At 35.0% G+C, this 121,808-nt stretch overlaps 8 protein-coding genes and 1 pseudogene across 11 annotated transcripts; 6 read left to right on the top strand and 3 right to left on the bottom strand.

Annotated features, from left to right (window-relative positions):
- Positions 1-658: 658 nt before the first annotated feature.
- On the top strand, positions 659-33,306 carry LOC120217900 (cullin-associated NEDD8-dissociated protein 1-like). The gene is made up of 29 exons (XM_039214924.1): positions 659-747; positions 1,228-1,322; positions 1,487-1,656; positions 1,819-2,029; positions 4,535-4,700; positions 5,250-5,379; positions 6,705-6,819; positions 6,940-7,097; positions 7,190-7,313; positions 7,395-7,445; positions 7,519-7,601; positions 10,568-10,652; positions 10,725-10,826; positions 10,915-11,013; positions 11,560-11,670; positions 11,822-11,905; positions 12,016-12,156; positions 13,364-13,456; positions 13,546-13,667; positions 13,753-13,915; positions 13,999-14,238; positions 14,876-15,115; positions 15,204-15,380; positions 15,488-15,634; positions 15,739-15,855; positions 32,069-32,237; positions 32,549-32,626; positions 32,713-32,851; positions 33,028-33,306. Exons 2-29 carry the CDS (start codon positions 1,287-1,289, stop codon positions 33,122-33,124), a joined length of 3,648 nt encoding a protein of 1,215 aa, XP_039070855.1. The 5' UTR covers positions 659-747; positions 1,228-1,286; the 3' UTR covers positions 33,125-33,306.
- A 5,578-nt stretch (positions 33,307-38,884) lies between these two features.
- LOC120217897 (proline-rich receptor-like protein kinase PERK15) lies at positions 38,885-46,283 on the top strand. Its single transcript, XM_039214920.1, has 9 exons — positions 38,885-39,217; positions 42,489-42,965; positions 43,712-43,798; positions 43,900-43,970; positions 44,352-44,428; positions 44,584-44,731; positions 44,992-45,150; positions 45,645-45,972; positions 46,014-46,283. Exons 1-8 carry the CDS (start codon positions 38,920-38,922, stop codon positions 45,948-45,950), a joined length of 1,623 nt encoding a protein of 540 aa, XP_039070851.1. The 5' UTR covers positions 38,885-38,919; the 3' UTR covers positions 45,951-45,972; positions 46,014-46,283.
- Positions 46,284-56,137: 9,854 nt separating this feature from the next.
- LOC120217971 lies at positions 56,138-56,677 on the bottom strand (annotated as a pseudogene).
- Positions 56,678-58,244: 1,567 nt separating this feature from the next.
- Positions 58,245-62,860, top strand: LOC120217899 (dihydroceramide fatty acyl 2-hydroxylase FAH1-like). The gene is made up of 7 exons (XM_039214923.1): positions 58,245-58,273; positions 58,709-58,851; positions 59,830-59,922; positions 60,965-61,161; positions 61,253-61,358; positions 61,871-62,017; positions 62,692-62,860. Exons 2-7 carry the CDS (start codon positions 58,789-58,791, stop codon positions 62,818-62,820), a joined length of 735 nt encoding a protein of 244 aa, XP_039070854.1. The 5' UTR covers positions 58,245-58,273; positions 58,709-58,788; the 3' UTR covers positions 62,821-62,860.
- A 1,886-nt stretch (positions 62,861-64,746) lies between these two features.
- LOC120217898 (DNA-repair protein XRCC1) lies at positions 64,747-69,200 on the top strand. Of its 2 annotated transcripts, XM_039214921.1 has the most exons (8): positions 64,747-64,804; positions 65,048-65,239; positions 65,331-65,519; positions 66,754-66,865; positions 67,578-67,654; positions 67,767-67,877; positions 67,998-68,084; positions 68,758-69,198. In XM_039214921.1, the coding sequence occupies exons 2-8, from the start codon at positions 65,069-65,071 to the stop codon at positions 69,091-69,093; spliced, it is 1,083 nt and encodes a 360-aa protein (XP_039070852.1). In that variant the 5' UTR covers positions 64,747-64,804; positions 65,048-65,068; the 3' UTR covers positions 69,094-69,198. The 2 variants fall into 2 exon arrangements, with proteins under 2 accessions (XP_039070852.1, XP_039070853.1); XM_039214922.1 differs by lacking the exon at positions 64,747-64,804 and having other exon boundaries at positions 65,066-65,207; positions 68,758-69,200.
- Positions 69,201-71,011: 1,811 nt separating this feature from the next.
- Positions 71,012-72,735, top strand: LOC120217870 (metallothiol transferase FosB-like). The gene is made up of 3 exons (XM_039214896.1): positions 71,012-71,166; positions 71,930-72,035; positions 72,541-72,735. The coding sequence occupies exons 1-3, from the start codon at positions 71,012-71,014 to the stop codon at positions 72,733-72,735; spliced, it is 456 nt and encodes a 151-aa protein (XP_039070827.1).
- Positions 72,736-74,115: 1,380 nt separating this feature from the next.
- On the bottom strand, positions 74,116-80,449 carry LOC120217895 (lys-63-specific deubiquitinase BRCC36-like). 3 transcript variants are annotated; one of them, XM_039214918.1, is made up of 11 exons: positions 80,208-80,449; positions 79,529-79,654; positions 79,169-79,256; positions 78,463-78,605; positions 78,148-78,366; positions 76,108-76,292; positions 75,743-75,901; positions 75,576-75,656; positions 75,440-75,494; positions 74,782-74,982; positions 74,116-74,400 (listed from the first exon to the last, which is right to left on the bottom strand). In XM_039214918.1, exons 1-10 carry the CDS (start codon positions 80,316-80,318, stop codon positions 74,788-74,790), a joined length of 1,362 nt encoding a protein of 453 aa, XP_039070849.1. In that variant the 5' UTR covers positions 80,319-80,449; the 3' UTR covers positions 74,116-74,400; positions 74,782-74,787. The 3 variants fall into 3 exon arrangements, with proteins under 3 accessions (XP_039070849.1, XP_039070847.1, XP_039070850.1); XM_039214916.1 differs by having other exon boundaries at positions 74,750-74,982; positions 80,208-80,448; XM_039214919.1 differs by having other exon boundaries at positions 74,750-74,982; positions 78,463-78,548; positions 80,208-80,447.
- Positions 80,450-92,041: 11,592 nt separating this feature from the next.
- Positions 92,042-96,098, bottom strand: LOC120217892 (katanin p60 ATPase-containing subunit A1). The gene is made up of 7 exons (XM_039214913.1): positions 95,870-96,098; positions 95,015-95,483; positions 94,555-94,752; positions 93,958-94,202; positions 93,505-93,663; positions 93,249-93,336; positions 92,042-92,517 (listed from the first exon to the last, which is right to left on the bottom strand). The coding sequence occupies exons 1-7, from the start codon at positions 95,989-95,991 to the stop codon at positions 92,236-92,238; spliced, it is 1,563 nt and encodes a 520-aa protein (XP_039070844.1). The 5' UTR covers positions 95,992-96,098; the 3' UTR covers positions 92,042-92,235.
- A 3,470-nt stretch (positions 96,099-99,568) lies between these two features.
- Positions 99,569-101,051, top strand: LOC120217970 (D-glycerate 3-kinase, chloroplastic-like). Its single transcript, XM_039214996.1, has 2 exons — positions 99,569-99,867; positions 100,570-101,051. The coding sequence occupies exons 1-2, from the start codon at positions 99,636-99,638 to the stop codon at positions 101,049-101,051; spliced, it is 714 nt and encodes a 237-aa protein (XP_039070927.1). The 5' UTR covers positions 99,569-99,635.
- The last annotated feature ends 20,757 nt before the right edge of the window (positions 101,052-121,808 follow it).

The following is a 121,808-nucleotide window of genomic DNA, read 5'->3' as shown; positions in this document are numbered from 1 at the left end:
GGCTTTCACGAATGAAGGAAGAAGAAAGATAAAGAGAATTCTGGAAACCACTTTGTTTCCTCTTCCCTTCCACGTGTTCAATATATAACCATATTTAAATATTTTCCTTGCAAATGACCCTTTTGCCCTTCAATTCACCTTATAATTACTAATATCTTTCAAGTAATATTTCAAAATAAATCATTGAACTATTTCATTCTTCTACTTTAGTCACTAAATTTTGAAACTTTACAATCTGATCATTAACCCGATATCGAGGATGTTACACCATATCGGTCATGAAAGCTCCATCAACTTTAATTTTAATAATTTTGTTCAACACGGATTATTTCTCCTGAAATGAGTGAATGCAGATGAAAATTTCAGATACAATAGATATGAAAAACCGTTTGAATGTTGTTCTCGTGCACCAAGATGTTCCTCCAATTCCAAACGTTTTAAAGGAGTGCAATGTGGAACGTAAACTTGTTTAGTGTTTAATACAAATTTAAAGATTCATTTGAACACTACTTTTCATTTAAGAGTTTGATTGATCCAACTATTGAAACATGGGCTTATTTAATTTTTGGTACAATTATGAAGGCCAATTTAGTATTAAAACCTAATAAATTTTCACTACAATTGCATTAAACACCATTGCAAAACAGATCAACAAAATTTGTAAGAGAAGAACTCTCGTCTTTCTATTTGCCTTGCCTTGCCTTTTCCTTTACTATCTGACGCGTCTCTCTGCTCTGCTATGCTCTAGTACTTAATCTAACCTTTGCTTTTAATGCTTTTCACCTTTGATTTCCTATCATCGGCCGATTCTACTCTTGATTTCGTTCGCGCACTCATAAATTCTTGCTTGTGCCTAAGCGACTAGGTTTTTCACTTTTCAAGAATTCAAATCCACGGTTTTTTTTATAAATAAATTAGTTTCTTTACATCACATTATATTCGCTGTATCTTTTAGGGTTCTAATCGTTTTCAATAATATCACTTTTGTTTGTCTATTTATTTCTTGTATTTTTTTACTCTTCCTGTTTTAGTTCATGGTATTTCAGTTATGCAGATTGAATACTGTTAATTTTGTTGCAGTCATGTTTGACAATTTAGGTTATTAACGTTTTTCTTAATGTTATTTGCTCGAATTTGATCTGCTTTTTTTTTTCTTGTATATACAGTTAAATTTCTTTGCGAAGCTCTTATTTTATTTTTGCTGATTTTTGTTTTATTGTACTGTAGATTTCAGCGTAGATTTTTGCAAATTGGCTTTGAGATTGTTGGAACTTCACATTACAAAGATGGCAAATTTACAGATGACCGGTATTCTAGAAAAGGTATTGGTATTAGTATACTGATCTAATTGACTTTTTCCAGGTTTTCTTTGTCTTGCTTCAGCTCTTACTGTTTGCTCAAGTTCATAGATGAACGAGGAAAGAAAGAGGAAATGATAAAGACTTATCTGATATTTTTTTTGAAACTTATTAATCTCTTCCTATAGATGACCGGGAAGGATAAAGATTACAGATATATGGCTACGTCTGATCTATTAAATGAGCTAAACAAGGAGGGCTTTAAGGCCGATTCTGACCTCGAAATAAAGTTGTCAAATATCATCCTTCAACAACTTGATGATGTAGCTGGTGATGTTTCTGGATTGGCGGTCAAATGGTAAGCTTTTTGTTCTTTGATGTAGTGTTTTGCATTAATAAGTTTGTATATTTTAGGCATCTTATTTTGAGTGGTAGCATGCTAGGACAGTTTACAGGATGATTTTTCCTGATTCATGTATTGCATTGTTTTGAGTTTACTCTTATTTAACTTCTATTGCAGTCTTGCTCCATTGGTGAAGAAGATTGGTGAACCAAGAGTTGTGGAGATGACCAATAAACTCTGTGTGAAATTGCTTAACGGAAAAGATCAACACCGTGACATTGCAAGCATAGCTTTGAAGACAATCATTGCTGAAATTTCTACTCCATCTCTTGCACAATCCGTTTTAATTTCTCTATCTCCTCAACTAATAAGAGGAATAACTGGCGGGGTAAGTTTCCTAAAACTGATTGTCAATGCCCTGTGATTGACATCTTCAGTGAATTCCACCATGAAAGTGTTTCTTTTGAAGGACTTCTTTAGGTTGTTTCTGTTAAGTTCCATTTCAGATTTTTTTTTGATAGGAATAGGAGGTCTCATTAAAAACCTCCCTCTTAGTAGTTCTTTGTCCTAAGGTAAGAACCAACTAGCAGAAGGAGGAAAAGAGTACCTCAATTTATTAATGTTAGCTGAATTACATAAGACTTAAATACACTTTTACAAACAACATAAGACATCACACACTCCTATAGTAACATATCTGTAAAACAATCCCCAACTGAAAACAGAATGCAAAATCACCCGATCCCCTCCTTTGCTAGCTTGTCAGCCTCGCAATTACAACATCTTGGAATCCACCTAACAATAAAATCTCTAACAGAAATAATAGACACAATTTCCTTAACAAAATTTGTAAGGAAAACAAGAACTAAAGCTTGGTCTTTGATCCAATCCACTACAAGCTTACAATCACTTTCAATAATAAGCCTGCCCTTCGACAACCATTTTTGAAGAAACAAAGATGTCGAAGGCCTTTTTTTATAGCTTTCAGTTCTGCTAGATAGGGAGAAGTAGGACCAACATTTTCTGAAAAAGATATAAGTGTAACCCGATTCCAATCCCTGAGAAGACCCCCAATTCCAACAACCCTCCCAACTCTAGTAAAAGCCCCATCTACATTCATCTTAAAAAAATCTACTGGAGGAGGAATCCAACGGGACATAGGCCTGGACAATTCGTTAGAAGCAGAAATACTATTTGCCAAGGAAGGATCACCAATTAAAGAATCCACCTTAACAGAGGCAAGAGGATACTTAGCTAAAAACCATCTCGCTAGCCTTAAACGAACAATGAAAAACAATGAAAGTCTGTCCAATTTTCCTTTATCAAAGATAATTTCATTTCTAATCTTCCAAATTGACCATAACACTACCCCCGGAATAAACTTCCAAATATCCGAAGAAGGCCTCAAATCAGACCAAGAATTGAGTAAGGATGGAGGGTCTTGCGGTAGAGCTAAACAAATACCCCAATAACATATTAGTTTATTCCACAATTCCCACGAAAAATGACAGAACATGAAAAGATGCTAGACTGATTCATCACATAGGTTGCATAGAGGGCAGAGAATATTCTCCCCTATAGGAACCCCTCTTTTCATCAATTCCACTCTGACAACAATTTTTTTATGAGACAGCTGCCAAAGGAAAATCTCCACTCTAGGTGGAACTAGACCCAGCCATACACTTTTATTCCACTGAAATGTATCCTCATAAACTGACGAAAGAGCTTTCCTGTAAACTTTAACAGAAAGCAGCTCCTCCCCCATTCCATCCCACAACAAACAGTCCTCCAATGACTCAGTTAGTTTAATTTCTTTAAGTCTGTCCAATAACTCAACCAACTGCAGCACTTCCCAATCACATAAATTCCTCCTAGTCTTGATATTCCACTCCCATCCATTCAAATCAAAGCTTCCAAAATCAGCCACATTGCCCCCTTTATGAGAAGAAAGGGAAAAAATCCTAGGGAAAAGGATTTTCAATAGGAAATCCCCAAGCCAAGTATCATTCCAAAAAGAGATAGATTTTCTATTCCCTATTTGTATTTTTGCGTGAGATCTAAGGCAACTTCCAATGAAATCATTCTTTGTAAAGTTATTGACAATTCCCCTCCAAATCCAAGAGTCTTTTTGAGAGAGAACCTTAGTGATATCCAAGGAATGACAACTCACATTGTGTTTGCTGCAAAAGAATTTCTTCCATATCGTCTCTTTTTCATTTCCGAACTTCCAAACCCACTTCCCCGACAACGCTCTATTGGTAAGATTCAAATCAGCAACTCCCAAGCCTCCACCACTCAATGGCTTACATATCTTTTTCCAACTAACCCAATGCATTCTCTTCTTCTCATCCCCTCCTCCCCATAAAAAATTCAACATCAAAGAATTTAACCGTTGACAAATAATAGAAGGCATCTTGAAAATAAATAGGTAGAAGATAGGTAAGGATGAAATAACCGACTTTATAAGCACCAATCTACCAGCCATGGATAAAGATGAAGCTTTCCACCAATTTTCTATTAAAATTCTCGATGACCGGCTCCCACAACTTCTCCGAATTCTTTTTTGCCCCTAATGGAAGGCCTAAGTATACCGTAGGAAATGAACCAATAGAACAACCAATATTTCTCGCCCAATCTTCAAGGATGTCATTCTCCACATTTAACTCCACTAAGATTTATGGACGATGATATTTGGCTCGTACACTACTCATAAATACTTCTTTTACTGCCTCATCATGCTAATCGTATAAAATGTGATGAACCTTAAGGCTGGTATCAATTCTTTTGGTAGTGTTGTCTTTTTGCAGTGAGGACTGTGAATGTATATTTTTCCTTCTTGCTTTGAATATTTTGTATTCATGGTTATTTACTATTTATTTTAATATTTGTTCAGGGGACTAGCACGGAAATCAAATGTGAATGTCTTGACATTTTATGTGATGTTCTTCACAAGTTCGGAAATCTTATGGCAACTGACCATGAGATACTTTTGAATGCGTTGCTGTCACAATTGAATTCCAATCAAGCTAGTGTTCGAAAGAAGACAGTTTCTTGTATTGGTAAGATGTGCTGAATCAAAACAAATCTGCTTGTTTGGTGATTTTTTTAGTAACTTGTTCATTGATTATATTTTGTTTCTTTAAACTTGATTTTGATGTGCTCAAACTTGCATTTCATTCCTTTGTGGAATAACAGTTCAACTTAAGCTTTCTCTTCCTGTATTAATTTTGCTCAGTATGGCGAAAGCTAGATGCCTTCTATTTCTTTTCATTTATGACATGCATGCCAAAATGGAGCAACAAGGAGAGGTTTCACTTCTTTGATACCTAATCTAATGTTCTGGTGTTTATGAAAATTGTAAGGAATGAAGAAAAAAAAAGAATTCTTGACTTCTCTATATCTTTTAAGATGCGTGTCATAGTGTATTTATTTAGTTTGGTACAAGGAGGCCGAGGCCTAAGGGGAATTGGGGAAGGGGAATTTGCAAGTGTCAGGGATCAAAGCCCAGCATTGCTGGAATTCAACTCCTAAAGGAGGTGGTTATATCATTTGGATTAGCTCTATATATTTTTAATAATTTTATTGACTAATTGTTCTTTTGTTTTCAGCATCTCTTTCTTCAAGCTTGTCAGATGACTTATTAGCAAAGACCACCATTGAAGTTGTACGAAATGTAGGAAGCAAGGGAACAAAATCTGAATTGATCCGCACGAACATTCAACTGATTGGTGCTTTGAGGTCATTGCCTCTTTCGCCTCATAATGCTTATGAATGAAGTTGCTAAATTTGCTATACATTTTTCTTTGAATTGTTGTTGCTAAACTTTTTTACAGCACAGTTAATTTTATTGAAAGAGTAAAATACAAGACCCCTCTTAAGGTTTGTAGAAAATATCCTTAATCACCATTAGTTTTTGAAGAATATCTTCTTACCCTCCCGGGCTTTGCTAGGGATTGAAGAGGCAATGTTATTAATTGTTAAAACGAAAAGATAAACATACTCTTTTTCACTTTATCTTATATTTTTTATTTTAGTTTATATTTTCTGTTCTTTATTTACCTAGATTTCTTTTTAGAAGTATAATATTTAGGTGATTCTAAAATCATCTTATTATCTTGTCCTATTTTAGTTGAAGCTATATTCTTATTTAATTACATGTTAAATATTTTAACAATAATCTATAATTCAGTTATATATTAACTTCATGAATGAATCTTGTATATTGAATTATCTAGAGTTAAAATAAGTTAATTACCATTAATTTAGAGACAGTTTAGTGTTAAAGAAATTTTTTAGAACCAAAAAGTAAAAAGGAAGGAAGTAAAAAGAAAAACAAATTGTTGGTATTTTCAGTATTTAAAGTAAAATTTTGAACTAATATTAGTTTGAATATTGGAATCCTTTGATCTCTTACTTTTCAAGAGAGAGAGAGTATTGGTTCTTTCCTAAGGGTAAAGGACTTCTATGAGGGAGGTTTTTAATGAGGCCTACTATTTTTATCAAAAAAAGAGAGAGAGAGAGAGTATTTTCAAATCAATGGGGTTAAGTTTATTTTCATCAAAACCACATGGATGACTATTATTTTCCTAATTGAGTTATATATGAAGATTTATGTGGAATGTTGTACTTGATAGCAAATGATCCTTTTAGCAAAATGCCACTATATTTATTTATTCATTATGGAGTCGATATATATATATATATATATTGATAAGAATTGGACGTCTCGTTAAAAACCCCCTTCTTAATTGCCAGAATACCAACCGATAGCCTAGCAACCAGTGGAACGAGGAAAAGAGTACCTCAAGTTTTATTAAGTAGAAATATAAAATAACCCAGTTTAGTACAACCAAAACAGCCAAGCAAATACAAATCAAAAAAGGACACAACAGTCCAAACAGTCTCTAAGAACCCCTACATCATCCAATCCCCTTCTTAGCTAACTCATCCGCCTCCTAATTTGCGCCTCTCTGAATAAGGCGAACTCTTTGTGGGTATGGTTTCATTGTTTTCTTATTATCATGCGTGTTGCTAATAAAATATATGTTATCATTGTATTCTAGCCGTGCTGTTGGGTATCGTTTTGGACCACATCTTGGAGACACTGTGCCAGTGCTTATTGATTACTGCACAACTGCATCAGAAAATGATGAGGAGCTTCGAGAGTATAGTTTGCAGGTGTTGTATATTGCTTTGTATCTCAGAGGGTGTACTGTTCTTTAGTGCTTTATAATTCTGGGTGGTTAAATTTATGATTTAATAATTGACATGCTCATAATGCTCAAGTTTTGATTTCAGGCACTAGAAAGTTTTTTGCTTCGCTGTCCTAGGGATATCTCTTCCTACTGTGATCAAATTCTTCACCTTGCTTTGGAGTATTTAAGTTTTGATCCAAACTTCACTGATAACATGGAGGAAGATACTGATGATGAGAATCATGAGGAGGAGGAAGAAGAGTATGATTTTTCATTTGCATCTTAGATGATTTATAGTTTAAAGTCTGCATGAAAGACTGTTTATTTAGCTCCAGCACTTTGTTGTTTTATAGTGAGAGTGCAAATGAATATACTGATGATGAAGATGTAAGCTGGAAAGTTCGAAGAGCTGCTGCTAAATGTTTAGCTGCGTTTATTGTTTCTCGCCCTGAGATGCTATGCAAACTGTATGAGGAGGTATATATTTGCCTTTTTTGTCCTGAACTTCTAAGGATTGTTCCCACACCTTTTTAAAGATGTAATCGTCTCTTGGTGCAGGCTTGTCCAAAGTTAATTGATAGATTTAAAGAAAGGGAAGAAAATGTCAAGGTAATGTTCAAGCAATGCTTTATAGATTAGATTCTTTGCGTGGGTTCGTTTATTAAATAATAACATATTGCAGATGGATGTTTTCAATACATTCATTGAGCTACTACGCCAAACTGGGAATGTGACTAAGGGACGGACTGACATGGATGAACTCAGGTGAGTTTCTTATATCATTGAAGCTGCAGAGATAAATTTTGTTTTCATGTTTACCTCAAATTTGTTCTCTTAAAGATTTTTGTTTTTGCTTTATCTGGATTTTGAAATTCTTAGTGGTTGGCTTAAATAATGAATACTACAGAAATTTATGCTGATACTTTGTTTTAGTATGTTTGTTAAGATAAATTAGGTTGACCAATTATTTTGGAGTTGACAACTGCTGGTTGGATTGTGGATGTCTCAACTTGAACCACTCTTAGCCTAATTATTACCCGATCTTTCATTTTTTTAGAATTAACCATTTAGTCTTTTTACATTTTATCCTTACTTTTAAATTGTTTCTTTTGACAACATCCAATCATTTTTTCGAATTAATTAATTCATGAGGTTGAATTGAAACTCTAGAAATGTTAGTTGACATAAAAATTATTATTATTGTTCTACATGAAATATAATTGGACTTACCTAAAATTTGAAATGACCTGAATCCTGCTTGAACCTCAAATGATCTCAACCTGAGATGACAGGAGCCTTGTGTGTGTCCTTGACACAATACATTCTGGACATGAATTGATTCAAACTTTGGAAGAACTCAAATAGGAAGGTTTATCTGACTTATTCGTTTGTTTTATATGCTGTATATTAGTTTGATTTATCTTTTAACTATGGTTAAGAATTCTAAGGCAGCCATAATTAAATAAAGTGCTTGTACGCATCTTTATTTTATAATCTGTTATGGTAGTATAATTTTTCAATTGCCTTCAAAATCATGTAATGGAAGTTCCAGAAAATGCAGACAGCCCTTTGCCCTAATTACTGCACTCACATAATAGAATTTTGCTCCCCTGCATTGATACTGAACATTTTTATGAACACCTTGAAGTTCTGATCATATGCCTTGAGTTAGTATTAGGAGTTTAAAAGTGCTGCACTCATCATCTGCTCTAAGTTAGGATTAGTAATTATTTTTGCTCTAAGTTAGTATTAGTAATTGTTTTTGAAATCATGTTATGGAAGTTCCATAAAACTGTAGACAGCTCTTTGCCCTAATTACCTCACACAAATAAAGGAATTTTTGCTCCCTTGCATTGACACAGAACTTTATTTGAACACCTTGAAGTTCTCATCATCTGCTCGAGTTAGTATTAGGAATTTAGACTAGCTGAGCTTCTTTGATATGGTTCTAGTCTTGAGCTTTACTCAATTAAGAAGACTTGAGGCTTGAACTTGACTGAGCTCTATCTAGCTTTCTTCTTCTGCTTGAGATTGACTCAAAAAATAATTAAGCTACCTGTGCTTGATTCCATTAAGTCCATTATCATCAATTTGATTAACAAGCTTGCAACTTAACTTGAACTTGAATTCAGCACTCAACTAAAGTTTGAAAAAACTAAAGTATATAGTACTTTATTTATTTATGAATAAAATATTAAAATATTTTAAAAATTCCAAAACATGATAAGGTATTGAGCCATTTGAGTATTATAATTCTCCATTACCTTTATTAAGCTTTAGCTTGGTTATACTGTAAGCAAGTCTAGTATTACAAAGCTCAAACTCACTCAACCTGTTACTTGAATGGCTCAGGCTCTATCTTAGCTCAATTGCAAATGAGTTGAGTGTGAGTAGTCATTGACCACGCCTGAGTTCCTCGTGAGTTGCTCAACTCATTTAAACTCTGATCATTATCATTGATGTTATTGATTTGATTCATGATATTATCATCGATATCACCACTTTTCTTTTCTTCATCTTCGTTAGTCTTTTTTTTTTTTTGATAGGAATAGGAGGTCTCGTTAAAAATCTCCGTCATCGTTGCCTCTTAAAAAGAGGCAACAACCTGAAGGAGGAAAAGAGTACCTCAATTTTATTAATAAACCGAATTACATAAGATACACTTTACACTGACAAATCCTAACAGAAACACAACATACCAACGATGACACTCAAAACGTTCAACCTATCCCCTCCTTAGCTAGCTTGTCCGCCTCACAATTACAGCTCCTAGGGACCCATCTAACCAAAATGTCCTTAGCAGAAACTAGGGCAGCAATGTCCCCGACCAAAGTTCTGAAAAAAGAGGGGGTCAAAATAGGCCTCAAGATCCAATCCACTACCTTAGAACAATCACTCTCTATCACTAATCTACCTTTCCCCGCCCAATGAGATGAAAGAAAAACAACAATTCCCTCTTTGATTGCTTTCAACTCAGCAAACAAGGGCGGACCAGGACCCACAGCAGTAGAGAAGGAGATAAGCTTAGAGCCGTTCGAGTCTCTTAGAATTCCCCCTATTCCTCCTTGTAAACCATCAGACCTTAGTGAACTTAAAGAAATCTGGTGGAGGGGGGTGCCAACACGTATCCTTCCTCAGCTTAGGAGGGCACACTCCAATAGTGTCAGCAAGCCTTGGATCCCCTACCAATAAGTCGACCTGGATATTTGCCTTAGGATATTTTGCTAAAAACCAGTTCGCCAGCCTGAATTTGGAGATGAAAAACAGTAAAGTCAAGTCAAGTTTACCGTTTTCGAACACCACCAAATTCCTAGCTATCCAAGTAGACCATAAAACAACACCGGGGATAAACTTCCAAATAGAAGACGAAGCCAAAAGATGAGGCCAAGAGCACAATAGGGACTTAGGGTCCTTAGGCAGAGCAGTTACTACATCCCAAAGACAAAGGAACCTGCTCCATAACTCCCCCGCAATTGGACACACAATAAAAAGATGTTGAATTGTTTCATCAGCCTTAAGACATAAAGGACATAAAACATTATCCAATGGTACCCCTCGTTAGTCTTAGAAGGGTTTTAATTCATTATTTAAATTAAGTTTAACCGGTTGAGGAGCATTTATTGATTCATCTGTAATAATGAAAATCTCTGATACCCTTGTGGATGCTTGTGCCTTTTCAGCCTAAGTCACTCTTGCAATTTTGTTCACATATAAATGTTAATGTTATGCAGTCCAAGATGGCTATTGAAGCAGGAGGTGGCAAAAATTGTGAAATCCATAAATCGTCAGCTACGTGAGAAATCTATCAAGACAAAGGTAAGAAGCTTACATATTTTAAATGATATTGCATATTATTTATTTTTGCTTAACATATAATTCTATATACAGGTTGGCGCATTTTCTGTTTTGAAAGAACTTGTACTTGTCTTGCCAGACTGCCTTGCCGATCACATTGGAACCCTCATACCTAGAATAGAGAAGGCACTAAATGTATGGTCTGTCACTCTTTTTGGTGTATACAAGCATTTTAATTTTACTTTTTAATGTTTCCAAATACTTCCATTTGTAAATATTTCAGGATAAATCATCTACTTCAAATCTGAAGATCGAAGCACTTATATTTACAAGATTGGTGTTGGCATCACATTCTCCCTCTGTTTTTCACCCTTACATCAAGGTAAATTATGTCTTTGTTTATGTGGGTGCTCAAACCCAGTGCTCTCTGAATGGAAAAGTTCATTCACCTGTTGTTTAAAAAAGGGTCATGTGCATCCTGTTTCACACTTCCATCTCTCTGACGGGTTTTGTGGTTTCCTGAAACTAGGAGAAATATTCAAAACGTGAAACAAGGAAGCTTGTTACTCTAGATGTAACATAAGTAACTGCATTTTTTGTTGTTGTTTTGATATCCACCGGTTTTCTCAGTCCTGGATTGATTTTTATGCCTAAAACAATGCTGAAAAACTGCATTAATCCACGAACAGTTTGATCTGTGCTGCAAATTTTTATGAGAAGTTTTGCTTCTGCTGCAATTTCAGTTCATCTGTTCTCAAAAATTACCATGGTGTTATTTTGTTAATTCTTTGAGTTTTGAGTCTCTTGGTAAGCTTAACATGTATACAATATTTCTGAGGTCATAATGCTTCCCTTTTTGTTTTATCTGGTTTTTAGTGAACACTATTAGAGTGTTTTGTGATAACAAATCGGTAAATATGTCATTCAGGATCTTTCCAGTCCCGTTTTATCTGCTGTTAGTGAGCGTTACTACAAAGTCACAGCTGATGCATTGAGAGTATGTGGAGAACTTGTTCGTGTAGTGCGCCCAAATCTTGAGGTGGAACCTTTCTCTTGCAATTTGAGATTCTGTTTAACAATTCTCTTTGTTGCTGGAATAAGTATTACCCTGATTTAAACCTGATGTATCTATTTTGGTAATTCCAAATTTCATTTGAGTTATTGATAGCAGTTATGATTTTATGTTGCAGGGTTTTGGTTTTGATTTTAAACCTTATGTCCATCCAATCTACAATGCGATAATGACCCGCTTGACTAACCAAGATCAAGATCAGGCAAGAAGAGTTTAATTAGTTTTCTCCCTCCATGTTTTGTCTGTGGTGAGTTAAATGATTGAGATTAGTTTAATTAATGTTATTTTTCTCCTGTTTCCTATCTTTCTCAGGAAGTTAAGGAGTGTGCTATTACTTGCATGGGGCTTGTCATTTCAACTTTTGGTGATAACCTTGGAACAGAGTTACATGCATGCCTTCCTGTACTTGTTGATCGAATGGGAAATGAGATAACTCGACTTACTACTGTCAAGGTTAGTTGCATTCCGTACTCTTGATAATTATTTGTTATAGTTGAAGGCTTGAAGCATTATATTTATACAATGACAATTTTTTGTGCCGTCTCAACCTGTGATAACTAATCTTTATTTTTCGTGGAACATTTAGTTATTCATGCATTCATGTTTTTTCTGGTTGAATATGTTTATTAGACTCACTCTTCACAGCTCACATTTAACCAAATATATTTGCATTTTTATTACTTATAAAAATTGAGTACCGGTACCACTGAAAAGACAAGTATTAAAAATAATGATAATGTGGCAAGACGAAGTGGTGTTAATATGCCACAGATCATATTACTTGATGACAGCCATGTCTGGCATGTCATTCAGTGATAGTAAGCCTAGTTATTTTTTTTGACACAGGACGATAACTCATGTACCAGATTGGTCTTTAAAGTACTGGCACCACTGAAAAAGTGGATGATGGCCATGTTTGGCATGTCATTTAGTGATATTAAGCCTAGTCATTTAGTGATATTAAGCCATGTTAGGGCACCACTAAAGAAAGTATATTGTTGGGATGTGTGACCACTCGACTCATCTTTATCTTTTTTGTAAAATCTTTTATTTTTTTTGTATTCTATTTTCTTGGAATTCGATTCTGAATCTTCTGATTAAGCTTTTTTTTAAAAGGTTATTAAAATGATAATATATTTTCTCAAATGTTAAATGATAAGATGTCATTAAACTATAGGTTTTGTGTTTTAGCATAATGCTATTTTCGATCTACAACACATACATAATTTCATTAAATGAATTCTAAATCCGATGCCTAAAGCTTAGTGGTAATCTTTTAATCGAGAAAATATTGGTGGTCAGAAAATTAGTTAACCTTTTGGATACTTTTGTTCAATGCCAATAACACTTGGCTCTATATTGAGTTAGAGGTGTTTAAAGGCTTTAGCATGATCAATTTCATACAACTGATGTAACCAATGAAATGTTTTTTATTCCCTCAAATTGTTTGAACTTTGATTTATGATTTGTTGGATGGAACTTCATGGAACACATTGGTTTACTTGGTTATAGATTTTGTGATGCTACATGTAATTTTATAACTGTGATCTGCTTATGCTTTGGATACATATGTTCAAGTTATTTTTTTAATTGTTGTTTTTTCCTGTATGCTCATGCAAGTTTGTGTTTGGGCTCGGAATCTGTCCAATTTTGAATCTAGGCATTTGCTGTTATTGCTGCTTCTCCGCTCCGGATAGATCTATCTTGTGTTTTGGAGCATGTAATTGCAGAGCTGACTGGATTCCTGCGGAAAGTATGGAAGCTTGCATCTTGTTGATTTAATGAAATGTTTATATAGTGATACATATGTTTGATCCAAAATATCCTTCGTTTGGAAAACAGGCAAATCGGGCTTTAAGGCAGGCTACTCTAGGGACACTAAATTCTTTAATTGTAGCCTATGGAGATAAAATTGGCCCGTCTGCATATGAAGTTATCATTGTGGAACTTTCGACTCTGATAAGGTTCTGTTCCTACTTTACCTATTATTATTATTTCGCGTGGTTATAACAGTTATGATGCTTTCAAAACCCCTTTTCTTTATGTTAGTGACTCTGATTTGCATATGACGGCTCTTGCTCTTGAACTCTGCTGCACCCTAATGGCCGACAAGAGATCTAGCCGAAATGTTGGTTCTGCTGTTAGAAATAGAGTTCTTCCTCAAGCACTAATATTGATCAAGAGCTCATTGCTGCAGGGCCAGGCACTTTTGGTATCTCCTTTTCAATTTAATGAGGTTATATCAGCTGTAAAATCCTTTTTTGCGTCTATAAGCATTTTTGTTGGATATTACAGGATTTGCAAAACTTTTTTGCTGGCTTGGTGTATTCGGAAAACACTAGTTTTGATGCATTACTGGAATCTCTTCTTTCAAGTGCAAAACCATCTCCTCAATCAGGCGGTGTTGTGAAACAAGCATTGTATTCAATAGCTCAATGTGTGGCTGTTCTCTGTCTTGCTGCAGGTGATCATAAATGTTCATCTACGGTTAAAATGCTCACTGAAATCCTTAAAGATGATGGCACAACCAATTCGGTATTTTCCTTTCTTAAATCTTTTCTGATTTTCTTCTCGATGTTTCTACTGCATTGATGGTATTCTTGCCTGTAAATTGACAATTTGCTAGTGTTTGTGTATTACTGATTTGTCTTGGTGTTATTTCTTTTCTGTTGGATTTGGATCCTAGTAATTTAAGTGTGGTTTTATTTCTTTCTATATGGATCCAATTAGCTCAATGCCAGCTTCTTCTTGCCTCTGGATGGCATCTTTCCACTGTCTCTATATTTCCCTTCCAGATTGTTATACAACCCTTTCTTAAATTATGCATCAAACGGGGCATGGTATTAACATGCCTGTTTCTTTGCTAGCTACTGAACCCTCATTGTAAGATAATGCTTTTGTTTAATTAGTTGGATTTGTAACATTTTCAAGCAGTATATTCCCCCCCCCCCCCAATTTTGAAATACCATCACTTCTGATCAAAACTGTGACCTCTTGTCTATTTTGGAAAGAACTCAATTACTCAACTTTTGTCCGTATATATGCGTGTATGTTTACTTTTTGTGTTTGTCAATTGTTTGTATCTTCAAACCAATCTTCTAACATTGTACTTTATGTATGTGTATATGAATATGCATCTATATATATTAATTAATTATATCTGCCTAAACAGCATCTAGCCTTGCTCTGTTTGGGGGAGATCGGGAGGAGGAAAGATCTGAGCTCCCATGCCCAAATTGAGACTATAATTATCGAGTCCTTCCAATCACCTTTTGAAGAGATAAAGTCTGCTGCTTCTTATGCTCTTGGCAATATAGCTGTCGGGAATCTTTCCAAGTATTTACCTTTCATCTTGGACCAGATTGATATTCAGCAGAAGAAACAATACCTGTTGCTTCATTCTCTTAAGGAGGTATGTTTTCTTGAAGTGGCATTCAAACCTAACAGGATAGTTTTGCCTGATGCAGCATTTATATTGATGTTAAATTTACTTCTTGCAGGTTATAGTAAGGCAATCTGTAGATAAAGCAGAGTTTCAGGATTCAAGTGTTGAGAAAATTCTCAAATTACTTTTTAACCACTGTGAAAGTGAGGAAGAGGGGGTCAGAAATGTGGTGGCTGAATGCCTTGGTAAAATTGCACTCATTGAACCAGTAAAACTCATTCCTGCACTTAAGGTATTTTCACAACACTAGTCCATTGCCCTTTGAACTTCTGTTGCTTTTTGCATTTGAGTGTAATTTATTAGTGCATTTGAAATTTTTAAAATTTGAATTTCTTATAGTTGAGAACCACCAGTTTAACGGCTTTTACTAGGGCAACAGTTGTAATTGCCGTAAAATATTCTATTGTTGAGCGGCCGGAGAAGATAGATGAGATTATTTATCCTGAGATTGCTTCATTCCTTATGCTTATCAAGGATCAGGAACGGGTGAGTACCCTTCTGCTTCTGATAACATACCCCAAAGAAAAAGAAACTTGTTTTTTCTTATATTTCTAAACCTTGTTCTTGTTTATCTGAAATCATCGATGCAGCATGTTAGGCGTGCAGCTGTGTTGGCTTTAAGTACTTTTGCTCACAATAAGCCTAACTTAATTAAGGGGCTTCTTCCTGAATTATTGCCACTTCTCTACGATCAAACAATTGTTAAGGTAACTCAAAGTTTTGCTTTATGTTGATTGTGCTGTTAGTTAGGTATATAAATTAATTCTCTGTTAACTAGAAGATTTTCATGCGACACTGCAGTGATTTTTCTTAATCTGTTTTATCATCTCTACCAATTTTTTTCCTCTTTATTTTCAGAATGCCGAGTAAGGTTTATAGGAAGCTTAACTCTATTATGGCAAACTTTTTGTGGGGGGAGGGTCTTTTAAAGGGCCGAATTCACTGGGGGAATTGGAAAAGGGTCTGTCAACCTTTAGAGGAAGGTGGTTTGGGAATCTTGGATTTGAATTTCGCCAATAGAGTGCTGCTAGGTAAATGGGTGTAGAAGTTCGCAAATGAAAAAGACTCACTTTGGAAGAACATGATTTGCAGTAGACATAATGTGAGCATCCAGTCCTTAGACCTCAGCAAGGCAGTCTCTCCGTCAGATTCTTGGATATGGAAGGGTATTACAAAGAATTTTTTGGCAGAGGACGAAATTGGATATGGTTTGAGATCTCACTCGAAGATTCAAATTGGCAATGGAAAGTAGTTGATTTCTGGCATGATGTGTGGCTAAATGAGGATTCCTTAAAGAATCAATTTCCAAGGATTTACGCTCTTTCTAATAATAAGTGGGGTAAAGTTTCAGAGTTTGGCAGTCTAATGAGGAACAAATAGATTTGGAACATTCAGACGAGAAGGAATCTCTGCGATTGGGAGATGGATCACTGGATTCTCTTGATGTCATTATTGGAGAATGTCGGTCTCTCGGATTCGGTGGAAGATTTTCTGGCATGGTCGGGGAAGGGAGATGGATTGTTCACTGCTAAAGCTTGTAGGTTGACCCTTTCTTCCAACTCATGGGGTAATTTCATGTGGAAAAGGTTTGTTTGGTCAGGTTTGGCTCCTCCTAGGGTCGAAACCTTTCTTTGGCAGGTTGCTCATCAAAGATTGGCAGTTAGAACGGAGTTGATTAGAAGAGGAGTTCATTTGGAGGAGGTCTTTTGTCCTTTTGTGCTAAACAGAAGGAAACAGTTCAGCATTTGTTCATATCGTGTTTGGTTGCATGGGACGTATGGAGCAAGTTCTGGAGGTTATGGGGAGTCTCGTCTGTATTGCCTAAAGATCCAGTCTCTTTGTTGTGTTCTTGGTCGGACTTAAGGCCTAAGTCAATTATATGGAGCCTTATTCCAGGGGTAGTTCTATGGTCATTATGGAAGGCTAGAAACTCGGTGGTTTTTGAAGATTGGAAACTGGACAGATCTACTCTTTTCTTCATATGCAGATTCAGATTGGTTAAATGGTTCCTAGCCAAGTACCCGAATGTTTCCATTCAGGTTGACTCTCTTGTAGGGGATCCTACACTTGCAGATAAGCATCAGAGTAGTGACCATAAAAGGATGAAGGTGCAGGGATGGAGTCCTCCACTTCATTTTTTTAAAGTTAATGTTGATGGGGCAGTTAGTGGGGATGGGCTGCTGGGGGGTATTGGGGGCATTTTAAGAGACTCGGATAGTAAAATTCTAGGGTCTTTCTCGCACGCTGTTAGTCCAGGTCCCCCTCCACTCGCTGAGCTGAAAGCCATTGAGAAAGGCATTGATTTCTTCCTTTCGACGGATTGGGCATTGAAAGGAAGGTTAATTATAGAAAGTGATTGTAAGTCAGTGGTGGATTGGATTTTGTTGCCGACTACATCTCGTTTTCTTAATTCGTTGGTTCAAAAAATTGCTTCCATAATCTTGGAGAGGGAAATCATTATTAGACATATCCCGAGGAGTTGCAATTGTGAGGCTGATTCTCTAGCTAAACAGGGGATTGGATGAATATTATTTTAAGTGTCTTAGAGGTTTGCCAATCATCTTTCCTAGATAAAAGCTACAAGCTATGAGAAAGAAAATAGAAAACTATGTAGCAAACTAAGAAATGTACCAGAAGGAATTAGTTTAACCATACTTTTAGCATAATCATAGTAATTTTAGAAAAATGAGTGAGAGAGAGAAAAACGTAGAGAGAGAGAATTTTAAAAAAAAGTCAGTTCCCGATGAGTGTTGGTCGGCGTTTATCGACAATCTGAGCAGGAGGGTTTCTCGTCATACTCTTAAGGAATTATTCTTAGTCCATGGTCCGGTTATGAGAGTTTTCATTCCCAATCAAATTAGAAATCCTAAGTACAGATTTTCCACCTTTGCTTTTGTTCATTTTAAGAGGGAGGAAGATTTAAGGAGGGCTGTTGATGAGTTAAATGGGATTGTGATTGATGGAAGGAAGATCTTAGTTAGTCCTGCCAGATTTAAGGATGATCGTTCAAGGTCAAGGGTGGTGCTTACTTCTTCAAACGAGGCTTCAGGTCAGATTTTTGCAGATTCTTCGAAATCAAGAGAAAGAGAAAATATTATCAGAAGTAGAAGGGACGATAGAACTTATAGGGATGCTCTGATGTCAAATGGGATTACAAGGGGGTATAAAGAACTATTGTCTGAGGATGTCCAAAGGAGGAATGTCAAGAAAAACATTATGGAGATGCATATTCCATCAGAAAGTGCCAATTGGGTGAAGAGGTCGTTAACAGGGATTATCAAATACTCGTTTCAAGTTGAGTTCATTCGGAATGCCTTATTTAAGGAAGGCTATGATGTTCAAATTGCTAGATGGGGTTATGTTTGGAACTCTTGCGTTTTAGTTCTCAATTCCCATGAGGAGATGCTGGATTTATGGAGCAAAAAGGAAGAGGTTTTAAAACAGTGGTTTGAACGAGTGGAACCTTTACTGAATGAGGCCGGAGTTCCCATGGCCTTCTGCATGACAGAATTAATAGGGGTTCCTTTGTTATGCTGGAATGAATCTTTCTTTGAGAAAATGGCTGGGAGATGGGGCAAAGTGGTAGGTATTCATGAGAGTACAAGGAAAAGAGAAGACCTTACAATGGCAAGAATTTTATTGAGGGTGGAAAGCCCCTTTGATGTTCCAGAGGTGATCACTCTTGGATCTTATGGAAGATCATTCAAAGTAAGTATTAAGATTGGATCAGCAAGTGAGTATTCAAGTTCGTTTTTCAGTAATTTTCCGGTGGAGGATTCCGATGAGGCATTTTCTGAAGAAATTAGGTCTGAGGAGGAGGTAGACAGGCTGTTGTCAGATCATGGGGAAGGGGAGGCAGGTGCAGCAAGGAAAAATCGTCTGTCAGTGGACAATTGGATTGAGCAGGGTGTGTTCAGTGGTTCTGGAGGAGTTAGTGAGAATAGACAGCTAGCAAGGCTTCCCTTAGATAGGAAAGGTATTAAATGTAGTATGCCAGAAAGTCAAAAGGTTGGGAGTCTACAAGTTGGTGAGTTTGCAGGTTTGGGGATTAGAAGTCAACATTATTCGGCTGATGGGTCTCAAGCCCATTCTGAAAATTCTGGGCAGTCTGGGTCAAAAGATTTTTCGGGTTTCATTTCTGGGCCAGCATATATAGTTAATAAGTTTGGGGATTTTGTGGAGAACCTTAATTTAGATGGGAAAAACAGGAAAACGTTTAAAGTATTGGAGAAGAACCCAATTACAGAGAAGGTGGTTAATGCAGAAATAGAGGCTGAAGAAGAAAGTTTAAGGTTGGTTGATCCGGTTACAACTAATTTAGGAAACATCTCAAGGGGGAGACAGTTACACTGCTCTAGAAGAAAGGTCTCATCTGAGAGTGAGGTGCTGGAAACTAGAAGTTTGAGCAGTTGCAAAAGGGTCTATAGCAGGTCGAGGGATAGAAGATATTGGTATGGAGATTTGTTGAACTTTACGAATGAAAAAGGTGGCACCAAGGTGGGGCAGAGGAAGTTGGATGTGGACTCCAGCATTGCAAATCAGATTTGTTTTTCAACAGAGCTCATTGCTGATGGGAGTCTTCTTCCTAGCTCTGTTAATGGTCTTGGGGATGGGACCGTAGAGCGGGAGATTGAAGGTTACTGTTCTGAAGGTGAATGCTTAAGACCCAAATCTGGTTTGTTAATTAGAAGGAAGAGGAGAGCTAGAAGGATCCTGTTTCGAGAAGCTCTTGACCAGGTGAGCATTGATACAGCATCCTCCTCAGCTTTCTCGAGTTTATTGAAAGAAGCTGTTGAAACTTGGGAGGTTAGTAAGCTTTTGGGAGTATCTTTTAAGGAAGGGAAAGAAGCATTTTTGGAAAAAATCATAGCTCTAGAGAAAGGCTTGATTGGGATTAATCAAGGTTTGGTTGATTGAGGGTTTTGTTTGTACCTTGTTCCCTTTATGAAGATGTCAAAGTTAGTAATATGTTCATGGAATGTTAGGGGTCTGGGGAAAAATGAAAAAAAGAGGGCTGTTCAGAATTTAGTCACTAGCTTAAATCCTACTTTCCTTTGGTTACAAGAAACTAAGACTGAAAAATTTAAGAGGTCTTTCTTTAGGAGAAGTGGGATTAATAAGCTTAAAGGAGTTTTGGAATCTCCTTCAGTTGGATCAGCGGGGGGCCTGTTGTGTTGTTGGGATGACAATATCTTTGAGTTGGAGAGTCAGTTTATTAGTAGGAGATTTATAGCTACCTTTGGTAAATTCCGGAATAAAACTTCAGTTGTGGTTTCATTAATGTATACGGTCCAGCAGTGGAGGAAGAGAAAGCTGATTTTTTTGAAGAATTAAGCAGTTTTCTTAGTGGACAGAATTTTCCAGTTTGTGTGGGAGGGGACTTCAATGTTTATTTACAAGAAAATGAGAAGATGGGCAGAGGCCAAAGTAGGAGCTCAATGGAGATCTTTAATGACTTCATTCTTCATACGGGCTTAATTGATCTTCCTTTGAATGGGGGAAGGTTCACTTGGTGTAATAACCAAGAGAATCCCACGTTTGTAAGATTAGATCGTTTTTTGGTTGACAGTCAATTTCTAGCGTTATTTCCGGACATTTCACAGTCTCTTCTACCAAGATCATTGTCAGATCACAATGCCATAATTCTTGTGAATAAAGGAGTGGACTGGGGTCAAAAACCGTTTAGAATGTTCAACTATTTGATGGATGAGGAGGGTTTTGAGGATATGGTTATTTCTTCTATTCAGAGTTCTAAGAAAAGTCAGAAGAAGGCAGGTGCTTTTAGTCTTTTAAGGAGTGCCAAACATGCAATTAAAAAGTGGTCTGGAAACAGAGATAAGTATCCAGGAGACTTGATTTCTGAGTTAGAGAAGAAAATTTCGAAGATAGAGGCTGATATTCAACAAAAGCAGGGTGCTGTCGATAGTGAGGTATTAACTGAGTTGAATAATTGTAGAGCAGAATTGTGGAAGCTGCACAAGATCCAAGAGCAGATTTGGTTTCAGTATTCGAGATCTAAATGGATTGAAGACGGGGATCGCAACACTAAATACTTCCATTCCTGTGCTACGGTTAGGAAGAAGAGGAATGCACTGGTGGCACTTAATTTTAGAGGAGAAATAGTTGAAGACCCAATTGCTATTAAGGACATTGTGAAGGATTATTTTTTTAAGATCTACAATAACCGATCTACTCTAGAAATTGATGAATTAAATCTGGATTTTTCCAGAATTTCTTTGGAGCAGAATCAGTTCTTAGAGAAGGAATTTTCAGAGGAGGAAGTTTGGGATGTTGTGAAGTCTTGTGGAAGTAACAAAGCTCCGGGTCCCGATGGCTTTAATATGGGTTTTTTCAAGAGGTTTTGGCAGGTACTTAAGGAAGATATTATGACCTTCTTTAAGAAGTTTTACTTGGGAAAGGATTGGGAACATGGAATAAATCACACTTTCATCACTCTTATTCCGAAAATTTCAAACATTGGTGGTTTGGACGATTTTAGACCTATTAGCTTAGTGGGTGGTTTGTACAAGATCCTCTCTAAATGTCTGTCAAGGAGACTTAGGAGCTGCATTTCAGATTTGATCAGTCCATGTCAATTCGCTTTTATTCCCGGTCGACAAATCTTGGATTGTTCCCTTATAGCCAATGAAGGGATTGACTTTTGGAAGAAGAATGGTTTAAAAGGATGTGTTTTTAAAGCTGATTTCAAGAAGGCATATGATACTCTTGACTGGCCTATTTTGTTCAGAATTATGAAGGAAATGGGATTTGGTTCTAGATGGATAGGGTGGATTTCGAAGTGCATCACTTCAGCAACTGTTTCAGTCTTGGTGAATGGGGTTCCAACCGAGGAAATCCCAATGGCTAAGGGTCTTCGTCAAGGCTGTTCGTTGTCTCCGTTGTTGTTTAATATAGTTGGGGAACTATTGAATTTATTGATACTTAAAGCTGTTTCAGGGGGTCTCTTTTCGAGTTTGATGATTACAAATGGGGAGAAGAATTTTAATTTAACACATCTACAATTTGCTGACGACCTTATAATATTCTGTGGTGCGTCGAAAAAACAGATCTTGAATGTGAAGAGGGTGCTTCGAGTGTTTGAGATTATTTCTGGACTTCAGTTGAACTTGAAGAAGTGCAAATTGTTTGGGGTGAATTTAAGGGAAGAGGAAATTAAGGATTGGGCAACTACGATTGGATGTTCAGTGGGTTATTTTCCCTCTGAATATTTGGGACTCCCTCTTGGTCCACACAGGAACTCTAACATTCTGTGGGATCCAGTGGTTCAAAGCTTCAATAAGAGGTTAGCAGGCTGGAAAGGCTCTTCTTTGTCACTGGCGGGCAGGCTGGTTTTGATTAAATCAGTCCTATGTTCACTTCCTATATACTATTTGTCATTATTTAAGGTACCAGCTTCAGTATACAAGACCCTAAACTCTATTATGTCAAATTTTTTATGGGGTGGAGGAGGTGGGAGAAATAAAATCCATTGGGTAAGCTGGTCCAACGTTTGTAAACCAAAAATTGAAGGAGGCTTGGGAGTTCCTAATTTAAATACGATGAATAGGGCTTTATTGGAAAAGTGGGCTTGGAGGTTTGCTATGGAGAGGAAGGCAGTTTGGAGGGAAATGATTTGCACTAAATACAAATTGGATTCTTCATTGATGCAGCTTGATAGTAAGGTTTCTCCTAAATCTTCTTGGATATGGAGATCTTTGGTGAATAATCATTTTAAAGCTGATTCGATGGGCTGTAGTATCAGAAGCAATTATAGCTACAAAATTGGCAATGGGAGGAATATTCGGTTTTGGCAAGACAATTGGGCATTGGATCATCCTTTGAGGGTCATGTTCCCTAGACTATTCTCTATTGCAGTGAACAAAACCGGAAGATTATTTCAGTTTGGGGATTACAGTTCTGGGGGCTGGTTTTGGAACGTCCAGTTGAGAAGGGAGTTGAATGACTGGGAATTTGAACAATGGTTAAACTTGATGGCTGTTATTTCAGAATTTTCTGTTTCTACTGATGCGGTTGATGGACTGTTGTGGAAGGGGAATGGAGAAGGGGTTTTCAATGTTAAATCATGTGCCAATCTATATTATTCGGGTATTTCTGATTTGGAGGAAGCTAATTTTTGGAAATCTATTGTTTGGAGGGGCATGCTGCCTCCAAGAGTGGAGACTTTTCTTTGGCAAGTTATCTTAAAGAAGCTGGCAGTGAAGACAGCTCTGGTTAAGAGAGGTGTTCAGGGCATAAATGATTCTATGTGTCCTTTTTGTAATCTAGAAGAAGAGTCTTCATCTCATCTATTTTTTCATGTTCGGTTGTTTGGCCAATATGGACTAAATTCATGGGTTATTGGAATTTTCAGTCTGTTTTTCATGAAGATGCAAAAAAATTCCTAGTAGCATGGACTAACCTAAAGACCAACTCTCTGATGTGGTCATTTATCCCTGGAGTGGTCTTATGGACAATATGGAAAACTAGGAATTATATAGTGTTTGAAGGAGGGAAGTTTGATCGAGTAGAAATATTCTATCTAGCTAGGTGCAGGCTTGCTTCATGGTTTCTAGCTAGGGAAACTCAGATTTCTATTTCCAAGGATGCTCTTATTGCCGACCCGTCCTTAGTGGATTCTTGCTCGTCTTATACTAATCGGATTTCATCTAAGGTTCCTTGGTCCCCTCCTCCAGAAGGTTTATTAAACTTAATGTGGATGCGGCTACTTCTAGTGATTGGAAGAGGAGTGGTTTAGGTGGCGTTCTGAAAGATAGTTCTGGTTCGATTCTCGGCTCCTTCAAAGACCCTGCTGGTCCGGGACCTCCAACTTTGATGGAATTGAAAGCTATCCTAAAGGGGTTATTTTATTATGAATCTATTCGCCACAAATTTAAAGAGAGATTGATTATCGAGAGTGATAGTAAGGTGGCAATTGGTTGGGTCAAGGATGTTGGTTCTTGTCCTGTCGTTTATGTTCAAGTTGTTAAGGAAATTATTCAAAAGCTTAGTGTTTATGAAGGTCTTATTAGATGGGTTAGTAGAACAGCCAATATAGAGGCGGATGTTCTAGCTAAGTCTGGTATTGGTTGAGTATTATGTTCTATTAAGGGCTGGTTCTTTTTGGCTTTTTATCTCTGGAGGGAGATTAGACATTGTATTACTTTGTAATGTTTTAAGATTAATGAACTCCTAGGGCACTCTTTTCCTCCTTCCGCTGATTAAGGAACTATTTTCAAGTTCCGTTAATCATGAAGGGGGTTTTTAGTGAGGCCTACTATTCCTATCAAAAAAAAAGTGTCTTAGAGGTTTTCTAGTAGGTTCTTGGTCTATTGAGGCTGAAGGGGCTGGGAAAGTTTTGTTATTGTTTAAGGAAGGTTTGGTCGTTTAGGGAGTTTTGTTTAAATATTCTGTAATTTTTATGGCTTTGACAGTGTGTCTTGGTTGTATTTTATGTAATGAGTCCCTGATCAATAAAATCTTAAGGCACTATTTTCCTCCCTCCAATGATTAAGGAACTTTCCCAAGAATTCCTTTAATCAAGAAGGGGGTTTTTAATGAGGCCTATAATTTCTATCAAAAAAAAAAACTAATGGTAACTTTCTTGTCTTTACTTTTTTTTTTGATAAGAAGAGGAAGCCTCGTTAAAAACCCCCTTCATGATTAATGGAACGCCAAAAGGTACTCCTAAATCAGCGGAAGAAGGAAAAGAGTGCCTCAAAATTTATTGATAACATAATATATACATAATGTTTAAAAACAGCCAAGATCACCCCCCTACAATGAACAACCCGAAGATCAGAAAAATAAATAACCCAAACAAAGACATTCAAACTAGCCAATACCAGCCTTTGCTAAACCATCAACCTCAATATTTGTTGTCCTAGCTACCCATTGAAATACACCCTCCAAAGCTCTTAACCTATCAACAATGTCCTTAACAATTGTAACATACACATCTGGACATCTATCTATATTATTAACCCACACCACTGACAATTTACTATCACTTTCGATAATCAAACGTTTCTTAAAACAATGTCGAAGAGAATCAAAGAAAATTAAACCCTTCTTAATTGCCTTAAGCTTTGTCAAAGAAGGACCTGAGCCAATAGCATCTTGGAAAGAACCCAGCACCGAACCATCATCATCTCTTAAGATTCCACCTATTCCACTTTTCTTCCAATCATCACTGACTGCTGCATCCACATTCAGTTTAAGAAAACCCTTGGGAGGAGGAGACCAAGGCAACAAATTGATAATCGAATTTCTGGAAGACGAGCAGAAATCTCCGAGGGAGGGATCACTAATGAGAGAGTCTTTTGAAATGGAAACATCTTTGAACTTAGCTAAGAACCAAGAAGCAAGCCTAAATCTTGCCGTGAAAAATAAATCAATCTGATCTAACATTCCCCCTTCAAACACAATGGCATTTCTATATTTCCAAGTTGTCCAAATAACATCACTCGAAATAAGGGACCAAATAAATGAATGAGGCACCAAATCTTGCCAAGCTAAAAGAAAACTTTGAGCATTTCCATGAAAAACCGAAGTGATTCTCCAAAACTTCAGGAACCTATTCCATAGAGTCCACGCGATAGAGCATGTGAAGAATAAATGTGAGGAAGATTCCTTCTCCATTTTACATAATGGCCATAAAATGTCCACAATCTTTGTAACCCCTCTCTTGAGTAATTATGTCTTTACTGCCAATTTCTGATGCACAACCTGCCACATAAAAGTCTCCACTCTCGGAGGCACCAATCCCCTCCAAATGTTATTCTTCCAAAAAGGATCCGCATCCGATAATTGAGCTGCAAATTGGGAAATGAATTAGCAAAGGCTGGTATCGGATAATTGAGTGGAATTATGTTGAGGTTCTTTAGTCAGAGTGTAGAGTCAGATTTTACGTTCTGGTTTTATGGCTGCAGTATGCTTTATGTTTTTAAATCTTATGTCAAGCAGTCCAAAACTAGGAGTTGGTTGTACGTTATGATTCAAAGTAATGAAATTCAGAGGTGCTCTAGTCCTCCTTCCTTTGTCCTTCATGTTTCTGATATAAACATGTAGGACATGCAGGGGATCTCTAATGAGGCCTTTCTTTTATCAAAAAAAAAAAAGATCCGCATCCGAACCAAAGGAGCACAACTTAAAACAAGAGTTGACAGAGTAGACACCCTCCCCATTTCCTCTCCAAATCAGACCATCCCTCGACTCTTCGGAAAGACTAATTTTATTTATGATAGTCAGCAAGTCTGACCATTGTTCCAGTTCCCAAACACTCAAGTTTCTCCTTAACTGTACATGCCAAAACCAACCTGCTGATCGATACTCACCAAACTCTATTAATTTGCCATTTTGATTTATAGATAAGGCAAACAGTCTAGGGAAAACAACTTTGAAAGGAGAATCTAACGCCCAGTTGTCATGCCAAAAATCGGATGTTTTCGCCATTGCCCACTTAGACTATAAACAAGCTACGAAACTTAGAACCAAATGGATCTTCTTTGAAATGGTTATTCACTATCGATTTTCAAAGCCAAGAAGCTTGAGCTGGAAACTTACTGTTGAACAATAATAAGCTAGTGTCCAAATTGTACTTGTTGCAAATCCTCTTCTTCCAAACGGACTCCTTATCATTAGCGAACCTCCAATGCCACTTTCCTAATAGAGCTCTATTCATGAAATTGAGATCCAACACACCCAGACCACCATTATTTTTGGCTTTACACACTGTCGACCAATTTACCCAATGAATCTTATTCATCTCTATTCCTCCTCCCCATAAAAACTTTGCCATGATGGAATTGAGTTTTATATTCACAGAAGAACGAATCTTAAATAAGGACAAATAATAAGTAGGCAGTGAGCACAATACCGCCTTTAAAAAGACTAATCTCCCTGCCAAAGAAAGGGTTGTTGCCTTCCAACCGACCAACTTCTTGTAAAATTTCTGAACAACCGGATCCCAAAGAGCTATAGAATTTATGTTTGCACCAAGTGGCAGCCCAAGGTAATCAGAAGGGAATCTTCCAACTGAGCAACCAATAGCCCCTGCCCACTACTTTTATTGAGGTTCAGTTGAAGACCGGACATGACTTCAAAAACTCGTAAAACTCTCTTTACATTTAATATCTGCATCTTCGAGGTATTACAGAAAATGATGAGATCATCTGCAAATTGCAGATGCGACAAGTTAAAAGAACCCTCATTACTGCCTATAACCAAATCGCAAAACAGACCTGAAGAAACCGCCTTAAGAAGCAATAAGTTGAGAAGTTCCCCAATCTAATTAAACAACAGTGGGGAAAGGGAGCAGCCCTGTCTAAGACCTCTTGCCATTAGAAATTCCTCAGAAGGTACCCCATTTACCAAAACTGACACCGAGGCGGTTGTTACACATTTTCTTATCCAATTGCACCATTTGGTTTTGAAACTCATCTTCTTCATCACTTTAAAGAGAATTGGTCAATCCACCGTGTCATAAGCCTTCCTGAAATCCACCTTGAACACACAAACCTTCATTAGCAATAAAAGAGCAATCCAGGATTTGTCGACCAGGAATGAAAGCAAATTGCGAATCACTGATGATATCATTAATGCAACTTCTCAATCTCCTCGAAAGAAACTTCGAAAGAATCTTGTACATCCCTCCTACTAAGCTGATAGGTTTGTAGTCATCTAAACCACCAATGTTGGAACCCTTCAAGGTGACAGTTTTGAAAGTATAATTAATTCCGTGCTCCCAATCTTTCCCCAAGAAAAAATTGTGAAAAAATTCCAGAATATCTTCTTTTAGAACAGACCAAAACCTTTTAAAGAACCCCATATTCAACCCATCAGGCCCTGGAGTTTTATTGCTATCACATGAGTTTAAAGCCTCCCAAATTTCTTCCTCCGTAAACTCCTTTTCTAAAAGAGGGCATTGCTCCAAGGAAATTCTTGAAAAATTCAGCTTAAAATCTTCCACTTCCATAGTTGAACGGTAATTATAAACTTTGAAAAAAATGGTCTCAGACACTTGCCTTGATAAGAATCGGATCATTGATGATCTCACCTTTAACGTTAAGAGCATTTAAGGAGTTCATCCTCTTCCTAATAGAAGCACAGGTATGGAAAAATTTTGAATTACGGTCTCTATCTTTCACCCATTTCGCTCTTGAATTTTGGAACCAAATTTGCTCAATTTTATAAAGTCTCCACAATTCATTCCTTAAAGAAATCAAATCTGTTGCACTTCCACATCCACTCGAATCTTGCTTCTGCTGAAAAACCTTTTCTAAATTATGAATCTTTCCTTCTAAATCAAAAATCAAAGCACCTGGAAACTGGTCTCTATTTCCAGACCAGTTTTTAATAGCAGCTTTCATGCTTCTTAGAATACTCAAAATTCCAGCTCTTTTCTGGTTTTTCTTGCACTCTTTAATAGACGATAACACCTGTTTCTCAAAACCAGCCTCATTCATGAAATAATTGAACAGCTTGAAAGGTCTCTTGCCCCAATTTACTCTATTCTCAAGGATAATTGCATTATGATCAGAAATAGACTTCGGAAGTAAAGATTAGATGATATCAGGAAAAGCTGTCATGAAATTAGTGTCCATCAAGAACTTGTCCAGTCTAACAAAAGTAGGAAATTCAACCCACTTCTTCTAAAGAATGAACTTGGAAAATTCTCAACTTGGGTTCTTTTAAAGAATGAACTTGGAAAATTCTCAACTTTGGTTTCTTGCAGAAAAAGAAATGATGGATTGTTCTTAGAAATCGTTTTTTGGACAACACTTTTATCCTTTTTTCCCAAACCCTTAACACCCCATGAAACTATAGCTAACTTTGGCATCATAATATAATAATCTAGTACCTAAATCTCCCCCAAAATATCAGCCACCTCACCTAGCCAAACTAATGCTTTTCTCCAAATTCATGATTTTATCCAAAAAGGCTTTCTTCCCTTCCTTGAAGGATACACCCAACAACTTGGTTATTTCCCAAGTAGCCAGTGCTTCCTCTAACATTGAAAAAGTTGAGGTGGATATTGTAGAAATGCTTACCTGATCTAAAGCATCCTAAATCAGAGATCTTTTAAATCTCTTATTGATTTTCTTTTTAATCGAACCAGAATCGTCACCTTCCGGATAACATCCTTCAGCGAAACTATGATGACCTCTGTACTCTGTTTGTCCCTGGAAAAAAGGGTCCACACAATCTTCTCTAGTAACCGTTGCCTCTGGGTTTTCTGATTGACCTGATCGTAATATTAGAACCAGTTCCCTCTGCCTATATCCCCCTCTGTTTCAGAATTTAAACCCTACTCCTTTCGATGCCAGATTTTCCTCTCCCTAGACCTTCTATATACTATGTTATAACTTCCGATCATCCTCCTCCCATCTGGGGCACTCTTCATGGATAATGTACTTGATGAATGGTGTGACGGTCCACCCCTTGAATGATTCTCAGTAAAATCTTCAACAAACCCAACCTTTGCTACATTCGCTGCTTGAGCCTCTATTCCGATTACTGCTCCTAATTCACAAGGATTTTTCCCACATTTCCTTCATCCCCTGTATTACCGGACAAAGTCAGATTCTGTTTCTGATCCACATGCTCAAACCCATTTAATTTAACTGCTGGACCAACAAGAATGATCTTCATGATAAGAGAAACGGGCTCACTATTTCCCACTGATTGGGCCTGAGTGCTTATATTTGAATAATCCATATTCCTAATGCCCAGCCCCGCATACTCCCCCACATTGCTTCTCCCAAAACCGAGGAACTCTGACACCCCTCTATTAATGCATTTCCCATCCCTGCTTCTTCTTGGAAACTGTTGTCCCCCACCAACTCCAACAAACCCAGAAGAAACACCCTGTTCAATCCACGTGTCAACCTTTTGGCGTGCATCCTCGACTGAGTTATCAGAATCTTCCTCGTCAGCTGTCTTTCGACTGTCAGCTTCTTCCTCCGACGACGCTTTCTCAATGTCTCTATCGTTGGAATCTTATTCCGACATTTTGCTTAGAAAAACACTCGAAGTATTAGACGCCGATCCCAGTTTAATACTTACCTTGAAGGACCTTCTGTACGACCCTAGAGTGATCACCTCCGGGACGTCAAACGGGCTCGCCACCCTAACTAGAATTTTCGCCGTCGAGAGGTCTTCCCTGTTTCTTGTCGAATCCTGAATGACTTCCACTGTCCCCCACCTCCCAGCTAACCTTTCCAAAAAAGAATCTTGCCAGCATAAAAGAGGGACACCATATAACTCAACAAAGCAATAAGCCATTGACATGCCGACTTCATTCAGCAAAGGTGCCAACCGGTCGAACCAGAACCATAACTCCTCACTCTTGTTCGTCCATGCCTCCATCATCTCATCAATCAATTTGAAATTAACGACACGAGTTCCAAACGTATCCCCAACTAGGAATCTGAACTTCATAACCCTCATTAGCCAGAGCTTTCTGTACCAATTCCAGCTCGAAAGAGTGTTTGACAATCCCCGTTAGTGACCTTTTCACCCAGCTTGAGCTTTTAGAAGGGATATGCATCTCCCAAATATTCTTCTTCCCTCTCGCCCTGTCTAAACTGTCATTCCTTATCTCCCTGTATTCCAAATCCCTCCTCTGCCTTCTACCCGTCAACAAAGCATCCTTATATGATCTATCATCCCTTATACTCCTTGGAAAGTCAACTTTCTCCTTCAGGTTTGATATTTCTTCTGTAATTGACCTTGAAGCATCAGTCAGTGATCGATTTGTCTCCACTATCCTAGATCGATCTTTATGATATTTTGCGACTCCTATTGATACTTTCCTCCCATCTATCCACGACCCGTTTATATTCTCGATTGCCTTTCTCAGACCTACCTCATTACCAAACCGCACAAAGCGAATGTGGAGGATTTGTACTTTGGTTTCTTCTGTAACTGACCTTGAAGCACAGTCAGTGATCGATTTGTCTCCACTATCCTAGATCGATCTTTCTGATATTTTGCGACTCCTATTGATACTTTCCTCCCATCTATCCACGATCCGTTTATATTCTCGATTGCCTTTCTCAGACCTGTCTCATTACCAAACCGCACAAAGGCGAATGTGGAGGATTTGTTCTTTGGTTTATTCGTTTCACTTGGAATGAAGACTCTCACTACAGGACCCTGGAAGAGAAACAATTCCCTTAATGCACGTCTTGAGACTCTCTTACTTAGATTATCTACGAAAACAGTCCAATCCTTCCCAGAAGAGGACTGACCTTTCAATTTTTCTCTCTTCGCCTATACCTCTCTCACACATTTTTCTCTTCTTCATGTGGGTTTTGTTGGAACATTGACGGGCTAAACATGATTTCACTTTTGATGATATGTAAAGAAGGCCACTCTTAAAAACCGTGTTTGAGGTTCCCCCTCTAGGCCGCTCGAATGATGCTAGTGAAGCCGACATTTTCGCAGAATGACTGAAATATTCAATCAATAAAAAAATCATCAGCATTTCAACTTCTCAGCTGAACGCTCAGTAGATCGGCGAGTTAACTGGAATCGAAGCAAGATCTAAAGCTTAGAACAAATACTATGTGAATCTTCAAGTTCAGGGTTTTCCTGTAAATATATCAAACTGCATCTTTACTGTTTTTCCTTGCAAAGCTTTTGTTTAATTCCAGTAACTCTCAAAATAGAAAAGGGATTCTATTGGAAGATGTTGCTTTTAATTTGTTTAGTTTCGGGTTCTGTTCTCCCGTGTTATTTATCATAATATTTCAGGTGTGATGCAGGGCTACATGGTTTCATTTGTTAATTTTGTTTGTTTGCATCATTCTTTTTTATGTTTGCAGTTTTTTACTAGTCCTATTTCTTTCCACTTTCTCCATTGTCACTTGTGGGTATGCTGCTTTTTCTTATGTTATTTTAAATTCTGGCTTGGTGCAGAAAGAATTGATTAGAACTGTTGACCTTGGTCCCTTTAAGCACATTGTGGATGACGGCCTTGAGCTAAGGAAGGCAGCTTTCGAATGTGTAGACACATTACTGGATAGTTGTCTTGATCAAGTGAACCCATCATCTTTCATTGTCCCGTACCTCAAATCTGGACTTGATGGTAAGTTGTCCCCTATATTGTGGTTATAAACCTTGTGTATATATTAGTCGTTATATTTGGTTATGAACAATAATTAGTTGATTTTATTATACCAGTTAGCAATTTTATAAGGTAGAGGATAGTTTTATCATGGTTGTACCTGAAACCAAAATCTGATGAAAATTAATTAAATTATTATGTGTTGAATTATTCTCTCAGGCAAAAGTTCGTCTTTTTTTATCATGCACTTAAGGCAATAGTTATTTGGTGTAGGATAATACATTTTTTGCCTTAAATCATTTAACTGATTTAAATTTTTCGTTTTTTGTCAGATCATTATGATGTTAAGATGCCTTGCCATCTTATCCTTTCGAAACTTGCCGATAAATGTCCATCCGCTGTATTACCTGGTGAGGGATGAATTGGGTTATCTTGACTGAGATCCAGATAATTGGTTAATTTTCATTTGTTTATCGTCTCAAATTTGATATTTCAGTGCTGGATTCACTGTTGGACCCTCTTCAAAAGACTATCAATTTTAAGCCCAAGCAAGATGCTGTCAAACAGGAAGTAGATCGCAATGAAGATATGATCCGTAGTGCTCTGCGGGCAATTGCATCCTTGAATCGAATAAGGTTTTGTTTTTGTACTCATAACACATAATAGATTGCAATGGTTTTCCTTCCTTCTCTTGACAATTTTCATTAGGAAAATGAGTTGTATGATATAAATTTTATGACTATGTAACTTCCTTTCCGATGGTCTATGATTTTCGTGTTCTGAGATGAATGACATCTTTCCTATGTTGCAGCGGGGGAGATAGCAGCATGAAGTTGAAGAATCTCATGAATGAAATATCGAAATCGACAACATTATGGGACAAGTATTACTCCATCCGGAACGAGTGAGGTAACCATATTAATCTTGTAAAGTAGGTTAGGTTTTGATCAGATTGGATTTATATCGGAAACCAGGGGAACATTGTTGTTGTGAAATAAGATAATTGTTGGATATTGGGTTGGCTTATGTATGATTGCATCCTGCAACTGCATGCTTGTTTTTGTTTAATCTTCATACTATATAATAATATTTTGGACCTTTATTCTCTCAACCTTTCGGGTTCAAGCAGTTTTGTTTGCATTTGCATGTGAGTTTTTCAGATTTAAAAAACGAACATAGATATTACCTTGTAATCATATTTCTTACCTACAAAGAAAAGTTGTATATCCTTGCATTACAACACATATTTTGCTTAGACTTACAAGTGTTGATTCAACTCATTTCAAACGGTTATTTGGGTTGTATAAGGAAATCTAAATTTAACAGAATGATATAATTGTCTGAACTCACGGGAACAAGAATTTTTCATTTTTTTTATTATTCTAAAAGTGTGAATTGTTGGTATGTTATATGTTTGTTATGTTAAAATTTATGCTTATTTTTTAAAATGAAGTTTGGACCTGTTTATGTTCATAAACAAAATAGTTCGTTTATTTGATGTTTATATTTTCCTTATAAAATATATGTAAAATATTTGATTTAATGTAATATAATTATTAATAACTATATTTTTTATTATATATATTAATAAAAATATATATTTAGTTATGATTTTTATATTATTCATAGGTAGTAAAATTATATGTTTTGTAAATATGTTTGTTGATTGTTAGCTATATGTTTGTGAAAGTAATATGCGAATTATAAATGAATAAATATAATAAATAAAAATATGAAAAATTAAATAATAGTAACAAATATGAATGGAGATTTTTCCGTTTATTTACGGTCCTACATTTTAAACATCCTTCATACAGTGGGTCTGGTTATGTTAGAATTAAACTCTGATTTTAACGGGTTATAATTGAGTGAAAGCCTAGTTACAACACATTGAGTGGTGTCCGTCGTAAAAAAAATGTTGTTTTCTTTAAAGTTTTTAAATTCGAGTAGTTGTATCTATAAGGTGTGTACGTTTCTAATTGATTTTTAAATAAATATTACGTTATAATCACTTCATACTATTTCAAAAGTTAATTAAATTCAAAATAATAATAAAAATTATCATTTATTTAATTTAGAATATTAGGGGGAGTAATCTTTTTTTATTTAAATTTAAATTAATAAAGACTTGAAATGTTATTAGGTCAAACATTTTGGGTTGTCTCTTCCAGTTTCTATGTACATCATGCTTCATTTCTCACAATCATTTTTCTTTAAATAATTTGGGATATAATATAATATTTGTTTAAATTTTTTTTAACATACTAATAATACAAATACACTTTGCAGACGTTACTCAAACTTAAGATTCCTAGAAACCCTTGTTTTTATATAAACCTAAACCTGTATATTTAAAAGGTATATTTCTTTATTTGCAGCAAACAAACCAAACATAAAACATGAATAATTCAAATATCATAATATATATATATATATATATACATCAAATATTTGATTTCTTTTTTTCTTCCATTTAAACAGATTCTCTACGAATTTAAAGTATGACGATAATTGATGAACTATTCTGCTGTGACAGTTACAATAAAGTTAAAAGCGGAATACAAAATATGATACACAAAAATCATAAAAATTAATCGTATCGATAACAATATTGGTTGCAAATAAAAATGTTACCGTTATATGTAAAATGAAACAAAGAAAATATTAACTTTAAGAAATTAGGATTACAGTTGGAGAAGTTATCAATTGTAGTAAGATATCAGATTGCACCAAGAATGTTATAAATGGTAAATGTTATCAATCTTATTAACATATTCGTTTGTGCCTAAAATGTTACCGTAGTTTAGCAAATGAGGGAAGACTTTAGCCACAGTAACAAAATCTGATCGTGATCTGGAATGTTAAACATCTCTGTAATAAATTCGGTTGCTACCAAGAATGTTATTGATTGCTAAGAAAGTAGGTTTCAATCTATAATGTTAAACTTTTCTGTATTCAATCCAATTTTGATTGAAATTGTTAATGGAGTTTTGCAAATGGGGCAATGACTTAGCCACAGTAACAAAAGAAGTTGAAAGACGAAAATATTATGAATTGCTTTAACAAATTCAATTGTGCCCAAGAATGTTATTGTTCGCTAAGAAATTAGGTCGATATCAAGAATGTAAAAAGTTGCTTGAATAAATCTGGTTGTGGACGGAATCGTTATCGAAGTTTATCAAATGGGTAAAAAGAAAATTTACACACGGTAACAAAATAAGTTGAAAGGCGAAAATGTTAAATAAAGTCGATTTCGCTGTAATATGTAGGTGAAGAAGTATTGATATTTATTATGAGTGTATCGAGATAACAAATTGTTGATAGTAGTTCGAAATGTTAAATATCGATAGTTAATCTATGAGTTTCAACACTTTTAAATTTTAAAAAAGCTAATGAAGAGAAGATCGATATTGAAATTATCGATACTTATGCTCTGTTGTTCGATTCTTTTAAAATTGAAATAGTAGATCAAGTTAAGATCAATAGTTAAAATATCAATACTTATGTTTGATGTTTAATACTTTTAAGTTTGAAAAAGTTGACGAAGATGAGATTGAAAGTAAAAATATCGATACTTATACACACCTAATTGAGACTGATCATTTGAGGAAATATTCGAGCTCTCCCACATCCAACGGTCTAGGAAATATATGAAGAAATTCAAAGTCAAATACAAATCAACGACTGAGATTGAAATTAAATACTATATATGAGTTTTTATAGATATTTTAAAAACAATGTAGATAACAATCATCCAACCAATATAAAAAAAGCAAGTCTTGAAATACATTTAGTTTTCACCTACAAATTAATTAAACCGAAGAAAATTGATTATTTTTTACAAACACTTGAACATTTTGCACAATCGCCAATTTTATAAATACTCTCAGATGTTTACGTCTATTTTTAAGAACATATATAAATAAACCAAATAAGTTCATCAATCATGCTCGGATATAAAGTAGTGGAAAACATTTTGTGTTATACCTAAAGCATTGTCGTAAAAAATGAGTTATCGAAACAAAATTGAAAAAGTTATGATACATCTTGTCCCAGTATAACATCTACAACATGAACAAAAGTACATTAAAATTGTACATTAAGGACACTATTGACATAAAAGAATGAGAAATTTTCTTTGCGGCGATCTTGCAGACAGTAAATATTTATTTAAATCTTCATCATCTGTATGTTCTTCCTCTTCATTCCAATTATGTTATAAGAAAACCAAATATAGTCAAATAAATGTTAAAATTTCAAGTTAGAACATCAAGTATTAAATATCTAACTCTTATGTTTGTATTCATCACGCATGTTGGACATTTCCGAACAAATCTCATCAGCATTGACGATATTTCAGCTCGTATTGCTCCGATTTCTTCATTCAAGTGGTCCACTTGAGAATCAAAATATTCCCAGAAATTAACCATGTACTCCATCAATGACTTCATGGTAAATGCCCTCTTCAACCCCACCGTTCTTCATTTGTGGATGCTCGTCACTCTCCATGGTGTCCAATTGATCTTTGTCTTGTGTCACTTCAATGACATATTTCTTATTACTATTTGCAGTCCAACCGATTTTTTTTATAAATTCGTATCCGCATTTATAGGTGGAATGAATGTCAATCTTTCAGGATAAACTCTGGGTCGTCAAAAGAAACATCCAGTTGAATTTTTTTTATAGTTGTTATCTTCAGTTGTATTAAAAATTTGATGCAACATGTTAAAGTATTATTTTTTAAAAATAACCCTAAGTTATTTTTTTCAAATTAGATATCATCTCTTTTCACCGCTATTTTTATCATTGTTTGAAGGTTCATCGGTTGAAAAGATCATCAAACTATTTATATTTCTTTCATTTAGTTCAAATTCTTCTAAAAATTCTATAATTTTGAGAAAATATCAAAGATTTAAAGTTCGAAAAATTGTATTTCTTGCTCTAATCAATGTAAATTTCAATCAAAATAACATGATCATATGGGTATCATGTTAAAAAAAGGAAAAATAAAATAGCCTATACGGCCTCTCCAAGCTTACATCTAGAACCCAATTTTGCACCATCTCAACCTACATGAATTTAATAGAAACAAACTATCATGATTTACAATTTTGCATGCTATATTTGGTATCACCTCTAGCTGTACCATCTTGAGATCATACGACAAAATGACCCTAAACTATTAATAGACCACAAAAGCACTAATGAATGAATTGGTAATTACCCCAAGCCTCGTTTAGATGAAGTTTAATGTGGCATGTTCGAGGTTGACGTTGAGGGCCATTGGGATTCTTCTACCTATGACCCTGTCCTACATAGAGAATATGAGATATGACAAATTGATTCTCATACTAGAGAATCATAAAAGAAGTGTGAACCGAAAAATATACATCATGAAGAAAAATAATCATAAAAAAAGAAGTGCGTACAGATAATTGTACACCATGAAGAAAGGCGCTCATAAAGTTTGACACCCACTCCTCTTATTGAAAACATCTAATTAACATACAATCATATGTACTAGTTTATGAGCAATTAATACTTATGAAACTTAATATTGGTATCCCCTTAAAACCAATTAACAACATCCTTATAATAATGTTGGAGTATGAGAAAACGTTTGACTTGTTTGATGAAAGCTGTTTGCTATGATCACTCAATTAGTTACTCAAAATTAAAGAAAACATGTAAAAAAGAAAGGGAAAAGATCAATAATATTCCTTTCCTATCAAATCATTACTTGTTTCCTTTTCTTCCTTTCTAGCATTTAAATTTTGCTAGAAAATCATCGAATATAATGGAATCAACATCTAAAGTTCAAGCTCATCTTCATTACATCTTCGCCATTGACCAACTAATGGTGTTGATTTTGAGATATATGATTCCTACATACCTAAGGAAGGTTTATACCATTCGGATCTTCAAGATGTCGCTTTGAGGTCTATTAAAGTTAATCAAATTTGAATTTGTAATACTCTCAACTCGGTCTAGTCGGGGTAAGTGATGCTACATGTCACCACTCGTGTTATTATCTGATTGAAGAATTAAATTTATTAAATTAAATTAAGATTAAAAAATTTATTAAATGTGTAAGTAATGAGAACCAAATCTATAAATATACAAAATTTTAACTATCATATCAACTCATGTGTCAAATATTAACCACATGTGGCCTAATTGAAACAATTAAATTGTTAAATAGTTTGTTTTACAAAATTAAAAAAAAATAGTGGTCAAAATGAAAGGGATAATAGTTAGTGGTCATAGATATAGTTTACCCTTAAAATGATTACAAAATTATAATTTATATAATTAATAATTTTAATATATTTAAAGAAAAAACATAATTTAAGGACTAAAGAAAGATTAAGGCCAAATTCTTTAAAGTGCATATTCTATCTCCCTGACCTGCTTTACTTTTTTATCTGTCAGACTGGGGCCCACTCATCCAAATTCTTTGTGCATGTTCTCATTCGCCTTCAAGTCCAATCATGAGATCAAAATATTAAAGATAAACAAAATAAAATTCCCCCTTTCATCGGCTTCTACTCTGTTTCAAAGTTCAAAAATCAACACATAGAAAATAATAATAAAAAGTAAATTATTATTATTTTTGGATAATTTTTTTAATTTTTTTTGGATAATTAAGTAAATTATTATTACTTTATTCAAATCTTCGATTTTTATCGAAACCTCACCGGAGATGGCCACACCACCATCTCCATCACCGACTTCGCTGCCTTCCTCTCCCAACACTACTTCTCCTTCGCCGCCTCCAGTTTCTAATAATACCGCTCCCGTAGCTGATCCTCCGAATGGTACGTTTGTAAATTTGCTACCGCCGCCCAGTGAGGGCTTACCGCGTGGGACATTAGCGGGACTCATAGTAGGGGTAGGGCTGGGTGCGCTAATTGTGTTAATTGGAGTGGGCATCTTCGTATTTTTCTACAGGAGGAGAAACAAGAAGCTTGCTCACAATTATACTGGAGCTCCTACAAGAGGTCTCTCCTTTTTTTCTTTTTTTCTTTAATTATCAAAAAAGTACTCGCACTTAATACGGTTGATAGTATGACTCTATTTAATCTCTTAAGTATGGCTTATATTAATTCTATATTTTTTGAAGTACCATTTGTTGCAGTTTGCCTAAAAAATGTGACTAATTTTTTAATATATATATATATATGATTCCAGGTTTATTTTTTAAAGTGTTTTTTTGTCTATATTGTATTTTACTATATTTAAATCATGTGAGAACTATATTTATCTACATTTTGTCAACTTTGTATTATCTATTTAACTATTTGTGTTTGGGGTATAATAATGTGTTTTTTTTGTTAAGGAAAAAAGGGAAATTAGATATATATATATATATATATATATTGTAACAACCCTAAAAATTGGAAAATAAAAAAATTAATTAAGTATAAATTTGAGGATTAAATTGAAAGTTTTTAAAATTTGTGGCCTATCCTTAAATTTACCCTTATAGTATCGGCAGAAATTTGGTTATATATGCGTGCTCAAATTACCTTCCCCAACGCTAACTTCCAAACCCGATCCTGACGTCGTCTGACCTCTGATCGTCGCTTTGAAACCACCATCGTGTTCGTCATCGAGCGATGAACAAAACCCTTAAATCAATTAGAGTGAAACGCTGCCAAACGTCGTGAATTTCAAGTCAAAGTCTCGACGTTTTTTTAACACCACCTCCGAGAAAATCTTAAATTCATCGCCGATCGTTGCTCCGTTTTCGACACCTCCTGCACCATCGTGTTCCTTGTGTCGTTTCGAGTTCGCTGGTGTCCTCCTTGTCTCCGGCGGCGGCGGCGCGTGAGGAGGTGAAGCGGTCAAAGTTTCAGATTTATTAAAATCGAGCTCTCCACCGTTCAAAATTGTGAACCGAGCTTTGTAAGTACTTAAAATCGCTTAAAATAATTTTTAGAAATTTTTTTGTGATTTTAGAACCCTGAAAATGACAGCACGCGACCCCACGCCCTGCCACTGCGCGTGGGGGAGCTCCGAATGTTGGTTTAATGCAGTTTGACCGACCCGACCCGTTAACCCGGGTGCTAGTTTTGTAAATAATTTTAAAATGGTGCCTACTATGTAATTAATTTCTGTTAGGGTGATATTTGTGTAAAACCGTTGATGTTGATCGTTGACCGTCGTTGACCACCGTTGACCGACCATTAAACGGCCGTTGACTTTTTCCGGGTATACCTATTTTGACATTTTTCGACGTCATGAATCCGTTTTTGGGGCATGTTTCTCCAAATTCAAACCCGAAAGCCTCCAAATTGTCAGTTAAACTCGTTGACTTTGACCAAAAATTCAAATTTTCAAAAGGTCACATTTTATGTTTTTTGACGTCCTGAATCTGATTCCGAAATCCGTTTTGCCAAATTCTGACCCGAAATCCCCAAATCTAGCTTGTTAACCCAAAAATGCTTAGTATTTTAGCATTCTTTATTATTTAATTGAGATATGATTATGGAATTGATTCAGTAAGATATTTTATGAAGTCGTGTTTCACTTGAGCGAGGAGCAGTTAGGTCTGGTGTTGTCAGATCAGTCCAAACCACGTACTACGAGAATTACCCGTAGGTTTCCGTAAATTATTTAAATAAATATTACGATTATTTATATTAGGATTCCAATATGGATTTTTCCAATTCGTAGGATCTAGCGCTGCAGCAGAGCGTCATCGACAGACCTAGTAGTAGGCTTCCCTATCCGATTTCTCAGACTGTTACAGGTGTGTTTCATGACAATGTTATTTTACTGTTTTAAAAATATTATTTGAATTGTTTCAGATTGGTGATAATTCAGAATATTGTTATGACGTGATACATGATACCTGATTTCTGAATACTGGTTACCCGACATCTGATTACTGTATTTCTGTATATGATTTTCAAGCATGAAACATTTTCATGTTTTAATGGATTAATCACAATTCTCACTCGAATACATACTTGTTTATTATTTTCATTGGGGGAAAATATTGTTGGAGGAAGAATACTTGCAGGCTCCTCGGTTTTTTGCTCAGGGTCTTACTGGACGTGATGAGGTGTATGGTTCTGGGGAACCTACACATTTCGTTCGTGACGGATGGGGATAGTGTTCATATTTTAAAATAAAACAAACATGTTTGATAAACTAATTTTACTGGAATATTTTATTAGTATGTTTTTATACACTGTTTGGAACACACTGGGCTTTTTAGCTCATTCTGTAAATTTTAAGTTTTTTCAAATAACAGCAGACCGTAAGCTAGTAGATTTGGCATCAGGGGAGATCAACTACTTTATTTTGTACGAATATATATCTCTATATGCTTTCAGTTGTATTTGGTGACATGTATTTTTCTATCGTATTTGATAAAATCGTATTATTAATATTTTGTTCCGTATTATCTCTAATGTTTCATAATATGTTTTATAAGATGTTTTTAAATATAAAAAGAAACTCTGAATGGGATATGTGACCGTTTAGGTTTGGGTCTAGCGTTTAGGCCGAGTCTTGGGAGTTACATATATATATATATATATATATATTTGTTTAATATGGTGAATCTTGAGTTCCAGTATTTTATAGTATTATTTCATTGGGATTACTTTGAAACATTGATTTTTGGTTTTCGTTGATTTACGTTGTATATAAGAGCTTATATGCTTACGAGCTAGATCTGCATTTTTGGTGCCTTGATGGTATATGGTAAGCCATAGTTTTCTTTTGGAGTTAACTTGAACCAATTGAAAAAGAATACCTAAGGTATGCAACTTGAATGAGTTATTTTATTAAGGATTTAAATCTGTCATGAATTTGTAAGCTATTGTATTCTTTTCTTTTTTTAATTAAGACGCAGCCTGCAGGTATCAGTTTTATTGCTTTTATCATTGTGGTCATTTTCAATGTTTCCCTACTAATTTGCTTTCTTAAACCATTTATGAAGGAAATATGCATGTCCATACATGCGTACAAGAACGTCCATGCATGCATTTGCTAGTACACAAACACATGTATATCTGGGAAAGGGAGGAGTTGACACTTCAATAACTTTATGTTTGGTTAGCAACAATTATCATATTGAAGATTGTTTATGTGTTTTATTTTCATTTGGTTAAGGCATTCGTCTGTTTCATTCTTATATGATATGCTTTAGTTGGACAATTATCATTTATGGTTATAGTCTAATGTGGAATAAAAGAAACCAATGGTTTCAAAGTAAAACAGAATTGAAACTGATCTTGCATTTTGTTATACATCCAGTTGATCCACAACATTGGCAGCAGAATCTCGTTCCGTCAAAACCTACTCCTTCACCAGAAATCACTCCACATCTTTATAATTCTGTTGAGCCTCCATCAACGAGTACCGGTTTGGGCTCAGATAAACCAACAAACCCATCACCTTCCCCAGGAGTGCCCATGGGACATTCATTGGGCACATTTACTTATGAAGATTTAGCATTGGCAACTGATAATTTCTCTGATTCTAACCTCATTGGTCAAGGAGGTTTTGGTTACGTCCACAAGGGAGTGTTAAAGGATGGGAAAGTAGTTGCAATTAAGCAGTTAAAAGCTGGAAGTGGACAGGGTGAGCGTGAGTTTCAAGCAGAAGTTGACATCATTAGCCGTGTTCATCATAAACATCTTGTTTCACTAGTTGGATACTGCATAGTTGGTGTAAGGTGGTTGCTTGTTTACGACTTTGTCCCAAACAACTCGTTAGAATTTCATTTACATGGTGAGTCATTGAGACATTTTGGTGGTTAAATGCCTCTTACACCCCACTCTACCCACCTAACTGGCTATGAGAAGATGAACGTTGCCTAGCTGAACAAAAGAAAAAAATGATATTGGGGTGCTAATCATAAATTTTATTTTCTTCTTGTTTCAAGAACTTGCTTATTTTACTGATGTCATCTCTCTTTTTGAAAATTTTGCAAAGTTGCTAATACATGTTCCTCATATTTTTGTTTTCCTTCTATATGGATGATTTAAGGGCTTTTGAATATCCTAATTCAAATGGTTTTTAATACCCTGTGTTCTGGATCAAAGTCTGTGGTTTAGTCATGAAATATAAGATTCCATAAAATGGTGAAAGTACAATAAATTTATTGTACATGAAGGTGGAAAATTGTGTTCCTATTTTCTAGCTTTGTTCAGGATTGTGCTTAGCAGCAAAAGTAACAAACGATGGAGCTTGTATGTGTTTAGCTCTAGGAATGAGTATACTTGATATAGATTTTGAAAATTGAAAAATTGGAAAAAAATTACGTATTTGAACAATAGAGATCTTGCATATGATGGATAATAAATAGGTAATTTGTATACTATCGAGTGAAACAAATAGTGCATTGTATAATCATTATACTGTCTTGGTCTTGTGCAGGCATAGTGAACAGAAGTATAAATTTGGGATTTCAACTTAGATTTAGGATGTACAACTGTATCTGCATTATCTTAACTTTGATGAAACTTGACATCCAGGAGAAGAGAGGTCAGTTATGAACTGGTCAACCAGAATGAAAATTGCTCTGGGTGCAGCCAAAGGATTGGCATATTTGCACGAGGACTGTAAGGATGCTCTTACTTTTCTACTTTAATTTGTGAAATTCAAGCACTTTCTTATTTCTAACAGTTTATACTTTCTTCACTAAACATGCATATATAATTAGGTAAGCCAAAGATCATACATCGGGATATCAAGGCAGCTAATATTCTTCCTGATGAAAGCTTTGAGGCAAGGGTATGGCTTCAATTTCCAAGTTGAGTGCTATTTCTATAGCCACATGATTGATTTCTTCCTTTTCCTCTTGAGGCCGAGAACAAACCTTAGTGCATATACGTTTCTCGATGTTATATTAGCTCTTTGGATGTTTCTTGGGAAAAATAAAGCTGTTGATTTAGTTTTGGCATGACACTTGAATGAGAAACTCATCCTTTAGACAATGAATAGAAAAGGAATTTGATCATAAGACTGCTTCAAGATACTTCATCTTAAAGTTTGATGAAAACATGTTCTGAGTGTATTGATGTAAAGAAAATTTATTTTTGATTTGAATGGTCCAAACTCCGTGCTTCTTTTTCAAAGCAAGCATTTCACTCCCTTGCATGTGTGTTTTTCCAGGTTGCAGATTTTGGACTCGCAAAATCTTCTTTAGATACTGATACTCATGTATCCACTCGAGTGATGGGAACTTTTGGGTAATAAATGTATTTTCCCTTATTTCCTCGGCATTTGATTTTGTTGCGCTACAGAAATTATGGCTCAGTCCATTCTAGCTTGCAGTATAGTTTCCTTTTATATTTAGTCGGTAAAAATCATATTCATCCTTCCTCACAAGAATGTATGCACGCAGTTACATGGCTCCGGAGTATGCCTCCAGTGGGAAGCTTACTGAGAAGTCGGATGTTTTCTCCTTTGGGGTTGTGCTTCTGGAGTTGATTACCGGACGCCGTCCCGTTGATAAGACTCAGCCATTCGTTGATGATAGCATAGTTGATTGGGTCTGTACTCTTTTTATCAGTCTTATTCCATTAATGTGTGCATATATATAATCTGTTCAATCATAAAAGGTTTCCCATTTCAAGTATTTTTAATGTTAAAAGGACGATCTTTTCATTTCAATTTTTTAAAACAAAAGATTCAGGCCCTACTAGAGACACGGACATGCAAACACTCAATCTTCTTTAACAAACTTTTAGAAGTAATTCTTAGTGCTTGACTAGCATGGGATGAATAACAGATCCCTTTAATTGAATTCTAGGCATGGCCTTTTCTCTCGCAAGCTTTGGAACATGGAAATTTTGATGCATTTGTGGATTCAAGGTTAAAGGAATATGATTCCAATGAAATGACCCGAATGATTGCTTGTGCTGCTGCCTATGTTCGTCATTCAGCAAGGAGTCGCCCACGGATGAGCCAGGTTCTTTGACTAACTGCTTAAAATTAAGTTTTTAGTCCTCAATCAACACTTTTTTTTTCATTTTTTAAATTTAGGTAAATGCTCTAGAGTTGTCAGTTTTTCTGAACCATGGTAACATGTTGCCGCTAGCAAAAGTTAAATAATCTGTATTTATTATTGTTCAGTAACCTCTTTTAATTCTAGGTATATTTTAATCCTTTGGGGACGATTTCACCTTTTAATTTATAGCAGCTACATACTTGTTCAATGGTGTTCTACTTAGACACTGGTGTGAAAGATATGCGTGTCTGAGATGAGAATGTGCAAGCTTTTTTAAAGCTTTTTGAGTATTTGTAGTGTTGGAGGGTCATATCCCCATACTTGTATGAAAACATGTCTGAGATGAGTGTTGAACACGGTTACTTCCGGAAAAAGAAAAATGGGTTTAACATTTGAAAATCCATGAACCTGGACTAAACACTGGCATGTAACCACCTTTCTATCTCTTAACACAGGTAGTTCGAGCCCTGGAAGGAAATATTTCTCTGGATGATTTGAACGAGGGAATCACTCCCGGGCACAGCAGAGCGTTCGGTTCCTTCGAAAGTTCTGACTACAGCTCAATCCAATTCAAGGAAGACATGAAGAAGTTCAGGAAGATGGCATTGGAAAGCCAAGAGCTTGCTAGCAGTGAATACAGTGCAGTCGCCAGTGAGTATGGTATTAACCCATCTAGCTCCAGCACTGAAGGCCAACAAAGTACCCAAATCGAAACATCGGAAGCCAAGAAAGAAACCAAAGATGTAAGTGGAAGCTCGTAACCATATCTGCAGTGGAATTTGCTAGAAAAACATTAAAAATTCTTTTGCCAGCCGGCTTTTTATTCATTATTGCCTCATTGCTACTAGGGGGAACCACCTCTAAAGCAAAATGGCAGCTATGGTAGACTGGTAGCAATGATGGAATCTATATTTGGTTTAGGTAGTTTGGTGGATTTTGTCAATTCCATCTATCTAGAAGTAATATTTGATTGTTTTAGAGTTCTAAAAATCTCTATTGCGTGTATATTTAATGTAGTGTGCGGCTAGAAAGTTCAGTGTTGTATCAAATTCTATAGAGGATCATCATTGAAATTGCAATATTGCTTCACTATAGACTAATGTTTTTACCTCGCAGCCCTATTCGTCTGGTTTGATCTGGAAATGGATTTTGCAAATTCTATCTAAGATAATGGCAAACATCCCAAAGGTTGGTGAAAAAAGATGAATTCTATTTACTTTACAAGCGTATGATGAATTTTGCAGAGTAAGTACTGAATTTCATCCTTAAAGGTACAAGAGGCGTCTTATTCACCAAATGTAAGTAAAATTATTGGAATGTAATATTATTTGATATATTTCGTTTTAAATAAGTTAAACTTTCAATATTTAGTTGCAATAAATATTTACATGAAATTCATAAAACTATTTTAATCGTTAAATTATCTAATTTTTGAGTAGAAATATATTTAATATGATCAATATATCAAACTTATATTTTTGTAAGTATTGTATTATTTATATAGAATATGGTATAATATAAAAAAGGTAAAACTACACAAATGATCACTAATGTTTGGACAAGTTTTCATTTTTTCCATTGAAGTTTAAAAAATAACAAATTGATCGCTAATATTATCAATTTATAACAAATTGGTTATCCATTGTTAACAATCATTATATTTATATCTTTTTGAGTATTTTCATATTTAAAATTTAAAATATTTTTTATTTTATTTTAAAAAAATAAATATTCTATGAACTTTTAAAAAATTCAATTTGACCCTCGAACAAGACCCAAAAAACAATTTAGCTCATCTATTATATTATCAACCACCGTGGACTGCCACGTCAACATCGTGAATTGTTGTGTCAATACCATAACAATTAACGACGAAAAAGATTGGCCAAAGGGTCATATTTAATTTATTTTCTGAGTTGGAGGGCCCCGTTAGTGAAAAATAATACGAATGCTACATTGACTCTCTCTTTTTAAATTACAGGGCTCTACTTTTTAATATAAAAAAGTTAAAGGACCTCAAATACCTTTTTACCAATTATATATAAACATTTTCTTGCTCCTCTTATATAATTATACAGTCAAAAAGAAATTTAAATTATAGTGTCATTCTTAAAGAAATAATTTAATATTTCCTTAAGTGGTATTAAATTATTTTTAATATTTTTTATTAAATTATTAAAAAAATTAAATTTTTGGGTGTTAAATCACTAAGCTGGTTTCTACTAGTGGAAAAAAAGAATAATGCAATAAAATAATCTTAACGTTTGACAGTATTGTCAAATTTGTCTGTATTTTCAAATTTGTCTGTACTGTTTTTTTTTGAACATTTGACCCCTAAACGTTTCATTTTGGGTCAAAAAGCACCTTCGTTGGATGGAAACCGTTAGTCAACTAACGGTCAACGAATGGTGCTGACCAAGCAAGAACACACGGACCCAGATGCTGATGTGGTGTGTCTAGGTCATGATAGATGATAACGCGGCACTACCACGTCAAATTTTTAAATAAAAATTAAAATATTATTCTTAATATTTATATATTTTTGTCCAATAAGATGATGACACATGTCAACATCATATTGATTTAAATATAAATCAAACAAACATGATTTTGTGGGGAGTTGTGTAACATCCCAATGAGTCAGTGACCAAAATGTAAGAATTATAAACTCAGTGGGTGAATTAGAATAATTTGAAAATTTAAGGATTTATGGTGGAATTTTTGTGTAGGGCTTGATGGAAATTTTGATATATTGGAGAGGGCAATATGGTCTTTTCATGATAAAGGATAATTATCTCCTATATTTAGGGGTTAAACACGTGGAATAGAGGTTCTAAAAGCTTTTCCTTCTTCTTTTTGCCGTGCACCTCTCCCTACCAAGGTAAGATTATGAAATCTTAGTTTTCCTTTAATCTTTGGTTTGGTATTGGAAGTTGGGGTATTATATAAGCATAAGGAAAGCTTATATAGGATTAAAACAACAAGATGAGTGTTTTAGAGATGAATTGGTAAAATGAGTTTAGAAATGAAATTTTGATTTGGAGTAGTTTTTGAAGTTTTAATGAGATAATTGACTTGTCAAGGATTAAACTTAAGAGTTAGGAGTGTTATATATGACTATGAACATGTTTGAAAATTTAGTTTGATTTTGATATTCAAGTGTTCAAACGGGAATTGGGATGATTAGGAGTAGCAAATGAAGACTAATTGGAGTAGAAGTATAAGAGTGCGTTTTAAGGCTTATGGAATGGTGATATAAGAGATTTAGGAAGGTTTTTAGGTGAATTTCGAAGTAAAAATGGCCATTCTGAGCTTCGAGTATCGGTACCGTTAGAATAGTACAATACTTCAAGGGTTAAATATGTGTATTTCTTAAGGGTAGTATCGATACCCGTTGAGGAGGGTATCGATACTCGTTGAGGAGAGTATCGATACTGAGAGGGTAGTATCGATACCAGGGGATGGTATCGATACCACTTTTAAGAAGCGATTACAGAATGCTAATTCGATATCGGTACCTTGAGGAGATATCAATACCCTTGAAGGGAAGTATCGGTACTGGAAGGGTAGTACCGATACTTCTAGGCATAAAATGGAAAGTAACAGTTTCTTGCATCATAAGTTATTCTGATAGGTTAGAACAATTCGAAGAACGATATTGATTTTCGATTGTTTTGTGTAGTGATTGATCGTAATCAACTTCTGACATCTCGACATATTAAGTATCAATTCAAAAGGTGTTAAGGATTTGGATTAGAACTTCCGTGAGGCAAAGGTGAGTGCAATTTCTCAGTTTTGCAACAGAATTGAGGAAGACTTGAGATAAGCCAACCTCAGTGTTTTCGATCGAAAACTTTATAATTTCTTTTATGTTATATTTCAATGTTTTATTCAAGTTATATTATACAAGTTACGTTTTATGATCATATGATTATGGAAATGTGAACTTTGAACAAGTGAATGTGAATTTTGAACCAGTGAATGTGAACATACTCTATGAGAGATAAACTATGTGAATAAGAAACACTTCAAATAATGATTGAACATAATTATGTGATTAATAGCCCAAAGTATATGTATGAGGATTAGAGATACAGTTGGCATGCCAAGAGTCAAGGGTTTTATGTGGTCCTTCGGGACAAATATGTGGCACTTCGGTGCAAAATTATATGGTCCTTTGGGACAAATATGTGGTACTTCGGGACAAATATGTGGTACTTCGAGACAAATTGTGGCACTTCGGGACAATTATGTGGCACTTCGGTGCAAATTACGAACTGTTGTGACAACATTAGTGCACAACCTCATAGTACTCAAATACCTAGAGTTCTCAGTAGTATACATTGGGCATTTGAAACCAAGTTAAATAAAGTGAAATATTGATAGGGAAGCGGTGGCGGATTGATGAACGTTGCTCTTGTTGAAGAATCAAACCTAGAAAGTTCTAGACTCAATGAAGAACAATGGGGAACGAATAGGGGAAGGTGGCGGTAGCAAGTAGGGTTCTTAGAGTTTATTTTAAGTGATGGAAACAAGGTAAGAAACAAGATTAAAACAAGATAGAGAAAAGATAAAGGAATTGCAAATAAAATAAGATAACCAAGAAATCAAAAGATCTCCCTTATTAAGGTGAACGGTAAAGATGATTGATGGTGTGGATGGATATGTGGAAAATCGATGGATAATGTCCTATCGAGCCCTCCTAGTCGCAATGAAAAGGTAAACACGATAATATGGCTCTAACCAACCCTCCTAGTAGCGATGAAAAGGTAAATTGGAGTGTGAAGATTAATCTCCCTCACAAGAACTTGAAAGAACTCAAGGAGAAGAAGCTTCGAAGGCACAAGGCAATCAGTACTTGCAAAAATGAACTCTCGTTGTATTATTAATCAAAGAAATCTTGAATTACAAAGTTGAATGAAGCCTCCTTTATATAGAGGTTGAGTTCTAAAGGTCTTAGATAACTAATGAATAAAATAATAATAAACTAAACATGTCTTAACTTTAATTCCTAATAAAATAATAATAACTAAAGATAATATTTTAACCCAACCTTAATTCCAAATAAAATAATAAATCTAATCCTAAAATATAATGCATCATCCTATATTAAGTTATATTACAAATAATCAATAAAAATATTGAAAATTCGTAATATTTACAAAATCCCGTATTAATCCCGTATAAGATTTTCTGCATGCACCGTCTTCAGTAAAATTGCTATATCTTGAGTTCCCGATATCGGATTGATGCGATTCAAGAACCGTTAGAAAGATAAGGGACAGATGGTTGTATCTACAGAAGACATATTGACCAAATAAGATCAGGATCCCATTCAAAAAGTCGTCTCAAGTATGCTGTTGTTCTGATCTTCTTTTCCAAAGCTTGGACGAGTGGATCATTTGGAAGAGTTATTACTTCTTCCTTTGATGTGAACCTTGTGATGCATGTATCATCCTCCCTTTCGTCAAAAAGATTCGACCTCGAATCTGAAACATTAAAGGGAGCAACATTAGAATAGTTTAATAATTCATTCACATTATGCTTACCGAATAGATATGCTTTGAATCTTCGAGACTTTGTTCTTCTAATAGGTTCGAGTAGAAACATTAGTCCAAAGAAGCATGTATTATGGACTCTGGTGCATGTATGATTCCCCCACTCCTCAAAAGGATTCGTCCTCGAATCTGAAAATCCAAAAGAAATAGATTTAGATGTGTTGAAAGAAAAACTTATGAAACATTTACCAGGATCAATGTGATGTGTCTTTATGCGTTTTAGTCGAGGTTTCTTCTTTGTAGGAACTGATTTCTTGTAGTCTTGAAATCCTATTTTGCATACAAGTCTTGTAATCTGAAGTTTTGGTTGAATTTCAACATGGCGCCGGCCACTGTTGGCTTTCTGTATGATTATTTCAGATAATTTCTCCATGGTTTTATTCATGTGCGGCGAGAATGAGTGTTTAAAAACCATGTCAACTGGTTTGTTAAAGTAATCTCTTAAGTCTCCTAAGTGTGGTTCATGAATTAATGATTCCCAGGAGGAGATTTGTGGACTGTAGAACCTGTTTAGTTGGCAAGGAAACTCGTATACAAGATAAAGCTCATTAAAAGCACTTTTAAAAGTATGGGTAGAAATATCAGAAATATCCGAGTTATCGTGATATACATCTTTGATATGTTCAATTCTCGGAATAGTAGTATGAGTTTGATAGGTAAGAGTATACCTTCGTGGTAGTGTATCGTCTACTATGTTTTGCTTACCTCGGTATGTTACGCACTTAAAGGAGTTGTGTTTAGTATGGATGACAAATTCACGAGCCTTACCTTGTAAGAAGGAGAAGAAGTACTTTACAATGTTATTAAAATGAGTAATAAAATATTTACCTTTGGACTCTCGTAAATCGTGACTCTTCATTGGTATGGCATAGTGATTAGGGCTTTCAGGTGGTAACCCGTCAGGAGGGTCACCTAGCACTATTCGACAACTCTTGGCGATGGAAGATGGTGTGGGCCAGTCTCGTGTTGCTTTTACTTTCTCATCATTTACATGGATTCCCTGTGCACGAACTATAAAGCATGTGGAGTGTTCAAGTCATGTTTCGTCATTAAGATGACGTTCGACTAAGGCTCAGGATGTAGCCTTTTTGTAACAAATCTAACTCTTTGGTTTCTTCGAGATTGTATGTTTGATGAGGTATGATAGAACCTTGAATTAGATTGGTTTAGTGTTATTTTCCTTTTTCCAGTGGTAATCCATCAGGTGGATCACCTAATTCTTCTCGAAAATCCTGTAACAAAAATGAAAACACACTAGGCAAATCCTTGTTAATGTTAGAAATCGAAACAATTGATTCTCTAAAGCGGACAAGGATGGAAGGCTGTTTGTAAAGAAGGTTCTCTCTCAATTCTTTTGTGCTCACACATAGATTTTGAGCCACTCTTTTCTTCTCACATTTAGGTTCACTCACCTCCCATGGGTCATTATTCTTTTGGCTTTTATAACTAGTGACCTCTTTTACTTTTGCCTCTTTCTCAACTTTTTCTTTTTTTGCTTTCCCTACCTCCTCACAAATTATCATTTGATCTTTAGGGACTGGAAGTGTGTCATTCTTTGCTGGTCGTTCTTTCTCCTTGTCCGTTTTGTCATCTCTTGGCTTTTTCAGAGAAGATGGAGTAGAAGATGATGAAGTATTTGAAGGATTACCTTGGTAAGAGGATGAAGTACCTTGGTAATTTTCTATGAATCAGAATATCCTTTGGATTTGTGCTTCGATTGTCATTGCTTTCTTTAGTGTATCTTCAAGGTTTTCGTACCCATGTAGATCAAGAAGATCAGTGATGTTTGAGTTTAAGATGACGACGAATCTTGACACGGTGACCTCTTCTTTTTCAGTTATGTTAGCCCTATTGAGTAAGGACTGCATCTCCTTATAGTAGTCTTCAACTGAACTTCTACCTTGTCGAAGTCGGTGCAGTCGTAGTTTAACTTCTCGTGTATAATATGTCGATAGGAATCGCTTCCTCATGGTTTGTTGAGGTCGGTCCAAGAAGTGATTTGGAATTTGGAAGTTCTGGATCTTTTTCCTTGTTGCATCCACCAAGTTCGAGCATATCCTTCGAATTGCATGGTGATGAGGGGAACTTGTTTAGCTTGGGGGTAGTCATGGTATGCGAACATGAGATCAACTTTTCCTTCCCAATCGATGTACCTGTCCGGATCCTTGTCTCCTTTGAAAGACGGGATCGTGAACTTTGGTTTTGCAAAGAGTTCGGGTGCTTGAAAACGTGGTTGTCTCGGGTAAGTGTGGCTAAGATAGCCGTAAGTGTCTTGTTGTTATTGTCGCCCCATCCTGAAATCATAACACTCAAAAGAAAATTTTAAAGTAAAATAAAAATAAAAGGAAGAAAATTCAACAAAGCAAGAAACCTCACAAGTCACTCCAAGAAAGTAACACAACGAGAGGCAAGTAAGCTGATCTTGTACTCTTTAAAACTCACTTTACCAAGTAGTCTTCCACAGTTCGTATCGGAGTTTGATTACTAGCAAATGCGATAAGAAAAAACTTAAAAGTTCTAAGAGGCCAAACAAGGGTTAGACTCCAAGAAACGAGAATGCAAAGAAGGAAGAAGTATGAAACTCTTTAGTCCTACTAACACAAGGAATAATGTGTTAGATAATGCAAAGAACAATAACAGGAAAAACAAAAGAACCTAAAGCACTAAGAGTCAAAGAAAAAGGGACCAAACCAGAAAACCTAGAAAACGCTGGATCAACTTGAGCAACGTTTTTGAGGGGGTTACCGGTGTCCAAAAATTCTGGAAAAATTCTTGAATGTCTTTCGATGCCTCAAGAAACCACCTGTAAAATTTCAGAACCAAATACAGGAAAAACAAAGAACCTAAAGCACTAAAGTCAAAAAAAGGGCCAACCAGAAAACCTAGAAAACGCTGGATCAACTTGAGCAACGTTTTTGAGGGGGTTACCGGTGTCCAAAAATTCTGGAAAAATTCTTGAATGTCTTTCGATGCCTCAAGAAACCACCTGTAAAATTTCAGAACCAAATACCTTCATTAGTATCCAGTAGACTCTGTTGAACGGTGAGTCCTCAAACAATATGTTTTTCTTGATCTCTTTGTTCGAAGGTGTTCTTGATCTCCAAATATTCTGATTTTTGTTTAAATGATCTTCAATATATGAAGTTTCAATCTGGAAATTTCACCATAAAATTCCTCCTGTATAATTTTCAAGAAATTCGACAAGATCCTAGACCGAATCTGCCGATGAAACTTGAAGAACGTATTTGAAGGCTCTAATGAACTCTGATTTGGGTGAATTTAGGACTGGAGATTTATATTATGATGAATATTATATATGGAGAAAATCAACCCTAAATACCTTCATTTGCAATTTTTTTGAAATTTTGGCTTTTTTGTTTTTTTCCCTTTTTGTTTTTTTTTTGAAAAAAATAGCAAACAAACAAGAAGGATTTGAATCTAAATTAAAATTAAATAAAAAGAACCTGAAATGATGAATCTTCTCTGGACTAGTTCCGTTGGGGTACCTTGACGGTTTTTATGCAAGAACAAGCAAGATTGCTTGCTTCTTTCCAAGAATTGGCCCAAATCTGATACCAATTGATAGGGAAGCGGTGGCGGATTGATGAACGTTGCTCTTGTTGAAGAATCAAACCTAGAAAGCTCTAGACTCAATGAAGAACAATGGGGAACGAATAGGGAAGGTGGCGGTAGCAAGTAGGGTTCTTAGAGTTTATTTAAGTGATGGAAACAAGGTAAGAAACAAGATTAAAACAAGATAGAAAAAGATAAGGAATTGCAATAAATAAGATAACCAAGAAATCAAAAGATCTCCCTTATAAAGGTGAAAGGTAAAGATGATTGATGACGTGGATGGATATGTGAAAAATCGATGGATAATGTCCTATCGAGCCCTCCTAGTCGAAATGAAAAGGTAAACACGATAATATGGCTCTAACCAACCCTCCTAGTCGCGATGAAAAGGCAAAGTGGAGTGTGAAGATTAATCTCTCTCACAAGAACTTGAAAGAACTCAAGGAGAAGAAGCTTTGAAGGCACAAGGCAATCAGTACTTGCAAAAACGAACTCTCGTTGTATTATTAATCAAAGAAATCTTGAATTACAAAGTTGAATGAAGCCTCCTTATATAGGGGCTGAGTTCTAAAGGCCTTAGATAACTAATGAATAAAATAATAAATTAACATGTCCTTAACTCTAATTCCTAATAAATAATAACTAAAGATATATTTTAACTCAACCTTAATTCCTAATAAAATAATAAATCTAATCCTAAAGATAATGCATCATCCTATATTAAGTTATATTACAAATAATCAATAAAATATTGAAAATTCGTAATATTTACAAAATCTCGTATTAATTCCGTATAAGATTTTCTACATGCACCGTCTTCAGTAAAATAGCTATATCTTGAGTTTCCGATATCGGATTGATGCAATTCAAGAACCGTTGGAAAGATAAGGGACAGAAAATTGTATCTCCAGAATACATGTTGACCAAATAAGATCAGGATCCCATTCAAAAAGTCATCGCAAGTCTGCTGCTGTTCTGATATTCTTTTCCAAAGCTTGGACGAGTGGATCATTTGGAAGAGTTATTACTTCTTCCTTTTATGTGAACCTTGTGATGCATGTATCAAATATATATATATAGAAGTGTACTTTTGGGATATGGAAAATAAGTTGATACTCTTTATAAAATATTTTGATTATTAAGATTAGCACTCTTAGTACTTGCGTCACTAAGTCATCGACTTAGCGTGTGATTTTCTCACGCGTAGATTTGAAGAAAGCAGATGACTGAGTTGTGGAGGATAGCATATCACTGGAAGATCAGATCAATACAAATTAAATGTAGGTTTTTGTGTTAATTTTGTAAACTATTGGCATGTATTATACTTTTAATTTGAAATGCTCTGATCGATTTTGTAAACTCCTACATTTTTTATATTTATGTAAATTATTAAGATTTTATGTAAAAATGTAAGTGAAATGATTATCTTATTAAAGAGGTTTATACCTTTTTTATTTTGATTAAAAATTTTAATTTTATTCCTATTTGTGAATTGCATATGTTTTGAAAAGTCAAATGTGACATCTCGGATTCGTATCCAGATCAGGTACGAGTCAGGGGTGTTACAAGTTAAACCTAAGCTAAATGCTTTAAATCTCATCACCTAACCACCAAGCCAAATCTTTCATTTATTTATCTTTTGCATTACAAAATATTTAACATATACGTTATGTCTCTCGTACATTTTATCAAACACCATCTTCATTCCCTCTTGACATATGATTTCTTCTTCCTTTTATGAACCTCTTAACTATGTAGTTTCACACATAAGTAACTAACCAGAACGTGTGGTTTCACCCCGTTATGAAGAGCTGGTTTTAGCACTTACCAGAAACATGTGACCTAGCTTGATAAAGACTCAACAAGCTCCCTTTCCGCCTAACCCTAGTGATCTTCACCTGTGCACCACCACTATCACCGTCGCAATCAATGACTGGAGTAGATGAAAACTGAAAACTTCCCTGAACAAATCGTCCGAGTTTTCTAAAACTCCTCCACCTACTCGATCCAAATTCTGCTTGCTCCTTACTTACTCTCCTGTCGTGGGGACTCCGATAAGACCCGCCTTTTCGAAACGACAAGGTCTGAGACACAAACCGACCAGCCGAATCAGGCCCGTCCAAGACGGTTGTCGGAGATGGCATGTTCGAAACCTTGGCCTCAGCTAACAACCTCAGAGGCAGTTCAAGGCATCTTGCATTATAGGGCTTCTATTGACTAGCGGTGGCAGCACACAGCCTAGACTTGCCCGGTTCTTCCTCCCACTGGAACGGAACCGAAACGGAGATGTGGATCGGTGGCTTTGTCATCCCTGACGGCTCTTTGGATTTTCTCGGCAATGAAGACAGTGAAAGCATTACTAATCATGCAAAAACGTTTTCCCAAACCGTAAAATTCCTAGTTCTTTAGCTTTAGAAAATGGATATCGTGGTTTATAAAGTGAGTAAAGTGGGTGACGATTAATGTGAACTGCAAGGGTCATTAACAACAAACGCTCCTCGCGCTTCGTGTTCATGAGAAAATGCCTGACTTTTCTTTTCCTTTTACCCCGTTTGGATGCCGAGAAAATATAAAGAAAATCTCTTTAGCGTTCGATGCCATTGTCTTCTTTCTTCGGCTGTGTTGTGGTTGCAAATTCTACGAATTTGTGGGAAATGGGAAAATTGCTCCTTCCTCTTCTTTTTCCTCGTTCCACAGAAGATACAGTTTAGATTAAAGGGAAATTTGTTTTCGAACAGTCTTAGTAACGGTGAGATTTTGAGATACCAAGGGGTTCGTGTTAATTATTTATTTATGGGTAAAACCAAATAGTTAAAGGTTTATAAAGGGAGAAGAAATTACATGGCAACATAGGATGAAGAAGGTTTTTTTGATAAAATGTGTGAGATTAAATATTTTATAATACAAAAGATAAACAAATGAAAGATTTGGTTTGGTGGTTAAGTGATGGGATTTCAAGCAGTTGATCTAAGTTCAACTCCCCACGAAAACATATTTTATTTGGTTTAAATTTAAATCAATATAGTATTAACATGTGTCATCATCTTATTGGATAAAAATATATAAATATTAAGAATAATATTTTAATTTTTATTTAAAAATATGACGTGGTAGTGTCACATTATTATCTATCATGACCTGAACATGCCACATCAACATCTGGGTCTGTTTGTTCTTGTTTGGTCAGCGTCGTTGACCGTTAGTTGACTAACGATTTTCATCTATCGAAATTGATTTTTGATTCAAAATGAAACTTTGGGGATCAAATGTTCTAAAAAATAATACGGGTAAATTTAATAATACTATCAAACGTTAAGGTTATTTTATTGAATTATGATTAAAAAAATTAGTTGATCCTATTTTCCTATATAATGAGGTAAGGGGAAGGTAGGGTAGTAGGCTGCCCAAACGCTAGATTGAGAACAACTTCCGTAGTAGACATCCGTTATGAATTACCCTCAGTGAAACTCAATCTCACAACCACAAGATTAAAAATCTTATACTCTACCAACTGAGCTAGACGGTCAATTCTGAATTATGATTAAAAAATAGTATTATTTTCTTTGATCAATCCATGACTTGTACGAGCTTAATAATATAAAAAAAAACGAAGGAAAAAAAAAAAACTTCCCTTCCGTATTTAGTAAACGTGAGGTGTGGCTATAATTTCGATCATGGAAGACTGAAATGGGGAAATAGTTGGCATGAATTTCGGCCTCCACTCAAAGCAAATGAGTAGTTTCCCTCATGCAGAATACACGAGACAGCCATTGAATTTTCTTTTTCTTCTTTTTTTGAAAGAGAGTTAAGCGATCATTCATTGAAACAAAAACTTGGGTCTTCACTACTCAAGGCTCCCTGCGGGATCTTTAATAAGGTTTTTCTCTTCATTATTTATTATTATTATCATTATTGTAATTTGACTGCTTGTCAAAATTTCAATAAATGAACAATGGAATTAACGATCAGATTTCTTGAATGTATTTTCTTTCAATTGCGGGAAAAAAACCTCAAGTATTATTGGCAAAGAAAAAGTTAAAATATATTCTGATTTATACGTTGCAGCATAATCTTTTCTAGATGTATTCTGGTTTAAGTTTGAATATATTCATTAATTTGATAGTGTTGTAATATTTTATTATGATTGGAATTATTGTATCAATATTTTAAATAAATATAAGATGTATTCCAGACATAAATCAGATGTTTAACCCAATTGATTCCTAGGATAAATTTAAAATTAAATTCTTATTTTCGGTTTTTTTTTTAATGTGGGAATGAAAGCATTGTTGCTTTACTTTTCAAGAACCTCAATAGCCTAAAATTCGTAATCTGCAACTCATTTTATCATTGTTATGCTATTATATGTCCTTCCATGGTTTTGGTGGATGGTGTGAAATGTTTTTAAAATTTTGCAGCTGCTTCTCTTTTGTTTGATTAAAAATTCATACAATCAGAAGCTGCCAGGATGGTCAGTAAGCATTTTACAGTTGATTTGAGTAAGCCTATTGTATCCAGGTCTGAAGCATACGTTTCCTTGATTCTTTATTTTCTTTTTCAGATATACACATGCCTTTTAGTGTTTTAGTTAGTATGGTGCAGTGTGTATTTTCCTTTTCTTATTTTTTATATTACCCATACTCTGTAACTTTGTTCGACTTTATTGGACTACATTATTGGTATGATCCTAACAGATAAATGAATTGTTTTTACATTGTAACATAGTTGAGCATCAGGAGAGTGAACAACTCCGTAAGAAATGTGAATCAATACATAGACTAAAAAATCAACTCCAATTCAGCAGCAGTATTTGGAGTTCTGGATTTTGTTGGTTCTTCTACATGACTTCGGAAGAATGTTACTTTAACTCTGGTCTATGTATTTTGTATTTCTGATCAGCGTTGATCTCTTAAATGTTAATAAAAATGCTTTATAATATTAGTTCTAACCAATACTCAGATGACTGTAATTTTACCCCCCCGAAGTTTCTCCCTTTTTGGAATACCAGCTCTCGAACATTGAACGTGTAAGTTAAATGCTAAAGCACTAAACCTTCTCCTTCAGCAAACAACTTTCTGGCGTAGTTGCAAGATATTTGTGTTGTGTGAAATGAGAGCTTGGTTCAATCACTAACCTCTCTTCCCGGTTCCCCACCCTAATTATCAGAAAAAAAATGTCTTCTCTCCAAATTTTTACCAAATTGTCACTTGAAGATTTTTAAGTTGTACTAATTCTTTTTTCCCCTTAAAATACATGCATTTGACACTTATGCCTCACACATATTCTGGGAATGGTATGAAGTTAAGACCTCCAAATATATGAAAAGAAAACTATTTTTTTAATGAGAGTACCTGTGTCCGACATTTACTTGAGTTTGGATAACATAAGTAGATTGTTTTAACTAAGAATAAGGATATTATTACATATAATTTTCTAAAACTGTTTGATTCGGTTTCTATCCAATGCTGTATTAACTTGTTTGAGATGCATAAAAATAAAAATTTCATAGGTTGGCCATCTCGGGGAAGCTTATGAGAAATGGGTCCACCAACCTATTGTTAGCAAGGATGGTCCTCGGTTTTTCGCTAATGACTTTTGTGAGGTATTGATCCTTGCCTTTTCATTTATGTAGTTGTAAATTTTCAGAACATCTTATGGAGATATTGACAGATACATGTACAAGAAGAAGATGCACCTATATATATATATATTCTTATGCTATGCACCAACCAACCCTTTTAAGTGTTGACAAGCTTGCGTCCATAGATTGGTTAATCAAATTTTCAACATGGGCGCATTGCCTTCAGAAACACCTGTTTGGATTTGAAGCTTTAGAAATTTGCTTCTAGATTTTACAAAAGGAGTAGCAAAGGGATCTAGAAATTAATAACTTAAAAAGGTGCATATTCTGAGCTTGGTTTTAGATTTACTTGATCTTATTATTCCACTTTTCCTTCGTCATGCAGTGTTTCAGACCAATATTTAATTTTTATCAATTTAAATTTCCTTCTGAAAAAAAAATAGCATTAACTTTTTTTTCTTTTCTTTAATTAATTCCAATAATTTTATACTTTAGTAAATATGTAATGCTCTGTTTTTTACTAGTTTTTATAATAATGACGGGCATCAAGGGAAGGCAGCCTTCCTTGCTAACCCTGGGGAACTAGCATATCTTACCATGGCCCCTCACTGAAATTATGGACTCTCAGGGCAGGAATCCATTTCGGGCTATGCACTAATGCAGTTAGGTCATGCCACTGGTCGCGTGCTATAGTCTTTATCTGTGTTACTCTACTTTTGTTTTTTTGAAATATTTATGTCCGAACATTTATGAGTATGATCTTCTAAATATATGGAAAAGCATAAAAGATAATTTGCGTGTCTAACGTGTGAAACACATTTTTGTATCCAACACTCCCCCTCGAGTCGGAGTAACTAGTTCTTTATCATTATTGATAGTGCATGGCCTTCTGATGATTGAAAAATCCTGTTAAGTGCTCCATTTCCTCTGCCATTCCTCCATTAATAGGATTTCAATTACATATCTCCATTTAATACATCGGATGCTCATAAGAATGTGTTTAGTTCAACCACTACTGTATACCAATCACATCTTTTAACATTTTCTTCTTCTTACTCAACAGCTCTTGACACGCACAAAATGGTGGGTGATCCCACTAGTTTGGCTACCAGTTGTATGTTGGCTTGTTTTTGTATCCATACAAAGAGGTCTCACTCCTACGGAGGCAGCCTCGGCTGTGATTGGTGGCATCTTCATCTGGACACTTCTCGAGTACTGTTTGCACCGTTTTCTTTTCCATATTAAAACAAGAAGTTATTTGTGAGTTCTCTTTCTGTCTTAAATTTTTCTCTGTATGCTGTCTACATGAACAACTTGGCATGTTGAAGCTAGTTTGAGAAATTTTGTTCAGGGGAAACACCTTGCACTATCTACTTCATGGCTGCCATCACAAGCACCCTTTGGATGGGCTACGACTTGTTTTCCCCCCAGCTGCAACAGCTATTCTGTGTGTGCCGGTATGTAAATTTGTTCCGAGCACTTTACCTATCAATAATGCTACTGCTATTAGCTAAAACAATTTTTCTATATAGGATTTCCCCCTCTGATTTGCGCTCGTGATCTAGATTGCTAAGCATCCAACCCAATTCAAAGTTCAACACTTCATTTTTAAAGTTCTATAAACCTCCAATGTAGTAGCTTTCAACTGCTGCAAAAAAAAATATTCAACTTTGCTATAGCTTTATGAACTCGATTTATCTGTTTTCCATACGACATTCATCAAGGGTAAGGGATTCCCTTGTTCCACGATAATATTTACTATTTTTATCCTGTGGACAATATTTGTGTCAGCAAGATATTGTTGTCTCAACTCTCAATTCTTATTTGCATTTGCAATTTTAGAATCCTAAGCCGAAGTGTCTGAATCCAGTTTATTTTGTGATATAGAAGCAAAATGGAGAGAGTAGGGGATGAATGTGTCCTACGAATCCGCTTATGTTATTCTAATTGAACAACTTTTGATTACTAGGTATGGACCATGTTTAAACTTTTATCAACTCCTTCAACAGCTCCAGCTTTGTTTGGAGGTGGGTTGCTCGGATATGTAATATATGATTGCACCCATTACTACTTGCACCATGGAAAGCCATCTAAAGGCTATGGTCATATTCTCAAGGTAACAACTCATTTAGGTTATGGCTTTTTCTCTTACCTTATCTATGACCAGATTATTTGGAAGGTAAAATATTATTAATCCATGGCGGTGCTTAGCTTAAGGACCAAATACAACTAGGGGAGAACCAGTTTTCACTTGATCAAATCAATATATTGTAAGAAAATAAAGAGATAATTTAGACCGTCAAACAGTGTTGTCAAGGCATGCGTCTTAGCAGTAAACAACAATAAGCGCCTCAGCCCGCTTGATTGAGGGACAGTATTAAAATGGCACAATGACTTGAAATGTCTCTAACATTTAATTAAATAATTATTTTTATTTCAATTTTTTTTGGAGCATTTTAGTCTTTAATATTTTATTTTGGGGGTAAAAAGACCCTTCCGTTAAAAGTCAAACATTAAAGGTCTTTTTGTCCTAAAATAAAATGTTGAAGTTGAACTGTTCCAAAAAATAAAAGAAAATAATATAGACAAAAATGACTATTTGATCAAATGTTAAGATTTTTAATTTTTACATTATTCCTAATAAAATCTATACTTTTTAAATATTTGAGTATTCAACTATAGACATGAACCATAAGGAAATCATGCATATTGACTAATAAAAATTTCATATTTTGTAGTTCAACTGGACTACTCTTGGCAAATGAGATCTAATTATATTTTTTTCGACAGAGATATCACTTGAATCATCACTTCAAATCTCAGAACAAGGGATTTGGGATTACATCATCAATTTGGGACCATGTGTTTGGAACATTCCCCGCACCTAAAGTGGGGGCGACAAAAGTAGGTGATAGCTGATTTAATTGTCAATATAAGCTGTCATCTATATATAATCCTATTTTGATGATGTTTGTAATTTCCATGAGCCTCTTCCTGCCTTGGCCTTTGTACCATATTCCTCTTTGCTATATCCTATGGGTTCATCCCTATATATATCATTGCTGGTTGGACTTGACTTACGCAGTGACTCTTTATTTTTTTTAAATAATATATTTTATCGTACTGTATACATTTCATTATACAATCCTTATTCGTGGAATCTAATATTTATACTTAGTGAAACCCATCAAGTGATTTTAATATTTAAAAGGGAATTTTTCTCTCTACAATTTTTGAATTCGAGCAGTTGCGTCTGTAAAACGTGTGTATGTTATCAATGATTAAGAAATATTCTGAATATATATTGTTTCTTAATCATCAAATTACTAAAAGAAAAATATAGTTAATGAATGTGATTTTATCATTAAATTATTTTATCAAAAAGTATATCTGAAAAAAAATTATCTAATGTGGCCAATTCTACTCACTTATAATGCAATCTTAAGAAAGACACTCTCAAGAGACATGGCAGCCCTAGGAGAATAATTGCCCTTATTAATTTCATTATCAATATTGTCGATTAGGAGTATCTGTGGTTAATCTGTTGGTAAAATTAATGCTGTAAAATAAGATGTTAGTATTGATTATTACAATTATTAATAAAATATATAATTATTATGTTGTGTAATTTATCGTCGTATAAATAAATCCGTTCGGAATAGTATAATTGTAAAAATAGGCATTATGTAATAAGCTTTAAAATTTAGTACAGTTAAAATAACGAAGTGGAATTCGACTAGATTATTCTTTCAAAAGAGAAGAGTAATGGTGGTGGGGAAAGAGAATATTTTTCTTGTGTGTTAAAGAATGAATGAAAACTTGCCTTTTATAGGGAAGAGGGGTAAATTTGTTAAAGGAAAATAACAAAATTAGTAAATAAAACTTAATTGTCATTAAAATCATTTCAATAATCAGATTTGAATTTTAGAAAGATTAATTTTTTAAATCTTTGCATGGTCAATAATCTTACACTAATAAAAAAATAAAATTTTAAAAAACGAGAAAAAATAGTATTAAAATTAGTCGCTTAGATACTAGTATTTGTTAAGTTTTAATTAGTACATATTAAAATAAACAACACTTTTCTTAAGAAGTGAATGAATCTTAATAAGTAATCTCCTGACACACGATTAATCTTGGGTCTAATTGAATTCCATCATAGATGAACAATTTAGTTAGTATATCTCAGGATGCTAGTACGTGCTCAAATAATGATTCATATATTTCATTAAAGATAACTAATTACGTAAGTGATTTCATCATATCTATCTTAATATAAACTATCTAAATCAGGATTATAAAATCCTTAAGGGTATTTAATAAGTTTAATCTCTCAGTTTTAAGAAATTTAATGAATTCATTAAGTCCATCTCAAATAAAAATACTCAAATTTTGGGGTATGAACTCATTAAAAATATTTAGCGGCTCATCCTAGAAATTCATTGATTTTATCAAGCTCGTTTCAATAGGATCATTCAAACTCTAACCATGAATTTATAAAGAATATTTAATAGTTATTTGTATAAATTTAATAAATTCATCAAATTCACCTTAATAAACCCGCCCAAATCATGAGCTATTAACTCATTAAAAGCCACTATCTCAACTAATAATCATTGATTAAAACAATAAGTCGTTTTTCATTGACAAAAACAAAATTTCCACAAAACAAACCAACCCTAAATTCCTAAACCGTTGTTAAGGCATGGATCTAATGGAGATCTGTAAGCATTAAAGGAGCCAAATTCAGAATTAGACCATCTAGAATCTTCAAATAGTTTCAAACACGAATACCCTCCACTGTAGACGGTCACAGTGTTGCTTTTCCTATTTAAGAATCACCGCAATGCAAAGCGATTGCTTAAGCATACTTCCCCTCTAGTTTGAAACGGAAGGAAATCAGGTTCAGTTTCTAAAACCCCAATATCGATTTAGAGAAATATGTGTACTCTTTCTGATAATTTGACCTGTGATGCAAATATATGTCATTTTTCTAAAACCCCAATTTTGGTACTCTCTTCATCTTTCTTAGCTATGATTGAACTTTGAAGAGAAAGTTTTATCCGGTTGTTTCTGATTAATTGTTGTTTTCTGAAACAGCTTGCTTTCATGGTATAAAAAAACAATCGACCTCCATTTATTACAGTTTTTAAGGTGTTCTTTTGACATGTCTGATTTGAAGACAAGCCAAAGTGGCGGTGCTGGAAAGACCCAGACTCGAAATCTTCCGTCATGGATGAGTTCAAGAGAGAATGAGAGTAAATCCCATGGAAACAAGCCAAATGATGCTAAAGGACATGCTTCTAGTTCTAACGACATCAACTTTTCCGAACTTATGGTACTGAATTGTAATGAAGTGCATTTGATGTTCCTATTTTTTATAATTAAGCTAATGGAATTATATTTCATTTGTTTCTTTCTGTGTGCAGGAAGGGGTGGTCTTTGTATTGTCAGGATTTGTTAATCCGGAGCGTGGTACATTGCGTTCCCAGGCTTTGGCTATGGGAGCTGAATACCAGCCTGACTGGAATTCAAATTGCACGCTTTTGGTATGTGCTTTTCAAAATACTCCGAAGTTTCGACAAGTGGAAGCAGACTGTGGAACCATTGTATCAAAGGTAATGTAAACTGCTGAGCTATACACAGTTACAACTGTTGGTGTAGATAATCCCATAGGTGCAGGCCATCGGCAACTCCAATTGAATTTAAGCACGGCTTTTGAGGCTACAACGGATCATATCACTAGTTGACAAATTGATATACCTTTCCCACACTAGACCCGATATTGCTTTTGTTTTAAGTGGTGTCAGAGCTTTAGGTTTGTTTATTGAAATTTGAGATTGTTTTCTGTCATTTCTCCCAATGTTTTCTTTTTCTCTTCTCATCTGGACTCATCAATCTTGGAAGATATCCGAATTCTCGTAGATCAGTAATGCAGCCCTACCTCAAACAAAAAGCCTGCCAACTCTTATTGCTGGTGATAGTTTCTCAAATGGTCTCAGTATATACAAATAGTTCTAAAAGGGAGAAGAAAATTGAGTCATTTGCTAGGCATTGGTCTTTCAAGAGAAACCATGGATTTGAAGCTTGAGATGAACAAGATTCCATTGTAATGTCTTGGCTTTGGAATTCGATGATCCCAGAAATTAGTGGCATCGTGATGTTCCTGAACACTTCGAAGGGAATTTGGGATGCAGTTCATCTGACCTATTCTAAGGCTAATGGTGCTTCCAGAAATTCTGCATAGTCCCTGTTCATCTTCTGATCAACTAGAAATACCAGACTCAGGAAATGATTTTGACCTGTCCATAGCCCTTTTGGAAGGTATAAATCATTAGGAAACAAGAAGTGGGAGGAGGCCATGAAAGTAGAAGTGGGGGCACTTGCGAATGATAAGACATGGGATTATCTACTCCAACAGCAACATACAGTGTATCATCTATAATTAAGTTGATATGGTCCCTGATTTTTAGTTGAGCTACTCAATCTTCTATTTAACTCAAATCTTCAATTCCAGCAATTGGAGAACTTGATGTTGATAGCCTTTGATCTTTAGTTGAACTATCCAAGACTCTATTTAGCTAAGATCTTAAATTCTGACAGTTATAGAATCTGAGATTGGTAGTCTCCGATTTTTAGTTGAGCTATATTTTTGTTATGTGAATGATGGAATTTGTGGATGTTGTATGGGAACAGGAAAAAATTTCAATGCTGAAAACAATTGCAATGTGTTTGTTAGCAGAGTTTCCACATTCTCTGTTTATAATATAATATTAACCACAAGCTTTTTTTCTTATGTTTGTTTGGACTTTTGCCTGTAAAAATCTGATGATCTACTTTGTCTCACCTCAGGAATGGATTTTAGAATGTTATGCACAGAAAAAGCTTGTCGATATTGATCCTTACCTCATGCATGCTGGGAAACCTTGGCGAAAAAATAGCATTTCTCATGAAACTTGTGAAGGTAATGCTGTGTTAGTACCTATTTTTTCCCTTGCCCTTTGAGTAAAGACTAATTATTACATTATTCTATGTTAGAGCATTTTTTGAGTGAAGACTATTCTAATGAAACTGTTTTAGTACCTTTTTTTATCCTTGTTCCTTGTGCTAACCCACCCAAGCCAAGGTTTTCGGTCTTGTTTTTTCTCACTTGTTTTAATCATTAGTTGTTTTATTGTTGAACATATAAAAGCTTTAGCTGGTGAGCTTTTAGCAACATTTTATGGGAATTGAGCTTTGCAAAGAATGTAAGGACCTTTACCTTACATAAGGATGGCCTGGTTTGGAACTGACTTGATATATAGAAGTAGAAAACTGTTGGCCCCTACGCTTCAAGATCTGCTGTTTGGGAGTTAGGCTACTGAAGTGAGCCAATTTTTCACCAAATGTGTGCAAATCAAGAAATCTAGAAGAATAACTGTATGCGCCTTGCATGGCTTCTTGATAACTGCAATTTTTCCACTTGTGATTAATTGTTCCAATGATAAGTCAGATTACATTCAAATTTTGATCAAAAAATGTTTGTGCATTGTTGGAGTCTAATACAATGTGTTCATCAAATGTAACGATATCTGTGTTTTCTCCACACACCATGCGTTTCTTTAATGTTATCTACATATCTATGTTTTAGCATATATATAAGAAGTCTGCCTTCTGAATTCAAAGGGTGCTTGCAGAAAAACAAGGATCATCATTACCAAAATCTTACAAGAAAGTTGAAACACAATCCAAGACAAGTTCTGGTTCCTCTGAGGTATCATTTTTCTTGTTATAAAGATGGAATGTAATTGCACTATCGTTTTAGTTCCATGATCCTGAGTTTAAAACATATTTCCTACATTTATCAGTGGTAATGTATTTTTCAGAATAGAGCATCTCAGCTCGCTCAAGAGAGTTTTTCTCCTTCTAAAGTTAAGAAGTGGGTTATCGATGATTTCAATGGAACTATTGCATGGCTGGAGAGTCAAGAAGAAAAGGCAAATGACATTTATTAATTTCATTTTCAGCTTATATATGTTTGGTCTTTCTTGGCCTCCTTGTTCATATAAGCTTCCAGTATCTATTTTGCTGGCCTGATTTCTCTCGTCTTTTAACAGCCTGAATCGCACGAGATAAAGCAAATAGCCAGAGAAGGGATCTTAACTTGTTTGCAAGATGCCATAGATTGTCTTGCACAAAAGCAGGTATTCCATGCTTGGGAAACTGCATTTATTCTCCTGAAACATGGGATCTTAATTAGTTACTGTTTTATTTGACCATATGACAACACGCTTTGTCTTTGATGACATAAGCATATTACAAAAGTGTTATAGAACATCTGGAGCTTAGCGCAGATGATTCGTGGCATTTGGTAGGTTTTGGGTTCAAATCTTAGCCTTTACAACCCCTTCCCGTATTTTCCCTGGTTGCAGTCTCCATTGTACCAATAAGAGGGAAGGGACAAGGGTACTTATGTTTTCTTATATCATTTTCCTTCTTCATGCAGCTCAGTATTCTACAAATGGAATCTTTGAGAATTTTCCCTGTTATTTTCAGTTATTGATGAGTTGTTTTGTTATGATTTTTTTCTTGCATTGTTTGCTGTATTGAAGGATCATTTATGAGTAATCTCTTTTAACTCCTTCAGCCTGAGCCTCTTGCCATGTGCATGAAAATGTATACAGTGGCGATTATACGCATGAAGTGAATACTTTTTGTAACATCGTCCTCTGTTTTAAACATAAAACCAATCGAATGAACGTTTACTTATAACTGCAAATGCTTGCTGATAATGATTTTGAACAAGGAAATTAGTATGTATTTGTTTTTTGTATTATATCCCGGCCTGAACAAATTATCCTTTGGTCTGTTTTTCAGGATGTGCAGCAAATTACCGAGCAGTGGAGCTTTATCCCTCGTGTGGTGAAGGAGATTGTTGTCTTTGATGGCAATAACCGTGACTCTCTCACCAAGGAATATCTTCTGAAAAAGGCCAAGCTCTGCAAGCAAATTTACGAGGATGAACTAAGCCGGATGGATGACAATTCTTCGAAAAGAAAAAAGCCAAAAACTGATGGAGGTGAAGAAGGTGACCAGAAGGGAACTCAAGCCAGCTCCAGGAATGCATCAGGTTATGACAGTGACGAAACAATCGAGATGACCGAGGAAGAAATTGATCTTGCTTACAAGAATTTTGCTTCCGGAACTTTGTAAGTCAAGTTTTATGTCAATGGACTGAAAGTAATAGTTTTATGATAAGCTAGTTTTTGACTTTAGGCATATACATTACGGGACAATGTTGCCATTGCCATTTCCTTTGAACTTATAGAGTCATGTTCACTAACTTTACAACTCGGGCATTCTTGAATGAGCTTTATTTATTTTGTATTAGTTTTGACATTTGACCTTCAAAAATTGAACATGCTCGTATAGACAGGCTTCGAATGGTCGACAAAAATTATTATTCTAAAATATTTTTTCCCTAAAATAAACATAATAATAATTTATTCTTCATTTACAACCCAATTGAGCTATTTAAACATAGCATGCACCTATTGCATGCTTTTCTAACTACCGTAAGTCAAATCTAATGTTTAAATTTAATTCCAAAACAACATGCAATTAAGGGGTTCGTTGTTATCTCTTGAGGTCCAGTATTTGAGCATGAACCAATAACTTGTAGTTATTTCTTCAGTGACTTAATTGTCTCTTGAGGTCTCGAGTTTTAATGCCACATATGTAAGTATTTGAGCATTCTTTGTGAAATAATTCAAAGTCTTTAAAAATATATTACTTTGTATTTATCCCGAATTTATAAAAAGAAAATTTTTAAATAATGTGAACATCTAATCTCAATTGAGAGTCACATACCGCTAGAATTGTCATGATCAAAACATTAAATCTCACTCCTTAATTAATTTTAGGTCTTGCATATAGATATCTATTTAATAAAATTTAATTATTTAAAATAATCACGATTGAAATTTAAAAAGTTTAGTCATAAAAAATCAATAAATAATAATTTTAATATAACAAAATTTTATTTAATTATTAAAATATAATCGAATTTATAATTTAAAGTACGGAGTTTACCCGGTTAAGAAATATACAGCGTAAATCAAAACTAAAGATCAGAAATTGTATTTGGTTGCTTAGAACTGATCAAAATCCACGCTTTTCCTTCCGCTTTCAACGATTTAACTATATTGGTGACTCCAAAATTTGAAATAAATACTCGATAACTGTTCCATTTAAACACAATGATTTACGAGCCAAAATCAAACTGTTCATACTGAAAATCCCATAATCCTGCATTAAAAAAACACACATACACGCACGAATCAAACGATCCCGACGATTAAAAGGATGACTATTATTTTAAAGGTCAAAAGTTCGAGCACGACGTCTACATAAATATTTAAGTGTTCACTTATAATCATCTCAGACTAATAGAAACTTCATAATCAATCTTAAAGAGCATAAAAAAATTCTTCTTAGTTTTTAGTGCTGAAAACACAACTTTTAACATAATTCGAATTTAGAATTTATGCCAGAAATAGGCACACGGTTTTATGTTAGAGGTGAAAATATATTATCAATAAAAAATACAGAGCAAATATTTAAAATATACAAGGATTTGAATTTTTCAAGAGATAGTTAGGGTAGCTGCTCGAATTCAATTTTTTTAAGTAGGATAATATTTTCTTTTACCACTGAGATCATTCAATAATTTTTTATAGACATAATTTTAAATAAATAAATACAAATTTTTTTTTTAAATAAAGACAAACATAATTCTAATACAAATAAACTTCAAAAATAAATAAACAAATATAAATATAAATTTATTTGTACAAACTCAGATAGTTGACGACCTTTAAAATATGGCAAAATTATTATTTGAATAAATTATAAAAAAAACATGCAAATTACGTATAAACATTGCCTCTTTCCTTGTATATATAATTCCCACTTCCCCATCTCTTTCGCCTCTCGTATCTCACCCTGCCTTTATTTCTATCATTTTCCATTATCTCCTTTCTTTTATATTTTCTTTTTCATTCTGAAATTTTTTTCTATTTGTTTTTTTAAAATTTTCTTTTTGGAGTATTTTTTTCCATTGTAAAGGAAAATGAAGGAAAGTGTGGAAAACCCTCTTTATCTCAAATCATTGAACCATATATCTCTTGTGAGTAGATCAGTGGAGGAATCCATTGATTTTTATCAGAACATTCTTGGGTTTGTTCCAATTAGGAGACCTGGATCATTTGATTTCAATGGGGCATGGTAATGAAAGAAACAACATCAATTCATCTTTCAAAATTTTCAATCTTTTTTTTTGTTAATATTTCAAGAAAGGTTAAGGGATTTTTTGTTATCTCATGAAGTTTCGGATTTAAGTAATGCGTATGCAAGGATGTGAGCGTTCATTGGTAAAGGGTGTAGAGTCTTTGAACATATATTACCTTGTATTCACCTTTGGTATAAAATATTTTAGTTTTATATGTTTTTAGAATCGTTCGATGAGTGTAAATAGACTGCTGATGTTATCTCTTTATATTTTTTTCTATCAATATATTTTATTTCGTGCTTAATTTCAACCGCCTATTTTCATTCACTCAATGATCCTAAAAGATATAAAACTAAAATGTTTTACATGCATGGATGGACACACGTTATAGGTGAGAGGGACGATACTCCCAACTCCGATTGTAATTAAACTCTTGTCCCTCTCAATTTTTTTGATATAATTATATTTTAGGACGTTGTCGGTTTTAACATTAATGGAATTAAGTCTTGATCCCAAACTTGTCTGCCTTAATTACTTTTGAAGATTTTTAAATTTTCAAATTAGTTGAATTAAATACTTAATCTCTTAATTTTCACGGTTTAATTACCTTTTTAGATTTTGTTCATTTTAAAGTTAAACAACTTATTTCATTCATAGTTTAATCTTAACTCCGTCCATTTATATGGATAAAAAAAAGAAAAACAAAACTTGGGTTAATTTAGATCTCTCATTTTATGATTATATTTTCTGGATTTGCAGGTTGTTCGGATATGGAATTGGGATACATCTTTTGCAATCAGAAGATCCAGAAAACCTACCAAAGAAAAGGAAAATCAACCCCAAAGATAACCACATTTCTTTCCAAGTTAAATTTCTTTTCCTTTTTCTTAATAAATTGAAGATTGGAAACTGGGAAATTTTAATGATTTCTTTACAAGTAGGTTTAAAGTGGTAGCCCTAGTAAAGAACATACATAATGCTAAAAAAATTGTCTAAACAATCATTTTAGTCCTTATTTTTTTAGAGTATTATTTTGACTCGAAATTTCATTTTAGAATAAAAAGACTACTAACGTTTTACTAAATAATCACTTTGACTCTTATTCTTTTCTTTTTGAACATTTTGAGTCAAACGTTTCATTTTAGGGCAAAAAGACCTCCATTTTGATACGATGGTTGTTTATTAACTAACAGTTTCCATCCACAGAAGAGTGTTTTACCACAAAATGAAACATTGAGGTCAAAATGCTCCAAAAAAAAAAGAAGGAATAAGAACCAAAATGGTTATTTAATCAAATGTTAAGGATATTTTTTTTGACATAATACTTAAAAGAAACAATAAATTAATTAATTTTGTTTCCCATGTTTCAGTGTGAGAGCATGAAGGCAGTGGAGAAGAAGCTGAAGGAAATTAAAATGGAACATGAGAGGGCAATAGTGGAAGAGGGTGGGATTTACGTGGAGCAACTGTTCTTCCATGACCCAGATGGGTTCATGATTAAGATATGCAACTGTGATAACTTACCAGTCATTCCACTACTTCGATCATGCTCTCCTGTTGATTAGCAACAATTACAACAATGACACAAGATCGACGAATTTCTAAAATTTTAAGAGGGACGAAAACAGTTTATCAATTGAAAATACAAAAAACAAATATTTAAAATATATACTAATTTGAAATTTTCAAAGGACACGTGTCCCCATCCATCCTCTTTTCGATCCATCCGTGGCACCAACAAATTGGTTGGCCGGTGAAAACAAAGTTGCAGCAACAGCAGCTTGGACAAATGAGCTGATGAGGTCATTTGATTTTTGGTGCATGAGTTAATAATAAATGGACTATTCTTCAAAGCTTTCTTTCCTTATAATTTCTTGATTTTTAATCAATGATTTATTTATTTTTCCTTATAATTGTAACTCCAACAAACAACATAATTGGCTCAAATCTACTCTCCAAGAAAACTTTCTTAACAAGGAGTGTAAAGATCAAACCATAAACCCTATTTGTAAATTTTAAAGAAAGAAACTTTCAAGTTTTAAAAAAAGGAAAAAAGGGTAAATTATACGTTTAGTACATAAATTATTATTTTATTTTATTTTAATGTCTAAACTTTATTTTTTTTAAAAATTATACCTAACGTGTAATTTACCCTAAAAGAAAATACTTCAATCATCAGTTAAAAACAAATAATCATTTCTAATATGTTTTCTAATTGAATTACTTTTATGAAACAAGTTGCAACTCATTAAAACAAGAAATTGACTTCAAATGTGATTTTTATTTTTTTAAGATAATTCAAAACGGGTAAAAAACTGTAGTCATAGTCAATTTGCATGGAAAGCGTATACGAGCAAACAATGGAATGAAAAAAATGTGCATTTTCTAACCAGGCAACGAGTAAACATGACCAGGGATGCAAATGAATCGAATTTGAACAAATAATTGTGTTTGTGTTCGTTTGTTTAATTTTTAACGTGTTTATGTTCGTTTAATTTTTTAATATTCGTTTATTTATTATTTGGAAATATGTTCGTTTAGCGTTCACGAGCCGGACAATATCGTTTATATGTTTAGAAATGGTGAACTTGTGCCATTAGTCCTTAAGCTCCACAATTTGAACTTCAAAGTTCATATTATGTTCAATTTAGTCGTTGGCTTCACCGATTTTTAAAATATAAAAAAAATATAAGAAAAAGATAATTGGATAATCAAGCTTATAAACAAATCGATAAACGAGCCTTTTAAACCAGTTTGCTCGTGAATATAAACGAACCAAACACATATTTTACGTACAATAAGAATTATTATTGTTAAATCCTTAAACTTCATATTCATTAGTTTTTAAATACAATTATATTGTTAAATCCAAAAATATTTTTTATGATAATATTAATGGTGAATGCAATCATAAGAACCAACAAACCTAAAATAATCACATATTATAAAAAAAAATAATGCATAACATGTCATTGAGAAATTAAATTAAAGAGTAGAGATACATTTAAGAAAAATAAGCACAAGAAAAGGGCACAAGTCCCCTTCCCCCTCATCGATAACATGACATTCAAACTGCAATATCACGAGGAAACAAAAATATTTACAGTACATCACCATTGCTTGTTTCTTCAAAGACTCTTACGGAGGCAACCATCACAAACTGTCTTGAGCTTCAACGCCTCCAAGCGAGTTGGAGAAGTTCCTCCGATAAACCCGAGAACATGTTCAGCCTAGAGGATATGGGTTCAAATGATAAGTAATGATCATTAGGTGGAGAGAACAAACATAATATTCGATGCCTGGCTTAGTAACATATGTTGTAACCTAGAGGAAAATCACTAACATTGGTAACGGAATTCTAATCCTAAACCAAACATACGAGTTTAATCTTGTGTTATTCAGACTCCGATATGAGATTATGCATTTAACACCCGAAGATTCAACTTTATTAAGTTTTTTTTGACAAACTAGAGGGTCTTAGAGACTCATATAGTCAAGCATAGGTATATTTATGTAAATATAAAGGGAAATGAAGAAATACGTTAAAAAGACTATTAATGGAATCATATTATTACTCACAAAACGCATGGAGAAGTGGGTTTGGTACGGAAATTTCATTAAGATCGCTTTCTGCTTCGGCTCCCAGTACCAGCAAATGTACTCGTGCTAATGGATTCAGGTGAATTATGCAAGTCTCTCTGGCCAACCAAAGTGCTTCCTCGAAATCCATGTGAAGTACTCGGAGAACTTGGTCCACTCCCCTTTGAGGTTTCAGTGTCCAACGTCTTAGCTTCATCTGTTAGCATTGCTAACTGTTTTAACAGAAGATGTTAAGTCGCAATCGTAGATTTTAAGACCAGAAAGGCTTAGATGATATCATAAACCACAAAAGAGAGCATTAATTCTGTCTGTATCCAAAGACCAACTAAAACAATACATCAAGTCTTCAAGTCTCTTTTTTTTTTTTTTTTTTTTTATCTCTGCCACTCTTCTTTGTCTTAAAGAAGACAACAATCTCTTTCTTTTCTCTCCTTTTTCCAACTTTTCTTCTAATTTCCATTCCTAATGTCATTGCAAGTAATAAATAAAACGATACATCAAGCATGCTTTGTCTGTAAAAATAGAAAGCGATACTCTTATCCAGAGTGCATAAATCACAAGTCCTCACAAATTTGATAAACGGAATTTCCAAGGATATGTCAGATAAGCTGCCCAACAGTAAATATAACTTTCATCTTTACTGTCAAACAATTTAGTTTCGTTATGTACCCGGATTTCATTCTCCTTTAATCGATCCTGAAGTGCACTAATGGCAGGACTTAAACTGCAAATTAATATGAAGGAATTTGAGTACAAATATAAAAGCATCACAAATAGTTGAAAGAGGTTCACATTTGTTCCTAACCAGTATTCGATTAACTTGCACATGGAAGCTTGATATGTAGATGTGTGATGGATGAAAGAAAGGGGATGCACTTTGCCATCTCTAAGTCAAACGAAGTGAAAGGTAGAATCAGTGATAAAGAAACGAGTTAAGGTAGGAAAACGGAAATACTTCCCATAATATAAAACCTCATATTTTGCAAGATGGCTTGGTTATATGCTGCTCGCTCCTCTTCATATAGTACACGTTGCAAATCCGTGAAAGACTTTAAGGGAGAATCAAGATTAATAAGAGAACATGTTGGCAAAACATGAAGAGGAATTTCTTTTCGGACATACTCTGCACCACTGTCAACACACAGAAAAGAAATACAAGTACCTCAAATTGAAAGTTCCTTAAACTCTAGATAGATTTAAACTCTATGCCATACAGGCAAGCATGTTTCAGTGTTTGTGCATGCGCAAACCAAATGATCTTCCTCACACAAATCTAGGAGATGTAAGTTCCAACTACAAAAAAAGTATTCAGCAATCAAGTACAAACTAATGTATACCTCATGTCCAAATTTGAGCGGTGCATGGCTTCTTGCATGCTTTCTGACATATCCATGGGATCAATATCGACAATAGCATTCTTCATGTTATTGGTATTATAGTAACCTCTGCCTTGCTCTTGCCCTAGATAGTTCGCATCAGCATTAGCGAAGAAACCTCCCAAATCTACAGATCGTCCACCACCCTGGCCAAATCCCATATGCACAGACATTTGAGAGAGAACAGTAAGGAAAAGCAAGCATAAAATATCTTGTGGAGCATAAAGGCACAAAAACATAATACATAGAAGAGCAAGCTTTAAGAGTAGTCACTCCTAACCATTCAAAAAAACAAGGCGATCAACACTATTGGAAAACACATCCTTTTGCTTTTTTCTGGAAAAGAGCTTAACAGCGTGATATCATCTATACAGCTGATACCACATATTGAGAAAAAGCTAGGTTTGATGTTTTCTGTAGTAAGGTTTCTCGGAAAAATACGTAATTGACAAAATAGGCCAGTGTTTTCCAGCATAAAGAAATTCTTACAGAGAAAATTAGAGACGGCTAAGAAACAAAATGATGTTATCATATACAGGAGATAAGTTTAGCAAAGTAACAACAATCTAAAGAAGCACCTCATTTATGCCAACTAAAGTTTGTGCGTAATGTACAAATATGTTACTCTTCTACCATCTACAACATTACTTATTTCCTTTTGCGCATTTAAGAACCCAGATACAGTAACAAGATAATGTGACGCAAGAGCTTTACAGTTAAGTTGTTTTATTATTTTAGTCTTATTTATTAATTATTAGACATATAAAAAGACAGATGTTATTATTAGTTTTCTTTAAGGTTTAGGATTATTTAAATCTATGGTTAGGATCCAAAGTTATCTTTAGGGTTTAAATCTCGAGCTGGGATTAAAACTTTTCTTGTCACCCTAGTTTAAATAAATTGTAAAATAGTTACAGCAGCATCATTATTATTATTCTTATTATTTTCTTTGAATTAATACAAAAAACTAGAGGTTTATTATAACACTAAGTTTTCTTGATTTTCATCTTCTTTCCTAATTGTTTAGTTCAGCCTTAATTGTTTTGATTGTTGCTGTTTTTCTTCTTAAACCACATCAAATTAGGTCACATCAAATTAGGTATCAACCTAATTAGATCCAACGGTTTGCCATTAGGCCATGGTTGTAAGCGTTAGTGGGTGTGTATCCTACACACCCACTAATCAACAAGTTTCTGATTTTAATCAAATAGGGATCTTAGCAGGTTTCTGATTTTTTTCTCTACATGGTTCTATGCTAACCATTAATCAACAGGAAATATATTACCATTCTCCACCTAACCTATGTTATTAGGACTTGGGTGCAAGTGTTGGACATGGATATATATCCGACACTGGTATGGTTAGGTTTTTATGAGTTTTCCCATATATTTGAATGATCTTTGGAAGTCATATCCCCAAATCTAAGTGTTGGATTCAGGTACTTCATGAAAAATGAAGAGTCCAAGAAACATATCACCTAACAAGCAAAAAATTGTTTAGACGACAAATATTGCTGAATGTAGCACCAACGTATAGGATATTGTGCAAGTTACATATTAGGGCTAAAGTAGCAAAATTTTAATCGCTGGAGTTGAGTTTTCCAAGCCAGGGAGAATGATGCAATAGATTTACAGTTATGTGGTTTTATTACTTTAGTTTGGTTTATTAACTATTAGACATAAAGATAGACGTCTAGGATTATTCATTTTCTTTAAGGCTTAAATCTAGAGTTAGGAACCTAAGTTATCTTTAGCGTTTAAGTCTAGGGCTGTGATTGAAATTTTATTTGTAACCCTAGTATAAATAAGCTGTAAAATAGTTACAACTGCATCATTATTATTCTTATTATGTTCTTTGAAATCATACGAAACTAGAGATTATAACCCCGAGTTTTCTAAAGTTCGAACTTGTTTTTGAGCCTTATTTCTTTTTATTACTGCTGTCTCCCCCTCTAAAACATATCACAATAAGAAATTGAACTTCGAAAATCAAAAATTGCACCTTGCTAGATTCTTGAATGGATCTGGAATCACCAGTGTCTTGCATGTGACTATCTGCTTCTGCAGATCCAGATGTCACCAATGGATTTTCAGAACTTAAAGATGACTCAAGATCAATAACTGAGCTTCTATTCAATGGAGATAATAAAGCAATTGGTCCTGAAACATTATTTTGTTTCCCATCCGATGACTGAAAAGCAATGACTTGAATTCTTCCCATCTGAAAGTATCACAATTCTATCCATTGAGCTTTCAGGTTTAATAAAAAAACTTCTACAAGATTGGTTTCGGTTTAGTATGCATATGAAGCACTAACCTTGTTTATATCCTCACTAAAACAAGAAAATATAAGCCCAACAAATCCGGAATCTAAAAGTTGATACATTGCCTGAGTCCGCACATCTGCAGAAGTAGCAAATCTTTTCAACATCAAGCAACCAATCATAAATGTAAAGCTATTTAACAAGAAATAACAGAAAGTGGTTTTCAGTCAACAATAATGACCAATAAACAATCCTGTGCCTGCACAATGAAAAATCCTCTTCTTCACAGTCAAGTTTCAGTAATAAGTAAGCGCTCTCATATCAGCAACACAATGTTGCAGGTTCAAATGTTAAGGATGTGGCTTCACACTTGCGAAGTTAAAAGTTCACAAAACTAGAAAAACGAACATCTCAATTTGCATCCGTGGGATTAAATATAAATTGCATCTAACAGTTAAAAGAAAGTGTGCCCAAAAATTGAATAACCTAGACATGCAAAAAGGTCTAAGCACTGGTACATTCAATGATTCATGATACAAGTAATAAACAAATTAAAACAACTTGGGATTTCGAAAAGGTAATCGTACATGAAATGAGACATCCGTTAAAACTGAAACAACAGAATGCACCAAGAGAAAAATCATATTATTCTCCCAACTTAGTTTGATATAAAGCTTCAAACAAACAAATATATTTCTGATAATAAAATGCTAGAACAGCTAAAGTTTTTCAGAAACAAAACTACTTATCAAAACTTACCAACATGAGAAGGAAGAACAGTAATATGGGGATGTGAATGGTACCACCCAATCACTCTTGTTGTTCTGCCAGTCGATGCAGTCATTCTGTGCCTTGAAGTTAATTTCACAACTAAACTAACAAACACAAACATTAAGCACAGTGCAAGCTGCGTTAATAACTAATGCTTTAATCATTATGCAAATTACTAACATGAACACAATAAACTCATTTCTTTTAGGCACTTATTAAGATCTAAATTATAACTAAGGGATCATAGGAAAGGCTATGACAAGCTATTTCTTTTATACTGTAATGAACACAAACCGAAGACCAGTTTATTGACAACAAAGAAAAATAGGCACAAAGATTTAAGGATATATCAGCTTGAGCTGATGCAGCTGCCAACTGTTCAGGATTTGTCTCAACTCGGTCCTTCCGCCGATCAGATCGTGATTGTGGCGATGCTCCCCATATCAATGCGGTGACATTTCCATCTTTTGAGTACTGAAATTTGCAAGAGGTGGATATGTTATATAAACCAAAAGACGGAACGACAATAATGCAAGACAAAATCAAAACCCTGCAATACTCCTTTTACTATGAACCGAAGTTTAAAAGACCAGATTTATCATCAGTTATGTTCTGTATAAAGAGATTCAAGTTCCTAGTACCCGGTTTCAGAAAAAAAAATAGGGTTATCACTTTATCTAACTCAACAATCCACAAACACAAAGACAAAATGAACCAATTATTTTTAAGTAATACATACTACATAGTAAAACCTACATCTGCTATTGTATAAAATTAATACCATAACTGGATTTTTCCACATAAAAGAGTTTGATAATTCTTTTAACTCAAATAAAAGAATCCAATTCAACTATTTTTTTCTTATATACAAAAACACAAATGATTTAGAAATTAATCCACCTATCAACATTAGGCACAATATTTAAATTACATCACAAAGAAACAAACGTGTAATTTAAAGTTGGAAAAGAAAAAGATTGGATTTTGAGACATGGGTTCTATATATATATATAAAAGAAAGACAAACCTCGATGTCTCCTAGAAGAAGACCCATGATCTCTTCGGTTTCAGTAGACAATGCATGTGTAAGACAAGTTAACCAAACATCCTCAGAAATTTTCACACATGTTAAAGACATTCTCTTTATCAATATTTGTATTTTCTTCAAAACAAAATCTGTTTTCTTTTTTTATTTTTTCTCTGGTCTTGTCTTTTTAAGATTCAAGATCTTTAGAAGATTTTAACCATTTTTCTCTGTAAAAGGGTTTTTTTTGGAAGGGGGGGCGATAGATCTTGTTGGACGGGAGACCGGGAGAGAGTACCAAGAGAAATACACTACAATCAGTTCTAATCTATTTGTTTGTAACAATAAAATTTGGACCGTTGATATCTTGCAGTGCAGTAAAAGAAGAGTAAATTGCAAAGTTCATCATTAAACTTTACTTTTACTCCTCTTTTAGTCAATTAAGTTTAAAATTATTTAATTTAATCAATTAACTTTTGAATTGTTTCTATTTTGACCACTATGTCATTAAATAATTAAAGGTATTAAGACATAATAGATGACATCAAAATGATATCGTTTTAGAAATATCAAATTGAAACCAACACGACGTTATTTTAAATCCCTACAAAACTCATTTTTCCTTTTTTAAGAGTCCAAAACATGCATCTATAGAATCAAACTCCAGTCAAAAACCTTACTAAGAGTTCATAGTCTACTCAAAATCCAAAAATAAACAAAAGTAAATGTATAGTTCTCAACATGTGCTCATATTGCCACTAAATCATCACAAAACCAAGATTCTTTATATACTCCAAAAATTTCTCTCGTCAAGGATCAATCAGTGTAACCTACACATTGTTTTTCCTTCTACACGTTACATACTCATAATGAGACATAATGTAAATGAAATGTTCAATTGCTAAAAATTTTGACATGAGTCTAGAGATGAATTTACTAAGAGCATACTTCTCATGTAACATGACTTTCATGCTTTTATACTCAGATGACATAATTCATCTGAATTATATATGACAGTTAATGTCTTACTTGCCAATATGGTTTTGGTATAATCGGAATGCTCTCGAGCCATATCCACTCTCAATGGTATTTATGCCCACTCTAGTCCCTTGGCTCCAATTCGCGCTATCTCAATGCTCAAACGATGAGTATAGGTACTTAACTTCACCCAAGTCTTACAAGAAGTCAATCGTCCAATAAATGCTTTAGCCAAACATATTCCTTACTCCCAGTTTGAGATACTTCATCAGAATTTTTCATCGAATTACATACAAGAGTTACTTCATAAAAACATCAAGACCTTCCTGCTAGCTAACATAGTTTTCTAATTTTCCCTTTTTGATTTTAGAGAAAGGTCTATGCTACATATTTATATGATGTGTGACGACTTAAGATCAGTAGAAAACTTGGAATAAGATCCTATCATCATAATTATCGTTATTAAGTGCAGTAAAAATCTTTAAGATTATCTTTCGATTGTAATTGCTATGGATTAATTTACCTAAAAAAGAGTTGATCGAATACTTTTTTTTTTCAAACAATGAATCTTGAAATTCTCTTGGTAGAACAAAATCTTTTGTTCATCAAATTTTATTATCTATGTACGTATCTTTAAAGCACCACAACTACATATGGATAAATCTTCTAATATTATTAAAATAAAACATGTCAATTAATTTTTTTATTTTTATTTTGGTTACGAATAAAACCACTAAGAAATCAGTGGGTTATGCTAGTGTCCTGATACACTTTATCCCTCATGAGCAAGGTTTGTATCTCGCTTGAAGGCTGCTGAAAACACAAGAGAGCAGGAGGGTCATTCCTTCCAATCTTGGCTAAAGCATCAGCTAGCCCATTTGCTTCTCGTTTTATATGGATGACTTTGATGCACCACCTCCGCTCAAGCAGGCTGCGGATTCGCCGTGTTATAGCATCGTCGTTAGGTTGTCCAGGTAAGTATAATATCCTCACAACTTCACTATTATCGAGCTCTACGATAATTCTTCTGGCTCCACGCGACGTTCAAACCGTCAAGCACCGCCCACAATTCAGCCTGAAAAACGGGACAACAACCGATTTCACGACAGTAACCAGCAACCCAGCTTCCATTGCTATCACATAAAATGCCCCCACTAGCTGCTTCCATTGTTGCCTGATTAACCGAACCATCAACGTTCAGCTTAGTAAAATTATCCTTCGGTGCTTGCCATCTTTGCCTCAGGGATTGATAGTCGCTTACACAAGTTCCACCATATTTTTGCCATGTTTAATTGATTTGGCCTAAACCCTGGCTGATTTAATCAATTAATTTTTTTATGTTCACAACTCACTTTCATTTTTTAATTCTATATCGGTTTAGGATCATCATACAGATGGAAATGAATGAAAAAGATTAAAAGTTTATGTTTTCATATTATTCACTCTTTTTTACTCGTATAAACCTTTTCATTTCATTTTTAATAGTATATCTCAATCAATTATTTATGTTCATATAGTGATTCTAAATCAATATAAGAGTTTTATACTCGTACCTTTCTGCGTATAATTGGATTCACTTACGTGTAGTTTACTGAGGTTAATTGGTTTTCCTTGAGTCTATAAAATTCTTGTAAAAAGTAGAAAAAATTAAGGGGGAAAAAACTTGAATCCACCACATAAATCCACTTAATTCGAAGTTTAGAACCGCGCGGCTGCACGTAACCCACCGGAATGGATTCAATATCTACAGTTTGAAAAGGCCGAAGGCCACGTAGGCTAGGTTGGTTAAAACTCTTGAGCGGTAGAATTTGAATTATTTAGGAATCTAACAGATGTTATCGTAGTTGAACTGACCGCGTGTGTGTATATATATCGTAGGTTGGTTAAAATTCTCCTTGAATTTTCCAACGAGTGTTTCACGTTGTAGGGATTACTTGACAGCCCGTGTGATTTTCCCTAGAAAATCTTCCAACTGTGTTGTTTATCATTCTTCATCACTTTCCCTAGAAAATTTTCGAAAGAAAAAAACTTCCTGGAACCTATTATGGAATCTCCTAGCACTGATGAAAATGCCATAGATGCATCTGCCGAAAAGGTTTGCTTCTGCTCATGCATTATTTTAATGTAATGGCGATTCTTTACCTTTGTTGAACAATATTAACAGTCATTCAACGAAAACTTTGATTATTAAAATGTTAATTTTTTTGGATTTTGGTGTTCATGGTTTTTTAACTCATTTTTTCTAATCATAGAAATCTCCATTTTCCAAGTTTCTGAATGATCTGTCCCCTATAAAGTTGTCAAGAGCCAGAGTACCACTGTATGCACGAAGGTTGGGCGAGTCAAGTTTTCAAAATATTCCATTGGTGTTTAGCTCACCACATTTGGATCGACCAACAAGCTTCCTTCAGAGGTTTTTTTTTGTCCAAGTCTTGATAACATTTTTGGAAGTCGCCCAATATTTGATGCTCTTAATTGAAGATTGTTTTGCATGTTGATAGATATTGTGGGTCAAATTCAAATGCTATTAAGCCTTCAAACCTTACTGGTGCATACCAAGGAGATCCTAAGGAGGCGGTGACCACTGGTGGTGCATACCAAGGAGATCCTAAGGAGGCGGTGACCACTGGTGGTGCATACCAAGGAGATCCTAAGGAGGCGGTGACCACTGGTGGTGCATACCAAGGAGATCCTAAGGAGGTGGTGACCACTGGTGGTGCATACCAAGGAGATCCTAAGGAGGTGGTGACCACTGGTGGTGCATACCAAGGAGATCCTAAGGGTGAAATCCAAGGTGATCAAAGGTTGAATAATATAGTAGAATTTCCATATGAAAACACGTGGAATGTTGATTCATATGAATTTAAGGAACATCAAGCCATGTCAACTCAGGTTCTACCAACTACAACAGTCGATGATCATGCACCTCAAAACATGGAAACTCAATGGGATTCTCATAATGTCCCTTGTTTTAACCAGCCGGGAATCCCTTGTCAACAGTTTGCTGACTCCCAAGATAACACTGAAAGGAGAAGGTAAGTTTATAATCTATCTTTTTACTAATTTTGGGAATTTAATCTTCATTTTTGTTGAATTCAGGAATAGAGAAACATACACATACAAGATTGATACTTGTAAAGTATGTAACTGCAAGAAGACCTATTGTTTGAAACTGTAAGTTACAACATTTCACTTACTTCCATTGCTAAAAGTAAACTCGAATACTATGACACTCGGATTCGAGTTTAAGCCTCAGATACAAATACATACCTGAGATGGGTATGTTCAGTTTTTCCATGTATTTGGAAGGTCCCTCACATGAATACAAATACAAATACATGCTCGAATATCATTCCCTCATATGAATGTCTGGTATCCGGATTCATTGTGTCGTTTGTTGTGATTGACAGTTACTGCGAGTGCTTTGCAGCAGGGATTTACTGCGAGGACTGTTGTGCATGTGAGAGCTGTTTCAACAAGCCAGATTACGAGGAAATAGTTCTCGAAAACCGACATAAAGTTCAATTGCGTAACCCTCTTGCATTTGCTCCACCAATTGTTAAGGCACAAAATGATTCACTAAATAATACTGTAATTATAAGTTCTGGAGTATTACCTTTTTTATCCTTTTGAGTTTGTGTAAGTTTGGCCTGTCAAACCTCTGCCAGGGCGATGAAAACTCGAACACTCCGTCAGCCAGGCACAAAAGAGGATGCAAGTGCAAGAGGTCAAAGTGCCTAAAAAATTATTGCGAGTGCTATCGGGTTTGTTATCTATGTTGCTACGATTTTTCATTTTTCTAGAAATATGAGAAAAATAGGTGTTGGACACATATCGGTATTCTGTACTTATACCGGAGTCCGAGTTTAATAACGGCTGTCCTTTCCTATTCTGATGATTTGTTGCCTTTATCAGGACGTTGCTTACATCTGATCAATCTGACTGCAAAAATATTCTCCATTTATTTTTAGGCTAAAGTTGGATGCTCCGATGGATGCCACTGTGAGAATTGTGACAATTCTTTTGGCAAGAAATCAGGTTCTTTCTAATCTCTATCCCTATCTCCTTTCCATTTTCATTTTCCAACTAATGATCCAAGCACTCTACAAATACATGAAAGAGTAATGGCAACTTAGAAATAATCTAACATGTCTACGACGGACACATTCCCGGAACAGACATTAACACCGTAACATAGACTTTTAAGTGCTTAGTTTTCCTGATTCGAATGATGAATTGATTGATGTGTGTATGTGAGGAGCTGAAACCCTTGCACTCATGCTTGCATACTGGCATTATATACATTTTGTTATGGTTAACTGACTTCACCGTGCTGGAGCTGCTGCAGAATCGAAGGTCCATAGAGAAGAAAGATGTAAGAATCAGTCCCATGAGATGTCGAACACAGCGGATGTTATGTACGATAGTATCAAGGTTGAGACTGCAAATCAGTTCCTGCCAACATGGGAGACGCTAACCGATGTAAACCAGCTCGTTGTATCGACACATCCTCAGTCAAGAGTAGTGCCTTCTTTCACATCACATGATATGAGGGACTGTCAAAATGTCTCACAGGCTGAATCAGAAAGGGGCACTAACCTTCATTGGTGGTCCTCTGCCTTGAGCTCTAAGCAACCAAGTCCAAGTAAATTACATTCCTTTGATGATATCGGTGAGATGATGGAAGACGGTTTACCCAACTTCCTCATCGAAAACTCTGACCCCGCCAACACCGTGAAATCCGGATCCCCGAATCAGAAACGAATTTCTCCTCCAAAGTTTCAGTCAAACGAGTTCGGTTTGAACATTCCACCTCATATGCCTACCGCCCGTAAACTTGTTCTGAACATGGAATCGTTGTCGCGTTTCCCTACTCCTACAACATGGTTCAACAACGAAGATCTTATGAATCAAGCTGAAAATTACCATCAAGGTAACAATCATGACAAGTGATACACACATATATAGGCATGTCAGAGTGCCGATCAAGGTGTTACTTCTTTCCTAGCTAAAAAATCACTGAGAGTTTCGATGGCGATGGAGATGCTAGTTCGAGTCGATATTCAAGTTCTTTTGTTGAAATAATGCATCTAAAATACAAGAGAGAAAGATGCACATGATTTTGATAGTTCTGCAGAAGTGAGTTTATTAGAGTTTCTGTTATCCTTGTATCGGATATTTTCTAATACATTGTTGGAACGAAACCGTGCAGCGGCCGATACCACGGCGTCATTTACAGCTAGTATGGAACTTTGGGCTCAATGGGTTTCAAGTGCTATCTTCGAAAATTGGAATGATGGAAAATTAAAGATAGAAAAATTGAAGGATAAAAGAAAAGTAGTCTTCTTTTCTCTCCATTTTTGGCTTTTATGATCATTTTTATTGTAATATTATATTGTGATTTTATTGGAGTATTATTTATTTAAAATTATTTTTAAAATCTGAGTACAATTTCATTCATTTCTCAGATCGTGTCCAAAACCTTGTCCTAAAAAACATGGAACTCACCTTGATTGTCAAAGTTCTTGGGCGGAGGGTCGGATATACTACCCTTCACAATTGCATCCTCAATATTTGAAAGCCTTTGCATCCTATTAAACTCATCGACATTGAGAACAGTTTTTTCTTGATAAAGTTCTCTGCAAGAAGTGATTACCTCAAGGTCATATCTGATGGTCTCTGGATGATCTTTGGCTATTATCTCACAGTTGAACCATGGTCGATCGACTTTAGCCCTTTAGGCTCACCCTAATCGTGTCATGTCTTGGGTCAGACTCCCTAGCCTCCCTATCACTTGACCATTAGAACACGTATTGGATCCGTCATCAAGATTTATTACTAGACAGGCAATAGACGACGTGGACGTTTTACACATATGGCAGTTAATATCAATCTTAAAAGGTCATTAGTTTCCAAGCTTCTTATTAGTCGCCAGCTTCAATTGGTTGAATATGAATCCCTCCCTATCGTCTGTTTTCAATGTGGTATATATGACCATGCCAGCGATTTTTTCCCAAAAAGCTTGCGGTGATGGTGATTGCGTCCAAGAAACGTTCAAGGCACAAAGTGTAGAGCAACCCCCTAAAACTAACGAGTCGTTCGGACCATTAATGTTGGTTGAGAAGCGACAAAGACGCCAAGCGAAAAAACTAGTTTCATATAGCACCTAAGCTAACGATGTGCAAATTGAGAATTCAAGGTTTAATCTCATCTTTGTCTTTGATCCTTATGAGGATGATACTTGTAACAATAATGTTCAATCCATAATAGAGGGAATTGTTACAACCAATAATTTGGTTCCCCTCTGAGCAGTTTTCCCTCCTCTTCACAGGTCACTATCGACCGTGAAAATGGTTCTCGAGCCCTTGAAAAATCAAAACTGAAAGGGATGGCCTCTCTCTCTATCTATAAGTCTATAATTATCATATTGGGTCCTCTACACATGAAAATTATGCATCTACGGAGTTCTGACAGCCGTTCGCTAGCTCGAGCGCCCCTAGGAACCGATCATCAATTTAATCATTGAACCAGTTGGAGAACATGGTTGTTATGCTTGCCGATGATCTGTCCTGTAACCCCGCTCATTACCACCTCTCTTTGGCCCACATCTTTACAGCCATCCCCGCATGGCTAGACACAAATATCAGCCCTCCTATCAGGGATAAGCCTCAATCCATTGATTCAACTTTGAATCACCTCTCACCTTCTTCAGGCATGCTTATTAAATGTGACCTAAGCTATCGAGCCTGGAGTACTCATTGTTCATCCCTATGATTATTAACAATGAAATTATTCATCTATGCATGTGAAGAAGAGAAATTCCACTTGGATGGCGATAAAAGTTTATCTCCAAATAGCATTTGACCTAATCCGCTGAGATTTTATTGACGATACTCATACCGATGTGGGTTTTCTTCATTCTCTTACTCAGCTTATTATGCAATGCTTGACTTCGGCTTCTATGCAGGTACAATGGAATGGAGTCCTTACTCGTTCTTTCTCTCCTGGAAAGGGAATTAGGTAAGGAGATCCCTTGTTGTCCTATATTTTTATTATGACAATGGAGCGTCAAAACCAATATATAAACCATGTTGTTGCATCATGAGATTGGTTCGCTTTCAAGCTTGCACGAGGCAGAACTCCATTATCTCCTCTCTTCTTTAATGATGATGTGATCCCCTATTCGAAGGTAGATATTGAACAAGTAGAGAAAATTGAGATTATCCGTAACATCTCCAATCTCCAGTCGGGATTTCTCATTAACAAACAAAAAAACTAAGGTTTTCTTTTCTCTGAGCACACATTCCAGTAGTGTTAAGCTAGCCATTGGTATTCGGCTTGGGTTCCAAACTGTCAAAGACTTTGGTATTTACTTTGGTGTTCCTATTCAACATACATGTGCTAAAAGTGATATCTACCAATTCATCATTGACAATATTATGAAAAATCTTGACGGATGATTGGCTCACACACTTTCTCTCGATGGTAGGATCACTTTAGCCAAATCGACTTTCCTAAGCATCCCAACCTACCTCATGCAATCTTGTAACTTGCCCCGTAGCATGTGATAAAATTGAGAGTATTATTTGTTGTTTCATAAGGGGTTCTGGTACCACCTCTTCTCGCCTTTCTCTGATTAGTTGGGAATCACTTTGACAACCATCCTCATCCGATGGGTTGGATATCCAAAAGGTTGGAAATCAAAACATGATCATCTTCTTGATGAAAATGTATTATTCTCTTTTTCAAGCGCCGACTGATTTCTGGACTGAGTTACTCCGTGAAAAATATATGATAGCTTCTCATTATCTGAATTCTATTGTACGAGCAAATTGAACTCGTTACCTCTAGGTCTTATTACTGAAGTCATTTGATTGTTTTCTGGAGTTTTATATAATTTTTGTAAGAGTTAATTGCTTCGCGTCCTCACAATATTATCCTTATTTTAAATTGATCCATAAATTTTAAATGTTCAAATTTCATCCCTAAATTATGATTATCATTCTAAATTAGCCCTTAAACTTTTGAAAATTTCAACTTTATCCCTAAAATATGGCATGCATTCTAAATTGGTCCCCAAACTTTTGAACAGTCCAATTTCGTCCAAACTACATGTATATACTAATCACGTCTCTTGTATATAAAATGTTAGACCAGGAATTTATAATTGAAGTATTTATGTAATTAGAAAGAACATAATTTATCTGAAATTATGGTTGAAGCTTAATAGCCATAAATTGGGGGCAACATTGTAATATTCAAAAGTCTAAAGACCGATTTAAAATTTTGAGGACATACGATGCAATTAACTCTTTTTATCTCCCAAATCGTTCGTTTTATATGAGTTTTACCCGTACTTGCAAGATTGAAAGTTTAAGATTGTGGTGGTTCGATTAATGGCATATTAAAGTTCATACAAAAGATGCTCAAGATATGGAGGGAGAAATGAATATTCAACGCAAACTGTATTAGTTGCATGATATGAGGTTCAAGAATGTTTTAGTTGGGTGAGAGGAAACAACATCAGATTCAAGAATAATTAAACACTTTTAGACTTATCATTCCTAGAGATCAGGTTCACATAAATTATTTAAATGTATATTGTAAAATTTTCTTGGACAGGGAAATATTTTCTAGTGGATGCGGGCTTTTATATTAAGAAGTGGGCTTATTACACCGTTTAGGGTTGTACAATATCATTTGAGGGAGTATTCTACTCGTGGTCCACTACATCAATATACAGAATGAAAACATGATTCCCTAATAACTATATCCACTTTTTATATACAGAATGAATTTTTTTGCCCGTTGGGTGGACCATTGGCCAACGGTAAACTTTTTTAAAAATCTAGGGGAACTCGTTTATTTTTTAGATGGTTTCAGTATAAATAGGGGGTTTAGGGTAAAAATTTTGATGTATGAGAAGTGTGAAAAAATTAGATTATCAAATTATGTGGTTGTGGGAAAAATTTGTGTATGATTTGGCGAATGGTATTTATGGGTTTGAAAACACTGACTTGGATACCGACGATTAAGGTTCAAGCTCTTCTTCAGATAAAGAGTGAGAAAATGAGCCAATAAAGTACATAGTTAAGGAGCATAAGAATAAGAAGATGAAAATGGTGGAGGAGAAAAAGAAGAAAAAATATGAAGACTTACAAAAGCAACGTAGCAAACGATTTGTTGAGAGGGAAGAAAAAATTAAAAATATTAGTATAGAAATTGAGGAAAAAAAAGAAGACGAAAGAAAAATACGAAGGCGTCTTAATCCGATGTAGTGAACGAATTGTAGAGAGATTTAATTTTTTTTTTGAAAATAACATATGTAAAAATGCTGATTTGTATGGTTTTAATTTATGTATGAAATTGTCTTTATTAATTAGGTAATTATTAGATTAAGTAAACTTATTTATTAATAGTTTGCAATTATATAAGAATTGAAGTGGAAGTTAAAAGTAATGATGTTGAAAATATATAAACACAAAAATAAAGGAGAATTAGAGGCATACATAAACTTAGTAAAAAATACAAGTGAACAGACATAAACGTTGTTAATAAAATTCAAGTAAAAAAAACACTCATAAACATGGTGAAAAAAGTACAAATAAACAAAAAAACATAGTGAAAAAAGTACAAATAAACAAAAAAAACGTAGTGATAAGAGTACAAACTAAAAACAGAAGAAAACATAATTAAAAGTGTAGAACTAAAAAGATAACATGATATTATTTATGATGATTTTAGCGTGTGTAGTGGTCACAAAGCTTTGGTAGACCTGACTCCCTTTGAGGATCATCCATATCAGTATGAAATCGGTTAGATTCAGGTCGACTCCTCAACTTCCTACGCAATTTAGGATTTGACAATCATTCTATGGAAATTATTGATGTAGGCCATTACCTGAAATTGAAGAAGAAGATCGAAAAGAGAAGTTGATGCAATGATTCAAATTGAAAGAAAATGGGGTTCCCTCTATAGTTCTCTCATGCTTCATATGAGCCTCCAAACAAGTTCTCTCATGGAAAAAGCTCAATCTTGCTTCAAGTTTGCATATTTCATTACCCTTTGCATTTGAGTATTGTTTAATTGTGTTTACATTGTTGTAATTGAGTATTCAGTGGGGAATAACAATTTATTATTATTATTATTTGATAAATAGGAGACCTCATTAAAACCCCTTCATAACCGTCAAGTAACAAGAGTGACTCAACAGACATTGGAATGAGGAAAAAAGTGTCTGAAGATTTTATTTTATAATCACCAAATACAAGAATACAATACCACCAAACCCGTTGACAACTACCTCAGCAACGAGCTACATTAACTACATAAACACATCAATGAGTATACCCTACTCAAAAACTACCTTCTAAAAACACACGACCAAAGTATATTTTAAAAAAAAGGATTATATAACAAATAAGTATTAAAGTATATAATTTTTTATTTAAGTACCTAAAGTGTTTTTTGGTCAAAATAATTATCTAAAGTTATATTTTTGATCAAAATAGGTACCTAAAGTATTTGATTTTTTTTCTATATAAACACCTAAAATATTCTTTAATTAATGCCACATGTAAACTTTTTTAGAAGTTAGATGCAAAGATCTAATAGAAAGGTACCTATTTTGACAAAAAAAAAACTTTAGATACTTATTTTGACAAAAAAAATACCTCAGGTACTTAAACTAAAAAATGATAAATTTTAGGTATTTATATATGATATAAGCCTTCAAAAAAATTAAAAAATATATAGTAAAATATTCTGATCAATTTAAGGAACAAATGTTAAAAAATCATCAGTACTCATGTGATGTGTCATTCAGATGCCAATACATAAACCCTAATTAAGGCAGAGTTTGAATAAATTCACAGTTTACTGATAAAGTAGTGAAAAATGATGAGGTTACAGGTACAAATAACAACAATCAGCCACTTTCAGATGAACAAATAAACTTTCAAAAATTACAACGAAACACCCTTTCAGTACCAAACATATCAGGAAAGCTTAGCAAACAATATTATCCATCCACTCACAGGTTTTAGTCTTTTCATTATGCTGATCCAAATTCGGTAAACCATTTTTCATGCTTCTCGATATCGGCTTGTGAAACACTTCGCTGGACCTTCGACAAGGCTTCTTCAAAGTCGCACATTGCTACAGGATCCTTTGAAATCTCATCTTTCGACATATTCTTAATCTCGTCACGCGTTTTTCCGGCTATTTTACGCCTCATGCCATTTAAGGAAGCATCACGGCAAACATTGGTGAGATCATCCCCACTATACCCTTCTGTTCGACGAGCCACTTCATCGATATCCACATCAGCAGCTACCTGCCACATTACCACACGGAAATGGCTACTAAAACTCAATTCAATAACAGGCATAGTATACTAGCCATTGGCCAATGTTTTTCAGGGTCCATTTGCAAGGAAACTGGAGTAAATTTTAGAACATTTCTCAGATCGGTATCGATCCAAGCATTAAATCCTTCACTTGAAAAAAAGAAGCAAATCGTGTTGATGGGTCCATGCCTATATAAAAATTTTAATACGACAAAGAAACATCGAAAAGATTTGGTTTTTAAAGAATGTATGGAGCTATGTTCTCTACTTCTTTATTTTTCTTGTAGCATCCATACCCTAAACCCATGTCTAACACATATCCGACCATGGGTAGGGGGATATAACTCTCCAAACATCCACCACTATCACCAAAAAGAAGAAACCACTTGGCTGCCAAATTTCTTGTTCTCATCAAACAGATTAATGAAGAAATTAATTTTGCATGACATATGACCTACTTATCATAATATTTTATAAACATTTTGAATCATCTAGTTTTCAGATGTTTCATATATGTTCTTTTAAACATTTCAGTTACACCATCACCATTACGCTACCACAGTGACATTTCATAAATAACTTATAGCTTACAGAAAAAACCAAGTATCATTGAAGCAAATCAAATGTGGCATGAAGAAAAAAGGGTGACAAAGAAGATAAACATAAAACAAAGCCATAGGAATCACAAGATTTAACCTTAGATTAGTGAGGGTATTTACCTCAACTGTTTTTAAATTGATCCGAATGAGCTCCTTACGACTCTCAAAATTGGGAAGGGGAATATATATACGCTTTTCCAGTCGCCTCCTAAGTTCCATGAAGAATAATTAAATACAACAAATGTAAACTAGTAACTTTAACAAAAAGATCTCTCACGCATATGACTTGGTGCAAATAAGATACCCAGACAAATGAAAACGAGAGGAGAAAAAAAAATTCAAAACTAGAACACATAAAAAAGTAAACAGGAGAAACCTGAGTGCCTCATCTATGTCCCATGGGAAGTTAGTTGCAGCCAAAACCATCACTATTTTACGGCTACCATCTTCATTTGTGCCTGTATTATTTACACCATCTACCTGAACAAGCAGTTCAGATTTCACCCTTCTAGACGACTCATGCTCCCCAGAAGCCCTAAACCAAAATAAAATAAAAAGATTGCATTCAAAGTCAAGAGTATGCAAAAGCCACGCCAAAAGGAAGAGAGAGAGTTCAATGCACCAACAAATGCCCAATGAAGAAGAAAAAAGAGAGCATGTCTATCTGTGAACATTTACGAGTTAAACATTAAAATACTGTCCCCCAATCATGAAAGAAAATAAACACAAAAATACTTAAAATTCTAGACATCAAGAATAAATGAAAGCTAACAGCAAAGACAGATCCCGGATAACAGACAAACTGTACAGAATCAAGTGGCAAACTTACCCACGGGCATTGCAAAGAGAGTCAATCTCATCAATAAAAATTGTACTAGGAGCATAAGCTCTTGCTAGATCAAACAAGCACCGCACCATGCGCTCACTCTCCCCACGCCACTTTGAGGCTAATGTAGCAGAAGAAACATTGAAAAAGGTTGTACCACATTCAGTTGCAACGGCTTTAGCCAGAAGAGTTTTCCCAGTACCAGGAGGACCAAACATAAGAACTCCTTTCCATGGTCTCCTAATACCCTAAAGACAAAAACAAGAAGAAAATAACTCAACCATTCTAGCAATGAATGTCAGAGCATACACATTTAGAAAAGGGAGAAAAAAAGATATGCAAAAAAGTTAATTTTGTACTTTTCTGGAAATTTCAAAATAAAACTAATCCCATCTTAATGATTTTCCAGTAATCATAAAAATGTATACAGAAAACTAAATTTAAAATTAATGTCATTATGACCCTTTACTGAATGCAAAATCAAGGCAAATAAACAAGAAAAATAACAGATGTAGTATTTAAATAATAGTATGTGATATAAACGAGAATCAATCTGGCAATAATGCTTTGATGGCAATTCAGCTGCAATGCTGCAAGTACCTGAAAATATTCAGGCATCCATAAAGGAAGAACAACAGCTTCCTCTAAAAGTCTTTTTGCCTCAGTCAAACCAGCAACATCGTCCCACCGTACTCCAGGAGTTGTTTCTAAAACATCCCTTTCTAACATTGCAGCCAGATCTGGATCAGGTCCCTCATACTGTGACCTCTTAGACTTCCCATCTTCGCCATCACCATTCTAAGCAATTGCAAAAGCAAATCAATCACCAAAATATTGAGAACATCCAACTAAAGTAATTTAACCTTGAAATAGAACTGTTCATATCCCTATAATTATTTGGGGTTGTATTAAAGCGCCGATTCAGATATTAACAGCAAGCTTGCCACATGCATCCGTGTTTTGAACCCAAACATGTTAAGCTTTATACTGAAATCTCAAACTTCAATAAATAAACATAGTTAAAATTAACAGGAAAGATGTTCTGTCAACCAGAACTTACTGCTGAATCTCCTTTGGTAGATTTCCCTGAGCCAGTACTCTTCTTTCCAGTGGTAGATGCTCTGGCCCCTGCGTTAGTTCTACTTGAACCACCTGCCTTCGCACCACGTCCAGTCGTACCACTTCTAGTATTGCCACGACCCCAAGCCCCATCTTGTGGCGATTTCCTCGTGCCCACTTGACCAGCCCTTGCAGGTCTTCTACTTGAAGTGTCCCGACTTGGAGGCCTCCACACATCAGGATCATCCATTGGGGCACCTGATGAAGTCGGGTATTCATCTAATGGTTGGAATACAAAAGATGACTTAGCATGAATCGGTGGCGAAGAAGGACGCCGCCCATTGGGAGCTTCCTTAAACGACCTTCTCTCAGCATCCAATTGCTTAACAACTTCTGTCTCCTCTGATATTGCTTTCTTTACATTCATCCATTTTGCACGAATTAGCGGGTCATCAAGACTGGTTAGATGCCTAAATGCATAACAAAACAAAAAAAAATTAAGCAAATTAGCTCAAACAATTCTTAAATAATGCATCTTTCACAAAAAATTCCAAACAATAAGTAATTCATGACCCAATAAAATAGAATATTTATAATTCATATCTGCAAACTACAACTAATTTTCTTAAAACTGGCAATCTGAAAAAGAAAATCCCAGCTGTTTTTTTTTTTTTTTTTGTATTTTATCCTTGACACTTTTTCTTTTAAATCTAATTGAACTACTAATGTAACTAACTAAGCTTCGAATCAGAACTGTATAAAAACCCGGAATTTTAAAGGGAACGAAAATAGGGGAAACCATGAGCGGCTGAAATTAAGGAAAAGGAGTGGAAAATAAAAAAGGAAGAACAGTTACTTGTTGATCTGAGCAATGGCTCCATCAAAGAAGATAATGGAAGTGTCGTAGAGGCCTTCGAGAGCGTATTCTCGGGCCAATTTCAAATGATCTTGCAATCCAGCGAGCGAATTTCCTACCATTTCGATTTCACCAAAGAAAATACAATACCAGCAAATCTCCCAAATTCTAGGGTTTCCAAATCGAAGAAGGAGAAATCTTTTCTTTTTCCACGGTTCAGATTGATGAAATGGATAGCCTTTCACGGCGACGTTTAAAGCTCAAACCGTGGGTAGAATGAGGTAGGAAGGCGTGAAATTACTTTTGAACCTCTAATTGGAAATTACATTTGTGCCGTTGTTGTTTTGGGGAGTTTTAGGCCGTTGTTTATGGTGGACCCAATACGATCTTTTCGACTGAACTGAAAAAAGTTCAACTGTAAATTTATAAATTTGATTTTAATAAAAATAAAATTTAAATTGAGTTTGAAATATAATTTGAATAATTTAAAATTTTTAATAATTATTAAATTAATTTTTAAGTTTGAGTCGAGTATTTCAATTATATATAATATATAAATCACATATAAAAAATATTATAAATATTTACAATTAAATTTAGGGTAAAGTATAGTAATGGTCACTGAACATTTCTGAAGCTTGCATTTAGGTCCCCTAACTTTTAAAACTTGCAATACAGTCCCCAAACATTTATTCCGTTTGCAATATGATCCCCCAACTTAAACCACTGTTAGAAAATTAGGGTAAATTATATAAACGGACATTGAACTTTTCAGGCACTTGAATTTAGGTCCCCCAACTTTTAAAACTTGCAAAACAGTCCTCAATTTCATTCTAAACCCCAATTTCCAAAATAATTCAATTTCATTCTAAACCCTAAATTCCAAAATAATTCAATTAAATTCTAAACCCAAATTCTAAAATACTTCAATTTAAGGTTTAGAAAATAAATTTATTAATTATTTCAAATAAACACATATTGATATAATATATAATTTATAAAAATTCAGAATATTATTTTACTAGGTCATATTGAACCAAGATCCACCTATTTATAATAACATTTCTATAGAAAGACGTTTCAAAATATTTTAAAAATATATATTATTTTTTACTAAACATGTGACTTTATGGAATTATGAAAGTGGCGTTGTCTTGATGGAATAAATTTTGTCAATGCGTTAAGTGAGTTTGTAAAACATTTGACAGAAAAATATAGTTGCATGCATACATCAGAACTACGCTTGTAGACCTGCTAGTAGGAAAACCTTTGCCAGTAAGATAACGGTCAAAATAAATACCGGAAAGCAATAAAGTTCTCAATTCATACATCCATGTAAACTTATTTGAAAAATAGGAGAACCAATGACCAAGAAGCTAATTTCAAGGGGGGAAATCAACAAAATTACACATGCATTAAACATTTTGAATACATAGCCTCAACCGTAGATTATGCATTGAAGCTTGAACAAAATAGAATGTCAAAAGCCAGAGGAATATGTAAAGGAGCACAACACTTCCATGAATTTAACTATGATTAAAGACTATTGAAATCCCTTAGCTTCTCATCTCCAAGAAGGGTCAGCACTATGATATGACAAACTATGGTGAATGTAGAAAATAATGTGAATTATGATTCATTGCTTCGTACCTCTACCAAAGGAGCATCACACTGTTCAGGTTCCATAGGTATTTATAGCAATTTGATTCTCATTAAATCATAAATGTACAGCAAATAGTGCGTGTCTTCTCTAGCATATCTGTCATCACAAAACATATAATAAAAGCAAAGCAATTAGGAGACGTAAAACAATGAAAGCATAAGTCAACAAATTGGTAGGTATCCGACACAAATTTTCACTTCAATTCAGGCAAGTAATTCATGTATATCAATTGCACTCAAAACTATGCCTAAGCATTTCCATAAAGACAATGGCATTTAAAGTACAGTAATTAGGCTCTTTAATATGCAGTAAGCAGTAACATTCCCAAGCCTATAATATATTTAACATCTTCAATGAGTTCCAATGAGATTAGCATCTTCTTAATCATCCAAAATTTGTGTTACTATACCACAAGTCCAGAGTTGTCATGTATAGTCTGAGATACCAATTTCCTTCCCCCTAATTTATTGATAAGTGCTAATAACCCCAATAAATAGCTTCATAGAAACACTAAGAGTTTAACAGAAAATTATCAAATTAAATCCTCAAGTTCAGAGAAGTGACAAGTTGACAATACAAACCTGTCCAGTGTCAAAGAGATTGCATATATATATGCCAAAGACCCGCTGAAGCCACACAATATCCCGGTCTACTCCATGCATAACCTATGTGAATTAAGGATGTCAAAAGAATGCAGGAGGACAAATAAGAAAAAAAGTTGCAGCCATCAAAGAGGCCAACCTTGTCACGTGTTTATATTTTTCTGTCAAATGTTTTACAAACTCACTTAACGCATTGACAAAAATTATTCCATCAAGACAACGCCACTTTCATAATTCCATAAAGTCACGTGTTTAGTAAAAAATAATATATATTTTTAAAATATTTTGAAACGTCTTTCTATTGAAATGTTATTATAAATAGGTGGATCTAGGTTCAATATGACCTGGTAAAATAATATTCTGAATTTTTATAAATTATATATTATATCAATATGTGTTTATTTGAAATAATTAATAAATTTATTTTCTAAACCTTAAATTGAAGAATTTTAGAATTTGGGGTTTAGAATGTAATTGAATTATTTTGGAATTTAGGGTTTAGAATAAAATTGAATTACTTTGGAAATTGGGGTTTAGAATGAAATTGAGGACTGTTTTGCAAGTTTTAAAAGTTGGGGGACCTAAATTCAAGTGCCTGAAAAGTTCAACGACCGTTTATATAATTTACCCTAATTTTCTAACGGTGGTTTAAGTTGGGGGACCATATTGTAAACGGAATAAATGTTTGGGGACTGTATTGCAAGTTTTAAAAGTTGGGGGACCTAAATGCAAGCTTCAGAAATGTTCAGTGACCATTACTATACTTTACCCTTAAATTTAAATAAAAATTCGAACAATTTGATTCGAATCAACTATTAACAGTTAAAAAATGATTTATTGATGATAAGACACTGCTTTGTTGAGTCATTGACTATTAAAAGTTACAAAATAGTCATCTAATTATTTATATGTTCTAAACTTGACATTTTTTGTTAAAATATTTGTAGTCTTCTAAGCTAGACGTTAACTTGCTCATTGAAATATGATAAAACATGATCTCATAATTGTTTGAGTTATATTTTGTTGATCGAGTCTTTATTTATATTATGTCTTGGAATTAATGCTTGGAATATTATGCCGTCAAACTAGTGCTTGAAGGAATCGACGATGTCAATATAAAATATTAAAATATAATTTTTTTATATCTCGGTCATCAAGTTAATGTCTAGTTTAGACGACTATCATTTTTTTAATGAAAAATGACGAGTTTAGAACATATGAATAGTTAGGTGATTATTTTGTAACTTTTAATACTCATGAGACTCAACAAAATAATATTTTATAATTTAAAGACTATTTTATAATTTTTAATAATTGAAATACTCAACAAAGTAAATTGTATAATCAATGGATCATATGTGTACTTTACCCATAAAATAAATAGATAGAAAAAGATTTAAAAAAAAAACTTAAAAAGCCAATTGCCCAACCCAACCGCTTACCTTTGGTTCGTCCACCTTCTTCTTCTCCACTGGGAGAGAGAAATTAAAATAAAATAAAAATGGCAGCTTTGACAACGCTTACGCCATGCCAAGCCACCACCTTGCATTATAATAATAGAATTTCCCATCATTATACTCAAAACCAAGATGTTTATATTAATCATACTAAAAGAATTCATAAAGCAAAGTCCTCTTTGCTTTGTTATTATCATCCTAATCCTGCCCTTGCTTTCCCTTCTCTTTCTACACAATCCACATCAATTATTCCGTCAATCCATTTGTCTACTTCAGGTATCTCTCTCTGTATATGTGTGTTTCATTGGTTTTATTACAGCTCTTTCTTTTTAATGGTTCATGTTCAGTTTTATCTACTTGTTCAAATGGTAGCCACTTGAAAAGGTTGGATAAGATTAAGTGGAAGTTTTGGAAACTTCTTCTTTTGTTTCTTAATGAATTTTCAAAATAATTATGGATTCTTCAGTTAGAAATTTAATGATGGGTTATGGGAGATTAGGAAAAACAAAATGGAGCAAAAACCTAATCTATTGCTGTCATATTATAATGAGAACTTGACATGATTTCTTCTGTTTATATATTTACTCTGTCATGAACTGTAAATTGCTTTCTTTTATTGTTTTCATGGTGGTTAAAACTGGAAATTTTCAATATGGAGTTGTCAAGAAAGGGGTTGTTCTCTCCTTTAGTAAAATTTTGGAAATTTTAAGTGCACATTCAAATTACTCACGTTGGATGTATAAGATTTCTACTTGCTTGGAGTTGTCTAATTCTTAAGCAGAAATGAGTATATTTAATATGTTGTTCATCTCTTCATTTTTTCTTCGAATCACCTACGGAAGTATGATCCTTTATGAACCATCAAAATACATCGAAAATCTTTGAAAAATTGAACGTAGACACATCGGGAAATCCCCAGCGCTGTTGAACGTGGTTTCTGTTTAGTAAACCTTTTCTTCTTTTGTATTCTTTCTGCAGGCTGTGGCAGCTCATGGTTGCAAGATACCTCCATGAATCGCGATGCTAGTATTCGTAGCAGATTAAGGGAGGGTCCAATATATTCAGCGTTTCCCACACAACCTGCACAAGTTTCCTCTGTGCAGGACCTTTATGATTTCATATGCTCTGGTCCTCTTTTGGACAAAGTGGGACTGACTGCTGAAAAGGTGGCAGAATCCATTGACAAGTGGTTGTTTTATGGATCGAAGCTTTGTCGGTTGTTTCAGCTCAATGAACTTTACCTTACCATTCCCGAGAAGGCAAGGTTTTATCACTATTACATACCAGTCTTTCTATGGTGTGAAGACCAGATATCAGAACACAGGTCCAAGTTCAAAGACGGGGAAGAGATTCCTCCCTTAGTGGTATGGATAATGTCTTTGAATGGTTGTTGTGTGCAATATCCCTTTACTATTTTCAGTACTGTTTTGGATTCCATTTTCATTAGGATTGGAATATAGTAAAAGGTTCTTGTTGCTAAAGGACTCCATTTTTGTTGAAATATCGATGCCTGATATCAATGTCTGATGCATATTTGGACATCTCATATCTGACTCGCTATGGTTCCTTGAAACAATGGTTCCTTGAAACACATGAAAAGGAAACCTTATAAAAATTGAACATACTCATATTTAATAGATACCCATCTCTGACCGTCACATTTCAATTCCAAGCAATATGTCACATTCAAATTCTCGTAACATACCTTCGCTATTTGGTTGATTTTCTTTGTGATGCAGATTGTTGTTGAAATTCCAAAGTCTAAATTGGCTGCACATTTCCACCGAAAGTGCAAATAATTAAATGCACCAAAAAATGGGTTGTTTTTTTGTTGATTTTTTTGATAATGGTAAAAGCTCAATTTTAGTCATTGTACTTTAGGGTATTTATAAATTAGTCCTTAAAGCTTCAACTATAAATACCCTAACTCATTTAGCTTCAAAATCATCCCAAAGCATTCTAGCTTTCTTCCAATACTAGAGAGAATTTAGAGAGTTTTTTGAGAGTTGTTTTCTCCTTTTTATCAAGAGAGAATTATCATTGTTTTCTCATTGGTAGATCGAGAGAGGTTGTAATTCCTATTTTTCTCGTAGTGAAATTCTTCTACCGTTGCCCGTGGTTTTTACCCTATATTATTTAGGGGTTTTCCACGTAAAATTTGTCTCTCTTTTATCTTCATTTTTATTTTCTCAAATTATCAGTTGCGATTTTGCTCTATCCGATAGTCGTCTTCCGCAACAATTGGTATCCGAGCTAGATTAGAGTGTGTAATATCTGCTTATTGTCTTTGTGGTTGCCACCAAAAGGTGGATCCTCCAACATAAGAAAGTAAGAAGTTATTACCAATTCTTTGAAGGTTCCAGAGAACTATTCACGATAGTGAAATAGTGGGAGCTATCCGTAAACGAAGCAATGGCAACGAAATTTGATATTGAAAAGTTCAATGGGAGAAATTTCTCATTGTGGAAATTGAAGATGAAGGTCATCCTGAGGAAAGACGGTTGTCTAGCAGCTATCAGCGGAAGGACAGTAGATTTCACAGACGACAACAAATGGATCGAAATGGACGGAAATGCTATGACAAACTTTCATCTAGCATTAGCAGATGAAGTATTGTCAAGTATCGAGGAGAATAAGACAACTAAGGAGATATGGGATCATCTCACCAAACTGTACGAGGCCACATCGCTGCACAATAAAATTTTCCTTAAGAGAAAATTGTACACTCTTCGTATGCCAGAATCTACTTCAGTGACGGAGCACTTAAATACACTGAACACTTTATTTTCTCAGCTTACTTCCTTAAGCTGTAAAATAGGAGAACAAGAACGTGTTGAACTTCTACTTCAAAGTCTACCGGATTCATATGATCAACTCATCATTAACTTGACAAATAGTAATGTCACCAGTCTAGTCTTCGATGACGTTGCAGCTGCTGTTCTACAAGAAGAAAATCGGCGCAAGAACAAGGAAGACAGACAAGTAAATCTGCAACAAGCAGAAGCGTTGACAACGATGAGAGGGAGATCAACAGAACGTGGCCAAAGCATCAGTCACAAACATGGTAGATCGAAGTCGAGAAGCAAGAAGAATTTAAAGTGTTACAACTGTGGAAAGAAGGGTCACTTGAAGAAGGATTGCTGGAGTCTAAATAAAAACTCCAATCCACAAGGCAATACCGCAAACACTTCAGATGATGGAGATGCTCTATGCTGTGAAGCGTCAACCACCGTGGAAGGAAGAAAATGATTTGCAGATATATGGCTCATTGATTCGGGAGCAACATATCACATGACCTCAAGAAGAGAATGGTTCTATCATTATGAACCTGTCTCAGGAGGATCTGTGTATAGTTGCAATAATCATGCCTTAGAGATCGTTGGCGTGGAAACCATCAAATTGAAGATGTATGATGGAACAATTAAAGTTGTTCGAGATGTGCGGCACGTGAAAGGTCTGAAGAAAAATTTATTATCCTACGGATTGTTGGATAATAATGCTAGCAAGATTTAAACACGGAAAGGAATCATGAAGGTGTTCCGTGGAGCGCTTGTGGTGCTGAAAGGTGAAAAGATAGCTGCAAACTTGTACATGCTGAAGGGAGAGACATTGCTAGAAGCAGAAGCCTCTGTTGCCTCATGTATTTCATATTCTGCAATGCTATGGCATAAGAAACTTGGACACATGTCAGAACAAGGAATGAAAGTCCTTGTGGAGCAAAAGCTACTTCCAGGCTTAACAAAGGTATCACTTACTTTGTGTGAGCATTGCATAACAAGTAAGCAGCACCGGTTGAAATTTAACACATCAAATTCTAGAGGCAAAAGTGTTCTAGAATTGGTTCACTCTGACGTATGGCAAGCACCAGTAACGTCCCTAGGTGGAGAAAAATACTTTGTCTCATTTATTGATGACTACTCCAGGAGATGTTGGGTGCATCCTAATGTTTCAGAACAGATAATGGAGGAGAATACACAAGCGAAGAATTTGATGACTTTTGTAGGAAAGAAGGCATCAAAAGACAGTTCACTGTGGCGAACACTCCTCAACAAAATGGAGTGGCAGAGCGGATGAACAGAACCTTGTTAGAAAGAACAAGAGCAATGTTGAGGGATGCAGGCCTAGAAAAATCATTCTGGGCAGAAGCAGTCAATACCGCCTGTTATTTGGTGAATCGAGCTCCATCAACTGCAATAGAGCTGATGATACCAATGGAGATGTGGACTGGTAAACCAGCTGATTATTCAAGCCTCCATATATTTGGAAGTATTGTGTACGTGATGTAAAACTCCCAAGAAATCTGAAAGCTGGATCCAAAATCCAGGAAATGCAAATTCTTGGGGTATGCTGATGGAGTAAAGGGGTATCGCTTGTGGGAGCCCACTGCCCGTAAAGTGATCATCAGCAGGGATGTTATCTTTGTAGAAGATAAACTACAAAGAAAAGAAGACGATGATAGCGCTGAAAAGTCAGAGAATACACAGATACATGTTGAAAAAGAGTTTGAACAAGGAGATTCTTCTGAAGCAGAACTAGCACATGATGAACAAGAACCAGAGAGTTCTGAAGCTCTAACAACTCGTCAATCAGATCGTGTGAGAAGACGTCCCAATTGGCACTCAGATTATATTATAGAAGGTAATATTGCATACTGCCTTTTAACAGAGGACGGTGAGCCATCAACATACCAGGAGGCAATAAACAACTCAGATGCTTCACTGTGGATGATGGCGATGCAAGAGGAAATTGAAGCCCTTCATAAAAATAATACATGGGACCTTGTGCAACTACCACAAGGAAGGAAGCCAATTGGTAACAAATGGGTCTTCAAAATCAAACAAAATGGGGACGATCAAGTTGAGAGGTATCGTGCAAGACTGGTGGTCAAATGATATACTCAAAAAGAAGGTATTGATTTCAATGAAATTTTTTCTCCTGTGGTTCGACTAACAATAGTTCGAGTAGTCTTGGCAATGTGTGCTACATTGAATTTACATCTAGAGCAGCTAGATGTTAAAACAACTTTTCTTCATAGAAATCTTGAAGAAGAGATTTACATGCTTCAGCCTGAAGGTTTTGAAGAAGAAGAAAAGAATAACTTGGTTTGCAGGTTGAACAAATCTCTGTACGGTCTAAAGCAGGCGCCGAAGTGTTGGTATAAGAGATTTGATTTCTTCATTATGTGCCTTGGATACAACAGACTTAATGCAGACCCTTGTGCTTATTTCAAGAGGTCTGGTGATAACGATTTTGTTATATTGCTGTTGTATGTGGATGACATGTTGGTTGCAGAACCCAACAAAGATCATATTGAAGAATTGAAGGCACAACTGGCTAGGGAATTTGAAATGAAGGACTTGGGATCAGCAAACAAGATTCTAGGGATGCAAATTCACCGAGACAGAAGTAATAGGAAGATTTGACTTTCACAAAAGAGTTACTTGAAGAAGATCTTGTCACGATTCAGCATGCAAGATTGTAAGCCAATTTCTACCCCTCTTCCTATTAACTTCAAATTATCCTCCAGTATGAGTCCTAGCAATGAAGAAGAGAGGATGGAGATGTCTCGAGTGCCATATGCATCAGCAGTGGGAAGTTTAATGTTCGCTATGATATGCACAAGACTATACATTGCACAAGCAGTGGGAGTGGTTAGTCGGTACATGGCGAATCCAGGAAAAGAGCATTGAAATACAGTAAAAAGGATCCTGAGATACATCAAAGGGATCTCAAATGTTTCATTATATTACGGAGGATCAAACTTATTAATCAATGGGTATGTAGATTCTGACTATGCAGGGGATTTGGATAAAAGCAAATCTACAACATGATATGTGTTCAAAGTTGCTGATGGAGCTGTAAGCTGAGTTTCTAAGTTGCAGTCAGTTGTGGCTACATCCACAACAGAAGCAGAATATGTAACAGCTACACAAGCCAGTAAAGAAGCAATTTGGTTGAAGATGCTATTGGAGGAGCTTGGGCACAATCAAGAGTATGTCTCTCTATTTTGTGACAGTCAAAGCGCCTTGCATCTAGCAAGGAATCCATCATTTCATTCAAGGACAAAGCACATACGAGTTCAGTACCATTTCATTCATGAAAAGGTGGAAGAAGGAACGGTAGATATGTAGAAGATCCATACCAAAGACAACATAGCAGATTTTATGACGAAGGCGATCAACGCTGATAAATTTACCTAGTGTCGATCCTCCTGTGGCCTGTCAGAAATGTAAGCAACATGAAGGTAAAAGGTAGAAAGAATGGTGTGAAGATATGATTGTTCCAATCTAATCTTAAAGTGGGAGATTGTTGAAATTCCAAAGTCCAAATTGGCTGCACATTTCCACCGAAAGTGCAAATAATTAAATGCACTGAAAAATTGGTTGTTTTTTGTTTATTTTTTTGATAATGGTAAAAACTCAATTTTAGTCATTGTACTTTAGGGTATTTATAAATTAGTCCTTAAAGCTTCAATTATAAATACCCTAGCTCATTTAGCTTCAAAACCATCCCAAAGCATTCTAGCTTTATTCCAATACTAGAGAGAATTTAGAGAGTTTCTTGAGAGTTGTTTTCTTCTTTTTATCAAGAGAGAATTATCATTGTTTTCTCCTTGGTAGATCGAGAGAGGTTATAATTCCTATTTTTCTCGTAGTGAAATTCTTCTACCGTTACCCGTGGTTTTTACCTTATATTATTTAGGGGTTTTCCACGTAAAATTTGTGTCTCTTTTATCTTCATTTTTATTTTCTCAAATTATCAGTTGCGATTTTGCTCTATCCTTCATCATTCATCCCTCGTCCCATCATCGTCCTCATCATAATTTTCCTCAAATTATTTGGATCATTTCTCACTTATATTGTAAAGATATTATAACTAAAAAGGTATAATATCAAAAATAGTCCATAATATTTATTAAAATAGTAATTATGACTTCTAATCTTTCTTTGGGAGCATTTTCACTCCAATGTTTCATTTTACGAAGAAAAAAAACTCTTAATGTTTGACTGAATAATCATTTTCATCCTTATTCTTTTTTTAAGCATTTTAGTCATCAATGTTTCATTTTAAGGTAAAAAAACATATTTTAGAGCGTTAACAATTTGTTAACATCCACATAGAATTTTTTGCCTCAAAATGAAATGTTATGAATTAAAATACTTAAAGAGAATATGAGTCAAAGTTTATATTTAATAGAATATTAAGGGTATATGTTGACATTATATCATTTAAAAACAACGATATCCCACGTTTATTTTGAAATTTCTACCTTTTCATGTGTTAGATCGGTTCAATTCTGTCAAAATTTTATAGCTTTTTTGAACAATTCATTTTAATTTGATTTAGCTCTCTGTATTTTCATATTAATTTTGATTTTTGATTTTTAAATTATTTTGATAAAATAATTTTATTTGATAAAATTTTAATGTTTTTCCTCATATTTTTTAAATTAATTTTTCATCTAAATAAAAACAACTAATAATTCTTATATAATATTTTTAAAGATTATTTTCACTACATCAGATATAAATTACTTATTTTTATATTATAAAAAATTATTATAAATTAAAAAACAAAATTCGATTTAATTCATATAATCACAATTTTTAAACTTATAAACCATAAATAGTTGAAATACCAATTTATTCAGTTTCTTTGTTCATCCCGTTCATATTTTCTTAACATAAAAAAGGTATAATGCCAAATTCAGTCCCCAACATTAATCAAAATGATCATTTTATCCCTATTCTAATTTTTAGAACATTTTAATCCCACGTTTCATTTTAGGAGGAAAAAAACATACATTTCTAAAAGTTTTTAAAGATTTGAAAAGGAAAAGAAACAAATTAAGTTGGGCTCTGGTAAAACAAAGAAGAAGAATATGCAGACGTTAAAAAAGAGAAAATCGCCTCAGTGACCAAAAAAAAGTTATAATATACGATTTTAACCAACTTTTTTTGGATTTGCCAAAATGACCAACAAAATCGCAACGCGAAATAAAAATCGCAACGCGATCCCCAGAATCGCAAATCAGTTTCCAAAATCGCAACGCGATTCTTGAAAATCGCAATGCGATAGTACAAATTCGCATTGCGATTTTCCAAAATCGCAACGCGAATATGAAAATCGCAACGCGAACACATAAATCGCAACGTGTATCCGTATATCGCAACGCGTATCCGTAAATCGCAACGCGTATGGGTAAATCGCAATGCGTATCCGTATATCGCAACGCGTATCCGTAAATCGCAACGAGAATCTGTAAATCGCAACGATAATCCGTAAATCGCAACGAGAATCTGTAAATCACAACACTGAAATTTTGGGTATATAACACTGAAATCATAAACTAAATCCCTAAATCGCAACTCATTCCATCTCCATCTATCACTCTCTCCGGCGACATCCGTTCCTATATCCAACGACATCCTTCCCAATCCGGCAACAGGTTTTAGTTTCGCAGCTCGTCTGTTTAGTAAATTAATTTACAACCATGAAATCATCTAATGTTGATCATGTTTGGATAGATTTGTGTTTTGGAGGGTCATGGGATAATGTTCATGGTGTTTTACAATATATGCCTTTACCCATGAATCTTCAACTAAAATTGTCTTTACAAAAGTTAACTTATGAAACTCTAATGCTACGTGTTTCAAATAAATTGAATTTAGAGCCCCTAAGTGGATTTAGGCTATCTTATCAGAGAAATGGTAAAGTTTATTTGTTAACCGACAATGAAGATGTTGAACGATTCATTGCTTACATTAGTGTTTCACAAGATGATGTTACATTGTATGTTGTTGAACCTAGAAGTAGTATTGTTGGGTCAGTAGCGGGTAGTAATCAACTAAGTTTTTCTCAAAACCCACAACCTTTCTCTAATCCAAATCCCAATCAACTTTCAGCACCAAATTCCGGTTTTCGTATTGACCAGTTAGACGATGATGAGCCAACAGAAAAAATTGTGAGTACTAGTCAGTATTCGAAATTTGGTCTTGGTCAGTATCCGGACTTTGATATTGGTCAATACACGGATTTTGATGATGTTTCAGAAGAAGAAACAGACCATGTGTGTAATGATTTTAATATTGGTCAATACCCGAATTTTGATGATGAAACACCCGTTGCCGAGGAAGATGTTGTTGATGATAATGAGGAGGAAGTTACGACTGTGAATGAACATGTTGAACATCCATTCTGTAATTCATATAATCCTGAAGAAGAAAAAGAAGAAGAAAAAGTCCCCGAAGAAAAGAAAATACCACGGGAGTATAACTGGAATATGCCAGAATTACTTCAGTTACCGGAAGAAGAGTGGCAAAGAAAGCAGTTGATTGTTACACAAAAGTTATTCGTGTCAGAAAGATGATTGTTTTGATACAAAGGAAGACTTGAAGATAGCTTTGTATACGAAATGTGTGGAAGATGGCTATCAACTAAAAGTTAACAATCAAACAAAGATCGTTTCGAAACAAGTGTATGATTGACAAAAACTGTACGTGGCGTATGATTGCAAAGAGAATAAAAGATTGCAAAATGTTTCAAGTTAGGACTTTTATTGATAAACATACATGTTCAAGAACCCAAGTTTTTCCTCACCATAGACAGGCAAACAAAAAGGTGTTGGGTGGTTTTCTGGCTGAGTTAATTTTTGAATGGCAGGGTATATCGGGGACATGAAATTATGACTGACATGAATTCTCGGTTCAAGATTAGTATATCATATTCTCAAGCTTGGAGAGCCAAATGTTATGCCTTGGAATTGTTGAGGGGGTCGCCAGAAGCATCGTTTGCCCAACTGTCGGCTTATTGTCACAATTTAAAGCTGAAAAATCCTGGGTCGGTAACTCATATCAAAACAGATAGAGATGGACGCTTTGAGTTGCTGTTTATCGCCATTGGTGCTACGGTTAGTAAATCAATATAATTTTGTTGACTCATTTTTGTTAGTTACATGCATTTCACATTTAAATGATTATATTTCTTGTGTATATTATTTTGTAGATTCGTTCGTTTATTACTTGCATGCGCCCAGTTATTATAGTTGACGGAGCACATTTGAAAGGTCGATACCTTGGAGTAAACTTATTAGCAGTAGCCATGGATGCTAACAATGGGATATTGCCAATAGCTTACGGGGTTGGCAAATCTGAAACCTCTGATTCATGGATATGGTTTATGGGGCATCTTAGGGATTGCATAGGTCCTATTAGCAATCTGACAATCATATCCGATAGGGCAAACTCAATTGACAACGCTGTTAGAAGGTGTTTCCCAGATGCTTTTCATGGACTTTGTGGTGTTCATTTGTATAGAAATCTAAATCAAGGTCTGCTGGTATAAAAAAGCACAAATGGACATACTGGAAGGCTGTAAAAGCTTATCGGGAAGTGGATTTCAATAAGCATATAATTGTTTAAGACGTGTTTTGCCTCAATGTGCTCAAACACTAGAAGATGTCGGGTTTGAAAGATGGTCAAGAGTACATCAACTTGGAGCAAGATATGGTTTCATGACGTCTAATAGTGCAGAATCAATCAACGCTCTAAGTCGTCATTCCCGGAAATTACCCATTACTATGTTAATGGAGTTTTTTCGAGCCTCTATTCAACAGTGGTACTACAAGAAAGAAACCATGCAGGTATTATTTCTTTGAATTCGTAACTTATCATATTTATATTTTACTAAGTATTGTTTATTTAAATTTACAGGAACATTGGAACATCGTGTTACACCATGGACTGAAAAAAAGATAACGAAACGTGTTGTGAAGTCAACGTCATGGAGAGTTGAACCATGTTCAAACACTTTGTTTCAAGTACTGGATAATAACTTAAATGGGCTAGTCGATCTAAATGCAAAGATGTGTAGTTGTATGAAATGGCAAACATCTGGTTATCCGTGTGGCCATGTTATAAAAGTTGCTCTTCATTTAAACCAAGATGATTCAAGCGCATACGCTATGGATTGCTACACTACAGAAGTTTATCGACAGACTTATGCCGAGATTGTCTACCCTATTCCACATCCTTCTGAGTGGGACATACCAGATGACTTACAAACAGTTTTGCCACCAGCCATGGACAGAAGGCTACCTGGCCGACCAAAAGTCACGATCGTATACCGTCTAAGGGTGAAGAGAAGAAGAGATCGACATGTAGTCGGTGCAAGGAAAGTGGTCATACAAGGTTGACATGTGGATCACCAGTGCCATCAAAATCATCTTTTCTTCTACCAAAATATGGATCCTCATCAAAATCCAAAGCTCATATGGTGTCAAGCAAAAGGCAACCATCTTCAAAATCCCAATCACAATTGGCTTCACCTTTTGGGACTGTTAACTTAGGTGATTTTTAAATGCAAACGTTGTATTATGTGGATTTTATGTGTGAACTTTTAACATTTTCAGTTGAATTAATGACTCAGGCCAACCATTTTGACTTAACCAACTCTTGTTATTCAGTTGTTATCACTATTAGGCATGCATTTGACTATCGCAACACGGAAATTACAATCGCAACGAGAGAATCGCAATGCGAAATGAAAATCGCATTGCGATTCTCTCGTTGCGATTTTCATTTCCGCATTGCGATTTTCATTTCGCATTGCGATTCTCTCGTTGCGATTTTCATTTCGCATTGCGATTTTCATTTCGCATTGCGATAGTCAATTTTGCCTTCAACATAATGCAGATTGAAATCAACAAAATCAACCATTACATTTCGCAATGCGGAAATGAAAATCGCAACGAGAGAATCGCAATGCGAAATGAAAATCGCAATGCGAAATGAAAATCGCAACGAGAGAATCGCAATGCGAAATGAAAATCGCAATGCGAAATGAAAATCGCAACGAGAGAATCGCAATGCGAAATCTTTTCGAATTGCGATTATTCCATTGCGATTTTCATTTCCGCATTGCGATTTTCATTTCGCATTGCGATTCTCTCGTTGCGATTTTCATTTCGCATTGCGATTTTCATTTCGCATTGCGATAGTCAATTTTGCCTTCAACATAATGCAGATTGAAATCAACAAAATCAACCATTACATTTCAATCAATTAAACAAGCACAAATAAGAATTATATTCGCATCAATTACACAAATCAACTTTTACAAATCATCTTTTACAAATCAATTAAACAATCAAAAATAAGCAATAATTCTTATTTCCGATCATCTACTATTGAATCAACTTTTACAAATCAATTAAACAATCAAAAAACAATCAATTAAACTATTGAATCAACTTTTGCAGCCATACATCATTTTCACGCAGTTCACTTCTGAGATTAACCTGCAGAAACCAAACATTTGCTCAAACAACACTTTCTACACATCTAAAACCTACAAACAGCAAATTATTGAATTCTAGGTACTTAACCAAACATTTTCAAACCAAAAGTATATAAACTTACCAATTGTTTATGGACATTTTTATAACGCGGATGCAGGTAGGCAGCGTCTCGTATATATCGATTTAGCCATATAATGCCGAAACCACAAGCCTACTGCAGCTTTATCTCTATCGGTGGGAGGTAGATACTTGATGCTTCCCGTCGTCAAACGCTCCAACGCCAAGCATACGAGAGGACCACAATCTCCTCTGGCTCCGCTCGTTTGTTGTGGCACGGTCTCGTCTCTAACAACTGTAATATTGAGCTTCTTTGGCTTCTTGTTTCCAGAACGAGTCCAATAATTGATCGCATCCAAGAATTTAGCCAAATGAGAGCTCCATCCCTTAATAACATCTCTTAAATCAGCCAATGATATGTAATTTATCATGCTGTCATACACTATTGTCTTAAGGGATGGGAGCTGAAGCTCGACGAGAATCCAATGTTTACGTTCCAAAACAGGGATAAACACCTGCAATCATAAGTAATAATTCATTCATTTGCGCACTTATTTCATAAAACCTTTAAACTCAATCTAAAATAAATACTAACCTTATCGACCTCCCACCATGCAGGATAAAGTTTAGCTTGTCCATTGCCCAAATCAAATGATTCATTTCGTGCATTCTTCAAGTGAACGGCGTGAAAAGACGTCGGCATAATTGTATATCGTATATTTTTATTTTTCTTAAGTTTTCTTATTATTAGAAGACGTGTCACCCACGCATCGATATGCTGTTTTACAAAAAAAGACATATATTAGTGACTTACATAAATTAAAAAAAAAAATTAATCAAATTGATATATAAGAAAAATATAAGACTTACCCCCCCATCGAAATAGCCATTGTCTTCGACCCCTAATAATACGCCCCACCAAGACCGATCAAGCACAAATAGATATCATCGGTGAGCTTGCATATGTCAGTGAAACACCCCTGGCTCCGCTCATGTAGATAAAATCAACAGCGGTCTTAGCCCAAAGGGTGTTATCCAGAATTGTGTCCGGTAGTTGTTCCCTCTCCTCTTCAGATACCGGTATGGTACTGGCCGTAACTCATACAAGAGCCAACTTGAATCCATCATGTCCGGCACGTCAGAGGGTTTCTCAAGAAGCCTACATATGACGCCATGTGAATCGGGCTCTTGAATGGTGGGAGGGACCTCTTCAATGATGACAGTGGCCTCTTGAACGGTGGAGGGGACTCTCGAGGAATGATAGGGGGGGCCTCTTCAACGATAGGAGTGGACTCTTGAGGGATGACAGGCGAGTCGGGCTTCTTCTTGCGGTGTCTTCGCACTATTGGGGTGTACGAAGACTTAATAGCACGTGCACGCTGTCTGATGCGTGAACTCCGTCGTGCAAGCATAACCCGACGTAAAGCATCCACTCTATCGGGCCGCTAAATAATTAAATACAAAAATCAGTAAATAAACAGACATGATATTTAAACAGTGAAAACAAAGACAAATATGTTTCAAACTTGCATTGTATTCACCCAAGTCATTATTCTATCATAGTTCACAAAATGCATCAGATAACAAAGAAAATATGTTTCAAACTAATACCCTGAAGTTAGTATTTGTCTTTGTTTTGTCTTTTGGTTGAAAGTAAATTTATCCATTCAAGTTTCAATTTGCAGAAGAAGAAATAGTTTACTTTCGCAACACGAAACTTAAAATCGCAACGCGAAACCAAAATCGCAACGCGAAACCAAAATCGCAACGCGAAATGAAAATCGCAACGACAGAATCGCAATGCGAAATGAAAATCGCAACGAAAGAATCACAACGCGAATGAAAATCGCAATGCGATTTTGGTTTCGCGTTGCGATCTTATCGTTGCGATTTTGGTTTCGCGTTGCGATTCTGTCGTTGCGATTTTCATTTCGCGTTGCGATTTTGGTTTCGCGTTGCGATTTTAAGTTTCGTGTTGCGAAAGTAAACTATTTCTTCTTCTGCAAATTGAAACTTGAATGGATAAATTTACTTTCAACCAAAAGACAAAACAAAGACAAATACTATTTCACAATGTTAAAGAATACACAGTTTAGCAGAATTGGCAGCAACCGAACAAATTTACTTTCAACCAAAAGACAAAACAAAGACAAATACTATTTCACAGTGTTATAGAATACACAGTTTAGCAGAATTGGCAGCAACCGAACAAATTTACTTTCAACCAAAAGACAAAACAAAGACAAATACTATTTCACAGTGTTAAAGAATACACAGTTTAGCAGAATTGGCAGCAACCGAACAAATTTACTTTCAACCAAAAGACAAAACAAAGACAAATACTATTTCACAGTGTTAAAGAATACACAGTTTAGCAGAATTGGCAGCAACCGAATAAATTTACTAAGCAATCTAAGTGAAATGGCTAATCTAAGTGAAATTACGAGTAAATTTATCATTAAGTTAATATGGAAAATCTTAAACTTACCTCGTTGCGTAGAGTATGAACCTCATTCTGCAACGATACTATCATCTCACGTAGAGCGGCAACCTCACCACGTAAAGTTGACACTCCACACGCCATGCACCATCGTTATCGCGTAGAGTACCGATCTCCTCACGCAAGGCATTGACCTCATCACGTAACTCCCTTGACTCGTCCCGTTGAGGTGGAGGTGGAGAACAGGGAGATAGGAGTCGTGACATCTTTGTCGGTCGCCTATCATGAGGTGATGGTGGAGAAGAGGCTCGATGATGTGACGGGATAGGTGATGGCTCTCGTTCTAGAGGTGTATAGTCGGGTCGATCGGGTGATGGCTCTAGGTGAGGTGATGGCTCTCGAATTGGAGGAAGTGGATGCTGCTCATCATCCGTGCCATCAAAAAAATTCTGACTAGCTTGCCACCAATCAGTGGCAAGCTCTTCCTCCGTGGGTGTCAGTCTTTGTAATGGAATGTTAGCCTCCTAAAATATAAAAACTCAAACAAAGTTAAACGTCTACTATTAATAACTTGTTTATATATTATATGAAAGTATTTGTGTTAACTTACATTATTTATTGTGGCATATGGTATTAAGTCTTCCCAATCCAACAGAGTTTTCCTCTTCCAGGAAATAGCCCTGGGAATATCATTTGACGTTTTTATTGCATATGTACGCATGCTGGGGAAAGCCTCGAATATCCAAATCTACAAACAATATAATAACAAAATTAGTAATTGTTAAATAATTAATTATAATTTTAGAAACATTATATAGAAATTCTTACCTTAAAGGCCCAAACAAAGCCTGACAAAGTGTATTTGGACCCATCGCCCCGCAAACTTTTGCGGTCATCAAAGGCAGACGACAACTTAGTCCAGGTAGCTTTCCATATATACGAACCCCACGGAAACAGATTCCATGCATTCAGGTCCTCTACCAATATTATTAGCTCCCGATGAATAGGTTGTCTGGCCTCTCTGCCTAAAAAGCCGGCATACACAAGTAGTAGAAGGCATACTCGGACAACATCGACGTCATCCATCCGAGTGAAACCAGCTTTCTTATTAAACAATTTCTTCAGGTCGTCGACATGTAGGTTCGGCTTCTCCATTGACTCATCCGGAAAAACCCGGGATAACCATGATGGGCGGGCGATATGACGAGTGTACCGGCCTACATCATCGTGTCCGAATCGTAGACCAGTGATTAAGCAGAACTCCTTCCGCCCAAAACAAGTATACGCTGGTGGAAAATGAAACCATATCTCTTCCTCACTACGTTGTATACTGTCGGGTAGATTTGATGTCATGGTCTGAAGCCACAAATGGGTCAAATTAGCATCTCCACCCGGATGCTGTACTCTCAGCCATGGCCCGAAGCAGGTTTCCTCAAACAATTGTCTTTGAGCAGGTGAAAGCTTCTTTGCAATTGTAGTGGCCAGGCTGACTTTATTTCTCAAGGTCAATTGAGCCGAAAAAAATTTCTACAAAAACAATAAACATACCAAGTTAGATATACCAAAAACTACACTGTGAAGATATACCAAAAACAATAAACATAAAAAGTAGTAGTTTATTCTTGAAACTAAAATTTGCAACACTGTTTTGTCTTTTGGTTGAAATGAAAATCGCAACGAGAGAATCGCAACGCGAAATGACAATCGCAACGAGAGAATCGCAACGCGAAATGAAAATCGCAACGAGAGAATCGCAACGCGAAATGAAAATCGCAATGCGATTTTGGTTTCGCGTTGCGATTCTGTCGTTGCGATTTTCATTTCGCGTTGCGATTCTCTCGTTGCGCTTTTCATTTCTCTCGTTGCGACAGTCATTCTCTCGTTGCGATTTTCATTTATCTCGTTGCGACTCTTCTGCAAATTGAAACTTGAATGGATTGCATTACTTCAACCAAAAGACAGAACAAAGACAAAGACAAATACTAACTTGAAAATCGGAACGAGAGAATAGCAACGCGAAATGAAAATCGCAACGACAGAATCGTAACGCGAAATGAAATCTAAGTGAAATGGTTAATCTATTATTGAAATGACCAGTAAACTTATCATCAGTTTCAATATGAAAACCTACAATAATGCAAACATTTCAAAATAAAAATAATTAAAAAACTAACCCTCGGAGGTTGATTTTCCATTTCTGAATATTGTGAGGGATTTCTGACCGTGAATGGTTGTGAGGGATTTCGCCGGAGATGGGGACGGAAATCTTCGGAGATGGGGACGGATTTCTTCGCCGTAGAGAGTGAGAGATGGAGATGGGACTGAGTTGTGATTTTAGGTTTTAGGTTATGAGTTGCGATTACGGGATTTTGTCTTAATATTCTTTTTGTAATTTGAAAATAAAATACGCGTAGCGATTATAATGGCGCTTTAAATATCGCGTTGCGATTTACGGATACGCGTTGCGATTTTATGTATTATCGTTGCGATTTACGGATACGCGTTGCGATATACGGATACGCATTGCGATTTACCCATACGCGTTGCGATTTACGGATACGCGTTGCGATATACGGATACACGTTGCGATTTATGTGTTCGCGTTGCGATTTTCATATTCGCGTTGCGATTTTGGAAAATCGCAATGCGAATTTGTACTATCGCATTGCGATTTTCAAGAATCGCGTTGCGATTTTGGAAACTGATTTGCGATTCTGGGGATCGCGTTGCGATTTTTATTTCGCGTTGCGATTTTGTTGGTCATTTTGGCAAATCCAAAAAAAAGTTGGTTAAAATCGTATATTATAACTTTTTTTTGGTCACTGAGGCGATTTTCTCGTTAAAAAAAATAGGCAAAAAACAAAGCTTACAGAAAAAAAGTTGGGCGCTTCAATTGCATGCATTTAACGTACAAAAACATTGAGGTTAAATTAAGTGCATTGCCCAAATTGTAACAACTCGATTTTCAAAAATAATATTTAATTGAAATTGGAGGTAAATTGTGAAAATGGGTGAAATTAAGTGATTAAAGTATAATTTATGAAAACTTGTATGCCATTTTCAAAGTAAAGGAAATTCAAGGACCAAGCCCTGAATTTCTCCTAAAAGTGTCGGCAAGTTTGTTATAACTAACGTGTTTTCTGATTTCAATCAGAAAACACAAAAGCTTTTCTTTAATTTTCTTCCTCTCACACCTCCATTTTCAAGTCCGATCCAAACGCCGTCCGAATTCCGATCGTTGTTTTGAAACCACCGTTGTGTTCATCATCGAGCGAGGAACAAACCCTTCAGATTAATTGAAGCGAAACGCGGCCAAACGTCGGGAATTTCCAGTCAAAGTAGCGACGGTTTTGTTAGCTCTATCGCCGAGGAAATCTTAAATTCACCGCTGATCGTTGCTCCGTTTACGACACCTCCCGCACCATCGTGTTCCTTGTGCCGTTCCGAGTTCACCGGTGTCAACCTTGTCCACCGTAGACGGCGGCGCGTGAGGAGGTGGTGCAGTCAAAGATTCGGTCGATTTAAAATCGAACTCTCCGCCGTTCAAAAATTTGAACCGATCGTTGTAAGTATCTTGAAATCGTTCAAAATAATTTTTAGAAATTTTTCCGGGATTTTTAGGGCCCCGGAGGACGCCTCACGCGCCACACGCGCCGCCGCAGGGCGAGTGGCAACCGGTTCTGACCGGTTTGACCGGTTTCAACCGGTTCGAACCGGTTTGACCGGTTTGACCGTTCTGAACCGGTTTAACCGGTCTGAACCGGGTTGACCGGTCTGACCCGACCCGACCGTTGACCCGACCCGACCGTTGACCGTTGACCGTTGACTTTCTTTGACCAAAACTTAAAATGGCTTTGACCGAGCATTAAACGACCGTTAATCTTTTCCGAGTATACCTATCCTGATAGTTTTCGACGTTCGGAATCCGTTTCCGTGGTCTGTTTTGTCAAATTCGAATTCGAAGGTCTCCAAATCTACGGTCAAAGTGGTTGACTTTGACTTTGACCAAGAATTTGAATTTTCGAAAAGTCATACTTTATGTTTTTCGACGCATTGATTCCGATTCCGCAATCCGTTTGGCCAAATTCAGACTCGAAATACCTCAAATTGATAGTCAAACCCGAAAAATGCGTATATACTTAAGAAGTTTAGCTTTGAACAATTAAATAGGATTTGAGACTGATAAATATTATTGTTTGAAGGTACAAGAGACTCTCTGGATCGTTCGACAGCTCGACCCAGCTCTTCTAGATCAGTTAAACCACGTGTGCCAGTATTCACCCGTTCGAAAACTGTAGCAGAGCGTGGTGAAACCAACAATCAGTAGATTTGTTATTTGAATCTATTGTCGAGGTGTGTTCCCTACTTATTATTGAACTGTTTTATTGGTTTTAATATGTGGTACACCGAATTCATTGGTTATTGTTTTATGGATGCACCAATTTAATGTGACAATTTATGGAATATGGCTGCTATCTAATTTTTGTTTTGAAATGGTATATGATTACCATGTTTTTGGATTTATGGAATTTATGTCACGGTGCAATTGAATTTTGGAATTGAATTACGATGGAATAGCTCTGATCAAGCTAACTGGGCCTAATGTGACTCTTGAGGGCCCCAAGATGTTTCATTAGGTCGGCTTTCCTTTGCTGTGTGCTTAGGGTAAGCTATATGGACTTATTGACTTGGGCTTAAGGATACAAACTTCAGAGCCTATCCTTAAGTCGGCTTTCTTTTTGCTATGTGCATAAAGTAAGCTATATGGAAAATAATTTTGGCAACTACTGATGGTGTACCGGAAAAGGGTTTAAACTATGATTTTCAAAAAGTTAAACTCTTTTACGAATTTGTGAGATTACTGGACTATGATTTGTACCTATTGTGATTTTATGGAAATGTTGGGACACACTGAGCATAGCTCACCTTTTGAAAATGTTTTCCCCCTTTCAGATACTGTTGGTTAGATACCTTGGTTCGAGCACTTGGAGGATCAACATATCTCTTGAAGTAAATCAGATTGTAATGTTTTGATCTGGCAAGTTGACTTTATTTTGGTGACATAGACCTTATTTTAAAAATATCGGATTTTATAATGATAACTCTTTTGCTAATACTGCTCAGTTTATTGTGATTTTGAATTTGAAGACATGTTTTAAATTAAATTATTATTTATTTGTACTATATTTACGAGTTAGATTTTGATAGTATAATTTGTTTATAATTTCATGTTATTTATAATGTGATTTTATATTGATGGAACAACGGTTGCGAAAAATGTCTTTAATAATCATAATGTGATCCACTAGACTTAGTCGAAACGCATAGGCCGGGTCTAGGGGGTTACACAAATCCCTTCATTGTTTCTTCAAGGGACAAAAGATGGAACCAGGAGATCATCAAACAATTCTTATTTGTATATAATTACATCAGTATAAGTATGTACTTTTTTATTTTCGAATACCTATTCTAAGTATGTTTTTATATTTTTTTTAGAAAAATTAAAAATTCTACCACATATATTTATTTCAATGAATAAAGACTTTAGAAATAAGTAAATTGAGTAACAAAACATATAAATATAAGAAAATTTTCTACAATGCTCGTCGAGCGAGGATGAGCACCGTTGGCGATGATCGCCACTAATTTATAAAACATTACATTATAAAGTATTAAACGTATAATTATAAATTAGTTAAAAATCTAAATGTAATTTAATTAAAATATAATATTTATAATCTTATTTTAATTATAATTAGATCAAATATTAATTTGGGAAATTATAAACCCTAGTTTATTTTCATAGCTTTGAAGCTCCCATCGTCAGTATCATCTTTTGCCGGTGATTTAGTCTTTATAGTTTGTCGGCGGTGAAAGATGATACCAGTGACGGCGGTGACGGCGGCGGAAGCTTCAAAGCTATGAAAATAAATTCTGGTTTATAAATTTCTCAAATTAATATTTGATCTAATTATAATTAAATAAGATTATACAAACTAATGTTTTATAAATATTATATTTTAATTAAATTACATTTAGATTTTTAACTAATTTATAATTATACGTTTAGTACTTTATAATTTAACATTTTATAAATTAATTTAATGATGCTCATCACTAACGGTGCTCATATGTGCTCGTCGAACGTGACATCATCATCCCAAATATAATATTTATAATTATTTATTAGTATATTTGATTTACTAATGAATATGATAATTACTTTATGAATTTGATTTTTTTTATTTTTCAAATATATAATCATATTAAATCACAAATAATTTATACATTATGTACGCAGATATTCAAATACAACTAGAAATGTAGAAAAAATATTATTAGGTGAGCCAATATAAATATAATAAAAATTTTATCTAACATAATTCAAATATATTTAATTTAAAAATATAAGAATATGTATATTTTAACTGAATCTAAAACAATATATTTATTAAATAATATAATTTTTAATATAATTTGTACATATTTTTAACATTATTTGTATTTGATTTATTTAGTATTCGTGAACATGTTAAATTTAACGTTTGCAAACATGTTTTTTTATATGTTTTCCAAGGATGGAAGTAGGATTTTATGGTCAAGGGTGGAGTTTAGGAAATTATATTAAAAATTTAGAGGATTTTATATGAAATCAAGTCATCGATATGAAATACAAAAAAATACTTAAGCTACGTGGGAATTTGAAATTTTCAAATAGTGCAATCATTCGTGATGTTTGTCGACATGTTCGTTTAAGCATTCGCGAACATGTTTCCAAAAAATAATGAAATTATGATATTAGTCCTTAAGCTCCTTAGACTTCACAAATTGAACTCCAAAATTCACTTTATTCAATTTGGTCCTTACTTTCACCAAAAATAAAAGGAAAAGGAGAACAAGGTAAACTAGCTTATAAATGAGTTGATAAATGAGCTTTCAAACGAAATTAATCGTGAACATAAATGAATCAAACACACTTCCATTCGTTTATTAAATGAACAAAAAAAATATTCATACTCGTTTATTTGATCTAATAAACGAACGTTATACGAACGGTCCACGAACAGTTCATCGAACATCCTGTTCATTTACACACCTATACTTCATCATCCGTAATATTTCTTTAATTATTCATCTTATATTAGCTATATATATATATATCTTCACACTGCTGCTGTTTTTCAATGGATCGCAGTGTTTTTCATTCTCGGCATGAAAACATGCGTGTGTATGTAAGTAACATGGAATTACATCGCCTTTCTTTCTCAATTCTGCATGTTTTTTAACTGAAAATCTACGCCTTGCAATGGTAGATTCGTGGTCCTTTGGTGGATTATCATCACATTCACATTCAACTTATGCGGAATATTTTTGGTGTTCCATAGGTAAGTCTCTAAAGAAACTATATTCATCAGTTATCGA

This window comes from Hibiscus syriacus, unplaced genomic scaffold, assembly GCF_006381635.1.
Source record: "Hibiscus syriacus cultivar Baekdansim isolate YM2019G1 unplaced genomic scaffold, ASM638163v2 tig00110194_pilon, whole genome shotgun sequence".
Taxonomy (NCBI): Eukaryota; Viridiplantae; Streptophyta; class Magnoliopsida; order Malvales; family Malvaceae; genus Hibiscus; species Hibiscus syriacus.
The sequence above is the reverse complement of the archived record's forward strand: the minus strand, read 5'-3'. Positions and strand labels throughout refer to the sequence as shown.

Coding starts and splice junctions, on each gene's coding strand:
- LOC120217900 (XM_039214924.1), top strand. CDS start 1,287: ATGGCAAATTTACAGATGACCGGTATTCTAGAAAAG. Junction 7,314..7,394: donor TATGCAAACTGTATGAGGAG/GTATATATTTGC, acceptor CTCTTGGTGCAG/GCTTGTCCAAAGTTAATTGA. Junction 15,635..15,738: donor TTATCAAGGATCAGGAACGG/GTGAGTACCCTT, acceptor TCATCGATGCAG/CATGTTAGGCGTGCAGCTGT.
- LOC120217897 (XM_039214920.1), top strand. CDS start 38,920: ATGGCCACACCACCATCTCCATCACCGACTTCGCTGCCTTCCTCTCCC. Junction 43,971..44,351: donor ATGAAAGCTTTGAGGCAAGG/GTATGGCTTCAA, acceptor GTGTTTTTCCAG/GTTGCAGATTTTGGACTCGC. Junction 44,732..44,991: donor ATGATAGCATAGTTGATTGG/GTCTGTACTCTT, acceptor ATTGAATTCTAG/GCATGGCCTTTTCTCTCGCA.
- LOC120217899 (XM_039214923.1), top strand. CDS start 58,789: ATGGTCAGTAAGCATTTTACAGTTGATTTGAGTAAGCCTATTGTATCC. Junction 58,852..59,829: donor TATCCAGGTCTGAAGCATAC/GTTTCCTTGATT, acceptor AAAATTTCATAG/GTTGGCCATCTCGGGGAAGC. Junction 62,018..62,691: donor GCTATGGTCATATTCTCAAG/GTAACAACTCAT, acceptor TTTTTTCGACAG/AGATATCACTTGAATCATCA.
- LOC120217898 (XM_039214921.1), top strand. CDS start 65,069: ATGTCTGATTTGAAGACAAGCCAAAGTGGCGGTGCTGGAAAGACCCAG. Junction 65,520..66,753: donor GTGGAACCATTGTATCAAAG/GTAATGTAAACT, acceptor GTCTCACCTCAG/GAATGGATTTTAGAATGTTA. Junction 68,085..68,757: donor ATTGTCTTGCACAAAAGCAG/GTATTCCATGCT, acceptor TCTGTTTTTCAG/GATGTGCAGCAAATTACCGA.
- LOC120217870 (XM_039214896.1), top strand. CDS start 71,012: ATGAAGGAAAGTGTGGAAAACCCTCTTTATCTCAAATCATTGAACCAT. Junction 71,167..71,929: donor TTTGATTTCAATGGGGCATG/GTAATGAAAGAA, acceptor CTGGATTTGCAG/GTTGTTCGGATATGGAATTG. Junction 72,036..72,540: donor ATAACCACATTTCTTTCCAA/GTTAAATTTCTT, acceptor CCCATGTTTCAG/TGTGAGAGCATGAAGGCAGT.
- LOC120217895 (XM_039214918.1), bottom strand. CDS start 80,318: ATGTCTTTAACATGTGTGAAAATTTCTGAGGATGTTTGGTTAACTTGT. Junction 78,367..78,462: donor TTAGTGAGGATATAAACAAG/GTTAGTGCTTCA, acceptor TGATACTTTCAG/ATGGGAAGAATTCAAGTCAT. Junction 75,657..75,742: donor GCCATCTTGCAAAATATGAG/GTTTTATATTAT, acceptor CGTTTGACTTAG/AGATGGCAAAGTGCATCCCC.
- LOC120217892 (XM_039214913.1), bottom strand. CDS start 95,991: ATGGTAGGAAATTCGCTCGCTGGATTGCAAGATCATTTGAAATTGGCC. Junction 95,484..95,869: donor GCCATTGCTCAGATCAACAA/GTAACTGTTCTT, acceptor TTATGCATTTAG/GCATCTAACCAGTCTTGATG. Junction 93,664..93,957: donor TCTCTTTGCAATGCCCGTGG/GTAAGTTTGCCA, acceptor ATTTTGGTTTAG/GGCTTCTGGGGAGCATGAGT.
- LOC120217970 (XM_039214996.1), top strand. CDS start 99,636: ATGGCAGCTTTGACAACGCTTACGCCATGCCAAGCCACCACCTTGCAT. Junction 99,868..100,569: donor AATCCATTTGTCTACTTCAG/GTATCTCTCTCT, acceptor TTCTTTCTGCAG/GCTGTGGCAGCTCATGGTTG.